We start from the raw sequence: 115,696 nt of genomic DNA, 5'->3' as shown, positions 1-115,696 counted from the left end.
TTCTGTAGCAATTGGAATTCAAATTTGAAAGCAAAACTCCAAACAGAACTGAAAATCGATTGTCAATCAGATGACACCTTCATTACCAAAACTGAATAGATGGATTTTGATTAGGTCAGACATTCAAATGCCTTCAAAATCCTTGATGCAAATTGTCCAAAGGATGCCTGTTGAACACTTGCCCGGGTCGCCTGAGTGGTAGCGAGCCTGGGGAGAAGGTGTTGACCTCTTCGTTTCAGATTCGACTCTCAATTTTTAACTGGTGGTCTGTCTTCGATATTGTTAACCTCACTTGGGGTTCACCTCGGATGGGGTGGGGGTGGGCCCATTAAGTGACCCGGTTTGAGTGAGGATTCTTCCATTTAAAACACACAAAAAACGACTGTTGAAGGTAGGGCGGTGAATGGATCGGGTCATGGTTGACCTGAATTCACACATATAACTAATAATTGGGTTCGTGTTTTGTTAGGTCATGAAAATAAAATCTCAAACCCAGAATTGTACAGTTTTAGAAATTTATCCATAGCAGATTCTCTGTAGGGAGTGAGGGATCGAACCCGATCATAGCTAAACATGGTGGGTACCCGTTAAAAATCATGACCCAAACACGGTCCGCATTTACTCTGATCAGGTTTGAGTACCAAAGAATTTGTGTTCGGGTCGGGTCGGAAACCAAATACAAACCGAACCCCTTGACAGCCTACAGACAAAAAAAAAATGTCATCAATCATTCTAACGTGAAGAGTCCAAAATATTCCTTTGTGATCTGTGAGACAACAGGAAGAAACGTGTTGGAGGCTGATTGGTTTATCTTGTGTGAGAGGGAGGACTACCAAAAAGCTTACGCGACGTCATCAGACCTTCCACGTGCGGATGGTTTTCGTTGGTTTCTATTCTACGTCGTGGTGGCTACTCTTTCTCCCCTTGTTTTAGAGAGAGAAAGGGGTTGGAGGGGTTGGCCGGTAAGGGGACGTGCATGGTTTGATCCGCAGATGAGCAGGAACAGCTAGAGAGAGAAAGCGAACGTGTTCCTGCTCAATCTACCTGATGAAAGGAGATCCCACTTGGCAACGACCCCAACTTTGATCCACCGCAACCACCATGTCTAGCTGTGATCGGGCTTGATCCCTCCCCCTCCCTAGATAGAATCTGCTTTGGATAGACCTAGAGGTCTGATAATTACCAACCAGAATGTCAACATCCAAGAGGCTTTACCAAGTTTGGAAGGGGAACAATGTAAGCTTTCTCCATGAGATTTCTAGAATTCATCCACTATATTCTTTTTTGCCATGAAAATATTTGTTGGCATTGATTGATCTGATTTGTTCTTTAAGAAGGAATTAACACAATGTAACCTTTCTTCATAAGATTTCTATAATTCATCCATTGTTTTTTGTTTGCCATGTAAAGGCTTTTTCTTATTGATTGATCTGATATGTTCTTTTACAGAAGGAATTAACACTGAATCCCAATTGGGTATTCATGTGCTAAGACATATTTTTATATACAGTTGCGGTTTAATTTGTTACTTTTCAGTTCTATTATCGATTTGACCACGATTATCATTATTGAGTATTCGATCTTTGTTGGATCATTCACAATCGGATGCCAGATTTCCTTTTCCTTTCATGTGTTTAATATTGTCAAGATTTGGTGTAACAGGACCATTTTTCTTGATCTCTGAGCTTAGTTGTCTCAATTGTGCATTCTTTTCCCTTTTTCTTTACACAAATACTATATGACGATTGAAGATTCGGCCATGCCCTGTTTTTGGTGATGTAAACTCGATTGCAATTAGATATTCAATTGCTCAAATTTCCTTCAAAATGCTCACATTATTTGCACAAAGCACTTAGTTTCTTTAATAACTTTATGCTAACTAGCATTATTTTCAGATGCATTTGATTTTGTAGTACTACTCATTACCCTCTGTTAGTATATGCTATGCAATAACATCTTGAAAATATGGGTAGGATTCCTACATAATTTCATTGTTCAGAAAATTGAACTTGATATTTGTTACATAGGCCAATAATTGGATGTCATTTTGTGCTCTTTCAGAGGTTCTACTGTGGAGGCAGGCTGATATTTGGTCCGGATGCCGGGTCAATTCTTCTGACTACTTTCTTGATCTTGGCTCCTGCTGTAATATTTTGTTCTCAAGTGGCTACTAAGATCATCCAACGCTCACCACATCTTGGTTACCCTATACTGATTGTGTCAGTATTCCTCACTGTGTGGGTAAGTGATTCTTTTGACTACTTACAGGTAAAGAGTCAGGGAACGTTTTCTCTGCCATTCTACATTTTTCTTATACTGCAGAATTTTGTAATGAACACAAGCATGGCTCTCTTTGTAAGCATGCATCTATTTTTACTTATTTTGGTGTCAAAATGTGATCAATTAGACATTGTCAAGGATCCAGAAGAAACATTAACACGGAACCTATTCTAGTGCTAGGTTAGAAGCCTTTGAATTCTGATGTTATTGGTCCCCATACAAATCTATGAAATTCACCCATGTTTGGCAACCTCATGTTCTCATATTAGGTGCATAGAAGTAAGTCCAGATTTTGCTCTAAAGATGGTGTTTTGGTTTATTCACACAGAAGATATTCTAAACATATAACGACAAAAGATGAAATATTCATAAGAATTTATAAGAAAAAAGATGTGTGGAGGAATAGCAATGAGCGTAAAAACATTTATCAACCCACACTATTTTTTACTCATTTTTTGATTGCTTAATCACAAATGAGAAATATTCATAAGAATTTATAGAAAAAGAAGTGTGGAGAAATGTCAGGGAATGTTTAATTTTCACAAGCATTCATGATACCCGTACTTTTTTTACTCTTCATTTGCTTGCTTGACCACAAATGAGAACCCATGGAAAAAATTCAGCACATTACCTGATTACCCTGGTAATCTCTCTCTGTCTCTCGTGAATTCACACACACATGCGCATAAGTGCAAACACTGATCCATGCACACCTACTCGCATGCCCACCTTTGAGTAATGTGTGCATTTGACCACAAGATCTCATTATTGAGAAAATTTCGTAAGCGACCTTAGACCTCATTATTGAGAGATAGAAAGCTTGTTTGAAGTGATTGTTGTAAAGCACATCCTTTCATTATGAATCCAAGGTTGTGAGATCTGATCTTTAGTATCTCCTGAGCCTTGGGATAAAGGGCATGCTTTAAGCTCTTATTACTTTCTTGTCTCTCAAGTATTTAAATACAATTCCAGATGCAATGGAACGTTTTTCAGTGAGATGTGCTTAAATTCAGTACCTGAACATATTTTTTTAATAAATTTGGTAGATTAGGGGTTATGTTTCTTTTTACTTACAAATCCTGCATTTGTCATTTTCATTTTTATGCTGTTTACGTTCCAAATGGATGCTATCCCATCTTAAAGGGTGTTTTCCTACTCAGTATTTGTTTAGGTCGTTGACTGCAAGATCAAATGCCTACAATAATGTGATATACGAACATCTTGATTGATATGCAGGATTTGTTATTTCTCATCATGACATCTGGTAGAGATCCTGGTATCATGCCTAGGAACACACGGCCTCCTGAGGTGGAAGAAGGTTTTGATGTTGCGACTGCATCAATGGAATGGGTGAACGAAAGAACTCCACATATAACATTACCACGAACTAAGGATGTCATAGTCAATGGCGTTATAGTAAAGGTCAAATACTGTGATACATGTATGCTTTATCGGCCTCCCCGTGCCTCTCATTGCTCAATTTGCAACAACTGTGTGCAAAGATTTGATCATCATTGCCCCTGGGTTGGTCAGTGCATTGGGCTAGTAAGTTAGTATACCATGACTTAGTCCTTGAGATTTTATGAGATGCCATCTTGCATGAGCCATGGTTATTTTGATTATTCTCTGACTATGCCAACAAATGTGTGTAGATAAAGTGTGAAGCTATGTATATTAAAAATTACCAGCATGGTTTAGGCCAATCAAATCTGGAGTCCTGATGTTTTAGTTCTTTAGGCATTGAAATAATGATTGTAAAGTACATAGTGCATGCACCTTTTTAATACTTGTAGGTACTAATTATGTGTTTCTTAAATCTTAATATGAGCTAATCGCATAAAATATGTTTTCAAGGAGCAAATTACTTTATGAAATCATAAGTGGGTCAATCTATTGATTAAGAAATACTTTCGTTGACCTTGGATATAGCAACAAAGATCCTTTTGACAATTTTATAGTTCCATAATATCACAATGTTTCAACATTTAACTCAATGAGCATTTTTGTAGACAGCTAGTTATAAAAACCAAAGGAAAGGCATGCATAACTTTAGTTGGTTTCCAATGAATAATCTGAGTGTTCTGTCTCAAAAGCTATAGCAGGCCAAGTAACAAACTGTGTGTTGGAGAGATCGTGAAAAGTGCTTCATGAAGCTCAAAGTTTTCCGGTAAGAATTTGTGGAATAAATTCATGCATGTGTTGAGTTGCTCAATTAGGAAGTCCAGTTGAAATATGTATGAACTAGAAATCCATGCCACAGGCCGTATAACAAGTTGTCATAGTAAAATAACTTTTGCCACCTCATGAAGGTGCGATCTGAGTGGTGACAAGAATACATGGTTACCCATAAGAACCATCTGTTTCAACATGTCCATTTGGGGGATGTCTCACTGCTGCCTAGAGGACCTATCCTGTACATGTTATTAGAACATTTTACATATATTTCGTCACCCTGTTCATTTCTACAAAAGCAAATGAGGAGTTAATTTTAGTAACTAACAGGCAGCATAGGCAGAATATATACTACAAGGCATCTGTGCCTGGCTGAAACCCTTCTTCTAAAGGGCTCTTCCTCTATCTGCTGTACATCACTATTTCAGTTCAGTTGCTTGTTTTCTTGAAAGTAGTCCTTTGGCATGTTTTCTTCATTTGGTTAAATATTATCTGCTCTGTTTTATACGAATACCAACTTTCAATTTTAAACAGTTGTAAGCTGTCCTAGTTTTGATTTTAGTTCTTATTTTTATAGGCAAGAATGAACCAAGAAAACCATCCAGTATCTTTAATTATTGATAACAGTAGAGAATAGAAGCCTAAAATTTGAATAACTTCCTAACTCCTTATTTTTATAATGTGAAATTGCATACAAACTGATTTCTAACTACACAAAAAGTAGAAGATACAACCCAGCAGCCTCAAATAGGTTGTCCGGATTGTCTATTCTCAGTTAAATTCATGAAGATTGATCTGTTGAGGAAAAGATGAACTTTTCCTGGAAACTTGTATGTCTCCATCATCTGAAAATGCAGCTTAAGAACCACCGCGGGGGTTGGCCAATGGGAATGGTTATGAGGGTTCTGAGATGAAGGCACCGGATCAAACCCCACTGGTGCACGGGTGTGTCCGAAGCTTTCAGAGGCGGGCCACGTAAGGCACTGTGGTCGCGGAGCCACGCAAGGCACGGTGGTCACAGGGCCCCACCCGGGGTTTTCCTCACTTCTGCGTGGGTTCCTCGTCATAAAAAAAATGCAGCTTAAGAAGTGCCCAGTTGGGATAGACCGATTAAGCTATCTAATTTGCTCGCTGGTGTTTTTCCTTAAAAATGTTAAGCATGAGATGCGAACAATGTATCTTTGGCTGCATTTGCTCCCATATTCAAGTAACAGCACTGTAGTATGCCACAGTAATATCTAAGAATCTAGTAATTTTTCTCTGATGTGGACTATCTTCATCAAAGTTTTTGGCCTTCTGTAGTTATCTAATTAGTTGCACACAAACTCTTTGAACTTTACAGTCCAGATGACCATCTTTTCATGTAATGTGTTTCATTCATCTAGCATATCCTTTTCTTCATTCAGTTTCTTCTGCGTGGTGATCTGAATGTTTTATCTTATTCTATGTTATGATGGTCCTTATATGCAGCGTTGATTCTGGAAACCATCAAAATTCAACATTTTAACCAAACATATGTTCATTATCTTTGTTGCAGCGTAACTATCGATTCTTCTTCATGTTCATTTCATCCACAACTCTTTTGTGCATATATGTCTTTACCTTTTCTTGGGTGAATATCCTTGTACAAAGATCAAACAGTAGCATCTGGAAGGCTATGGCCAAAGAGATACCATCAGTGGTGCTTATTGTTTACTGCTTTATAGGAGTCTGGTTTGTTGGTGGACTTACCATCCTCCATCTCTATCTGATGAGCACAAATCAGGTGACCTTCTGTCATTGATCCTCCATGCGTTTATGGTACCAAGAATGGTCAGACCAATGGAAAATAAAAAACGCAGAAGTGAACATTTAAAACCAGTCACGAATATTGTTGATATTTTATATTCTTGCAAGAAACTCACATGATATGAAAATAGCAATTACATTGCAAGAATTTTAAAATGTCACTTATTTTGAATATATCACAATTTATTCTTATATTACATCATAATTTTTTCATTTTTACAAGGTTTCTAATATTTCTTTATTTTTTTTCCAAGATTTTCCCAATGTTTTCTGAAAAAAGCAAAATTTTCCAGCTCTAGATTTTCCCTTGCCTAAAAAATCCCAAACTATCATATACCATCTGACAGTTCATACTAAACTAAATCATTTGACATTGTCTCGTATTATCTTAGTTTGATAAGGTATATGTTTAACACCTTTGGGGTGTAAATATGATGTAATCATATTTTTATCAATGAAAGGAAGGGGGCCATATCCCCCACCTGAATCTTATTCGAAAAAAATCGGTATATGTTTAACACGTTCATTTTTTAATTGTATACGTTTGTGTAGCATAATATTTTTAGTTTCTATCTATATATTTGACCATATATTTTTATAGCTGATGATTTATTATGCCTGTGATAGTCATCAAATAATTTATGGCATCAATTTTATCTTAAAATTCTTTAGTACTGAAACCATGATTCATTTACCATGTTGCAGACTACTTATGAGAATTTTCGTTATCGGTATGATAAAAAGGAAAATCCATATAACCTGGGGGTCCTGAAGAACTTCATAGATGTATTTTTGTCACGGATCCCGCCTTCACTGAACAATTTTCTATCAATGGTGACAGAGGAGCCTATGGAAGCTGTAACTCCGAGTATGAGGGGTGACATCATTAGTTCAAAGGCAAATGCGAATATAGAGTTTGGCAACAAAAAAGGAGGATTTGCTGGTGATATGCAACTTCCTGAAATTCTGCAAGGTCTGGATTACGACAGCGTCGATGACAACCTGAAGAGTAGGGACTGTGATCCAGATCATGCATTTGATATGTTTGTTCTCCCTGTGGCGGAAGGAACTCTTGAGGCTGGTGAAACAGATGAAGTGAAAACTGATGCAAATCATCATAGTATCAACATACAACCATGAAAGGTAAAGTACCATCCAATGCAATTCAAATATCAATGTCATGCCTACAAGGGCTCGAGCTGACTTGTGAATGTCACCAAGCTGAAGAGATATCACAAGTTCGAAACCCACAGGGAGCATCCCTTGCTGCAAGGTCGAAGCTGAGCTGAGTGTATTCCCTGATGGGCAGAGGGGCACCTCAAGGGTTTTACTAATTGAAGGCCTGCCAATGTGCAGTAGGTGATGGGAGGGTTTTCCCTTGGCCTAACCAAAAAAAGAAAAAACAAATCAATATCACAGGCATGTCTCAGTGCTGGTAGTTTTGGAACTTCTAACTAAAGGAAAGAAGTGAACATTAACGCACTAGCGGACCCGAGGGGTTAGCCTAGTTGGAACGGACTTCAGCTGTTAGTAAGGCAGTTGGGGTGCGATTCCCTCGGGTGTTATCTCCCTTGCATAAGCTGATGGCTCCCTGGGGTCGAGGGGTGCACTCGGGTTTACACACCTCTGGGGTGGCTTCCCCGTCCTTCATGGAAAAAAAAAGCACCAGTGATGACACTATTATCGACCATACAAAAAGGATCTAGCTTGGGTATTGATCTAGACATGGCTGATCCAGTTCAAAATCCAATCCTAAGACATGTTATTGTGTCTTTACCTACAATGCTGCTCCTTCCATTCTTCAAAATTACTGAATGCCAGGCCCAGCACACGCAAGGCCAAGTATGTGCCTGTGTATTGAGTAGTGATGTTCTAAAAGTCAGGCTTTTCTTATCCTTCAATTTTTGTTTGGTTTTTTGTTACAGTTGATACCCTCTTAGATTCTACATCGTGGATGGTGGTTGTCCCCAACCACTATTGCACACAGGCATCAGCATTTGATCCTAGAGAGGCGTTTCCTGCAATGCTTCATCCTATCATATGTAAAGCTTTCATGTTCTTGGTATATCCACCATGTGACTGCTCAAGAAGTAGCTAAAATGGTTCTTATAGATTTTGTTGAGGTGAAATCCCAAGCTCAAGGCTGTTGTTTATACAAAAAAAAAATCAAATGATGTCTTTGCTAATTAATAGTTGGCTGTCTGTGTGGATATTTGCTTATGAATTTTCAAGTTACTAATTTTGTACTGTTGAATTGTATGATTTATTTCCTACCACTTTTGTAAAAGCAATGGAGCAAAAAAAAAAACAATACTATTTCCAAGTACACAGTACTAGTAAATTTGCCCGGACTTACAACCGGGTGATTAACTGCAGTGAAGTTACTGCGTTTTCGTTGGACAACGCAATCATTTTAATATAGAGCATTTTTTAGAAAATAGCGAATCGAAGGCGTTAAACCTTCACAGCATGGATTGGGAGAGCATGTAGTAGGAGCACTTTGAGAATGAGAAAGCATGAACTAAATCCAACTGTACCAGTGGAAATCAACGCATAACTTGAGACTGTTTGAAAAGTGATCATCGGTGGTCACTGGAGTGGTAAGTGTTATAGGCCGAGTCTGCTTCATGTAATCCTTATAGGGTTTAGGTATGGTTTCTCTTATGGTAGGTCCGATTAGGATACCAGCATTTTACATCAAATTTGGGTTTGGTCTCACCCGGTTTGGAACCAAACCCGAACCGTTGAAACCTTTGTCAAAAAACAACCTTGGTCTGTGTCAGGAAATTCAGAAAAGGTGTACCTGACATGTAATATCAGTTAAAAATTGAGACTGCATAAGGAAATTACGTCTAAGGATGAGCGGATAGAAGTTCAAGCCTTCATGACAAGCACCTAATTTTAACAAATAAGTATAAAAATAGGACTTTTGGAGTTCTCTTAAACCTTTCCCACCGTTGCATTTAAGACAGGATAAACCCAAGGTCGGTTATTTGACTATTGTCAAAAAAACAAAACCTTGTGTTAAAAGTTGGGTCTGTAGTTAAAACTTGAGTATAAAAAAAAAAAAAAAACACCATACGGTAGATTTTCTCCATTTACCATGGAAAACCATCCATTCTATTTTTTTTTTTATCATTATTTGTTTTTGTTTTCTTGTGTTAACCATGAGCTGCTTGTAGGAAATCAACCATGAAAAAGAAAAACCATCAATCGATATGATTTTTATACATACAAAAAAGAACAAAACCATCTGCACATTGTTGCAAGTCCAAATTAAATGTGATGGATAATACAGCCAAAGGAAGCCTCAAAAGGATTTGGTGTGGGGGATGCACGTTGGTGAAAAGCGTGGGAAGGAAAGCAAAAAAAAAAAAAACATGACAGGAAACAAACTATGGGCCCCTATTATTGAAATAGTGGTTTGGAACTATTGGATTCAGTTTTCCTGCTAACAGCATCATGTTTGTAGACCACCGTTTTTCACTCTCTGTTCCAGTTGAACCGGGCACACTGATTTCCAATTGAAGATCATTGGGGCCCACCATAGTGTCATCGGCAAATATCAACAAAAATGTTAATTAATAATAAAAAATATTTAGGAAAGAATAAAAATCGAAAAATTAACTCTGATACCCGTTTTATCTGCATGTCAAAATATCACATTTTTTTTCAGAAAAAATAGATATTTGTCAGTTGTCACCGTGGTACTCGATATACACAGGTTATTCTGTTCTCTCCCTTAATTCAGATGGACCCTTAATACTGTTTGGGATATCATTACCAGACCACAAATGAAACGCTAACGGGGGACGCTCAAGTTAACACTGTGATTAAGTTGGCAAGCTGAGTTAGAGTAAACAGCGAAATGAGGACAGTGAAAGCTCATGCCTCCCTAACACTCATATTAACCAGACACTAACGAACACGATTACCACAGAAAATAACCAACATTAGGATCTATAGTGACTCATTTTCATATAATTCGGCTATCTATTGTACCAATATGATCGACCAAATTCATTAAGATTAATCAGGCAAAGAGGCCTTCGAACTGACCTCAACCTGTGATCTCCTGTGCATGTCTTCAATGATTTGTGCATAAAACTTTCCACATCAATACTCAAAACTCAGAAAATGAGAAAACTGCATAATAAAAACCAAGCACAGACAAAAAAAAAAATCCGAGTTTACAGATAGCATGCCGCCCTTGTACCCAATCTTGCCCCACACAGAAAACCAGATAAGGAAAACCGCCATGCTTGCTGCATGTATCAAAACGACCCAAAAACTGCATCACCTTGTCAGTTGACATGATTAAAAAACCAATACATTTCCACAAGATGAGACTCAATCGCAATCAACCAATCACAACACCCCTCCTATCCTTCACACCAACACTCCTTCCACTATATAATTACCAAGTACCAACTCCACCTTCACCACCCTCCATTCTTGCCCCTCTAAAACCTCTCATAAACCCTCCCCACCAATCAAAAACAGAAAAAAAGAATGGCTGCAGAGATGATGGCTCTTCTCAAACCCATTTCATTCAAACCAGAAATCACAAACAACAACAACAACACAAAGGCCATATTCAGAAACAACCACACCCCAAAATCATACAAGAGATGCTTCCCAAAGATGAGTGCTGGACCAAACACAAAGGGGAATGCGGTGAGCAAGAAAGGGAAGACGGCGATCAAGGAGACATTGCTGACGCCGAGGTTCTACACGACGGATTTTGAGGCGATGGAGGAGCTTTTCAACACCGAGATCAACAAGAACCTGAACATGAGGGAGTTCGAGGCGCTGCTACAGGAGTTCAGAAACGACTACAACCAGATCCACTTCGTGAGGGACAGGGAGTTCAAGGAGGCGGCCGATAAGATGCAAGGCTCGCTCCGCGGCATCTTTGTCGAGTTCCTCGAGCGGTCCTGCACCGCCGAGTTCTCCGGCTTCCTTCTCTACAAGGAGCTCGCCCGCAGGCTCAAGGTACGCTTGTGAATCGTTCGCCGGAATATTCCTTTCTGGTCGTCTTCCAGCACTGTTTTTGCGATTCCGACTGGCTCTGGTTTTTATTGGGCAATTTGTTTGTTTATCCGGAGGAGGACGGATCAAGTGATTTTGACAAAAAAACCATTTTTTTGCGTTTTGAAATCACTACCGTCCAACGCTTCAATCACCACCGTCCAGGGTCCACCAAAATGCGGTGGTTAAAGTGATGAACCGTGGTGATTTCAAAGCACAAAAATTTGTGTTTTGTCAAATCACCTGATCTATCCTCGTTTATCTGTTAAACCCGAATCCAGAAACCAATCACATTTTATTATTTTAAGCTGCCAATGAGTAGGGTATCCGAATCCATCAGGGTGCACCCAAACCCACCCAAGTCACAATAATTCAGTCGAGTCATGTCGGTCTAAAAAATGAACCTGGATAAGTATAGTTGGTTATGTGATTTGAAGTTGAATGATTTAAATTCACATATTCCACCGTGAGATTCATTTATAATGCAATTTCAAATCACATTCCTGGCATTTTTACAATGTCCTGTGATTCTTGAAACCTATGATTATAATTCACAATCACCCTACTTTCTCAAGGTTAGCAAAACATGAAAAATGTAAAAGTTGTGATTGTGATTGTTTTTGTGTGTTTTTACATTGAATGACAAGATTAATCATGTATTCTACTTTCCCAGTTTCTACTTTTTTAACTCCTACTTTCTCAACCTACTACTCTCACCTGTCACCAAAACAAGCATGCCCTTCATTTCTCATTTGCATGTGATTCCAAATGACATGTTTGGTTAGCTGTGCCAATGAGATTCATTCTCTCATTTGCATGAGATTTCAAATCACATGTTTGGTTTGCTATGCAAATGAGATTTGTTTTCTCATTTGCATGAGTTTCCAAATCACATTTGAATGCAACCAAACATAGGGTATTCTTTTATTTATATAAAAAAACACTGGGGTCAGCCGGGTCAGGTTGGATATCCAACAAAAGTTATAGCCCACCCCAACCCACTTGTTATTGAGGCCGGGTTCAGGTTTACCCAAATAGCATTTAGGTCAACATTTTTTATGCATATTTGAGTTGAGGTTGGATAAGGTATCCGAGACAAACCCAACTGCCCAAAATTCACCATCCAAGGTCAATCCCTTCAGAAGTTTGCATGCAAATGAAGTTTAGACATAATTGAAGCTATTTTTTATGATGTAATAGCATTTTGGTTGATTTAATTCTATGTTTCAAGACTACCAAAAGCTTTTGAGATAAGAGAAAACCAAGAATCAAAGGCCCCTCTATACACAAAAATGGCCCAAGACTCTCAACATGTGCACAGTATGGCTGGTCACCTTGTGTTCACATGGTTATTTCTTTTAGTACTTAAATATGAACCTTTTCATTTTTCTTGCATTTTTTTAATGCTTTTTGTTTTTATTACTTATACTAATGGATTTCTCTAAACAGAAAACCAATCCGGTTGTTGCTGAGATTTTTGCACTCATGTCCAGGGATGAAGCCAGGCATGCAGGGTATGTGATAAAAAAAATGAAGCATTCTTCTTTTCCATAATCATGTTATTGCTTCAAAGGACCAAGAAGAACTATGCACAATATATATGACCTGTTTTATTTTTTTTTTGCAAATTTTTGCAGGTTTCTGAACAAGGGTCTTGCTGATTTCAATCTGGCACTGGATCTTGGTTTCCTGACAAAGGCCAGGAAGTACACATTTTTCAAACCACAATTCATACTCTACGCCACATACCTGTCTGAGAAGATTGGGTATTGGAGATACATCACAATTTACAGGCATTTGATGGCCAACCCCAAATACCAAGTCTATCCAATCTTCAAGTACTTTGAGAACTGGTGTCAGGATGAGAACAGACATGGTGATTTCTGCTCTTCAATGCTGAAGGCTCACCCTCAATTTCTTAATGACTGGAAGGCCAAGCTGTGGGCAAGGTTCTTCTGTCTTTCTGTGAGTCTTCTCTTATGCTGCAAACTCACTGTTACTATGTATGTTCAGAAGACACAGAGAACTCTCTCTCTCTCTCTCTCTCTCTCTCTCTCTCTCTCTCTCTCTCTCTCTCTCTCTCTCTCTCTCTCTCTCTCTCAAGCTCTACATGCACATGCAATATTACTCGTGAAACTCTGTCTTCTGCAATGCAGGTCTACGTAACAATGTACCTTAATGACTGCCAGAGGAATGCATTCTATCAAGGCATAGGCCTTAATACCAAAGAATTCGACATGCATGTCATCACCGAGGTAATCATGTCATTTACCAACCAATCAAGCAAACATTCATATGCCATGGAATTCCCAATTCCAGTGAAGCAAATGAAAGTTGAGAAAGAAGAATTGGCTCTGATTTGGCATGTTTTGCATCAACCTATCCTGCTTTCAGTGCAGTCCAATCAAATGAATCTGATTAAAAAAATTCATCCTTTCTCTCTCTCTCTCTCTCTCAAAAAAAAAGACACAGGAACATGAGCTAATCTTAGTATATTCTTGCCATTTTATGGTAGTCATCTCATGTAATTATTTGCTAGTCACAAATCTTGCTCTTGGGAAAATCTCATGATATTTTCTAAAGTCTAGTTTTTCTCGAAGAAAATATCAGTATATGTAGAAATATAAAATATTTAAAAATATATTGACATACAGGTAATATAAAAATATTTCATATATAAGCCATATTTTTCACCTTAATATTGAATCGAAATCTTGTTAAAAACATGATATTTTAAATATAAGCATTTTCTTAAATATCATGTTATTTTGGTAAGTATTTTCAAAATTTTGGGCGGTATTTGTGGCTATGTTTGGTGGTCATTTTTCCAGTGACCCAAAAAAAAGGAAAAGAGAAGAGAAGAAAATTCAGTGGATCCAGGCCAAAATACCCTGCTTTTTACCAATCCCGCCCAACCTGGTTCCCAGGAATCTAATTCTCTTCTAATTTCATTAGGGATGTCAATGAATCAGATTTTATCCGATATCCAACCAAATTCAATTTAGTTTAGTTGCATTTGGTATGCCAAAACCATAGCCGATTATAATCTGATGTGGATAGGGTTTTGACTTGTTGCTACTGAATCCGACAAATATCTGAATTTGATAGATATCTGAATGTGTTTTACCTGTAAAAAAAATGGATCTGGTATGAGCTTTTAACCATCTGAATTTGAATCGGTTTAGCCAGCATCCGATTAGGCGAATATAGCATTCACCACATCCGATCCAAATCTGAACCATTCACATCCCTAAATATCATACTCACTTGACCCATAATCCATGGATTGCAAACTGCTAATCCAACCCATGTACAGAATCTAAACATTGCAACTCTGTTTTTGTTTTTCAGACTAACAAGACAACAGCAAGGATCTTCCCAGCCGTGTTGGATGTGGAGAATCCAGAGTTCAAGAGGAAGTTGGACAGAATGGCAGAGATAAACGCCAAGCTGAATGCTGTTAGCAATAGCAACGACCCTCAATTTCTGAAGAACTTGAAGAAGATACCCCTTGCTGCTGCCCTGGTTGTTGAGCTCTTGGCAGCTTATCTCATGCCCCCTGTTGATTCTGGATCTGTTGAATTTGCAGATTTTGAGCCCAAGCTTGTCTATTAGACACATAAATGTAAAAGAGCACCCCTTCTGTATCTGATTTTACTGCAAAAGGGATTTTTGTAAGAGTTTTATTACTATCTTGCCAAATTTTCAACTCTCATTATTTTGTTTATCAAGCACAACCTTGTCATTGTCATTTTAATCTAAGTGCTATCGAAAGCACGAAACTATTGAGCTGAAAATCATAGGTTCAAGCTTTATCTACTCAATATAACCTCATTTTTATCTTCACTCCCATCGCCCATCTCTGCTCTAACACCCGTTCCCAAACAGATCTTGTTTAGCGTTGTGATAAACAATGGTTGCCACTTGATTGGTAAGGGAGCAAGGGTCAAATCATGTCAGATCTAAAACTAAATAAAAACAAACAATAGATCTAAATTCTAGGACGAACCCAAATAATATAAGATGAGGTAGGGTTGAATTTGAACTCAAAATATATGGTAATGCTAGATTCAATAAAAAAAGATTAAAAACAAGCTCTCTCTCTCTCTCAAACCTCACAATAAAAGGTCCATTGGAGAGGTTTGGGAGGATATATGGTAATGCTAGATTCAATAAAAAAAGATTAAAAACAAGCTCTCTCTCTCTCTCAAGCTCTCTCTCTCTCAAACCTCACAATTTTGGGCGGTATATATATAGGGTCACTAGAATATGTTTATTGAAAATATGGCATTTTTGACACTTTTTGCAAATCTGACCCTGCACATGCATTCGTGGTGGTCCATTTGATAGGAATCAACTGTTGGATCATGTATTTTCGATGAAAAAATATGATTTTTAGATGCTTGAATATTTAAAAAGTTCCTAGATCACATCCGTACAGTAAAATTTAAGAAAAAATAAAATTAAGTTCACATATTTCCCGTAAACATATTATAGTGACGCTATTGAAATATGTTAACTGGAAATATGTGAACCAGTGTGAACTAGGCATTTCCTACACTTTTGCAAATCCATGGCATGCATTCAGCATGGTCCATCCTGTATATATATAACAGTAGGATCAGTTTCAATCCTAACCCAAATTAGATTCAACCTCAAACATTGATTAATAATCCAAGAAAGCAAATCTAAATCCGATCTGAATGCACATTCTTACTGTAAGGATCCAAATCTACAAATAACATCAGAGTTCCAGCGTAGTTTACCCATTTTAGAGTATTAATTTCGTGATGTGTACATTTTACCTATTTTAGAGTGTCACTAGTTCCGTGACGTGTAATTTATATTTTTTATGGAACTTTTCAAGAAGCGCACCTAAAACTTTAGGCCATGATGAAGAACACACCAAAGTTTTCAATGTTGTTAAAAACACACCTAAACTTTTTAGTGATTAATTAAAAAACGTAGACTTAGCTTCTGTCAGTATTACCATTAAATTTATGCTAGCTATAATCACCAAAAGTTAGGTGTGAATTTTATTTATCACCAAAATTTTAGGTGTGTTTTTTAAATTAAAAAACAAATTATTTGGGGGTAAATTAGTAACTTTACTAACTCAACTTGGGTTGATAACTCAAGTTAAATTGACAGGAAATGTGTTTTTTAACTAATGGAGCATGAGCCCAAAGGGGCTTAGCCGCTAGGCGGGAAGTCTAGGTTCAATTCTCATGGGCATCACCCCTTGCACAAGCCAAAGTGTGGCGACTCCTTGGAGGCAAAAGGTAAGGGGTAAGTCCACAGAATTTTGCGTTGTCAGGACAGCGACCGTAAGTATGGCAAGCAGAGTTAGTGCGTCTAGGTCTCTTATTCTATGGGTGGTTTCTCACCGTAAAAAAAAAAAACTAATGAAGCATGAATTTAAGTGTGTTTCTAACAATATCAAAAACTTAAGTGTATTCTTAATTATCACCACAAACTTTAGGTGTGCTTTTGAAAATTTTATTTTATTTTTTATTGTAGGGCACTGGGAACTCATAGGTACAAAATGAAGAGAGAGAGGAGACTCATGCAAACAAAACCAAGCTTTTCGGTGACATCACTTATTTCTTTAATGCAAAGTTATCCAAACCGGCACTATAACGTTGTCGATGTCCGTCCACCTCATGCAGTAGACCCTATTTCACCAAACGCTCTCTACAGAGGACATATCCTTTTTTTTAAAGGCAAGCTGGGTCAGGCAGACCCCACCAATTATTATTCAACATACCACTGGGTTTGAACCTGCAACGTCCCACCACAAGACGTGCACTGACAGCTCCTACCAACCACGAGGAGCCCCCTTTTTTCTACCACACTTATCTTTCCTAAGATAAAGGCCCGCAAAACAATATGAAATGCACGTTGGTAAGCACATTAACCCATCGTTTATCAACACCAACTAAACTTGGAAAAAAGACAATGATATTAACATTTAATGAGGAAACATATAGGGTAATACATCCATGCAAAACGGGCACGATGCTAAATGCAATATGTTATTAGATTTTTGGGGTTTTTCAAAATTCTTAGTGTATAGATGTGATCTATATGCTTGATGTTATAGTAGTCAGTTCTTGGAGCATTTGGTTACAATGCATGGATAGGTTTTTATAAGGTTTCAAAAAATCAATGGCCTATAATTTTTATAAATTTTAGAGGCTCCAAATATCATTTTTTCTATCAAAAGTGCATGATCCAAGTATCGATTTTTAGTAAATCAATCATGTTGAACACATCTGTATGGTCAGAATTTTGTGAAAACATCAAAAATCCAATAAAATGATTCATTAGCGCAATGACATATTTAGTATGTATTACCCTATATATATAAGAAAATATTTTCTACTGATAAGTTAGAAATCATAGGTGCTAGCATAGTAACAAACATTTTTTTTGGCAAAATCTCATTTTTCAAAAACTCGCGAGAAATTGAAAGATTTTCACAAATCTTTTATTTTTTCAGTAAAATCTCAGCAATAAAAAATTAATTGAAAATATAAAAATTATTTTTTTATAAGAAAATATTAATAAAAATACACAGTTTTTTCATGATAAATAACTGTTTAAAACGTAAATATCACATTTAAATCACGGTATTTATGTTTTTTCATAAATCTCACGATATTTTGAATATCTCATGAGAATTTGCAGTTTTAAACTTTCAGACAATTTCTCACGATATTATCGAGAGATTTTCATAAATCTCGCGATATTTGGGTGCTAGTAGTACCTACCCAATCTATCCACACAAATGTGATCAACATCTTGTTTGTTAAGGATCAAGCTTTAGATCATGCTTTTCTTCTGTAAAAATGTTATTCTTTGAGTTATAAAATTTCAGCACATTATTGGCTATTGACTTTTGAACTTATTTAAAAACATAATTACTTTTCATAATCACATCATTCAAAACAAGTTTCCTACTAAAAAAAACTATGTAGATCACATTTGTAACATTTGCTCTACAAAAAAAATGAATTTTTTTGAAGAAAAAAGTGATTTCTACTCATTAGTTCCTTACCTTCGTTATTGTGTGTTATTGTGTGTAAGAAAAGTGATAGCTGCCAAGCACCAGCTTACCTGAAGCGAACAAGTGTTTTTGGGTTGTTTTTTACAATTCTGATCCTGCAGATGTGTTCGGCATGGTAGATTTGTCAGGAAATGATACTTGGATAATATTTTTTAAACCTTATAAATACTTAACTGAATGTTGAAATCCAACGATCTAAAAGTCGATTCTTATAAAAACAAGCATGTATAACACATCTGTATGATCAGATTTAAGTAGAACATGAAAAAAAAACTTCAAAAACCTGTTAGGCTGGTGGTAGGCAGTTACCACCTACTGGTATAAGGTTTGGGTTACTAACTAGCTTAATGAATGGAGGAGTACATTTGGTTTTCTTTTTTACAGGAATACTGTAGTTGATTATAATTAACTTGCTTAGTTAATCCAGCTCTATTAAGATGTGCATGAACCGTAGTGGTTACCCGAAGATATGCATGAACCCTAGTTGTTGAAAACAATCAGCTTGTATTTTTTTATGATTTGTATGTAAAATATACTATTAGCCTAGACCTGACTTAATTTCTTTGTTCACCAGACCGTCTGGTTTGGCTCCAGCACACGACTTGACTTTGACTGGCCTGGTCCTCTGCGCTTATTGTGGTTGGCCTACTCTAGCGTGCTTTTCTTCATAAACAGAAAAAAATAATATGTTTTCTCAAAAAATACGGACCAAACTGATTTAGAAAAAAGTGATCTATATGCTTGATTTAGAAAAAATATGTTTTCTCAAAAAATAATGCATTTAATCAACTTTTGCCCCTAATTTTAAATATGGACCAAACTTTTACTAAAAACCTCAGGTCAACACCCATCATAGTGGAAAACATGAGTCCATTTTGGTTTATTATGTTGTCCCTTGAAAATTTGAAAAGTCAACAAATGGGCATTTTAGTCATTTTAAACTAAAGAACGTCGTCCTCTACCTTCGAATAAATCCATGGCTTCTACACATTTACAGAGAAGACTCTCTCTCTCTCTCTCTCTCTAGGTCTCTACGTCGTCCTCTCCTTTTTCATATTTCCAAAATTATCCTTCTACACCATGATCTCCAAATTCATCCCCTACGTGATCCCCACGGTGAGATCCCGTTTGTCATCCTCCGATTTCTCGAACGACAGAGCCCGTTTGGTGTGCTCGGATTTCGTGATTTCGTTCATGTGGGTGTGGTCTGGTGCCCTGACGAGGCTCCTGGTGTACAGGGTGCTTGGGCTGGGGCACCACCCCACGGGAGAGATACTGAAGGCTGCCCTCTACGTCTGCTCCCTCTTCTTGTTTGCCCATATAGGGAAGGTGACCAAGGGCGGGTCTTGCAACACCCTTACTGTGCTGGCCAGGTCCATTTCTCACGATTTTGAAGGCCTCTCCTTCACCATCTCTGCCAGAATTCCTGCTCAAGTGAGTTGAAATCTTTTTTTCATGGTTAATTTCTCTCCACGTATACGTAATAAATTCAATGATATTTTGAAAATATCGTAATTTTATCATGATATTTTCAAAATCCAATATCATGCTGAAATTTCCAAAATACATTCCATTTTTAAAATATTGTGTTTTTATCCTGCTACTGATGTTATAAGAACGACTGCGATAAAAAAAATCTTAAATATTTATTTTATTGTTTACATCTTTCTTCATACTTTAAACATTTTTGTGCTTTTATATATTCCATGTTTTCCAGAGAAAAATCATATTTTCCGATGTATTGTGGGACTTTTAGATCACGTTTGAGTGGTACCAAAATAGGGGCTTTTGGGAAAACACACGAAGCATTTGCGCGGGCCCCACCGTGACTATGCAAACATGCCTTCTCAAGAGAGGGTCATTTTCCTCGGAAAGATAAATCCTTCAGCAAAGTCTTCTTCTGGTGCACACAAACGCCCCAAGTCAATGAGATTTTCCAAAGAGCAAGATTTGATACTTTAGTTTCTCTGGACTGGTTTTTTCCTGAAGTTTTCTTATAAAATGGCCCAAAAAGGTTTTGCTCGTCTGGTAGGGTCGACTTGTGAATGTTACCAAAGTTGATGAGATGTTACAAGTTCGAAACCCACAAAGGAGCATCCTCGGCCGCAAGGTGGAAGTTGGGTGCACTCCCTGGTAAGCAGGGGGACCTCAAGGGTTTTACCACCTGAAGGTCTGCCAACATGTGGTTGGTGATGGAGCGTTTTCCTTGGCCAGCAAAATAAAAAATAAAAAATGAATGATCTTTTATTTCTTGTGCTGGTTGATAAAAAAAATAATGTTTATAGTGTGTTTTTTTGGCATGTTTTCTATATAATTGTAGATATTAAGGAATTATAAGATCATTACTTTTACTTTATTTGGTAAATCCAAAAAGAAACTGTATTCGATCAGTAATAGGTGATCTACATGGAGCTATATATGGAGAATCTGATTCTTTTTTAGGGGTGGTTCTATGGTGAAGTAGCTATTATGAACAGATCAGTTGACTTCTAGTGCAAATGGAAAGTTTATCACCAAATAACCTTCACTTGCTACTAATATTATAATTTTAATCTGTAATAATTTTAATCCAAACTAAATAAATACAAAAATAAATAAGTAATGAAAATTGATCCGAATGGACCCTGCACATCTGGTAGTGACACACACCTGCATGGTCCTTCACTGCTAACTTTCCTTTGCCTTTTTTTGTGATGCAAAACACTGCAGAGTGTCCCCCCTCTCTCTCTGATTGGTTTTTTTTATCTTGTTTGATTTGATGTATGGATCAGGTGCTTGGTTCCATTGTTGGGGTCACGTTCATCACCCTCACTCTCCCTCAGGAGACTTATGGTGCTAGCCTGAAAGCTGGTATTCATGAAGGGGCATTAACAGAGGGACTACTTGCTTTTGGAATAGTGTCAGTTTCACTTGGACTTGACAAGTATGACCCCGATAACTCCTTAATGAGAACATGGATCTATAGCGTCTCTAGACTGGCTCTCCGAACCCTGGGCTCAGACTTAACTGGAGGAATAATGAACCCAGCAGCTGTGAGTGCTCTTTCTTTTCCAATCTTATTGCACCTAATCCGTTGTCTTGGTTATGATAATGCAACCTAATCACAACCCTTATTTTATTCAATAACTTATACAAAAGAGAAAGGATAAAATTTTCTTTTTCAAGAATTAATGAGAGTTGGGGGAATAAAATCCAACTCATATGGTCATCAGAACAATTCCTCCAAAAAAGCTAAGCATTTGTCTTAAATATTTGAAACTTGAGGTAGATAAACACAATTTTTCCATACTTCAGGTGCCAACATATAAATTACACTAACTTTGTGCGGGTGCGTGCATGTGTCAGTAAAGAATTTGCATTAAGAATTCATTTAAAATTTCTGAAAAGTTCTACTTCTTGGTCTCTATGGAAGAGCCCATGTTTCCTAGCAGCTACATCACAAGGACACGAAATACTTCATTTTTTATATACTTTTTATTATAAATAAGAGAAATGAAAACCTAAAAATCGTCAATGTGCTAAATGATTTTCTTTTTAAGGCAATTTGGGGTTAGGCAGATATCTCTTAAGCCCCATGTGGCAGAGGGATTCGAACATGAGCCTTCAGCTTGGCACAGGACCCCGCTTATCACATGGGATACCACCTCGGTGGTAGTGCTAAATGAAACATACTAATGAATTTGGATTTTTCTTTTCAAAATTTTGACTCATGTGTTCAGCATGATTTATTTACTACAAATGGATACTTGGATCATGCATTTTAAATGAAAAAGATGGTATTTGGAGCCTCCAAAATTTATGAAAATGGTAAGCTATTGATCTTTTAAAGCTTATGAAAACCTATCCATGCATGCATCAGAATCAAATGCTCCAAGTGATAAATATAAAAAACAAGCATATAGATCATATCGATACGGTCAAATTTTGAAAGAAACACCAAAAATCAAATAGGACATTTCATTTAACACATTTCCATTATAAATATCATATAAGTGAACAGCACGAGCATAAGAGTAAGCATATGACATGGGAAGATAGCATCTGCTCAACTCAATTATTTGGTAATTACGAAGGAACCCATGTTCTTCGGTAGTTTGGGTCTGCTAGCCAATAGTAACGAGACGATAGCTTCTGCTCAAATCAATTGTAACAATGCATGGTGACAGGCATGTGGGTGGGCGTTTGTTTTGGGCAATCACAGCGCAAAGGAGCATTTGTTTGTTTACTGGGTAGCACCGATTGCGGCAACTCTACTGGCAGCATGGGCATTGGGGTTCCTCTCGTGGCCGCACAAGCAAAACATGACTCCTCAATTCATAGTGTCTGTTCCGGTTCCACGGCGTTTGGATGCATCAAGCAGAATCTTGTCCAGGAAGACCACCAAATTTCAATAACCAGCCTTTCTTTGCACAAGTGCAATTGCTGCTCATCTTGTATGGTCAACATCAACGCAGTGCTTACAAACTTTTTTTGTTAGCACCATTTGCTCTCTCTCTCTCTCTCTGAACAACCGTGGTTTTTTCTAATCCAGCGGATCCTGGTTGAGCTTGGCTTTGTTGTTTGTTGCTAGCTGTCTGTAGTTTCTTTTTCTTTAGCTTTTGTTTTTCTATATTTTAGTTTTGTTTTCTATTTTGTTCGGTTCATGGGTTCAACATTTTGTTGATCTTCATGAGTGATAATCTCTCTCTCTCTCTCTCTATATATATATATATATATATTATATATATATATATATACACAAAAATGTGTTTGGGGTATGATCACTTTCAAATATGATCAGAACTAACTTGCTAAGCGTTCATCAAGTGCTCGATGGATGCTCAGTGCACGTTTGCGTCAAATAACACTTACCTTTAGCGGCAACTTTTTGTTGCCACTAAAAGTGTTTATGCAGAAATAATGATGCTGTACAGGATGGATGCTCAATGCAATTTAGTTTTGGTCATGTTCGAAAGTGATCATGCACCTAGGCACTACTCTCTCTCTCTCTCTCTCTCTCTCTCTATATATATATATATATATATATATATATATATATATATATATATATATATATATGTAGCAGTGGTAATATACCCGACCCCAACCCATACCCAATGGGATTTTTTTGAAAATTCAACCATAGGGATGTGTTCTACATGATTGATTCACTCGAAATCGACTCTTGAATCATGCATTTTGGATGAAAATGGTTTTGGGAGCCTCAAAAGTTTTCAAAAATTGTAGACTGTTGATTTTGCAACCCTATAAAAACTGATCCATGCATCGAAATCAAAAGATCCAAAAAAATTTATTCCTATGAAAACAAGCACATAGAACACATCTTTAGGGTTAGAATTTTGAAAAAAAATAACAACATTTATGGAAAAAAACCCCATCAGGTTTACTCGTACCAAACCCTATAGGGTCACGGTGTGGTGATAAATAAAAAGACCCTATTAAGACTTGGGTCAAGACTTGAATGTCTGATTAATACATAAAGCTCGGTATAATTTGTGAAATTTTATATCATAACCAGGCCTGATCAAGACCCACAAATTTTCAATGCAAAAATGATAAAAGATATTATTTTACCAGGTATGGTTTGTCTTATGGTAAGTTTGATTAGACCCAGGTCCAGACCCGATACCATACCCAAAAATAAGGGCCAAGTTGGGTACCACCTAGGTCCGAACCAAACCCGATCGTTGACAACCCGATATATATATATATATTGAGAGAGAGAGAGAGACTAGAATATGAGAACTATTGTGCGAACCACAATTTTCATGGATTTTTTGTTCTTTTCTCTTGAATCTAACCATACAGATGTGGTCTACATGCTTGGTTTTATAAGAACCCATTCTTGAATCATAATATTTTGATGCATAAATGAGTTTTTTTAAAGATTTAAAATCAATGACTCATAATCATCATAAATATCCAAGCATTCAAAAATCACATTTTTTTCATCAAAATACATTATCCAACAGTTTATTCCTAGCAAATTCACCATGCCAAGCATATCCACATAGTTGGATTTACAAAAAACACGTTGAAAATGCCTTTATTTCTAATTTTCATATTTCAGTTCTCATATCCTAACTATTATATATATATATATAAGAAAATGGGAAGATACCCAACCCCATCCATCACCAACTTGGATCAAATGGGGGTTTTTCAAAAAATTTGATGTTTTTTTTAAATTCTAACCTTACAAATGTGTTCTACATGCTTGTTTTCATAAGAATCGAGTCTTGGGTCATTTAATTTTGATGCATGGATAGGTTTTTATAAGGTTCCAAAACCAATGGTCTATAATTTTTTAAGACTTTCGAGGCACCAATAATTATTTTTTCATCCAAAATGCATGATCCAAGACTATTCCTATGACAACAAGCACTTAGAACACATTTGTAAGGTCAGATTTTTTAAATAAAAGTCCATCGGGAGGGGGTCGAGCAGGGATGGGTTAGGTATATTACCATTGCTATATATATATATATATATATAGAGAGAGAGAGAGAGAAAGAGAGAGAGAAATTGGTAGTTGCTCACACGTTAGGTGCTAAATGGGTTTTACTACCCTTCCATTGTCTTTTTCACAATTCAAATGCCATAAATGTGTTGGGCATGGTCGATTTACAAGGAATCTACACCTAGATCATGTGTTTTCGATTGAAAAAATGATATTTGGAGCCTCAAAAATTTAACGATGATTTTTGTCACCCTTATTGACCTTTGGCATTGACTTTTGTTGCCTCTAGTGCTCATTTTTTATGTTGACCGTCTATCAAACTCACAATGAATGGCCAGCATGTTCAAGTACATGTCAAGTACCTAATGCTCAAGCACCTACGAATAATTATAAATATATATAGTAAAATGAAAACCTGCCCAATGAAAAACCCTCCTGAACCTCTCAATGAATGTTTAATTGAATTTTTGTTTTTGTTTTTTAATTTTGACCATACATATGTGACCTATATGCTTGTTTTTTAGGAAACAGTTCTTAGAATATTTCATTCTGATGCATAAATAGGTTTTCATAAGTTTCAAAATCAACATAGATCACTTTTTATAAATTTTCAAGTCTCCAAATACTACCATTTTTCTATGTAAATTTCAAGATCCAAGTGTTGATTTATAGTAAATCAATCAACACACCTGTATAGTCAGAATTTTGAAAAAAACAACAAAAAAATCCCATTTGAGAAGTTTGAGAGTATATATATATATATATATATAACTTTAAAAAAACATTGCAGTGTTTCTTTCTCGATCTAAAAATGTAATATGTAATTTACAATTGCTTTGTGTATGTATTTTTCATCAAATTAATTTAACAAAGGAAGTCGACAATCCTTGTTGCATTCTAATACTGATAATTTTTGCATTTGTGAAACCATCACGTGTACACATGAAATTGATACCCACCCATGATTTTATAATGAGGATGTAAACCGCTTAGATTCAGATGGGAAGTAACCAATACCATATTCGACTAATCAAATGTTGGCAAAACAGATTGAGATTAGAATAGTGAAATCTCATACCAAGTTCAAATATATGATGGATTCGGTAGCAAAAAAACAAAAACATTTCAGCATACGATTATAATCAAATATTGGTTTGGCTTACTAAATGCAATTAAACAGAATCAAATTTGATCAGATATCAGATAAAATCTGATTCATTGACATCCTTATTTCTACACGGCACCATTGATCTCTCATATGTCTCCTCAGAATATCAGTTCACTCACTTCTTTACCAAACCTCTTGTCACTCTCCGGTTTCATTTTCTTTTAGACAAACTTTCAGTTGTCTAACCGTAAGTCTGAGAGGAAGTGTTAAAATTGTAATCTTATAATTAATCTCATATGTGAGATAACTATATTATATGTAATCTTATTCTTTAGTTTAGCTTCTTAGATTAGTTAGAATTAAGCTAGTTAGAATAACTTTTATTTTTTGTTTTTAGGACATTTAAATAGGCTTATGCCTTTATTGACTTTTCAATCAATAAAGCATAAAGCATCTATTGGTATTTATTGGGAGACGTTTAGAGTCATTGGAAGCCCAACGACTCTCCTTCTCTTAGCTCTTTTCAACCCTATAAATATGGGCTTTTACTTTTGTATTTGTAGGACTTTTGTGTGTGGGTTTATCCCACTTTAATGAGATATATTTTTTCTCTCTACGTGTGTGCACTCTTTTGAATATTTCGGTTCTTGCGAGTGTGTTGAATGAACCTTTGTGTTCATTGAGAAAGATCTTTTGTGTGCTTCTTTTGAAGTTTCGTTTGAGGTTTTATTTTCTTTCATGGTATCAGAGCTACAGTTGTGATCAAGCTACTTATCTTGGTGCATTGGGAAGTATGCCACTCAAGTTTTAGAGAAGAGGTGCTCTTCTTCAAGTATATATAACAGAGGTGATCAACAAGCTTGGAGGTGTGTTTGTATCTACTATTCGTGGTAGGGTACATCTCTCTTCTCTACGCTCATTAAGTCTTCTTTTTCTTTTTCTTTTTCTTATTAAGACTTATAAAATTGATGATAATGATAACGCCACCATTAAACACATTAAGCTTAATGATTCAAACTATGTCACATGGGCTTCAATTATGAAGTACCTTATATGAGAAAAGGGGTTATGGGAATTAGTAGACGGGACCGATATGGAACCTACACTAATCCTCACCAAGGATGAAGGCGAAAAAGAAATACCCCTCACGAAAGTAGAAAGGATCAAGGTCATTTCCACTTATGAAAAAAAATGAAAGGAATGGTGATGGTCATGCCAAAATTATATCTTGACTTACTACAAGTGTTGACATAAAAAAATACTCGAGTCTTTTTAAATTTAAGCATATTAATGATGCGTGAGATTACCTTAAGAGAATATATTCTCTTAAAGATATTGAACATATGTGCAATCTACAAACTAAAATTCGGAATATGGTTCAAGAAGACAAGAGCATTAGAGAATACTACAATGGCTTGTCGAAATTGTTGGAAGAATTAGCTCTTCTTAAACCAAAGTGGCATTCTCCACAAGATATTGAACTTCGCCAAAACAAAATCAATGTGTAGCATTTTTTTTCATTTTATTAGTGGATTACGATCGGAATTTGAATCCACTAAGTATATTCTTCTCCATCGTGGAAAAGTGCCATCAATAGAAGATATAATAGAGAAGTTGAGTATGAAAGAAAATAGAATAAAAAGTAAAATTTTCAAGACCAATGACGACTTAGTTCTAGCCGTCTTGAAACCTGAAAACTTTGTCAAAACTTACAAACCTCCCAACTATGGAAGAGGAAATGATGATTTTGAGAAAAAGAAAATTATTTGCTATTATTGTCGTGAACCTGAACATGTGAATCTCATTGTCCAAAATTAAAGAGACCTTATGACAAAAAGGTTGCCTCCGTCGAACCACCACAAGAATCAAGTGAAACTTCCATTGAGAGTATGTCTCTTGCACAATTGATGGAAACACTTAAACCACTACTCAAGGGAGCATCTTCATCTACGGGAGTTGATGTCTCTTTTGTGAGCACCTCCGATCCAGGTAAAACTCTATGGCTTCTTGACTGAGGTGCTTCTTTTCATATGGCTTTGAATGTTGAAATATTATCTGAATGTCATAACTCAAATGGATCTAATGCTTTTTCTGTCGATGGAACATCACTAGAAATCAAAGCAATAGAAAATTTTGAAAAACAATCTCAAAACTTAAAAGGATTTCATATTCCACAAATTAGATATATTCCCAAATTAAATCTCAATCTCTTGTTTTTTTTTTCAACTATCTGACCATGGATATAACATTTTGGTCTCCTCTCGTGGTTGTAAAATGCAGGATCAGCAGTCAGGGAAGCTGATTGGGGAAAGCCATAGAGAATGAGGCTTATACTACATGGATTTTTTTGAAATTCCTAAAAATACACATTGTTGTAATGTTCAGAAAATAAACTTCAATCTATGGCACAAGAGACTTGGTCATCCTAGCATATCCAAGATTCAGTTTTTTTCAAATATGAAAAACTTTTGTAATTCTAAAACAGTTAAATGTGAAAAATGTATTCTGGGAAAAATGAAGAAATTACCCTTTCAAGAAAGAAATTTTGTCCCCTCTCGGCCTTTTGAGTTAGTACATTCGGATGTATGGGGTCCTGCACCTGTGATGTCCGAATGGGGTTTTTTCATATTATATCATTTTTATAAATGATTTTACAAGACATACTTGGATTTATTTTCTCAAACATAAATCCAAAGAATTTTTTCAGTTTCAAATATTTTATAAATTGGTTAAGAATCAATTTAAGAATGATATCTCCATTTTTCATACTGATTCAGGAAGAGAGATTTTGTCAAAAGAATTTAATGATTACTTACATTTACATGGTATTTCACATCAAAGATCATGTATGTATACCTCAGCAAAATGGCCTAGCAAAAAGAAAATAAAAATTTTTGGGTCGAAGCCACTCTAACCGCGGTATATCTCATTAATAAAATGTCATCTTGTGTTAAGCAATATTTCACCTGTTGAAAAACTCTTCAAACAAATCTCCTCGTGTTATTTTATGTGTGTTTCTTGGTTATGCAAGCAATCAAAAGGTTATAGATGCCTTGATCTCAAAACTAGAAAGCTATATGTGTCACAAAATGTATCATTTTTAGAAAATGAAAGTTTTTTTGAAATTAAAAACTCTATAGAAATTGATGAATATTCCTTTCTACTGGACTTAGTTCCAGAGATTGATAAAGAAGATGATGATCAAGAAGATCAAAATATGATAAGTACTGAATCATCCCATCCAGAATGCATTCAATACTTCAGACGAGGTAACCTAGAGCAACCTTATGCTCTAAAAAAATATACTAAAGTACAGGATCATATAGAAACAAGAAGATCATCTAGGGTGTCAAAAGTACCTGAAAAATTTGTATCTTATGAGTCTTTTTCGCCAAAGTACCAAGCGTATATTGCCCTGTTACATTTCTACATAGAATCTTCTAATTATGATACTGCAAAAGAACATCCTGAATGGGTTGAAGTCATGTCAACAAAGTTATGTGCCTTAAAAAAGGCAAATACATGGACTATTCAAGATATTCCACAAGAAAAGAAACCTATAGGATGTCGTCGGGTATATAAAGTTAAAACCAAGAGCGATGGCACTCTTAAATATTTTAAGGTTCGGTTAGTTGCTAAAGGCTATTTCCAAGAATATGAAATAGACTATGAGGAAAATTTTGCACCGGTCGCTAGAATGATCACTATAAAAACTTTAATTGCTCTTGTCTTTATAAAGAAATGGCATATCTTTCATATGGATGTCAAAAATGTGTTCCTCAATGGTAATCTAGCTGCAGAAGTTTATATGGAATCTCTACCTGGTATTAAAATTCGTCAAGAAAAAGTTTTTCGTTTACATAAGGCCTTATATGGACTTAAACAAGCCCCAAAGGCTTGATATGACAAATTTAGTCAAGTTATGCTTCCTTTTGGCTTTCAATTTTGTCTTACTGACACAATTTTGTTTATTAAAAAATCTAATACAGTATTATTATTATTCTCTCTCATCTTATTTTCACTGGGTGCAACGCCTACCTTCTTACGTATCTCCTCGCTCCAAATCTTATCTTTTATTGTATTTTCATACATTCATCTAAGCATACGCACCTCAACTACACTCATTTTTTTACTATGATGTCTCTTGACAGCCCAATATTATGTACCATATAGTAAAGTGGGTCTAATAGTCATCCTATAAAACTTTTCCTTCAACCGCAATGGCATTCTACGATCGCACAACACTCCAGTTGCACTTTTCCATTTCATCCACCCAACATTTATCCTATGATTTACATCTCCATCAATTTCTCCATACTTTTGAATGATAGATCCCAAATATTTGAAACAATCATCCACCGGTATTTCTTGCCCACCAAGCTTCACTACACTCCCATCACTACTTCGTTGCTTACTAAACTGACATTTCTTATATTTTGTCTTACTCTTACTCAACTTAAAACCTTTTGCTTCCAATGTTTGTCTCCATAATTCTAATTTAGCATTAACCCCAGCTGTAGACTCATCAATCAAAACAATATCATCAGCAAACAACATACATCATGGCACATTTTCTTGAATTAATCTTGTAAGCTCATCCATCACTATAGCAAATAAGAAAGGGCTTAAAGCAGATCCTTGATGTAACCCAACCGTTATAGAAAAATTGGTTGTCACCCCTCCACAAGTGCAGACATTGGTTATTACTCCTTCATACATATCTTTAATTATACTAATGTACTTGAGAGAAACGCCTTTCTCCATCATTGTCCATGAGAGAATGTCCCTAGGTACTCTATCGTATGCCTTCTCCAAATCAATAAAAACCATATGCAAATCTTTTTCTCTCTTTATATATCTCTCAATAAGTTGTCTAAGAAGATATATAGCTTCCATAGTTGATCTTCCAGGCATAAAACCAAATTGATTCTCCAATATCATGACAATCTTCCTCAACCTAGACTCAAGCACCCTCTCCCAAAGTTTTATAGTATGACTCATGAGTTTTATACCACGATAGTTTGTGCAATCTTGTATATCACCCTTATTCTTATATAGAAGCACCAAAGTACTTTTCCTCCACTCATTAGGCATCTTATTTGTCCGCCAAATCTTGTTAAAAAAATTTGTTAATCATTCTAAACATTTCTCTCTCAAGCATTTTCAAGCCTCAATAAGTATACTATATGGGCCAACTGCCCCTCTTGATTTCATTTTCTTCAAAACCTCTGCAATTTATTTCTTTTGAATCTTGCGCATGAAGTCATGATTCATCTATAGATAGATGCGTTTACAAAATTAAAGAGAAATTCTATAGAGAATACCATGCCAGAGCGCCGGTGCACAAAATGGATTCGCCGATCGGAACCTTCCAACATCATTTTTGAGGCTATAAGTTTCTTAACACCCAAATTCAGTAAAGGGAGAACAAAAACAAATGTCATAGAACTTGAATAGATTAGAAACAGATACAAGAGACATACACAGTAGCTAATGGCAAAAGGCAAAAATTTTGAACAAGGAAAAAAAATCAGAGATCAAACCCAAGAACAAAAGGTCTTACCATGACAACCCCATCCTTGCACTTGATCCCGATCACTATCCTGCCGATCCAATATCGTCAAGAGAACAGAAAACCGAATGTAAGCAAACAGCACCAAGAATGTGAGGACATTATAATTAAGACTCAACGGTGAAAACAAACAATGCCAAACCGAATCGCAACTCAACGCCCTATGCACAATGATCTTAACCAAGAAAATGGACTCGGCGCTAACATTACAACGATCAACATAACCTCAAAATAATGGAGAGAAAAGAAGAAAAAGAAAACCTAAAATTACCTATCACTAGTGGCAAAAATATCACGTGCTTGTGGGAAAACAGAGTGTTTTCTACCATTTGCAGCCAAACAAGAACCCCTATAGAGAAAAGAAAAAGAGCAGAGCACAACCGCCAAATCAACGGAAAATACATCACTACCAATTTTCTGAAGTTCAGAGAGCGGCTTTGGAACTTTCCTCCCTCCCTCAAACAGTACGTCATAAACATCGCCTATATTTGAAAATACCGCGAATTTATCGTAGCTCTTATACTTATATAGTAGCAAAAGACATGAACCTTTTAAAGCTCAATTTTAAATACCTCGTTTATCATGATATTAGTGCATATCTGCATTTATATTTTATGCATTTCAATGTATGCCGATATTTTGCTGAGATTTTCCCCAAAATGAAGAATTTTGAACAAATCGTGACGTTTTAGATAACAAAGATTTTCCAGAGAAAATGACTTGTTACTTCAATAGTAGGTGGTGGCTGTCTAACACTTTTTTGGCCCACTGCTAGCTTACCGGAATTTCGAAGGATTTTATCATGTTTTCCTTAAATCTGAGAGTCCGATTCCAACATGTAGGTTTTTATAAGGTTTAAATATCGACGGTCTAAAATTGTTATAAATATTCATGGTTTACGAATTCATGTTTTTTTATTAAAAAACATGATCCAAGTATAGTTTAATAGCAAATCGGACACCATAGGAAACATCGGCAATGGCGTAGACAACGAAAACCGAGTGAGCGGCCTCAGATTTAGAATCCGCCGCAGGTCTCGGTGGCACCCCCAATTAATCAAGAGGATGGAGATGGGCTGATCATCAGATCGAAGGCTGGATCCAGCCAGTCGGTCGACCTCCGCAAAGGATGAGACAGGGTAGCAGAAATACCGAACCGAATGAGAGGTCAAAACATGGTTTACGATCTTCAGGGAACAGAGAGAATCAACATCGGAGGTTGAGGGAAAGATCAACAACGGCGAAGACGATGACAAGGACGCTGATTCGCGCAGTCTGTTGTAGAACGACACGGGATCCGATTCCCTGACCATATTTTCTTAGATGGGCAGTCTAAATTTCGATAGAAATGGTGATTTTGTGATGGGAAAACTCATTGGTGACTGAAAATAACTTTTGGGCGATCGATTATAGAGAACTACATGAACTAAATTTGAAGGAAATAAAAATTTATGTTGTCGCTAGACGAACCTACGTACCTTAAAATCTGAAGAGGGTTTTGAGGAGAAGAAGGTAATGATTTTCCGGTTCTTCCCCTGTAGAAGAACGGCGAGTAAGTAGCCCAGACCCAGAGAGAGAGAGAGAGAGAGAGAGAGAGAGAGAGAGAGAGAGGGGGGTTTTGGTTGCAGATAGAGTTAGAATTTGAAAAAAAATTGGTTTCAGGATGAAATTTTGGAATTTGACGCCCGCCAAACTCTTTTCCCGCGTGCCTCTTTTTGAAGATGTAGCAATCGAAACTGACGGTTCTAACCCTATTGCTACATTAAAATGACGCAACCGTAAATAAACGGTTTTGGGCCACCACGTGGTGATCCACGCTCACGATTGAAATGAAAGGGTGTTTTGGTCATTTTCTTACCTCTATATTGTCATTATCTATCGAAATCGTTGAACTCTGTGCCCATGTGCTTGATAACTCCTTCAGTTCTCGTATCATATGGCTATGCTCTTTGCCCAAAATGTACCCCCAACCGGTCCAGCGATATGTAAATTTTAAACAAATTTTCAAACTTATTAGAATAGTCTATTTTTAGAGGACTTTAAATTCAGATCGGATTTTATCCGATATTCGACCGAATCCGACTTAGTTTAGTCAGACCAAACCATATCCGATTATAATTGGTTTTTTGCAATGGAATCTGATGGATATCCAAATCCGATTACATGTAAAAAAAATAGATTTGATATGAGCTTTTCACTATTCAAATCTGAGTCCATTTATCCGTTTGGTTGGATCTGGTACTGACTACGTCTGATCCGAATCCGGACTGTTTACATCCCTGAGTGTTTAACTCCATTCATAGCATGAACCCACACCAAATCGAATACGCGGATCTTGGACGAATGCGAAGGCCTCTTAAGTTAAACTGCCAGGGAACTTTTGTGCTTAATTTTAATAATTCAGGAAAATTAGGCGGAGGTGGTACTTTGTATAGTGACAAATCTCACCAAAAATTACCCGAAAGTTAAAAACGGTAATTTATCATGATATTTTCAATTTCTTGCAAGTTTTTCATCAAAAACATAAACACTGTGTTTTAAACATGATGTTAATGTTTTTATCAGCTATTTATCATGGAAAACCCATGTGTTTTATTTATATTTCCTTATAATTTTTTATTTAATTTTTATTGTCATGATTTTGCCCCAAAAATGCAAGATTTAAAAAAAAAAAGTTGGATTTCTTGTGAGATTTTGGCTGCCGATATTTTGCCGTTTTTAACTTTTGTCACTATGGTACTCTGCCAAATGACTTAGAAAAAGTTTATGTGGGGGGCCTAGTTATAATTCTCATCTGGTATATTTCCAAACCCACTTTTACTTTATGGTGTTTGCAGCTCGGAGATGAACGAGCACCTCGTGGTTCAGATTGGTTCAATTCATTATGAACTTTGTTTGTGCTTGGTCTAGCTGGTGAGCTAAGCTATGAGCAGCTCATTTATCATAAATAAGTCGAGCACGAACAAATGGTGTCTGTTTGGAAACCAGGGATTTGCAAGTTCTAGAAAATACAAAAATTGGACTTCAAGAGAAATGAATTTCAAAGGAGACGTCTGTCTATTGTTTGGAAGTAGGTGAGTGTAGTTGTAAACCTCTCGGTTCCGGATCTGATTCCCAACCGACGTTCACGTTTTCCTCTCCCAAACACAGTCTAAATCCGTTTGGACCCGCCAGCCACAGCATTTAACCGTCCCCAACGCCCTTCCAGCTCCTCCCATACCCTTTTCTCAAAGGGAGCCTAAAGGGTTTTGAGTACTCACAAAAAGAAATATGGTATAACTGATTAAGAATAGATGTCTCTCTCAGAGTTGAAATCTCATTGGTTTCACAAATTTAAAATACAAGTTTCTTTTTTCACGCCAGCCAGCTCATGTTAGGCTCCTCCCGAGCTAAACTTGACCTCAGCAGGACGGAATCCAGATTCAAATGGTAATGCTGGGTTGGCAAAAAGAAAAACCGAGATCAACGTTTTCACACACATCCAAAGTGCAAATGAATTGGATTAAATCCAAACCCAAATATAGATCCGACTAATGTTCATCAGCTTCATGCCACATGATTCGTCATGCATCGTTGGCTACAACCAGGACTAATATAGGAGCCCTAGCCACCCAGAGAAAGCTAGATCTAATTTATTGAGTCCACTAAGAAAAATTGCACGCATGGGTAGGTCTCAATCTAAGTCAGATGTGATTTGGCCTAATCTGATGTACGCCGATCAAAATCATTTTAAATACAGAATCCAACTCATCGTAGAGGCCTTCCACCAATTCAATTTTGGATCCCCGCTCTTTTTCTCACAGTTTGTAGAATGGGTTTCGGATCAATGCCTCAGTTGGATCTTATACCAGGTTCATGACAAGGGATGGCAGTGGAACGGGGGAAAACAGGGTCCCGCCCCGTCTCACCTCGTTTGAACCACGGATGGAGGACATGAAACGGAAATGAAGGTTAAAATCAAAACCTGTGCGAAAATGGAGGCAGGATCCTCGATCCCGTTAGTAAAATAACTAAAATACCTCTAAAGATGGCAGTGGACCGGGGAGAATGGTAGTGTGGATGGAGGTTAAAATCAAAACCCGTGTGGAGACGAAGGCAGGGATGGAGGGCAAAATTTTGAGATGGGGCGGGGGTGGAGACCTTGTCCCCCACCTCCACCCCGGTCCACTGCCATCCTTTATTCATGTTTAAGATACCTTTACCAGATCCAACTTGCACTGAGATTCAAATTCGACAGAGACTCTCTCTCTCTCTCTCTCTCTCTCTAGAAAGCAATTACAGCGTTGACCTAGTGACCCCCTTTCTCTCAAAATTGGGGAACCATTTTCATCTGTGGTACTCTCTCTTGCAACATTGGAGAATCATTTTCTCACATTTGCAATAATGTAAAATTTTTGTTTTGTTAATCATTCTCTCCAAATTTTTGAGAATGAATTGACTGTTAAAGAGGGGTTCCAAAGGAGACATGCACAGTCACAAAAGTTTTTGGAAGAAGCTAGACTTGTTTACTCGCAAAACCTAAGCCCAAAGGCCCACGGTCCCAGTTCAGCCTGGGGGAAGTTCTGACCCAACCAGGCCCAGCCTGATTATTGTTGTTCCAAGTACAAAAAAAATGGCCAGATCATGTGAATCACTGCGCAGGGCTCAAATGCAGCCCCGTCAAACCTGATTTTTGGTAAAACCATCTGGGTCAGTTTTCATGTTGGATCGGGTTCAGGCCCCATCAGGGTTCGCTCACTGAACTCAAAGACAGCTCCTAGTCGAGCGTCTTCTTAGTGCTATCCATCTGTGAGATGAATGATGCACGAGGGGCAAGCTTTGATCACAGAAACTTTTATCATCACCACTGAATAGGGCTGGAAAACAAGCCGAGCTGCTCATGGTTTGGCTCACTAGCTGGCAAGTCGAGCCATGAGCAGCTCATCAACAAAAAGCGAGCCAAACACGAACAAACGGTGCTCAGCATGGTTCGCTAGCGTAAACTTGTAAGATTATAATTTATAGATTTTTTATTTGACACAAAAGGTAGTTTTATGCTGTTGGTAAGGACTCAATGGCTTGTAAAAGAGAGGTCTGCAGTTTGAATCTCGTTGTTGTCATTGTTAAATACTTGGTTTTTTTCTAACGAGCCAGCTCGTGGCTTGGCTCAGTTGACTCAAGCTTGGGTCGTTTAGTTACTAGCCAAGCTCGAGCTGACTTAAATATTAAACCAGCCGAGCCTGGCTCGTTCATCTCGTTTACCAGCCTACCACTGAACAAGAAAGATAAGAAAGGCGGACACAAACAGCCATATGACAACCAGTTTGCATCAAAGTATAATCCAGGGTTGTGAAAATAACGAGTCTTTTATCAGGTGAAACTAGCTCAATTGTCAAAAGTAAAAAGTGGGAAAAATAAAGTACTGAAAAGCAGCTCAAGCTAAGCATCAGACAGTTGTTTGGGCAATCAAAGGCTCTCAACATACAGCCTATGCCATACAGCCTGAAAAAAGATTATGGGCGTCTCTCCTTAACATGCCAAAAAAGTAGGAAAAAGGAAATAGCAAAAATACTAAGCTCAGAACTTGAACTGCATTTCCTGTGTGTATCCAAGGTCGTCAAGGTGCGCAGCCATGGCTTTGTTCATCGGTGGTGGTCCACACCTCAATATCTGATAAATGAAAAATGCAATTAAAGAAAAAAAAAACCTCTAAATGCACGTAAAATTTTAAGAAAAAAGAGAACCGATTGCACGCAAAAAGCAAACAACCAAACAACTAAATGAGAAGATACCTGAATATCATCTGCAGGTGCTGGGCAGTGAGCTTGGATCATTTCCTTTGATACGAAACCAACACCACCGTTCCATATCTCAGGTGGCTGACATAAAATTGAAGTAAGAATGTGACGTCTACCATTAGAAAAAGCATTGGTGCGGTATGAAATATCTGGTTCAGAAGAAACTGAACATGAGAATTTACCTGATTCAGAACATAGTAGACATGGAAGCGTCCAGGAAAGCTACCAGCAAGGGCATCAATTTCATCCTGCAACAGATATCAGGAATTTACAAACTATTATACCTCAAGATCATTTATATATACATCAAGAATAAGTCCCAAGAAGCCATTCATTGTTTATAACTATATAAGGGGATCACCTTCAGCAGAATGTCTTCATATGTGACATTTGCGTAGATAAGGTGTACCTTCGTATTGTCTTTTGGATTCTCTAATATGGCCCTAGTTACCTGAAGACCAAACCAAAACTTAATACTGCAGCAGCAAGGTTCAAGGGCACAAGAAAAACCAAAACATAATGCAGAATATTTACAGATATTATTTGAGGTTCAAGAACAACCTGCCTTAACTTTTTAAGTTCCTAGTACCTGAAACATTGGAGTTATGCCAGATCCTCCAGCAAGCATTCCAAATGCCTTAACTTGGCCAGGTTGATACTTGAAACGCCCCTGAAATGCATCCAAAAGAACACTACTTGAGCTACATGCATGAGTAAATGCACATGAACAGTTATAAAAGTGGAAATGCAGAAAAGATGAAGAGCCTCAACATACACATCTTAGGTGCCAACAGTTCAATCAGTCCAATAATAACATCATTCCATTGCAATTGAACGCCACTTTGGATGAGAGATACAAGCCTATACAATATAAGACCGCTGCTGAATTGAGAAACTTGTGGGAGGCAGTGAGGACCGTCAGCTGTGTCAGAGTTGGTGCTAAGAAGAACTCATTTTTTCAGTTTTCAATTTCCTATTTCCAAACTTTTAACACTAATTTAGACATCCCCTGTGGAAAATACGGTAAGCCATAAACTGCCAAGTTTCTGCCCCCTGACAGCAGGGAAGCATCCAAAGTCACGAACTAGTTTTCTGAACATCGTTTGTTGTTGAACATGATTAAAAACATGAACCACCTCCAGGTTGGATATCTTTTTTATGATCTCGCATATCCTGTCAGTGAATCACACCTTCATATAGATCTTGTGTTTATCCTCATACTATGTAGTCAAAAGCAGTGACTAGCAGCCTAGTCGCCCTAGGCACAGGTCCACGCCTAGTCTAGGGTGTCTAGGCACTGGATCTGGTATTGTACCAAAAATTCCGACTAGGCGCATAGTCTCCCTAGGCACATGTCCAACGCCTAGTCTAGGGTGTCTAGGTGCTGCATCTGCTATTGTACCAAAAATCCCTACTAGGTGCCAACTAGTCGGCGACTAGGTTGCCCTCGCCTAGGCACGAGGGTAGTCTATTAAATTTTTTATGTATATGTTTATAAAGGGGGGATTTATAAACCCCCGCGGTATCCCTCTCTCTCTCTCTCTCTCTCTCTCTCTCTCTCTCTCTCTCTTCTTCTTCTTTTCCTCCCCTCTCTTCTTCCCTGTTCTTCTTCATGTCTCCCCTCTTCTTCCTCTTCTTCTTTTCCTCCCATCTCTTCTTATTTTCTTCCGATGATTTTCTGTTGCTTACTTGCATTAGTTTATTGGCTGAATGAAAGCATGTGTACTTATTTGAAGTATACATCTTAATAGATATAATTTTATGTACATATATATATATATATATATAATAATAACAAATTATACACGTGTATGTGTAACATTACTAATATATACATTTACATATAGACATGTATACATATATATTTATGAATGTGATTTTTTTATTATTTGATTCTTTCATGTGTGTGTATATATATATATATATATATGTGTGTGATCTTTTGACTCTTTCATATATTAATATATATGTAGTTGATTCTTTGCTTCTTTGTATTTATATTATTATATATATATATATGTGTGATTTTTTTATTCTATCATTTATACATATTTGATTCTTTGATTCCTTTAAATTTTGTCTCTTTAATTGCTACAATAACAAATGGAGGGATTTTCTTCAGCTAGTGTGAGTTGTTCTACTCCCAGTTTGGTGGCTAGTGGCAGCAGCAGCACAAAAGGTTTTAAGAGGATATCAAAAGACCCAGCATGGCAGTGGGTGTATTGCAAAGACGGGAATGATTTGACTTCAGTGACATGTGAGGTCTGTGAAGGAACATATGATGGTGGGATATATAGAATCAAACAGCATCTACTTGGCATAGAGAGCAATGCCAAGGCATGTGACCGGGTAACACAGAAAATAAAGAAAGTAGTTTCAGAATGTATGCATGACTCAAAGAAGGATGAGAAGAATAAAAGAATCAGCACACATGAGGGTAGATCAGGTAGTATGCTTTTGAATGAAGAAAGGGAAGTAAAGGTGACTGGTGGAAATGGTTTAGACTTGAGGCCCCCATTACCCAAAGGACCATTAGACATATATTTTTGGGCTGCTTTGGAGGAAAAAAAAAGCAATCATCAGGGACTGTTGGGACAAAGCAGACCACCATAGAAAAACAATATAAGAAGAAAGAAAGGGAGCGAATATGTAGCAGATGGTTCTCCGGTTCTACCAAGCTGGGATATCATTTAATGCTACAAGATTACCCAGCTTTCAAACCATGATTGAGGCGATAAGGCAGTTTAACCCTGGAATGAAGGCATCATCATATCATGAGATTAGAGAACCATTATTAGAGGAGGTAGCAAGGATAAATGAATTTTTGGCAACATACAAGCAGCATTGGGCCGAGTATGGTTGTTCCATAATGTCATGGGTGGATTGATACAAAGGAAAGGGACACTCATCAACTTTTTAGTTCATTGTCCTTTGCGTAAAATGTTTTGGAAGTCAATGGATGCATCTAATCATGTCAAAGATGCAAAGTTACTTTATGAGTTATTGCTTGGTGTAGTAAAGGAGGTGGGTCCTGAAAATGTAGTTCAAGTGATTACAGATAATGCTGTCAATTATGTGGAGGGTAGCATGCTGATGAATGAGATGCCCCATCTGTATTGGACTCCATGCGCAACACACTACATAGATTTGATGTTGGACATAGGGGAACTTACTGAATTGCATGGTGTTTTCAAAAAATCAAAGGAGTTGGTAGTGTTCATATATGCTCATACTCGTCATTGCACATGATGAAAACATATACAATAAGGGAGCTATATAGGCCAACAGTAACTCGTTTTGTTACGAGATTTTTTACTGTTCAAAGCATCCGTGAATCAAAAAAAGGTTTGAGATCTATGCTTATTGGGGATGAGTGGATCAACTCCAACTTGGCAAATATTGTTGGTGGAAAAGAGACCTAGAAGAACAGTTTTACAAACTAGATTTTGGAAGAGCGTGAGCCATGCATACAAAATAATCGGCCGTTTGTTTAATGTGCTTTGCTTGGTTGATAGTGATGAAAAGCCAGTCATGGGTTACATATATGAGACCGTGCAAAAGAACAAATAAAGGTATGTTTTATAATTTATGTTCTAATCAATTTACTAAATAATTCATTTTATTATATATATTAACTTGTGTTACTTACTTGATAGTTGAACTTGAAAAATATTAAAGCACGTTATGGTCCAATTTGGAAGATAATTGATAGAAGATAGGAAAATCAATTGCATCAGTCGTTGCATGCAACTGGATTATACCTAAATCCAGCAAATATATTATGGGTACAAGGGAATAGAAACAAATACAGAAATTAAAGATAGATTGTATGAATGCACTGGTCGTCTTGTACCAAAAATTGAAGCGCCATACACAATCAATTGCAAAAATATAGATCTCTTGGAAGTTTTAGCTTGGAGATGGAAATAAGAAAGAGAAAAGACTATTTACCAAGTAATTTAGCATATAATTTTAATTTTACATGTACGTTATATAAATAATTTATTTATTGATTTGATTACTTACCTATTTCATGTTGTTATCTATATTTCATATATAGCTGAGTGGTGGAATAATTATGGCTATGGATGTCAGCAGTTGCAGAACTTTGCTATTCGAGTTCTTGGCCTCACTTGTAGTGCTTCGAGTTGTGAGCGTAACTAGAGTGCTTTCGAAGGGGTAATCAAAGTTTTTTAATTACTAGTATTGATCTTATTGATATTACTTATTTTTATTAATATTATATATTTATTAATTTAGATTTCACTTTATGCAGATACATACAAAGAAGAGATAAATTATTGCCCAAAAAGTTGAATGATTTAGTGTTTGTGCAATATAATAAAAATTCAGGCAAAAGTACGAAGAAAGAAAAAGCAAAAGAGACATCGACTCAATCATATTAAGGGAAGTAGATGAAAAGGATGAATGGCCAGGCGATGATGACATAGACCATGGGGATGATGATTCCCTCACATGGCGCGATGTTGATGTGAAAACTGGAGCATCCAAGGATAAAGAGGGCCAAACTCCTTGTTTACCGAAGGAAAAGGATAAGAGCATGGCGTCGAAGAAGGGAAAAAAGAAAAGGACCATGAGAGTTGTAGAAATAGAAGAAGTTACTTCAGCAGAAACTAAAGAAGAAGGTCAATATGTTGATAAAGATGATTCTGTTGATGATGGACTTGTATCTTCATCATCTCACGATCTTTTTTTTTATCTTATTTTGGGCATGCAATAAATTATGATATATTAGAGTCTTTGATTCTTTGGAGTTTGGACTTTAGACATGTATTGATTATGGACTTGACTTTTTTGTTATTTGAATTATGAATAGATTTCTTTTTTTATCTTTATTTTGGGCACATAATACATTATGATATATTAGTCTTTGACTCATTGGACATGTATTGACTATACTTTTTTTGTTATTTGAATTATGTGAATGTGTTGCTTAGTTGTTGTTTTTTTGTCAAGTTTGTTATGTGTGTATATGTGTTGTTGAATATGTGTCCTAATTCTTGGCCTATATAGTTTAGTTTTAAGTTCTTTATAAATTAGAGATGAAAATTAGCATACGAGACCTTGATTAAATGTGATGTTTTTAGTTATTATGAACTATCAGTACTTCAATGATGACATTTTAGTATGAATTGGATGTGAATTTCAAATATTATGAAGATCTTAATTTATTTAAATTATTTAGCTGCCTTTTATTCGCATTGTTAGTTGTGTGGTTTGTTTCCTCAATTGTTCTTTTTCTTTTATTTTTTGAGCAAGTTATGTAATATAATTGTTTTACATTGTTTAACGACGTTATTTTCTGTCTATTGTTTATTGTTGATTGATTTTATGTTGTAAAAATGTTATGAATTTGTTGTCTATTGCTTATTTTTTGTCTATTGTTATTGTTTTTTTTGCATGCATGCTTCTATTTTTTGTTTATTGCTTATTCACATTGTCATTTGTATCGTATTTTTATTCAATTGTTCATTGGTTCATAATTTTTTGAGCAGGTTATGTAATATAATTGTTTACAGTATTTGTCAACATGTTATTTTTTATATATTGCTTGTTGTTGATTGATTTTATATTATATATATGTTTGTTATTAATTTTAGCAATTTGTTTACATATTTTGTGTATTTTTTTAATTGGTGTATCGGCTAGTCTGCCTAGTCCCCGACTAGTCTTTTTAGGGGCTAACTGCCTAGGCACCACCTACCACTTTTGACTATAGAGGCCTCATATACTGCCAATGGGAGGTTTGCAGTCAAATAACTAAATATTGCAAATGTGATAAAGAAATATCATGAATTCTTCCTCGTGCAAACATCAAATCAATTCACTTAAAACTACCACTGCCATATAAGTTGGTAATACTTATATATACAAAGCAGCAAAAATCACTATAGTGATGCAAACAAGTTTGTGATACTTCTAATTAGCTAAAGCAACAAAACCAAGGAAATGACCAGAAATCAAAACATATAACCAATTATTTGAAGCTTCTTTGGTATTTCATTAGTTGAACCAGAAAATCCCACAACTAACATGATGCCTGTTCAACCACTCAGGAAGAATCAGTTACGCTTATAACTACAAGATTATAGGCCCAATTTGTATTTTTCAACAGGTAAGACAGTAAGATGCCATATAGCACTCAGAATACAACAAAGGTTGTGACCAGAACATTTAATTATCCAAGAATAGGAATGAATGTCCTTTATGTTTTATGAGATATCTACTTGCATATTTAAAGGGCATCTATAATTTTATATATACCAAAAATTAACATAAGCTAGAAGGTGACTTCAACAAAAATATTAGATATAGAATGGCACCTTTGGTCCTTTTACAGAAAGGTAATCCCCAACACGCATCTCACGGAAGTGGTGGGACATCCTTCCTTGAGGATACATCTGATGCACCAATATGCAATGTTAGCATAAGGAAAATTCAAGACATACTAGTATGCCAGAAACCCCCCAGTAAATTGATTGATGAAACTATTGAGAACTAGAAGTAACTGAATGAGAAAGTGGGAACTAGGAACCTTTATAACTAGTTCAAAGTAACCGACGTCCGTATCCAAAGTGGTAGGGGTGTAAGGCTTGATTACTTCTTCACCAACACTATCCTTTCCTCTGACCACATGAGATAGAACACCAATTAAATCAATAAAGGATGACACTGCTGATGAAAATTGAAAAAAACTAAGAAAATATTAAATACACCTGCAACTTATATGCTGCCCAATAGGAAGACCCAAAACTGAGGTAGGTAGGGGAAGAGCAAATCGGAACTTGGCGACATTATGACTCAATTGTGTACGCTTCACCACCTTGAAATCTCTAAAGTTTTCAGGATCCAAGCAACCTATATACCAAATCATAAAAAATATACACATCCTTTTAACCCATGAAATCTTAGCAAGCTATCTTTACATAATAATGAGTGTCACTCATTGACCATCAGAACTCAAGTAAATACCTAACAATTTAAGTTCTATGTAATGCAACTTTATACATAAAAAAGGGTGATTGGGAATTCCAAGAAAAGCTTTCACATCCATCATAATTCCATGTGGTGGTGTATTTGGGTGTTTTGGATGGCTTGTGTGGAGGACATAAATTTACCAATTTCCACACTAAAAATATCATATTTAAGCTTATGTCTCAGAAAACCACTGCCTGCAGAATATCAAATTTCAGATTCTCGTGATCTTAAATGATTGATAATTTATTTGACGGAAAATGTAAAAACAAGTCCAGGCCCCATGTTTTATAAACAACAACAATTCTTTGCTTAAAAAAAGGAGAAAAGAAAGAAACTAATCAATTATATAAATAATAGTTGATCTACTAGCTAAGATTGTTACTTGGGTCTGTCTTGATGCACCCAATTCTCCAGGAATAGGATATGCCTAGAACAATGTTCTGAATCTTCTCATTCAGGATCAAAACTTCCAGATTGTCCCCGAATTTTTTGGACAAGTGAGTATATCCAAACATCTCCTTGGCTCCTCATTACCATGTCCATTATCTAACCGCCCTTGAGGTCTACAAATTTCATTAACTGATTACCCACTTCACTGATCAATTAAGAAAACTTGGGCTATGCTTGGTGAGGGCCTAGTTTGAGCTTGCTCATTTGATAAATGAGCCAAGCTCAAGCCTACCTCAAGCCCAAAAGTAGGATAAAAGAATTATTAGCTTGTTAGGAGCTAAATAAAATATACATATACCTAACAGAATAAGTATACTTGTCATATTTATAGATATTTAGTATTTATTAACATTAGTAACATGTGTCGCAGCTCTATGAACTGTTATATAGAGTTCTCACTTTGTGTTTTAGCATAAAAAGTATTGTTCTAGTGGTAGCATTTTTAGTAACAGAAAGGCACATATTAGAGGACAGACTTAAGGTGGTTGGTTACAAATTAAATAATACAGTGGACAAATAACTAGGTTTAATTTCTAAACTATCGTTTTATTTATTATTCACACTACTGAACATCGATGAAAACATAACAATTAAAATAGAAGAGAATAGATGGTGGTAGAGAAAACATATGAAATAATCAACTACATGATTCTCACAACTCAAAATAAGTTTCAAATTTCCACAAACATAGAGTAACCAAAAATAAATAAATAAATAAATCTTGAAAGAAAGGGGAAAACCATTCTTGAAAGGAAGAGGGAAACCATTCTATTGTAATTCATATTGACAATAGTTTGCTAAAGTTGGCTTGGTATCCTACACACCTAATTCACCAATAATTAAGCCAAAGACATTCCATTGATGATCATGAGTCCAAGATCTTTGAAAGCTTTAGTTCTAGCATTTTGTGATACAGAAAATTGTTTAGTTCAAATGAGAGGGAGGAAAAACTTCACAAAAAAAGCAAAAATTGTTCTTTTCTCTTTCATTTTTTATCTATTCCAACTCATGCATCAAAAGCTTCAATCCTAAACTAGGATACGTTGGATTTGTGTGCAAAATACCATTGACAACCTTTAGTATAATCTTTTTTAAGTCCTTTAAAATGTCCATCTCTCGAGTTGGAGAGAAAACAATTTGATACTACTAGCAAATGGATAGATTTAGGCAAAAGAAAGAAAAAGATGGACAAGAGCAAACCTGCTTGACATATAACAACAAAACTAAGTTAAAAATTGAAATGTAATGTAATGACAACTTTTAAAAGAAAATGGACACAAGTAAATATAAGGTAAGCAATCAAGATCATAAGAAGAATAGGTAAAATTAAAGAGCGTTAACTGTGTCCGACAGATTTGACTGTCTATGAAGTATCACAGTGTGTCCTATATCGTGTCATGTTGTTGCAAGACATGAATGCCAAGTGAAGCGTCCATGTAAGTAAGTAAGAGAGAGAGAGAGAGAAAAAAAAGAATTTAAAAAAATATAACAAATGTCACACCAGCTTCATTTGATATACATGGATATAGAGGAAGACGTACCACATAAGATACACATAGATAACCTACAAATTAGATCAACTCTACGTTCCACTAAAAAAATATTCGGCACTGATGCATCCATAATTCGGCCAATCAAGAGAGCCAAAGTTATGTCAATAGCCTGCTCTAAAACCTTTTCTCTGTAGACACTATTTTGACAAAATGCTATCCGCACATTTTTTTTCCTTAGTATGACAAGAAGGCTTTTCTTTTTCCTACAAAACTTGGAGGAATACCACGTTAAACCGCATAGTCATTTAAGGAATCGTTACAAAGGAACTGATTTTGGTGCAAAAAATGCCCCCATGAACATTTTGTATGTCTTAGATTAGATTCCTATAGTATGAGAGACATCGCAGGTTGCTGAGCTTAAGTGTACCCTTGGTTCATAAAAATTCAGGCCTGGCTCAAGCTCATCAACACCAAGTTGAGATTGAACTCAGGCTCCAGCTCAGATTGGCTGTTGTACATCCCTAATCTCATAGATACCTCCATCCAAATTAAAGCCACGTATGTAAGGTGATGTAACTGTTATCGATGACTAGCAAGGTCATTCCATTTCGTCAAAAGACCTACACCACCAGAGTTCCATAGGCTCGGATCTTGCTATCCTGATCGTGATTTTCCTACCCGCAGAGGTATTTAAGGAAAGAATGGGACCTATCCATTTAGGTCCATTTAGGGCAGTTTAATCAATAAGAGGTTTAGCATCATAGTGGCGCTGGTTTAACAGATTGTTTACAATCAAAATTTTCAGAAATGTTAATCTCATAAGGCTTGACAGCCCTTTATCCAAATTTTTTGGGTTTGTTAAAAATCTGCCAGTACCATTCCACTGTAAACCCCAGTCTGCATCATCAAAATTAACATGGGCAAGGAACAAAAAACAAAAAAATAACCATCAACGCAACCCCAACCGAAGGAAAAACACATAAAGCAACCCCATCACACAAATCAAGGACCAACATCAAGCAAAAAAAAAAAAACTGGAAAAATCACCAAGAAAACAACCACAATAATCTGAAACGCCAACAACAAGAAAACCATAAACAGCACCATCCCCAATTAAACCAACCAAGAAAACAACCATAATCCAAAACACCAACAAACAAGAAAACCATAAACACCACCAATCCCGATTAAACCAAGCACCATCTAAATCATTTCGACGCCATTTCCTCAAGCGAGGAAGAGATTAAAACAGAGAGGAAGGAGGGAGGGGGGGTGCCTTCGGGCTTCTTGGTGAGGTAAAAGTAGGCAGCACCGGCAGCGATGGCAGCGACGGCGACGGTGATGCTGATGACCTCCAGGTTGGGTGACTGAAACAGGTCCATCCTTTCTGTTCTTTTCTTCCTTCGCAGCAAAGTACAGGTCTCCCTGAATTCCTAAAACCAAATGAATAGTACCAACATGAAACTGAAACAGATGACAGCCCTCTAAGTAGCTCACACCAAAACTTACCCACCAACCACCAACCACCACCAAAAACTGAGGGTTAGGGCGTGGTGGACCCTGGCAGACGGCACAGTGGAACGCAGGTGGTCTTTTGTTGGTAGCTAAGCCCCAATCAAGCTACCAAACCAACCACCATAACTCATCAAAAGCTGGATGAATCTGCTTGGGCATTGATTCCATTTTATAGTGAGAAAAGGGGAGGATTGAACGCTAAAAGATTGTGTTAAATTATTTAACTGCCCTTGACTTTTTGAGCAAGTTCGATATCCAGTTTATTGGAATCATCGACGTTTCCTAAAACCACCCTGAAAGCGTTTGCATGACACCGGAATCAAATTGCAAAAAGGTTTCCAATGGCCGAGTACCCGGTGCGGTTAGTAGAGAAGCAGACCGAGTCCGATTCGGGACAGTTAAATACATGGGGATTGGGATGAAAATTGGATTCGGAACACTCTAAATTTGTAAATCTCTTATCCTGTATCCGACCCATTTGCATCTCTATCGGTTAGAGTGGGGCCCGTGCCCAACTTTGCAGATCAAGCTCCAAACTTGTAGATCAACTCCATCAAGAACCAGCCGAAAGCTTATTTCTGGTGTTAGAATCGGACGATCCAAGCGTGGATTCCTATTTGTATGATCAAATTTAAAGAAAATAAATAAATAAAAAATCCTTTAAGGTAGGTTGACGGTAGGTTCAAAAAGTGTTAAGACAGCTACCACCTTTTTCTCTCTCTATATATATATCCCTTTTTCTCATTCTGCTCCACTAAAACCTTTCAAAAATTATATTTTTTTAAACTTTTCCTCACATCTAACATCATAAATGTGATCTATAGGTTTTGTTTAGTGGAAACCAGCTTTTGGATCATCGAATATGACCTGTACTGGGTTTTCGGTGATCCAAAATCAATAGATATGAAGACATCAATTTTTTTGGCTCTTAAAAATATATATTTTTATCAAAAAATCATGATCCAACAATCGATTCTCACAAAATCTAGCATGCTAAACATATCTAACGGTTTAGTTTAGATCTATCATAAAACACTTCAGACTATAAGGCCTAACTGGGCATAACAAGAAAAGGGGGCTTAATATTTTCAGTTCTCATATGAGAAAAGGGGGCCCAAACTCTCTCTCTCTCTCTCTCTCTCTCTCTCTCTCTCTCTCTCTCTATATATATATATATATATATATATATATATATATATATATATATGAAAACTTAACATATTAGGCCTCATTTCTCGTTCTACCCCATAGTTTTGAAGTGTTTTATGATAAATCTCAACCATTAGATGTCTTTATCATGCTCGATTTAGTGAGAATCCACTCTTGGATCATGTTATTTTGACCAAAAAAATTATATTTTTATGAGTCTGAAAAAAATTAGTACCTTCGTAGCCATTGATTTTGGATCACCAACAAAAACCTATATACAAGTCAAATTGTGGTAATCCACAAACCAGCTCCCACTAAACAAAACCTATAGATCACATTTATTGTGTTAGATCTAAGAAAAAATACTAAAAACTATGATTTTTGAAGGGTAAAACTAGAAGGTGGCCAGAAAGAACATATATATATATATATATATATATATATATATATATATATATATATATATATATATATATATATATATATATATATATATATATGCAACACTAGCATGTGAAAATTTATTTATACAGTGTCCATGTTTGGTTGATATCCTCCAAGAAGGAAACTCTCGTTCTCCAACCCATTTAGAGAGGGCGGGAGAAGGGGGAGGGTATCACCCTCCTCTTGTCTATATAAAATCAAAAAAAAAAAGAAAAAGGAAAGAGAAAGGAAAAGGAAAAGAGAGAAGGAAAGAAAGGAAGGAGAGCTGCTCCAGGCCTCCACCCATGTTTTTCAACCTTCACCCTCATTTTTTCATTTTTTTATTCAAGGTATGGGTTTCTCTCTTGTTTCGAATGAGGAAAAAGAGCATAGAATAGGTTTGAACAATGTTTTTGTTGGAGAATAAAAGGGAAAATTCGATTTATTCATGTTGTTTATGTATATTACATATTTAGAATCTGATTTTTGTTTTTGTATTGAGAACATATTCTATTTCAGATTTATGCACACACACACATTATAAGGCTTACATGTATAGATACATATATGTACTCAGATTTATACATAAATAAATATGTACAAACCGAATCCAACATCAAATTCAGTTTTTAAAATAGCTATGTGCACAAATTTGATGAGGTCGATTTTCAAAACATTAGATGCCTACCCTGAAACAACATGTATTGATTTTTGGTTTCTCACCCCTTTTGATGCATGTGCAGACACTTGTTGATTTGTGTGATGTCTGTCATTATACCTTAGTTATGGATTCAACCCTACGTACATATAGATTTCTTAGGATGCATGAATAGAAAGTTTTGCTTTGCATGTTCTGATTTTTTCTTGGGAGGCAGATTGCTATAATCATTATGTATTTAAATTCTGTTAAGGGCCATGTATTGATGTAGGATATTTTGTTAGCTAGCCTATTGTTGATCGATCATGCTACATCTTTTGGATTGCCTAGGGAGTCGGTTGTCATTACTAAATTGAATATTGGAATGAACTTGAAATTATTTTTAAACCTACGTACTGACCGGTTGTTTGTGTACATGCACCTCTCGACTGGACAGTGTTGGAGATTGTCTAAAGGGCAGTCTGGTGTGTTACACAACACCCAGCCGACACAATCAGCTGGGTCAAGTTCTTAGTTGAAAAAAAATTGTTTTTATTATTGTTGCTGGTTTGGTCAGACTGAAGCAACACCCAAGTAGGTGCTGACAGACATGGTTATCAGGTCTGTCGGGTCTCATAGGCCTAGCCGAGTGGGCTCAGCTGGGCAGGTGAGTGCCTTTCAAAAAAAAAAAAAGCCTTCAAAAAATATAAGAAAAATTTATATTTTTTGACATGATAAACTTGAATGTATGGAAGTGACTTAAAAATTAGGAACACAGAAAGCATGGAAAAAAGAAAAAAATTAGCAAGGGGTCTTCATAATGTGACTGACATTGGCAAGAAGAAACATGGAAACTTTTACAATGTACCTGAAAATGGTTTGAAGTTTTCAAATGTATCACTATAAATGATGTTTAACATTATTTCTAAAAATAACAAGATGTCTTCAGAATATGGAATATATTTGTAGATAATGGTATTGCTTGAAAGATTGTGGTTATGTAATACTCATGAAGTAATCAATATAGAGAATGTCTTAGATGTTGCTATGATGTTTGAGGAACATGGAAGAATATATCCATTGATGGTTAGCTTGAATCAATAATCAAAATAGTGATTATAACTCAAACTTGGCATGCAATCATAAAAAGAACATAAAAGCAAAATACACAAGTAACTCACAAATAGAGAAATGAAAAAAAGACTAAACCTTAACTGTCACCAAATGTTTACATATTGTTGATCTATAAGCAATACTTAATCATATTGTGAACAATAGTAGGTTCAGGCTAGGTGGCTGGATCGCCTGAGTCATCTGGTCTAAAATTTTGGTGATTGGACGAAAGGTGAATGCTAATCTTACTTATCAGTTATTGTCTAGATTTTTAACTAGATATACATGGGTTGATACTTGATGAGTTTTCTTAGTCCTTGTATACAGAGTAGGAATGCAGATTTGCATGTAAATTTCTAAGCTTACAAATTGCATTAGACACCGTCATATGCATGCAAAGAATGATAGTTTCACATGGTTGAACTCGTTATGTTTCATGCACATGTGCATACATAAACTTGAAATGTGTTTGCATGGTATGAATGTTCACATGTTAAATTGAAATTGATTCATGATTGAAAGTATGCATTAGGCATTATCATATGAACACATGCATTTGAAAAGTGATTACATGCATTTGAATATGGTTGGCGTTTATGCACATCTCTATAATGGCATGCATGATTGCGCATTGAAAAACATGAGGTACGAAATGAATGAATGAATTTGTTCTTTATGACTTTTGCATATGAATGTATAGATGATCAAAATAGATCATTAGTGAAATTCTTTGCTTTACTTGTTTATGCATTTCAAAAGTCATATTTGCTATCGTGATTTTAATTGCATTATTGTGTATTTTTTCACGGGCTGGAGTCTTGTGATGAGCCTCATATTTAAAAATGTGAATTTGTGATATTAATTTGGCATGTCGAATTACAAATTAATGAAACAACTATTAATAATAACATAAAGAAAAAGAGCAGTGTAATGTACTTTCTAAGATGTCTCGTCGGGAGTACAAGATTTCTGGAGTTACAGTTTTGAAAAAACCGAAAGGATACAAAAAAACTTTGTATGCATTGTTGTTGTCCCTGAACCCGATATTGAGATTTTTGCTTCTCGTCACAGTTTTAGAGAGTTTTCATCATTTTGCCTAAGGATGGTGTGTAAACACAACTGTTGTTTTGGTATATCAAGAAAAATAACACTTTTGGATGAGTGGTTCCTGATGTCCCAACATTAGATGGGTGGTTTAATATTTTGAATGTTGTTTCGGTCGAAAGCTAAATTTGGAACCCAGTAATAAAATACAACTTGTGTGCTAAGTTATCCTGAGAACCCTACTTGACCTCAAAAAATCTTACTCGTTTGGTGTATCCATAGGCAATGGTAGTAAAAAAAGGAACTTAAATTCTGTGCATTTTAATAGGAGCATGCATATAATAAGAGAACTTGATAAAGGTAATAATTTATCTCTCTATGTTGCTCATCTCTAATAGATCGTAACTCGTCTCTATGTTGCTCATCTCTCTCTCTTTTCTGGGTGCGCGGGCGGAAAAAGAGAAGCTTGGGTCTCAAGAAACTAGAATTGGTGAAAAAGAGAGATCAAAGCAAAAAAAAATTGAAAAATGGAGGGTGGGAGACAAGAAATCTATAAAGCTGCCTTTTTTTCTGACGACCCTGTCTTTTCAATAAATTACACCGCTGTACCACCCTCCTTAGCCGATAGACCGCCATGGATAGATCATGGATGCTGCCCATACCCGAACAATTTGCACGCAATTACAATGTTGTTAGTATCCGTGCGTACGGGCTTGTATCGGCACAAAATTGATATGATTCACCCTTAATCGGTTATTTTTTAATAAATATAAAAAATACTTAATATTATTTTTTAATATTATTTTAATAACTTTAACACGTGTCAGATTGACCGTAATATTTTTAAATCATTTTTTAGCCCATTCAGAATGATTCACTTGAGTGTCGGTAACCCATGATTCTACTGAATCATTGGCCAACATTGGTCAGAATCAGTGTTGAAGGTTCAGACTCTGAACCAAATCAAGCTTGAATCGGCCAAATTTTAACCAGCAGATTTTTAAAGTTAAGCAGAATCGGCTCGTTTTGGATCGAGTTTGGACCTATGATACAACTCGGCATTCGCAACAATACTGGCAAGAATGTTTGTAATTGCACCCCTATGTGCTACACTCTATAGATAAGGATAGTTCGGATCAGGTGCAATATGATTACATAAAAAAAAAATTGTGCATTAAGTACCCGATAACCCTCCACCAGGTCTTGAGCCCAGACCTGACAGGCCCTGATGGAGGGTGAACCGGTGCTTAATGCATAAATATTTGTGCAATCATATTGCGCCCGATCTTTTCAAAGATAAAGATGGGCAATGGACCAGGTTTGGAGGCATGTTAAGGCCCAAGAACCTGATCGAGACCCATGTGGCTTGAAGCTCGTCCTGATTATTATTAGGTTCAGGCTGGGATTATGGATGACAATGGATAGGGGAAAAACAGGCTTTGCCCCGCTTTGCCACGTTTGGATCAGGGATGAAGGACATAAAAGCGGGATGGAGGTTAAAATCAAACTTGTGCATAAATGGAGGTAGGAATGGACTTAGGTTTTTTTCCGCCCTGCCGCGTTTGGATCAGGGATGATGGTTAAAATCAAAACTTGTTCAGGAATGGAGGTAGGAAAGGATTTATGCTTTTCCCCGCCCCGCCCCACCCCATCCCCGATCCCTATTAATAAAATAACTAAAGTACCTTTTGGGATGGCACTGAACAGGAGAGAAACGGAGCGCCGCCTTGCCTCACCCCGTTTGGACCGGGGATGGAGGACATGAAACGGGGATGAAGGCAGGGATGGAGGGCAGAATTTTGAGACGGGGCGGGGGTGGAGACCTTATCCCTCGCCTCTGCCACGGTTCATTGTCATCCTTAGTTGGGATTGATTATTATGGGACTGAGCTCCACCGAAATTTTAATTGGTTCTATCCGGGCCTGGCACTTTACAAGCTGGGCTGGGTCAGGCCCGATTCTTATTGGGCTTGGGCTGCATATTGCAGCCCAAAAAGGCCGCACCTGCACATATGACCAGATGCCCACCTTTAGCTACAGCCTCACCATAGCAACTAAAGTGCAAAAATCCAGGTTAAAATGCTTATAGGACAGAGCAGGCAAAGCCAGCGTGACTAGGTCTATGATCCTAGGGTGGTTTCTCCATGTTCTTAGGAAATGCACATTTGAATGTATTCGATAACGTGTAATGAGTTTGAAAGTCATGCAAATGGGAAAATGAATCTCATTGGCATTGACTAACAAACATAAAAAAAAACGAGTGATAAGAAACTAACTTTAATTTACAAAGACAAATGTGAGTCGTGTTCTCGTTTACTCGATAATCAAAATGACACGTCCTGTGATTCTGATTCATGTGATTCCAAATCAAATTTATTCTCATGTAACTTCCCAAACCAAACTTTTTGGACATAACTTTTCAATCTCAAATGACTAAAACGGAAGAGTTTCATATGATCCATGTCTAGTAGAAGTCAATTGGTGTGTTTATAAGAACCACTTCATCATAGAACCAACCCCACAAAAAGAATTCGAAATTTTTTTCAAATGCAACTTTATATAGATCATCTATTACTGATTGAGCAAAGTTTTCTTTTTCTATCTACCAAATAAATTGAAATCAACCACTAGGTTCTACCGATCCTATATCTTCTCTTAATATCGATAATTACACAGCAAACGTGCCAAAAAACACATATGAGCATCAACTTTTGATTAAAAAAATGAGAAATAAAAGACCATTCACCAAAGCCACAAAACCCGTTGGGCGAAGAAACTTGAGAAAGAAAACCAGCAAAGAGAAACGACAGTGCCAAATCTTCTCGGAAATCCTCTACGACGAAAAGCCTAGTGAAATATTGGAAAACATTTTCTCCAAAAAGTTGGACATATATAAAAGCACCAAAAAGTATAAATCTATAAAAATATAAAGAAAGATATAAGCAATATAATAAATATTAGCAAATTTTCTTTTGTTACGTTCATGAAACGGTAGTTCAAGGATATATAGAAGCACATTGTTTCTAAGATTGGCAATATTTTGAAAGAACTCGTGTATATCAACATATTTATTTTTTAAATTAATATTGTGTTAATGTTACGATATTTTGAAGCATTGTTTGTTACTTAGGGACAAACCATGAAAGACATTCTCTCACTCGAGCTGGAATTCTGGCAAACACGGTGAAGAGGCCTTCAAGATTGTGAACAAAATCCTAGGGCTCTCTCAATCACGAAATCAGAGAACAGTTCAGCTTTGGCACAGTATTTGACTTGGTCTGAACTCTTATCCGGTCCATTCAGTTACTTCGTCCAACCTAGACGGCAGCAGAGCGCCTCCCCTTCTCCCTCTATTCCTCCAAAAAGAGGGAGGTTTTCTAACCTCAATTTTCTTATTACACGAAACAAGGGAAATTTTTTCATTTGAAAAAACTCCCATGTTCACAACTTCTGTCATATGCAAAATGTTTCAGTTTTTTTCTTGCTTCCAAACGTATCTTCAAAGCTGTGTCACCTAACCAGGTGTGTGGAGTCATTGTGGGCAATCCCTCTTAGTACCTTTTACATCATAAAAACGCGGCAGAAAGAATTTAAAGAGAGAAAAAATTGAGTAAAAACATGCAAACACAAACAAGTTTCAACAGCAAGACAATCAGAACAGGGTCCATCAACTCAATTAATCTTCCAAATTCTGAAGACAAAAACATCTATACGACCTTCAGTATCTACTAAAATTTCTGCTGTCATTCAAAATCATGGCATAGCACCAAAGACGAAAATAAAAACAAATACAAGCTGAACTCATAGCAATGGAATTTTCAAGAACTGCTGCCTCACTTCTTCTTCCCAGCCTTTGCTGCATCTCCAGCCTTGGTCTGCAAAATGTAAGTCTATTAGAATCTGAATGATATGGAATGCCTTTGAAGAAAAGTCTCGAGTGTCATCATTTTTCTCACCTTCTTGACACCACGGACTTTCTTGGACCTGTTCTTCCGTTCCTTGACCTGCTTCCTAGATTTCTCCACCTTTGTGGCCAGACCATTCTACATATCACAGATTTCAATCAGAAAGGAACCCTTGAGAAAAAAATGAGTTGAAAGATGGCTTTTCATGCTATACAATATTTTTCTCATCACTGGACCAAGTAAGCACATTACAGGAAGTTCTTGAAACAAATGAACCCACAAATTGCACTGTTCACAAAAAGGAGAGGAAACTCCATATGCATGTTTAGAACCAACAACTTAACCATACACTTCCTAATACCCTAGAGCTCACAACCCATGAAGAGTACATGCAATTTTCAAATAAAGAGAGACACACAACCATCAATGCAAGTTTGTCAGTTGGGCCTTTCCAAAGAAAGGAAACTAAAAGGAATCGGGAAAAAAGTCTCAGCCACAGCCTGAGAAGAGGCAAGAGATCAGAAAACCACGGGATCCCTCCATTGTCAACTCAAATCAGCTTTATAAAGCCTAATTACGCATCTAGGGAGGAGACAACTGACAAACAATAGAGTCTCCATCTAGTTAAGAAAGTAGAATTTCTATCAAGTAGGGCATAAATGATCTCACTGGTTCAGTTCTAAAAGAATGCAACAGGATAACTAGACATGGAGAAACGTAGATATGCAAAAGTTAATGTTGCAGACAGGATACACATGGATAGGTTCGATCAGTTTTATGAGTTTTATGATCCGATGAATTTCACTGTCGATTATTGCACAAGATAGAAGTTCTTATCGCGTGAAGATGACAGAAATATATCAGCAAGCCATTTATACATCATTTCATGAAGCAACAACTCAAGAATGGTCCAAAAATCCAACTAATTGAACTAAAAGCATAAAAGAAGCATAAAGATAAAATAGACCAGCCATAAATCATAAAGTGATTTAAAAGATAAAAGTATTAAAAGTAAACAATGAAAAAGCAAAATAAAACATCTTTTTATGATATTTTCTCAATTTAATTGTAGAATAGTGGATCTCAAAGAACTAGGGCTATTTTTCCTCCATAAGCATGATAATAACAGTGTAACAACAAAGAGAAGTGAGGAAATAAACCGAGACAAACAAACAAGCCATTCTAGAGCAACATAAAAGTCCAATTCTGAGACAAGATCTAGGGAGAGATATATAATGAATTCCAATTAAACATCAACCAGGAATTCCATGTTGAAACTGCAAAGCAAGAACCAATTTTATTACTTAAAGTTGGCATGATTGCTTTCTGTCCATCTATATTAATTGTTTAGTTTCTTTGTCAAATTATCAGAGATTCAAGGTTTTATGGCAAATGAAGAGGCCACACCATTTGAAAGATGGCTTCTACACCTTCCCCCGGTTGTCACCCATCCAGTTATTAAGCCACAACTAGGGAGATTTAACATAAAACCAAATCATCTCTCTTATCCCTCCCTATGATTCATTGTGTGGTTTCTTCTTTTGCAGGAATGTTTATATATTATTACATAGATACCACCATAAATATAGTACATAGATGCATGCAAACATACGCACATGGGCACACACACATACAGACAAAGAACTAAATGCCCTGCCCAAGCCAAGGAGCTTACTCCAAAGAGCCCTGATAAATGATGACCAGACAAGATTCAGCTTTTTCTGAACCCTGAAATGCTGGGCTTTGGTTTGGGTCACAGATCTGACCAACCCACCACTAAAGATATGGCAGAAACAATAATAGAAAAACAGCCACAACATAACCACAATACTATACAGTAGTAGATACTCTTGTTCAGATCTAACCAAACATGTGTTTAGCATGATTTATTAATAATGTTAATAGGTATAATCATCTCCAACAACAGATGGGTTTCAAATTGCAAGATAGTGAATGTCTGACAATTCATGGAGTTGAGGATGGTTTAAAATTGACATAAAACATCATGTTTGAATCACCTTTAATACATGAAAATAACTAATAACATGCTAAATGCGATCCAAAAGTCAGATTTTGCCTTTGGAGACTAGATCTACGTCAGGGTACCACAACAGAAGCACCCATAAGCATACATATATATACATATATCCATTTGACACAGGCACAGACTGATTTGAACCCAACGTCTAATAAATAGGACGGATTCATCACCATAATAGAGTTAGTCGGGTTTGAGAACTAACATGTCACATCAAAACAATAACCCAGTGCAGCGAAAAATACTTAAGATGCACAAAAATATAAACAAAAATGAGTCCAACGGAGGTTCAGAAACACAGAAAGAGTTTCTAAGGCCACAAAAACAACACTCTTTACCACTATAGATTATATGAAGAAAAGAAAAATACAATCAAACCACAGTATTTGTGCAACAATAATTGAAAATGTCAGTAGTGACACTATATAATTTCATCTCCATTCAGAAGCAGGACTTGTCACCTTGACAAGTTTTCTTTTTCTTTGGTTTAAAAAAATGTTACAAAAAAATAGAGTCAAATGCATGGAGTCACGAATAACCAAATTAGAATCATCCGCAACACACAAATATCCTAACAATATATTTCAGAGACAACACTGTGACACCAACTAAAAAGTCTAAAATCCTGCAACAATACTTGCACAGAAGCATGATTTACAAAACCAGGAACAAAACAAGGCCAATTACACCACGCCCACATCCATATAAATAAACCCAACATGGAAAACCAATCCAATGTACCATTTAAATTATTCTGGCATCTTTATTGACAAGTCATGCATCACCATTAAATCTTGCATCATTGATTAATTGAGACAACAGTTTATCATTCTTTATTACAAGGAAAAGTCGAGAAATGGAGGTGCCACGATAGTTCTTAAGATAGAAACTAACTAGACAACCAGCGACTTGGAACAAGAGCTAGACAGTCAGATTTGAACATCACCCAAACAGAATCATGTAAATTGCAATATCATCAACTGAAAACGGGCCAAATTAGTAAAAGAATCTAGGTACCATCCTCGGACGAAATAATGTCACACGTGAAAAGGGCGAAAAAGAAAAAAAGGTTACAGCAGTGATCCTCTCCTTAGGCTGCTTGCATGAATGTGGTTCATTTTTTAAGACAAGCAACGCATAAACAACGGATAAGAATAGTATCTCAACAGGGCATAATATTTTCTTGCATAGTATTTTAAGTGGCTATCTGACTAAGAAGTAAGCTTCTGCTGTGCCAGAGCAATAAAAGTAAAGAGTTTATTAGTTCGGCGTCATCAGAAGAGAGTGGTGAGATTTTTGCGCTATATGTTACCTAGCAAGAATATACTCCACGAGGGTAACTAAACTCCTCACGTTTGTAGTGTCGATTTCTCAATATTTTGCTTCTCAATCTATTCACGGACGATTTTCCCACATTAACCACCAGAAAAAAAGGGGTGAATGACTCTCCCCCCACTTCTCCATTCCTTAGGAATCAGATGAGAGCCACCCACATTAGAAAAATGACAGAACATGAGATATACGAACCACAATTTGACAAACATAGGTCACTTGACTACTTGGGGTTAGGTTAGATTAGAGGAGAGACCTTCTAGGAAACCCTAACCCCCAATATTCAAAACAAAACCTCATCTCGGTCCTGTTGAAAATCGACGATATTGAAAACTCAATCGAGATAGCAGCACAAGAGAGGAGTAATCAACGAAACCCGAACCAAGTCAGAAAGGGGAAAAGCTAAGAAAACATTACCCTGATGAGCCTGTACTTGGGCTCGTACTTTTTCGCGTTCTCGACGGTGTCGTAGATCAACCCGAACCCCGTAGATTTTCCGCCTCCAAAGTGCGTCCGGAACTTGAAGACGAAGATGGTGTTGGAGTCGCGGACTTCGTACATCTTCGCCAACTTCTCCTTTAATTCCGCCTTCACAAACAGGGAATAAAAAAAGTTTTCTAAGGAGAGCCATTCTAGGAACTTAAAAAATCCAGCAACGAAGGGAAGGAAGTAAGTATACCTTTGAAACATTCGCTCTGCCAGGATGCAGAACGTCGATCACCTAAAAGGATCAGAAACGAAAGAACACACAAATGAGAATAAGAAGAAGAAGAAGAAGAAGAAGAAAGAGGAACTCAGAAAGACGAAGAAGAAGCTCACGAATTGCTTGCGGGCGAGGAGCCTGTTTGTCATGAATTTTCTCGTACGGATGGTGACCGCCTTAGTGTCCGCCATTTTCAAGCCTCGGGGGAGAAGGACGACGATCAGGAATATGAAGAACCCTACAAAAACCTTAAAACCAAAAGGAGGGAACGAGGCTCAGCTGCTCCCTGCACAAGCGATTATAAGAGAGGAGGGTAGGGAAGGAAACCCTAGCAGAAGCCTTCGATCAGAATCTGGATTCGGATCGTTGATCTCGTCGTCACCGGGTCTCCAGTTTAAGTGAGTCACATTCATGTAAATGGGTCGGACTCCAGTCAGAAGGCAATACCCAGTGATCTAATCGGATCCGAAATTGGATGGCACCGCCAACTTAAAATCCGATATTTACACGTATTCTGATTCGTATCTTACTTGGACTCAGACTTGGGCTCGGATGAAAAACTCAATATTGAATTATTGAGTACTAATTGGATCCGACTAATCGGATTCAGATGTAATGTCAGATACTATGTGGTCCATTGATATCCCCACGACCCATGACCCAGCAGTAACAAGAAGGAAAATGATTGAATAGAAAAATTCAGGAGCGTTTGGCGATCATTTTAACCAAACGGGTAACTCATTATTTGGATGAATCATTTGGTGGTAAAGAAGGAGGTTCGATTAAATCCCGATCTGAACAAAGATCTTAAGAACTGTAATTTTTCAGAGGTAAAAAATAAAAAAATATATATCATTTTACCCATTCCGGTTCATGTAATCCTAGATGACTGAGTTATGGTTTTTTTTATGTGGAGTTGGTTGGACCCAGTTCCAGACCCACTAACACTTCAAACTCAGTTCCAGGTCTGACCCGTTGACACTCCTAAATAGAGCTATCAATGGGTCATGTTTGTACTAGGTACCAACTCAACCCTAGGCAAATTCTTTAGTATGATCATAAAAAGCACCAACCCATAAAATATTCAAGTTGACCCGAACCCAACTAAGTATTTTTTGGTCAGGTTTGGGTTATGATTTTTTTGGATATCCAACCAGACCTGACTTGACTTGAGCGTTTATGTGCACTAGATCAATGAAGAAAAACAGTCCTCAATTCAATCAACAGGGTGACATGTCCAGATATATAAGAAAAAAAAAACAATACCCACCTAACCTCCTCTTAGAGAGAGTGGGAGTTAATTTTCCTATAAACTCTCTCTTCTTCTAGTAGCTCTAATAAAATTAATTAACTATAACCTTAACCTTAAGTAACTCCCAATTAATTTTATTTACTCTCTCTCTCTCTCTCTCTCTGGTAACCCATTGGAGTTTAACTTTGTTAATTTTGTGAAGGTTTTCAGATCTCTCTTTCTTTGGTAATGTAACATACCTCTCTTCAAGTTCTCATCTAGATAAGTTTTTCTAACTTCTCTCTCTTGTGCGAGATGGGGCCATTATAACACAATATATTTATATAGTAATGATAGTGTGCTCACCTGAGTACCTACTCCCACTTAATAGAAGCTTTAGATTTTCAAATTTCTTGAACTTTTGTTGTTGATGATCTATAAGCATTATTTAGTAGAAAACAAGTTTTGGATCATGTGATTATACTTACATTTATATTTTTGAAGACCTTTAAAAATCAACAGCTCACAATGCATCAAATTTTCATGACTTAAAAAATCTTATTTTTTTATGTTTAAAAAACATGATCCAAAGCATGATTTCTATCAAACAAATTATGTTGAGTACGTGAGAAGATACAACCTAGAACCATGATTTCTAGTATGTGGGAGTAGGTACTCCGAGAGCACTGTAACATTACACATATTTAGAATCTATAAAAGACATTTGACCCAATAAAACTTATATGTAATTTTTAAAAAGTTTCTAAAGAGAACTATTTTGACGCACCAATGTTCCTCTTCATAAGAAGTAATAAGAGTTTTAGTAAAAAAAATCCCATTAAATTATACCGATCTAAGTTTGGAATTTATTTTCTTGTCCCCTAAAAATCAAATCCAACAGCTAGTTGTTTGGGTACATGCTCAGATGAATCAGATACCCAAGCCATTGGCAGCTGAAGCCTACACCAAGCTCCTACACCAACTCGACCCAGAACATAATCACAAGTCTCGTTTTAGGGAAATTATCGAAAAATACCAACGAGGACTCCGCTTGTTTGGTAGGAGCCATTAGTGCACGTCACCATGTGTTGGGACGTTGCAAGTTCAAAACCCAATGGTATGTTGTGTAACTGGCATGGGTCTGCCTAACCCCAGCTCGCCTTTAAAAAAAAAAAGAAATTATCAAAAAAGAAAAATCTCATGAAAAGGCTAGTTCTTTTTCAAGAAAATTTCAACAGAAATATTAGAACCGATATCTAACAAGCACCAAACAGCTTAGTCGGAACTCTTGAGCTCCTTGTTCTCTTGGATCCAATTAGACATAATTAGTAACTAAATTGGTGTGAGATTTTCAATTTTGAACACCATAAAAACCTAAGTCACAGAGATACGGGTACCACCCGAGACATGACTCAGGTTTAACACGCAATGTTCAAAAATAAGATATCGCGACACCGATTTTTTTGAATATCTTAATCAATAAAAAGCTATTTTTGATATTTAAATATAGAAAAAATGTATTTAATAAAACATTATTAAAAAAGTAATAAAATATTATTTATGTAATGGTCGTGTCGCATGTCATCCGTCTCATGTCAACCATGACACGCCCCAAAAATGAAGTCATTGGGTAATTCACATCATTGTTTTGTATTTCATGTAAAACTTTCAAAACTAATATCATAAAAATATCCGAGAACCTAAACCAATTAGGTTATATCACACGTCAATCAACATGGGCGTGTACGTTTAATGCCACAGATTTTGGATAGAGCAATTGAACCTGGAATGAGATCAATTCCTAGAATAGAATTAAACACGGAATCTCAAACCCTTCAAAAAAAAAAAAGATCTATACCAATAGATTAACGAAGGGGATTCCAGATAAAGATATATGCATTAGGGTTGGGAAACAAGCTGAGCCGGTCATTGTTTGACTCATAAAGAGTTTGTTCGAACTCGTAAAATAGGCTTAGCAAAGCTTAACGTGAACAATAGGAACTCGGCTCAGTATAAATTTTACATGTATTTTTTGTAATCCTAATTCTCCCAGCTTTAAAACAATGTATTTTTTTTATAAACAAACCAGCTCAAACTTGGTTCATTTAACTTGGGCTCATTATGAGCTCAATCTCGGCATGGCTCACTGCAATAATGAGCCAAGGTGAACATCTCAAGTTCGGTTTGTTCAGCTCATTTACCAACCCTAATATGCATCTCTAATCCTTGAGTTTAAGATCTCCGTCAATCAAATGCACCACAAAATATCCCTAAATTACCAAAGAAGCAAAATCCCGAGCAAAAAGGAAAAAACGATACAACAACAGCCATAGATCTTAATGGTTTTACTAAAGGTTAATTGTATATTGCAGAACATCCAGACAAAATTATAATTCTTGTGATAGACAATGATACCTTGTCTATCAATTCTGACTCCTTTTAGAAACCTCCAGCAAGGTGATGCCAAACAAGAGAATTCACCTCGATTCTTTTCATTTCCACTTCTCCCGGATTCCCAACAATCCCCAAAGAACATAAACCACAAAGGCCCATGAAAAGCATGCAGCAACTCGACCAATGCTCAAAGAAACGTTGCCCTATGCCCCCTCTCCACAATCTTCTACTATCACAAGTCCCCAACAGAAAAAAAAAAAAAAACTCAAACCTTCCAAAATTGTCGCCTTCACTGAAAGCAGATGATCCAATTTCCACAAAAACAAATGCCACTTCATATGCAGCAAAATCTTTCTTCCCAAACTGAGAATTCAAAACCCAGGCAATACTGAGCCACTCACTTGGCATTTTTCCTATTCCTGAAGCTCTCTTTCATGATAGCATACTTCTTCTTACATTGATTCACTGTCTTACCAGGAACAGCTGCTGCAACCCGCTCCCACCGCTGGTTTGTTTCTTTGGAGAACGTCTTCAGAGCCTGAATGAGTGCCCCTTCCTGCATAGCGGACCACACATCTTGCTCGTTAGCGATGCCATTAGTAACAACTTCGACTTCTGGACTCTGCGAATTCTTGTCACTGCTTGATGATATGTTTGAAGCTGGTACATGTGGTGAAGCATTTTCAGTCCTAACAACCGGTACAGGTTCAGGATCATCTCTAGTTGTTAGGGGTGATGTGATGGTCTGGGAGGGCCTCCTCTTCTCCATAAATGAATCAAAAGCCTTTGCAGAGTCGGGCTTCTGGAGTAGGACGGTCTTTGTCGCCTTCAGAATCTCTTCCACAGATCTCCCGGTACCCATGTACTCGGAAATAACTTCCCACCTCCGTGGCGTTCCTTTGGGATATTTCTGCATCCCTTTTCTCAGCAGCTCAATCTCATCTTTACTCCAAGGATTCTCCTTCTTCTCATGGTCGCTTAAAAGCTTATCACGTTTAACTGGTGGATTAGCCCCATTATCGCTAACTGGATCAGCTCCAACTGAGTCATTCTCCTGTAATTTGCTCCCCACGCATGTCTTGTCTCTTTCCAACGCATCTTTGAGCAGTTTTGCTTGATCAATGCCAACTTTTTGCTCAAATTCGTTGCAGAGATGCCTCAACTGTTCTATCTCAAGCGACATGCACAAGCTCTCAATGTCATTCTCTGTCAGTCCAAGCAGATTTTGGGATAAAACTGGTGCAGCAAGCGTTCGTAAGCGGGTCCTCTCTTTCCGCAATAGTTTTTTATCTTTTTCCTTTTGCTTTTTCTGATTCAATGCAGCTTCCACTACTCTTCTTTCGTCCTCTTCTTTCCTGCTTTTTTCCTCCTCCGCAAGTCTTGCGGCCTCCTCCTCCTGAAACTTTCTAGCCAGAAGCTTGGCTTCCTTTTTCCTTTGCTTTTCTGCTTTCTGCTCTTCCTTCCTCCTAAGTATTCTTGGGTCCCTTTTATAAGCATTCTCCACGAGCTCCCTTATGCGCGCATATTCTTCCTTTCTAGCCTTCTCAGTGAGTTTTGCATTCTGCCTCTCCATCCATCTTTTATGGTCACGTGACTCAGCTTCCTCCAAATCAAATTCATCCGCGTGTGGAAACTCCCTCCAACTCTTAAAGCTATACCAGAAGTCATAAAAGCTATCAACCTCATGTAGAGGTGTGCCATCTTCACCTAGAGATGGAACTGGTTGATTCACAGACCACCGTCCGTTCCTCATGAAAACTGGACTGTATACTTTGAAGAAGTCCGATGGGGCACAGTCGGAGGGAATTTCGTCGTCAAATTCATCTGTGGAATCATAGATGCGCCTCTTGACTGGATCAATCAAAACTTCATACGCTTCCTGAATGGCCTTGAAATGGTTCTCGATCTCATCTTTTTTTGCTTGCTTTGCTGCATCAGTTTCCTCAGCAAGAAGAAGAGCAGCCTGTTTGTCCGGGTGATACTTCAATGCAGTCTCACGGTAACTCTTACGTATCTGCTCCTCAGTAGCCAGATACCGAAGATGACTCAAACCCAAGAGAGCATAATGATCTTGCTGCTTACCCTCAGCACCACCTTTCTTCTTGCCTTTACCGCCATAAAATTCTGAAGAACGTATAGAGCCCTGACCTTTTTTATCCAGCAAACTTGGCTCAACAGCATCTGCTTCATCTTCTTCACAGAAACCAAGCATTTTAAGGGCAGCAGAATGAAAAGAATGACCTGCTGGTTCAAAATTTGCAGCCTTCACAGGCAGACAATTTGAAGAAACATAGATAGGCTGCCCATCAACAAGATCCGCAGAATAGCAAATTGCACGGAAATTTCTGCCATGATCGTCCATTATACCCATGGTAAAACCTCAAATGTACCCAACAGAACAAAAATCTATAGTTAAATCCAATTTCCTGAAGTTCTCGATGTCCAAGTCCTGCTATGAATCCACTTCCAAAGTGACTAAGATATATAGTAATTTTAGAACTGAACCAAACACAAAACAGATGTCAACAATGATGAAAGCCCAACTCTTTTAGACAGAGAAGATGGAGAAGCTCAACCAACGGAGATAAAAGCATCCAAGATGGTGGCCACGATCTGCAAAACGTCCAGCCAGATACAAGTTTAGATCTTCCCGACACAGTAAAACAATCCGTGCACACTTGGTAATAAACTACATCACATTTTATATCCAGAGATACAGAGATAAGAGAAACTTTACAGTATTTAACTCGACATAAATTTCTAATCACGTAACCATCAAAACCAGGATTACAATACAGAACCCAGAATTGGGCCAAAGTTTTCACTGACAACTTACTGAACACAAGCAGCAAATCAGGAGAGATATGAGAACATCAAGACTGCATGACCTATAATTCACATATTCCACTAAACAAATCTGAAAACTAAAATGGAATGAATAGATGGGCAGATCCATTCACAGCCTATTGGAATACAACAAGCAAAAGAACAATGACATCCTGGAAACCTAAAACCCTACATCGTAGACAATAATTTCAAACAATTAAACCAGATTTCAGTCGACAACCCACCAAAAATTCTCAGCCTCATACTTAAGGACATCACAATAACGAACATATCTAAAACAAAACAAAAAAACTAGAACCCACAACTTATCTATCATTCCACTTGATCCAACACCATTAAACACATCCACTCATGAAAACATAAACCCAGCGTCCAATCCAAAATCCTAAACCTCATTTTGTGTATGGGCATTCTACAGAAACCAACATCCCCAAAACCTATAAACCTAAAACGCAATATCATTATTACCTAACTGGATTCTCCGTTGCATCTCAAATCATCAACCTCTATTGCCCATAGGCACGCCGGAAACCATGAAACTCTATATCCAGTAGTCTCCAACCAAATGAACACCAATTAATACAGCAACTCAAAACCACTTGCAGGTCCTTCCATTTCCCACCACGTGCAACCAACCAACCAGAGAGAGATCAACAAACTCAAAACCCTAAATCCCTAAATCTGATAGTTCGCTCAAAGCATCAGACAACAGTTACATTGTCGATTCATTTTTTCACTGAAATCAACGACCCCAAAAAGGTCGCCGCGTCAGAAACTTTAAAACCCCAAACACAGTACAATTGACACACAAATCATCCAACTCCCAGAGTAATCAACCTCAGAATCACAGATCCCATCAAAACCCAAAATCCCCAAACCCTTAATCCCCATCCACCCACAAACATAAGCCAAGAGTTCCACTGGAACGCATGGAATTCCGGCCATGAGTGCTACCTTAAAAGAAAAAGACACTCACCCACCAAAACCCTACAACCCCATTAACAGAATATCCAACCGATATCATCTATACAAGAGAGATAAAAAAAGAAAATGACAAACTGCAACAACGAAATCTGATGAATAAGAAATTAAATGCAGCAGACATCTTTAGAACCACAACACACTCGCGAGATCGGATGGAAAACATATACAAAATGCAAGAACAACACAAATTGCATAACCCCACAAAGAAATAGCTATGGGAGCAATAACAATACCAAACGAGTAGTAAATTACCAATCACACCGCAGAGAGAGAGAGAGAGATCACGCTAACTAAACGGGCAATGACGGATGATGGCAGAGAGAGAGAGAGAGAGAGAGAGGTTTGAGGGTTTCTCTCCTTATTAGTGATTTTTTTCTGCGTCGCACTATTCTTTTTCTTTCGTGGACTTGGGCCGTAAACGGATCGGACCCAGGTGCGTCCGGAAATGTCCCTAAATCGGGTCGACATTGGGATCCCAATATAGCGTTACATGTTTGGATCCGGACCAGGCTGTGTAAAAACTTGCATGGCCTGGATTTAGCCTAACGAGGCAAATCATATCCAGTCTTCGTTTCTCCCGTTTTATGCTGCCAATAAACCAAATGGATCCAGACTTCCGGTAAGTAAAAATGAGTTATTTACAAAAACATACATAGTTTTCCTGATATTTCGGATTCGTACCAAAAAATCATGTAAAAAGCATACCTCATTTTATGTTTGTTATACAAATGCATTACCCACCATAAATGTCTAAATTTTAACTGTGGTTGCCGGTTAACAATCATTTGAGATATACCCAATTCTACCCTTATTTATTTTCTTTTTGCTCTCTCTCTCTCTCTCTCTCTCAACGGGTTGAATGTCCAACTTATGGAGCTACATTCCTACCCATGAAAATCATCTTTAAACCTGGCCAGTTTAATACTTGTGTCAGATCTGGGTCGAACCAAATAGTACTTGGTCTGTATTTTGATGCCCATACATGGAATTGAGTTAAGTCAAATACTCAACACACACCTGGCCCTTTGACAGATCAAATCCAATCCATTTTATATTTTTTTACATACAGAATGGCTTTTCTTAGTCTTCTTTTACCTGGATCAGTAGAAATCTATATGTTGGACCTGGATGCAAATCATACTTGCTAGATGTCATTTGGACCAAACTCAAATGTGGATACATTAGACATATTTTGGATTGTTCAGATCAACTATGATGACACCCATTTCTGATCCGTTTGCATCTCTGTCTACCAGTGGACATGGAGTAATGGTGGGTCATGCAAGATGGGGTGTATTAGAATATGAAAGTGAGAAATATGAAAAGGAAGCAAGATAGGAGGAAGAAGAAAAGACATAGACTGTTAATTTAAAGGGTAAAATGAACCTTTTAATAATAAATATGCTGGTGAAATTAAGGTTTTTATAAAAAAAAAAGAGGAGCCGCTACACTAAAAACTAACTGCGGCTAATATTTTGGTTAACCATGAAAAAAATGAGGTATGATTTTGATTTATAACATTTTTCAGTATGAATCTGATACATAAAAAATAATTGGTACGATAAATAACCCAATAAAAATTCATTGATGAGATCTCTAGTTCAATTCGATGTCCTTAGGGCTGGCTGGTAAACGAACCAAGCAGCTCGTGGTTCGCTTCGGCTTGTTCTCGTTCGTAATCGGGTCGTATAGATGGTGGGCTGAGCCACCAGCTGCTCGTTAAGTATAAACGAGTCGAGCCCGAACATGGGATGTTCGGCTGGGCTCGACTCGTAAAACATGGAAATATGAAATATAGGCACGATCACTTTCATTACAAAGGGCATATTTATCCAAGTGGTCAATGTATGGCAGAGGTTCATTGTATGATTCCCGCAATTCCCAACTGTAATACAATGTAAAGTTTTTTCTAAACGAGCCGGCTCGGGCTCAACTCAAGTTTGGCTCGAGTAAATACAAGTCCAAGCCCGAGCCCGATCTAAACGAGTCGAGCCCAAGCACGTGTTTGGTTTGTTCAGCTCGTTTACCAGCCCTAAACGTTGTATATCTATCTAATCCGACTCAATAGGGTAACTAGGCCTGGCAATGGGTCGGGCGGCCCAACAGGCCAACCCAACCCAGCCACCTTGAGCTGGGTCTGGATCAGGCCTTAGATCCAGACCTGTTAAGTACAGATTCAAAGCACAGCTCCTTTGATTCCTGTCATTGTGCTGTTAGTCAAATTTATTTGACTACCAACAATCGAGATGCAGATATTAAACCCTTAACTGTGTGTGTGTGTGTGTGTGCGCGTGTGTGTGTGTGTGGTTTTCAGTGCTCATTTCAACAGTTGGTATATTCATGGGGTAATTGAATGCACTGAAACATCGGGAAGTTTCAGCAATCCGCAAAGCAATTTCCCAGATAATCCCACTTTTCCGGTACAGATGCCTAGAAAGCAAAATCTAGCAACATTCGCCACACCCCACTTTGACCAATCATCAATGCCAAAGCACCTCTTCAAAGTAGGAGATTTATGTCAGACACAACCAAAAGAAGCAGAACATATAAAAAACTATATGTAAGAACTCAACCAAGATAACTAAGATCAAGCAAGACACAATCCCAACTATATGAGACTTTAAAATTTATTGCAACCTTTCTCATAATTAACTTTGATACAAATTTACACTACCTATCGCCGATAAAAACAGGTGAATTTCTGATCTCCAGTTACAGGAGACTGTACATAACCAATCTGAAGAAACAAGCCCAAAAGAAAACATACTTCAATTTCAGATGGTAACCATCTCCAGTTTCAGGAAAATGATGAGATTGATCCAGATGACTCTGGCCTGCCATTGATCTGTTGTATTTCCTTTCCATGACTTTCACCATGTAGGGTCCTATTCAACCTTCTCAACCATATTTCATAGTCTACTGGATACGGTGTGCCGCACAGGCTGTCAATGTAATCAGCAAATGCTTTCAACACAGTGGAGATATCACCGAGTTTTTGCTGGATTAAGCGTCTAGACCAAGATGACTCTCTCCACCGAAGCGCTGTTTCAACAGAGCCCAACTCTGGAATGACACCTCCGCACAAAAAGAAGAGCAGGTAGACCAGACTCTCCGTATCAGAAGATGGGCACAGCTTCCCTTCCTGAAGGGCATACGTCGAAGAAAACAGAAGGTTTGTGGCTGTCCTGTCTCTATCTTCTAAGACAGAGCGGCCCCATCCAATTAGAACATAATGATGCCTTGCTCCAGAAGCCACACTAATTATGTTCTCTGGGCAGATGTCACCATGCCGGATTCCAGCGGAGCTAGTGGCATACACAGCAGATAAGCAGTCATGGCACAACCTGAGCACCTCCTCAGGGGTGAACTCACCCCTCTTCATCATGATGGAGACTAATTCACCAGCTGGGTACATGGCAAGAATAGGGGTTCCACACCATGGATGGTTGCAACGATCACTGGAGCTCCGCTTCTGGCACTGACCAGGATGAACAATTCTTCCAGATGCAACCAGCTGTGGCAGGTACTTACTTGAAAGTCCCTTCTGCTTCATCACAGTGAGTATCTTAGTCTGTCTTTGGACCTGATACCACAAGCTCATGTCCTCCCATGAAGGTCCTAAGCGAGATGGATGGGAACCGACGTAAAGTAACAGCGACTTCCCTGGTTCATCAAGAGAGATCGAACTGTAGATTGGAACCTCATCACTTCGTAACACCTCATTGATCTGAAAACCCTTCTTCCAATTAGAATCCTCCAGCCACAGAACTGACCCTACCTCAAGCCTCAAAACCACCTCAGGTTCTACTTCAACCACTTCATCCCTGACTTCAACAATTTCTGATGAATAGCTTTGCTGCAGGAGCTGTGCTGAAGTTGAGCTACTACCGTTCATGCGTAACTCGACTATCTGCCTCTCATTTCTTCGCTTTTGAAGACGAGAAACATGAATTGCAGCCAAATCTGCAACTGATTTCTTGGGCATCCCTGTAGTTAGCATAATGGTCTCGTAAGTAGCAAGGAGTACCTGCAATGGTCCAACATCCCCCCAGTTGGCATTACCAAGCTTGTTCCAGATTCGATCAATAGGAGAAACCATGATCTGGGAATGATTCATTATCCAATCAGCAGCACATTCATAAACATTGTTTACATCAACTTCCAATGTGCTTACATCTCCTTCCAGTTTAACCACTCCCCCATACTGGGAATCCACAATCATAATGTAAACAAAGTTAGAACCATAGAAAAGATTATATCTGTTTAAGTTTCTTGACAACAGTACACGAAGAGCAAAGAACAATGCTTCACCAAGGACAGAAGGAGAAGGTTGACAGTCACTCTCTGATGATAGGCTTACTACATCAGGCCTCAGTAGTGCCACTTCAAGAATTTCTTCCCATTTACCATGCGAATGGCGACCACTGTTGACAAATAGAGCAGTGGCACAAAGCCCTCTACCTTTCCCATTTGCAATTACCTTCTCAGCAGGATAAAATCTGGAACTTGAACTATGCAGACTTCCCACCAGAAATGGCATAGGTCCGTCTTGATCCCAGAAGGTCTCCCATAATCCCCTGGCACCCGCATAGAGGAAATCTTCAAGTGCAAGATATGCCTTTGCTTCTACAGCATCTGAAGCTGAAGGTGAAGCATGAACAGCATTTGGCATCCGAATGAGTTGCTGAAAAGAAACACCTTCCAATGCATAATCAAACTTCTGGAGCTCCTGTAACTCAAAAGGAATAAGTCGTCTATTTATTGAATTTTCTGAAACTGTTGAAAACCAATCCAAAAGTTTTTCCGCCAGGCATTCAGGTTCAACAAATCTCCTGATAAACTCTTTGAGTCCTGGTGACAATGAATGGGGCTTGTTTCCCGCTGATGCACCCAAATTATGTGTTCCAGATCCAACAGATGTCCGTTCAGAGGATTCCCCTGTAGAGTTTCGAGTTTTAGTATTATTAACTTGGTTTGGTTGTAAAGTGACACAACACTACGAGTATCTGAAGGTGCAAACGATAGAATCATGTAACATTGCCTAATCTTAGAGATGAAAAATGCAAGACACACATGCACAGGCACACACAGACACACACTCAAACCCAATACTGTTAATAGTTAATACCCCCAACCTCATCTGTAATCAATCGTACAGGTCTTAGAAGCTGAACATGTTGATCGCCTAATGTTCTGAAGTAAGATTGGCATTCCAAGGAGAGAGTTTCAGAGAAACATGTAGTTGAAGAGGGACAAGACTTATGTGCACCCAGAGGCCTGAACCAGCTAAGCAATAAAACTAAGAGACAAAGCCTAAAACATAATATGAATGAATCAATATGTAACAATTAGCAAATAATACACAGAATCAAGAACAAGAAAAAGCATAATTGTAATGTTTAAAACATTTTAAAGATAGAAAATTATTAAATAAAGTAAATAATCCACACCATATAACATTGTTAGTAAAGCATCAATAGTCAAATAGTAACTTCAACAGTATAATAGAAATTTAACAAGTGCACTGCATTAACAAAAAAATCTAAATATAACACTATTAATTATTTTCATTAATCACACTACGTACAAAAATGAAATAAGTGGTAGTTTTTACCATAATTATTTCCTTCCTTCCCATCTTTCTCTTTTATGCCAGTCATGCATATTCTTGGTAATAATCTAAGAATGCATATTCTTGGTAATAAGCTAAGAATTGATCTTTTTTTCCTATAATGATTTCCTTCCTTCCCATATTTCTCTATTATGCCCAGTCCTACATAATCTTGATAGATTTTTTGGTTTCCTTGGTTTATAAAGAGTGAATAGGGCCTTAATACAGTCTGATTTACCCAATAGTCTCATTAAAAAGAAACAAAATTTATCTGACACATTTTGGACAGACTACCAAAAGTAGCTGATATCATATGATATGATATCACACAGTATGGTACCATAACTTATCATACAGTTCGATATGGTACAACCATACAAGACACCCTTTTTCTGACACAAAGGGTGTACCGTCTCATATGGACCTATGATACATAATCTATTGTGCTGTTTAGTATGATAGGATAAAATATGCACAACATTGGTCAAGTGTGGCAAGATTTTTATCAGTGCAATTCTCTAATTTAAGTCTCCTAATCCCAATCTGCATCTATCTTGACACATTTTTGCATATGTTTCCTATTCAATCTTCATAGTATACAATACTGTCCATCTAAACGCATATATTCCCAACACCCAGCCACAGAAAGAGTAAATGATAAGAACCACAAATTCAAGTTTGACATATGTATACACACGCACAATTAATCTAATGTTGATCCCATGAGTTTAAAGCAATACTCATCTGACTAATTTAATGGCTTACAGCACTAGTAGGGCCACACACAACCTTAATGAGCAAACTCCAACTACAGCTCATTCAACTTTCACTCCATTTTCCATATTAGTAAGTGAAGCAAATTCATATGGATTTACAATAGTTCAGAATAAGAAACTCCTTCATGCCAAAAAACACTCTTTAACACCCAAATATCCACAAAATTCTAAATACTTTCAGATATCAGCTCTGATTGAAATATGGAGGATTACCTAGTTGGAAGACGGAAGCATAACTGCAATGAGAAACTCTTAAATTAGTAAGATGACATTGTTACCTTCACACTTAAGGACTAACCTTAGATTCTATATCACCAATATTTTAAACATATTGTGACAAAAATCACGATAATTTCCAAAGGCTAATACAATACTGAAAGGAAAACAAAAAAAAAAACATTTTCAAATTATCGTCTATTTTGAAATTAACACATTTTTATCGCAATTTAACATGACAAGACTATTTTATAATATTTTTATATGTATGTTGTTTACATTTTTATATATTATATCTTATATGCCAATGTTTTCCGCAGGAAAACCGGAAATTTCAAATTACCACCAGATTTTCCGGAGAACAGGACTTGTGCCATTGGCTTGATTGACCTAAACTCTTTCTCTCTCTAAAACCAGAATTTTAGTGACCAAGTATAAAAATCAATCCTGCTATGCCAAATAAAGCAAAGATAAACTTAATAAAAAGCCAAATTTAATGCTTAAGCAATAAATAGATCACAAATTTTCACCTGATGTCATCGTTGTTGAGGTCTGCAACCCCAATTCACTTCATCCAGAACTCAGCTAGATCTACAAAAGGAAATAAAAAAGAGTAAAATTTAGACCGTATCCCAACATTCCAACATAAAAATAACTCCAAACTCCCAAAAACCCACGAGTTAACTAGTCAGAAAAAAACACAATTCGCAATATTTTCCGTTACGTTAAAAAAAACATCTCACAAACACATCCGCTATTTCTGAAAACACCGCAAGATCATCGCACCGAACTTTCACAGAACGAACTGAAGGTATTTCAGAGGCGGGTTTTTAAAAAAACCGGTAACCTCGTGATATTATCGTAAAAAATAACGCGATATTTTCTTTTTTTCCGAAACCCTTTAACATTTTTGGCGTTTTGCAGCATTTAATGTATTTTTGCAGAAATATTAATAGCGTTTTTTTCATTTAACATTTCTCAAACTTACATTTTGTTTTAACGAGATTTACATTTTTCTCGAGGAGAAGAGCCATTTAAAAAAAAACGTTAATCTAATCTTGAAACGGTAACACAACAAAAATGCTAGGGTTTCTTAAAGACAATTTTGGAAAAACATGAAAAAAAAAAACGCACTAAACTCGATCAAAACGCAAAACTTACCGGGGCCCATCCGGAAAAATAAGATTCCGGCGTCACACAGAGCACAAGAACAACGATTACCAAAGAATTAGGGTTTCCAAAAGAACCGAGAGAAAGGAAGAAAATGGGAGAAGTTCCCACCGTGAAGAATTTGATCAACTACAGAGAGAGAGAGAGAGAGCTTACGCTAGAGCAAATGTGAACGAAGGAAGTGGAAAAGAACCCCGACGGAAGAGAGAGAGAGGGTTGAGGGTTTCACTCTCTTTTCTCTCTCCCCCTCTCTCTCTCTCTCCTTATTTTAAATTTGGGGATATTTCAGAATGGCGATTATTTTTTACTATAATTCAAAAAAGTTCAGTTAATGTTCGAAATTTGTAAGACCCTGGGCTCACTGAGTTGCACTAACGTAAAACCCTAGGCTCCTTTGCCTACGAGAAAGTAGGCCTAACCGGGCTACAAGGGCTCCCCTTATCTGGTAATATCGACTTGTTAATGTCACCAAGTTGACTTGACGTCACAAGTTCAAAACCTTCAAGTAGCGTCTCTTGGCCCGAGATCAAAGCTGGATGTACTCCAAGGTGTGTATGGCAGACTTCAAGGGTTTTACCAACTGGACACCAGCCAATGTACAGTCGGTGATGGGGTTTGCTCTTTTAGACCATCCAAAGAAAAGAAAAAACACGCACATACACAACTAGCTTTAGTTTCATGACAAATAATCCGCACCCGTGAGTTTCGAACTTGAGACATTTCATTTAACTTGGGGCCATTCACTAGTTGCCCACCACCAAATAAAGGAGCCCTTATCAGCAACCTAGTTTCTTTATATATAGCAATAATAGACTATTTAAAATTTACTAGTGTGGCCACTTGGTGATGTTCAAGAGTAGCTCCTACCAAATAAAGAAGTGTATGTAAGCAACATGGTTTCTGTGTATATAGCAATAATAGACTATTTAAAGTTTACTAACTTACTACTATCATATCTTCTTCAGTTAATACAAGATATTACCTTTTACCCTCTAACAACTCAGAATATACTATGCTTGAGCGGCTCATAAATTAAACAGGTATTGATTTAATTTTTTCCTTTGATTTTTTTTTATTTATCCATAAAATGTATTTTTTTTTCTATGCCACAAAAAAAATGGTTCAATTTACAATAAAGAGAGCTAGTATTTTGGACGAGAATATAGAAAAAACGATGAATAAAGTTTTTTAAAAATTGCATTTGAGATTTGCCAAGTATATAATGTCAACAATGTCCATATGCTTTTTGACTAAACATAGTGATGGCAGGCAGTGGACTCGGGAAAAACTGGGCCCGCCCCACCTCGCCTGGTTTGGACCTAGGATGAAGGACATGAAACGGAGATGGAGGCAGGGATGGAGATTAAAATCAAAACCAGTGCGGGGATGAAGGCAGTGATAGACTTATGCTTTTCCCCGCCCGACCCCGGCCCCATCTTCAATTCCCGCCTTCCCCGTCCCGTCCCTGATCTTTCTTTAGAGATGACAGTGGATCGAGAAAAAAAGAGGCCCCGCCGTGCCTCGCCCCGTTTGAACCGAGGATGAAGGACATGAAACAAGAATGGAGGCCAGAATAAAGGTTAAAATCAAGACCCGGGGATGGAGGACAGGATTTTTAGATCCCCGACCCTGCCCCAGTCCACGACCATCTCTAACTCAGCATGATAGGTTGTGGTACTATTGCAGTTTTTTAAAATATAGATGTTTTCTTGAATATGATGAAATTCTAAGGTGTCAATTTAAAAAGAAATCTTTAAATAATGAATTCTCGGATTATTCTTTCTTTTTCCTGTGGCGGCGACAAGGGTTTGTTTGTTTACCAAAAGAAAGAATAATATAAATATGATCCATACTTACCACACATATTTCAGGTCTGAGCTCCCTCGTTGAATATAATTGAGATCCAGATTCGAACTCAGATCTAGTGCATGCAAAGGGATGTAAACAGTTTGGATCTCAGATCTAGTGCATGCAAAGGGATGTAAACAGTTTGGATTCAGGACGGTCCAACTAATTCGATATTGGCTAAACGGAATCAGACTCGGATGGTGAAAAACTCACACCAGATTTGGGCTTTTACATGTAACCGGATTCAAATATCCATCAAATCCTGATATCTGCAGGATTCGGTATCAAAAAAATCACAACCATATTCGCATCCGGTTATAATCTGATATAATTTTGGCTGACCAGATCCGAATAAATGGAGCCAGATTCGTTCGGATATCGGATAAAATCCGATTCATTGACATCACTATGCATGCATTTCGAATTCGGCTTCGATCGCAATCCGTTTGCGTATCAGGAATTTTTCAGAAAAAAATGAGGTTCAGTTATTCAAATTAAAATGTGGGACCTTTCATAAATTGCATGGTTCCTTTCGCTTCTGATTCGGTTCAGAACGCAAGAGAGAGAGAGTGAGTGTTTAGTGTTTTCTTTCCTTTCTTTCTTCTCTCTGGGTTGGGGTTCTCCGAGCGATCGTCGTTTCAAATCCCTCTTCCCTACCAACCCTAATTTTTGCTTGTTTCGATTCATCTCGAAGCGGGGAGTTCAGCAATCATGGGTTCCGGTACGGCTTTCTTCCCGTCGGCTAACGCTTGGTTGTAAACTTTTAGGGTTTCATCTGAAGGATTTTCATGGTTTACTATCATTATATATCGGCTCTGTAGTCCGTCAGAAGCCCCAGTGTTCTAGGGTTTTGAATTTAGGCCTACGAAGTAATCTGGCTCGAGGGGATGCAGTTTTTTCCTTTTTTGTTTCTTTTTTAGTTTTTGGGGATTTTTTTGCTTCTCTCTGCTTGGTGTTTTCGTTGATTAGCGAAAACCTTTTAGTTAATGCAGCACGGTCTCCTTTCCTTTTTTTTTCTTTAAATTTTAGTGATGTTGGTTTTCTCTATTCTGAAATTTTAGACGAGTCGAATTAATGGTTGAACGTCTGGAGATTATATTTCATCTGATGAATTGTTTTGTCTCAAATTCCCTCATGTTTTCGTGCTTCGGTTTTTGACTTTTTTTCAAATTTTTGTAATGCTGTCATTATCTTTGTTTCAATTTTATCATTCCTTTGATGTTTCTGTTCGTTTCGTTTTCATTGGTGTACTTTGCTTGTTGTTTCAAGTATTGGCTGTTTTGTTTGATCTTGAATTCAATGGTTTGTCTATGCTTTCTGGCTGAGCGATTGAGAGCTGAAACTATTTTTATACCTTTTTCAGATGCGGATATGGAGGATTACGGATTTGAATATTCGGAGGAAGAGCCTGAGGAGCAGGACGTCGATATTGAGAATCAGTATTACAATTCTAAAGGTAAATTCCATGTATAGGATGTTATTTCTAATTAAATTGTGAATTTGTTTACTCAAGAATCGCCATCCTATATGAGGCGAATGCGGACATTTATTTATTATTTTCTTAGATTGTGGTGGCATATGTCGGAAGCATTTACCAACTCGTTTAAATGATGTTAAGAGAAAGTAAGCATTTGTTATATTTGTCTCGTATGTATTCTGTTAGTGGGGATTGCGAAGAGGATTTAACTTGTTACCTAGTGTTGAATTTGAGGAGCAGGTTTCGATATTGAGTGCAGGCATTGTACTTTTAAAGATGCATTGTGCAAATTGAATGAGTGTTTAGAAGGTTCAACAGGTTTTGATATTGACAATGGGCATCATACTTCTAGGAGTTCGTTCAGTTTACCCTTCTAAGGGTCATTCTGTAGACTGCATGGTAAATTTGAAAGTTAAGTGTGGATCTTGTTGATCAAGGAAGCACTATCCTTATGCTATATGAAGATAATTTTGTATTTTTGTTTTACCTTTTTTTGGTTATATGGGTGTATTGGCAAATTTGTTTTTCAAATGACTGTGTAGATGAAAACTTGAACATCTGATAGTATCAATTCAATGTATGTATGCTTCCCAACCCTGCATCCAATGTTTTTGTGGTAGGTTACGTGTGATCAGTAACTTAATAGTAGGTGATGCTGAAGTGTATAAGAGAACCACATACGGAACTATTTGTTAAGATGTAATCCTTAATCTCGTTGTATGTACATATATATATATATATATATTGCTCATAATACCCGAAAAGGGTATTTTTGTAATTTTCTATTTTATGCATATTCCATTTGAAATATGATTGCATTTTTTTCTTTTATTTATTTCTTTTCTTTTCTTATTTCTTTTTTATTTTTTTTGTGGTTTGTGCCACCTAGGGAAGACTCCTCAAAAGCGTCGTTGCCCCCCCCCCCCCCCCCCCAACGACTCCTTTGGGAGCCCCCTATGTGGCTCCTCTTGTGATGTATAAATAGGGGTGTTCCCCCTTGTAAATGTCAAGCTTGGGAGCTCAAGCTCTTGTCCCATTTGCAATATATATTTCATTTTCATGCCTTTGTGCATGTTTATATTATTTTACGCCTTTGTACGTACTTGCTCAAGTGTTATTTGAGTGTCTTTGTGCACATCTCTTGTGAGGTATTAATGTTTGTATGCGTATTGTTTCTTCGTAAAACATTTTTACATGGTATCAGAGCTTGGTTAAAGATTGAAGATCATGTGATTCTTCGTTTTTTGGGTGCCTCAAAAAACGTTCCTTTGGCTTCTTGAAGATTGGAGTGGGGGCTTCTCTTCTTTCAATATTTTAGAAGGGCATTACGACAAGTAAGATGGAGATGTAAACCATAGGATAAAGGTTGGGTGGATGAAATGGAAAAGTGCAACTGGAGTGTTGTGCGATCATAAAATGTCATTGCGGTTGAAAGAAAAGTTTTATAGGACGACAAATAGGCCCACTTTATTATATGGTACAGAATGTTGGGCTGCCAAGAGACAACATATTCAAAAAATGATTGTAGCTGAGATGTGTATGCTTCGATGGATGTGTAGAAATACAATAAACGATAAGATTCGAAACGAGGAGATACGTAAGAAGGTAGGTGTTGCATTCATTGAAAATAAGATGAGAGAAAATCGTTTACGGTGGTTTGGACATATTCGGCGAAGGCCTAATGATGCTCCAGTTAGAAGGATGGACAAATGGAAAAATATATTAGTCAAAAGAGGTCGAGGTAGGCCTAAGAAGACTTTGATGGAGATGATAGGAAAGGATATGAAGGCTTTGAACCTCATTGAGGACATGGCATTGGATAAAAATGATTGGAGGAGAAGGATTCATGTGGAAGACCCAGAATGATTTTCTTTTTTGGTTCATATCGCCGACCCCAATTGTTTTGGTATGAAGGCGTAGTTGTTGTTGTATTACGACAAGTAAGACTTAAAAGTCTTATTGTGGTACGTATTTATTCTTCCATCTTTCCTCTCTAATGGGTGAAAAAGAGTCTCATTTCTCTCTTGGATTTAAACTCAATGGCTCCAACTATCACGTTTGGGCCGAAAACATTGAGGCTCACATAAAAGAGAAAGGTCTTTGGGGTTATGTGCAAGGTACAATCCCAGAACCGGAACCCAAAATCACCTTGATTGGGAAAGGTGAAATGACGATCCTTTAAGGGGAGGAAAGAACCATAGCCCTTGAGGAATATTCGAAGAAGCATGATGAATGGAAAATGAAGAATTTCAAAATATTATCTTGGATTTTTTCTTTTGTTGAGACAAAAATCAACGCGAATATTATCAAATTCATAAAGGTTTCTCAAGCATGGGAGTATCTTGAGAAAATGTATACTTCAAGGGACTTGTCCCATAAATATTACCTTCAAAAGAAGGCTCTAACTCTTTTTAAAGGCGAAATGACTATTAGGGAATATTTTGCAGAACTTTCTTCCATTTGGGACAAGCTTGCTATGCTCGAACCAAAATGGATTGGAGATGCGATTGAATTCCGCCACAAACAATTAGAAGAAGATCGATTCTTCAATTTTTTGACTAGATATTTCTCATGCAATTCATACTGCAAGTCAGCTCCAACATGCACCAACATGCTCCAACATCAATTCACATGAGTGTCATCTTGCGGATTGTGAGATACATAAAGGATATACTAAACAAGAGAGTATTCTTATCCTCTTCTTCTGAATTAAAATTAATTGCTTATACTGACTCTGACTGGGGAGATGACCCAAATAACCGTCACTCCACCACTGGTTTTTGTGTATTTTTAGGAGACTCGTTGATCTCATGGAGATGTAAGAAGCATCAAAAAGTGTCTCGATCCTCAACAGAAGCTGAATATCGTGCTATGACGACTACTACCATGAAAATTGTATGGATTCATCAGCTATTAGAAGACATGGGGATCACAATAGAATGACCCACCAAGCTATGCTGTGATAACAAGAGTGCAATATACATTGTCAAAAATCATACTTTCCATGAGCGGACTAAACACATTGAGATGGACTGTCACTATGTTCGAGAAGCGTATCTGAAATGAGTTATAGATCTTTCATATGTAACTTCAGAATATCAGTTGGCAGATTCCTTCACCAAAGCTTTGTGTGCTCAGCGGTTCAATTTCCTTATTGGTAAACTTTCGGTCATCATGCCCTAAGTTTGAGGGGGGTGGGGTTAAATTGTAATTTCAATAATGCTCATATATATATTTTTATATATATAAAGAGAGATACATATGCATATGTATTTCATATATATGTACATGTATCTATCTAATTAGTAATTATGTATATACAAATATTTATCAGCTATAGGGGTATTTTAGTCTTTTTCTCTTTTTACGCATATTCATCTTTTTGAATATGTTTGTATATTGTTTTACTTTTCTTTTTCTTTTTATTTTCTTTTAATTATTGTACTTTGTGTACCTTGGGGGCCCACATATAGTCGTTGGGCCCCTCCAACGACTACATGTGGAGCCCCTCCATGGCCCACAAAATCCTTTTTTTGTTGCTCTATAAATAGAGCCCTTCTCTTTGTATTTGGTAAGCTTTTGGGTCAAAACCCAAGTGATTAAGAAAGTGTTCTTTCATTCTTTTATGCCTTTGTGCATTTGTGAGATTTAGTGGGTTGTGCATGTGTGCACGTGTTTTTCATCCAGAATATTAAGGTCTTGATCATAGTATCTTGTTGAAGATACTTTTACAACATGAACCCTTAAGGGAGAGATGACCTTTGAAAAAAGTTTTAACTTACTAAGAGAAGAAAAAGTGCATCAAACATTACATTCTAAAAAGGAGGTATATGTCCTTGATTACATAATAAAAAATAATAACATTAGATGACAGATTTTTTTATGTCAAACTTATATTTTTTTATAAAGCAAATGTTGTTTCCAATTCCATCAAACTATCCCGGCAAAAGAAGTGCTAGATACAGTTTATGTCTGTACAAGGAGATAAGTATAAATTATCAAATCTCGCAGACACACGTGCACACACATACACACCACATGTTCAGGCATACAAATGCGCCAGATCTCCCACTAACTGTTTTTTTTTTGTTTTTTGTCACACATGTCTGTGAGATATTGAATTTATCACGATTTTATCACAGTAGATTCAGAAAACATGAAAATCATGATAAACGACGATAGATTCTTTTCTTTGTGTTTTTGATAGATGGCAATTATATCATAATTTTAATGTAAGTTTGTTGGTTTCCTTACTTTATATTTTTAATATTTCCTTCTTTATATGTGTCTTTTTATATAATTTTAAGTTCAGTGTTTTTCCATATATTTTTTATCAAAAAAACCATGGAATTTCTTTGTTGAGAAAATCTTGAGAATGATATTCTTGATATCATCAAAGCTTCCCCCACTGAGTAATGTTTTCTTGACCCAGCTGAAGGTTGAAGCAATAGGTGTTAACAGCATGGCTGTTTCCATTTGCAATGTAAGGAAAAAGCTTTTTTTGCAAAATCCCCTCATTTTTTTGTGGTTAATTCCAAAGCCTGTACACAAACAACTGGCAGCATGAAATGATGCATGCTTGATTTCTGCCGTATCATTATTCATTTTTCATTTTGGCTTGAACTGTTGTTAATTCCGGCCATATCTTTTTTCATTTTTTTAAAGTTATTATCGTTTTTTTCTGGCCAAACTCTTTCTCTAGGAATTTGCTTTCTCATCCTTAATTTTTTCCCTTGATATCTCATTCCATTGCAGAGGACATGGCATGTCGATGATGATATCTTGTTTCATGTGTTGTGGAGTTTTTTTTTAATCATCTTAACAGTGGCTATTCTCATAGTATCCTGAGAGAAACATGTCACATTCTTTTTCAGGCTTAGTGGAAACCGATCCTGAGGGAGCCCTTGCTGGATTTGCTGAGGTGGTCCTGATGGAACCAGAAAAGGCAGAGTGGTGAGTAAAGTTCTACTATTTCTATAGTTAATAAAATTTCTTGGATGATTTATGAGTTGATTATATAGATTGTTGGACATGAAGGCTGAATGGTTAGAGTTGCAGCATCTTAACCAAAATGTATATTTGTATATTATAATTTCTGCTTAATAGCAATGAATGGAATCTAGAACTGCATGTCTAATATTTCTCCCCCAAAGTCTTGCTTTATAAGATTCTTACAGGCCTGCTGTTATTTAGTTTTAGGGCATTGCGACAAACTTGACTGTTCAATTACAATGGCAACACTCTATGGTACCCGGACACTCCATTTTGCCCTCCGTACCCATGTCGACACGCATATCCCCGTGTCGACACACGTTGATACCCTGACACGCCATTTTACCCTCCGTACATACAAGTTTGTATTTCATTTATTATGTATAAATTATAATTATATTTTCAGTATATAATATATGTTTTATATATAACATATATATTTAGATTATATTCTGTTTATTTTGTATTTATGTGATATTTAATAATATATATATAGCCGTGTCCCGTATCCACATTTTTAGAATTGCCGTGTCGTACCCTCCGTACCCGCACCCGTACCCAGGTGACATAGGCAACACCACAAAATGTTAGGTGCTAACAATTCTAGCAGAACAATACTGTTAACTATATCTCTTTTATAATATGGGGAGATCTTCCTTTTCATGTGAGCCCTAAGATCCACCTCCCCTTTTCTTGAAATTCCAAAAATCTACTTACACATTTCCATCAATATAATGATGGTTGACTTCATCTAGCACATGGTAGCTGGGTCAAAATATGAAACTCATACATAACTTGCCCATTGTCATTATGATTTATGATTGAACCTGTCTCGGGCCGATATTTCGGAATGGGCATATGTTGTGCGGCGCTCTACTGAGTGGAAAATGCATAGAGTGTAGGAACGCGCGGTATGCGTTCGCTTGATCAGTGACGTGCGGTGGTAGCATGACATGCTATAGGCATTGGTATCGTCGTTAGTGCATCGCTCTGTGGAGGCACAGACGTGGAGCATTGTTCGGTTAAGCAGTGCCAGCGGATCAGGGGATGTTGCCTTTGGAGATTTGGTTAAGGACCTCTCGGCTTGCAAGAGTGTTTTTTACGTGTAATGATTGGATACACGGGGGTGCGTGTGGGTTAGGGTTAATTCCTCCATGAATCACGTTAGGTGATTCCAACCGAGTATGGTGACTCGGGGCTAGGCGAGTGAATGCCTAGGCGTCGGCGAATGAGTCTGAGTGGTGCTCTTTGCTATGATGTTCAATCATCAACTGGTCTTTGGACTGAGGGCCGCAAGGTCTTGTTCATTCAGTGGCGAGGTTTTGCTATGTTGTGCGCATGGAGTCTCAATACACTTCATGACACGCAAGGCTAAGGCAAAGTTTGTGCATCTTTCGGAAGTGATAACTGGTATGAGCAGGCTATGCACTAAGCGACATGGAATGCGTATTTGGAAATGTGCTCGATCAACTTTCGCTAGGCAACTGCCCACGGGGTGGTGCACAAGGCTGATGAAAATGTGTTAGTACGCGGCCTTTGGCCGTTAGACTGGTCAGCTTGGCGCGTCGCGGGTTTGCGAAACATTCTATGCCCGTGATAAGTAGGCTTGCGGCGGTAAGGAAGGATCGTCGTGCCGCACTGACTTATTGAAAAAAGTAAGCCCTTGACAAATTGGTATCAAAGCAGAAAGATTCACGGAGACCTTGTTCTTCATTGTGTGCGACACTGAAGAGGACAACGATGTTTTATCTTGGTTACGTAATTTTTCGCAACTGAAGTGTGATTAGCCGAGCAGAGAAGCAAGATGTTGGCAGGATGGTATGAGACATCTTGTCGATGAAAAGCAGAAGTATAAGGTTGTTCTTCAGTTGGCTAAGGGAACGTAGATAAGCCAAAGATTCCTACCAGTTGTACGCTAGGCTCACAGGTGGAGCGTAGCGTTTGCCTTGTGCTTGCAGAGAATGCACGTTAGATTCGGCTGGATAGACTTGCACCTTTGGGTATGAGAGACTCAATCAAACTTCTAGATTCTCTCTCAAGATTGTGGGTTAGCGGAGTGCCCACGTTGAGCAAAAGACTCATTGTTTTGGTCCCTTGAGTTGGCAAATCTTCAATGGATTGTGTGCGCAGAAAAAGTTGTTGTTTGTGACTCGTTGGTTCCTGTAGGAACGTTTTGCTGACTTTAAGAGAGAGTACAACGTGCTGACTTCGGAAGTGGAGTGCAGTATTGGGGCAAAGTGCCCTTGTGAGGATGAGTGCCCATGAAAACACTTTGAAGGACCGCATTGGGGTGATATGTAAGCACACGTCCCCCACTTGAGGACTAGTTTGAACCATTGAAAAACCGTAAGTTGGTGCTTAAGGGAGTTGATATCCCTGCGACACGCATTGGTGGTCGTCTTTCTCTGTGAGGACCACAAAGGGCTTGGACTTGCCCTTGCTGCGGTTGGAAGGCACCCCAGCCATGAGCGTTAAGACGACAAGTTTGTCGTGCAGGCGAGGATGACTCGCTTGTGTTTGAGACTGCATTGGGGTTCCATGAGCAGAGAATGCTCGATGTTGATAGAGTAGAAGACCATTGTCTAAGTGATCGGTGATGCGTTAAAGGTATGGGACTTAGCACGTTAAAGGTTATGGCAACGGTGGATGTAATCCAGATCAAGTTGAGTAGGCTGAAGAAAAAGGGTAAACCAAAGATAAGTACAAAGGGAAACTGACATATCAGTAAAGACTGTGTTCTTACCTGCACCAGCATTGTCAAGGACGACAATGGTTTTGGGTGGGGGAGAATGTCTCGGGTCGATCTTTCAGAATGGGCATATGCAGTGCAGAATTCTACTGAGTGGAAAATGCATCGAGTATAGGAATGTGCGGTATGCGTTCGCTTGATCGGTGATGTGCGGTGATAACATGGCATGTGATAGGCATCGATATCATCGTTAGTGCATCGCTGTGTGGCGGCACAGATGTAGAGCATTGCTCGGTTAAGTAGTGCCAGTGGATCAAAGGATGTTGCCTTTGGAGATTTGGTTAAGGACCTCTCAACTTGCGAGAGTCTTTCCCACGCGTAACAGTTGGACGCACGAGGGTGCGTGTGGGTTATGGCTAATTCCCTCAGGAATCACCTTAGGTGATTCCAACCGAGCATGGTGACTCGGGGCTAGGCGAGTGAATGTCTAGGCGCCAGTGAATGAGTCTGGGTGGTGCTCTTAGCTATGGTGTTCAATCATTAACTGGTCTTTGGGTTGGGGCCCGCAAGGTCTTATTCCTTTAGTGGCGAGGTTTTGCTATTTTGTACGCATGAAGCCGCAATACGCTTCATGACACGCAAAACTAAAGCAAAGTTTGTGCCTCTTTCGGAAGTGATAGCCGGTATGGGACGGCTATGCACTAAGCGGCATGGACTACATGGAATGCACATTTGAAAATGTGCTTGATCAGCTCCCGCTAGGCAGTTGCCCACGGGGTGGTGCGCAGGGCCAATGAAAATGATTCAACACATGAAAATGTGTTAGTACGCGACCTTTGGCCGTTAGGCTGGCCAGCTTGGCGCATCGCGGGTTTGCGAAGCATTTTATGCCTGTGACAGAGCGATAAGTAGGCTTGTGGCAGTAAGAAAGGATCGTCACGCCGCACTGGCTTATTGAAAAAAGTAAGCCCGTGACAGAACCATTGTTTACTTAAAAAGAAATGTTTTTTCGTAGCTGCAGAAGTCATTGTGTATCCCTTTGATGTGTTCATCTACAGTAGTTAATACTTTGGTGTCATTTTGTTTTTCATAATTTTATTATATAGGTCAGAATAGTTCTTCTATTTCATTAATTATATGTTGCTAAGCTCATGCAAATATGCTGCTTGTTAAGTGTTGTTTGTCTGTACTGCACCTTGGACCAAGGTTGTTAGACTAGGAAGTGGAAGTGGGAAACGATATGAGAAGCGAGAAGCGATGCATTTTAAAATGTATAGGAAGCGAGAAATTATATATATAAGAATTGAATGGGAATCAAAATGGAACACGAATAAAAACTAAAATAAAAGTGACTAATATTAAATTTCTTGATTTTTTAGAGTAAGAATTAAATTTGTAACAAAATCTAAAAATGATGACTACCAATTTAAAGAAAGCACATGAAAGTGAGTGAGAAGAGAGAGAGAACACATAAAAAAACATGAAAAGTTGAGTAGGAGAACATATAAGAATAATAGATGAAGCATGTGGAAAGCATAGGATAATCAAGGTTTTCATCAAGCTCTGGAAGCAAGGAGTATCGCTCTTCCGAAGCGAGTTTCCGGAAAGCGCGTTCCCACCTATCTAAGAAGCTTCTGGTAACTCTGCCCTGGACCAAGAACAGAAAAAGAGAAAGGAAGAAAAAGAATAAATGCTTTAGGCAGTGCTTCACTTGCATGTTTGACCCAGACAATTTTTCACTGGATTTATTTTTGTGTGTGCATGTCTGCACAATGCAATTTGTTTTTCTTTGTTCTAGTTTCTTGTATCTTTCTGGAACGTTTGGGTATCCTTTTGTTCCAGGTGTTTTTCCTTGTCTAAGCTTCTCACTAGGATTTGAATCTGTGAGTTGTTTCATCTTGTTTTTGTGTCCTCGGTGTATCATGATGAAACCCAAGCCTTGTATTGAGGTCTTACTATGCTATTTTATAATTTTATCTTTATGTACTCAAATTTTTATATCTCAGGGGTTTTAAAGCTCTTAAGCAAACTGTGAAGCTCTATTATCGGCTGGGAAGGTACAAGGATATGATGGATGCATATAGGGTGATGTTGACATATATAAAATCAGCTGTGACTCGCAATTATAGTGAGAAATGTATAAACAACATAATGGATTATGTTTCTGGGTCAGCAAGCCAGAACTTTGGGCTTTTGCAAGAGTTCTACCAGACAACTTTGAAGGCCCTTGAAGAGTCTAAGAATGAGGTTAGAATTATGATTGAGCTTTTGCATATGTTTTCCATTGTGTGCATAATTTTATGGTTTATTTTCTGTCTATTTTCCTGCAGAGACTTTGGTTTAAGACAAATCTTAAGCTTTGCAAGATTTGGTTTGACATGGGTGAGTATGGGCGCATGAACAAGGTAATACAGTCTCTTCTTTTATTTTACTATGGTTTGAGGTCATACACGACTCTGCTTCAATGATAGTTTTGGATTGCAGATCTTGAAAGAGCTTCATAAATCTTGCCGAAAAGAAGATGGTACCGATGATCAGAAGAAAGGTACACAGCTTTTGGAGGTCTATGCTATAGAGATCCAGATGTATACCGAGACAAAAAATAATAAAAAGCTTAAGGTGAAGCTTCTATCTTTGATTTGTTTGTATTACCAGGTAGATAATTGAAGTTCTATAAAGAAACTTTGCTTACACCTCAAGGGTGTCTGGTGTTGACTTGAACATCTCCACTTTAAATGGACCGTCCTGAGTCAGTCTGGTGGGTAACTTGGTCCAGACTCTTGTTCTCCCATGTCTATATGACTATATTCACTTCCCTGATGGATGAGGATAAACAGTTACTTGTTGCATAGTTGTGAGTTTGTGTGATATCTGACATCCAGTTGGCGTAGTTGTCTAGGAGTGGTATTAGTGAGATGAATTGTAAATCAAGTTGGCTTTGAAAATTGGATTCACATGTATGCCATGTTGGGTCCAGTTTCTGGGCCACTTCACAAAGCAGATGCCCTGAATGATCCTTATCTTTTTTCTTTTTGGTTCTACCTTGTTGCCATGCTTACTCAGCTGCTATTGTGGTATCATTGATCAGATTTGTTAATTAAAGTTCTGTTTCATTCTGATTTGGGTTCAGAATGTTCTATTGTTGACAGTGTTTATAAATATTCATGAACAATAAACAGAAGAAAATTGTTATTCTTTGAGTGACAAACTATCTAAAACAGTTTTTAGATATAATTTTGATGTGTATGGGGTTGCATTTGCCTTGGAGCTCATTGGATCACATGAGTTTAATGAATCTAAAATTCACACTATTGAGTCTTTTATGGGTCTGAACCATGAGGATCCAAAGTGGATTCATGTTTTGTCTTATTATTGGCCCAAATGATCTGAATTCAAACCAATGTCCTGTTTAAACTCATGCAAGAGCGAAATGTATTAACATTGGTCAAAAGGTATGTGGTTCCATGAACGATCTATATTAGTTCCATGAGTTGGATCTGGCTAAACTTATGGATTGCAATGGTTTCAAGTTGAACTTGGATGGTTTTGTGTTAATCCATGCTAGTTTCTACTCTTGGACCATTGATCCAAATTGAGTTGAATTTACCAAGGAGTACTAACATGAACAGAAAAATTGAACACCTCCTCTTTATTTGTAACTTGTAAGTACTTGGATGTTTCTGCTTATGTTTTTTAACCAAAAATAGTGAGTGGTTCATCTGAATGACTCTTGTCTAAAATAAACATAAACAGAAATTGAGTACATTCTACACTACCTTAGATGTTTAAAATTAAGTACATCCAGCACTGCCTTAGATATCTAAATGTTGTGTGATTTTGGCAGCAACTATATCAGAAAGCACTTTCAATTAAATCAGCAATACCTCATCCTCGGATCATGGGAATTATTCATGAATGTGGAGGGAAAATGCATATGGCAGAACGCCAATGGGCTGAAGCTGCAACAGATTTTTTTGAAGCTTTCAGAAATTATGATGAAGCTGGAAATCACCGGCGCATTCAGTGTCTAAAGTATGGCTTTATCTCTTTCTTAAGACAAAAGTATCAACCATCTGGCAGTGTTTGATGTTACCTCTTCTGTTTTGCACTTCTTCTAATTTGGGTTCCTCCAATGGTGCTTCTGGTCAATGTTAGATATTTGGTCCTTGCAAACATGCTAATGGAGTCTGAAGTGAACCCATTTGATGGACAAGAAGCAAAACCGTAAGAACTCCTTCCAGATGTTTTTCTATCTGAGCATGCATGAGTGTGCTTTCTCTTCTGGCAGACTGGTTTATTGACTTTGTTTTCTTGCAGATACAAAAATGACCCAGAAATCTTAGCAATGACAAATCTGATAGCAGCATATCAACGTAATGAGATTTTCGAGTTCGAAAAGATTCTCAAGGTTGAGAATTTCTTGTTTGTTTGAAGCTGAACACCTCACCAATTTTTTTTTCTAACATCTGTGCTTCGTTGATGAAACATTTTCAGAGCAATCGGAGAACCATAATGGATGATCCTTTTATCAGGAACTATATTGAAGACCTTTTGAAAAATATCAGAACCCAAGTCTTGCTTAAGCTTATCAAACCATATACACGGATCCGGATTCCTTTCATATCGAAGGTAATCTCATTATCTTGCTTTGTGTGTGTGCACGAGAGAGAGAGAGAGAGAGAGAGAGAGAGAGAGACTTGTGCTGTGCAAATGTCTCCCTGGTTTGCTTAACCAATAAAGAGAAAAAAAGAAAGAGGTTGCGAAAGTAACAGGATTGAACTACTCTGGTTTGCTTAAGCATTATTGATTCATCAAAGAACAAAAATGTTACGTCCATCATGCCTTGTAATGCTGCATTCCTAAGCCTGAAATGGTGATAACCATATTGCACTTGAATGGTCTTTGCACATCAAGCTGGTTGTGCCAAATCAAGTTGAATCAGGCTTCAACCACGTTGCACCCATTTACCGAAGAGACCCAAAATTTGGCCTAATTTTAGCTCATTGAGGCTAAATATTAGCTGAAAACTAGATCTAATGAGGAGCTGGGTCATTCCTAATATAGAACCTTAACATGACATACCCAAAGTAGTCTATGCTTGCTAGATTAATCAGGTCAGACTTGATGGCATATGCTGGCCTGTCACAGGGACGTGGTAGTTGGGCCACCTTGTCTAGGGACTATGAGACATGACATGCCGCTCGAACATGAACATGGCGACCTATGACTTGTCTAACAGCATCTATATTTTTTAATAGTAAACTATTTCTCATATGTTTAACTTATTAAATTCATTAAATATTTAAAAGAATGTGCCTCGTGTCCTGCTTTTCATGAAAAGCAGGTATTCATATCTTGAGATCTATGTCTAATCGTATCCATGTGGCATAGATGCTGGCCCCGTTTATGGCAACAACACAAACCTGTTAGGACTAAAAATCAGTCCTAGAAAATTTGTCTGTGAATTTAAACTCTGCTATTGAAAGAGTATATTTTTTTTAAAGTTACGAGGTTTTTGGTTTTCCATCTAAAGTTTCACTCATCTTGGACTTGGTCTGTCATAGGGACTGTAAGGCATGTTATTTACTCTGATTAGGATGAAGCGAATACCATTGAGGAGCTAAAATCCATAACTACGATATGATTAAAGGTTTCTCTTCGTCTTAATCACAAGTCTGGTTACATTATTAATGTTAGTCATGCCGCCTGTCCTGCAATGATTTGAAATTTTTATCTGGCTTAGTTCAGTGTCTTTGAGTATGTAGATTGTTTTCTGACTTTATTTTCTACCTGGAATGTCAGCTTTCCTTTTGCCTTTGGTCCACAGCTTTGGGACAAAAGTTGATAAACAATATTTATTTGCTTTAGGATATAATCTAAAATATCTTGAGTTCAACAAATTTTGATCCTTTGAAAGCCTGTCATTCTTGAACTGATTTGATCTACAGGAGCTGAATGTGCCCGAGAAAGATGTGGAACAACTTCTGGTATCTCTAATTTTGGATAATCGGATCAATGGGTATATTGATCAAGTGAATCGTCTATTGGAGCGCGGTGACCGGTCAGTCCTGAGTGATGAATTTCATTTTTTCCCTTTTCTGCTCAACATCTGAGAACCACGGTGCTGATTTCATCTATAATTCTGTGTGGCAGGTCAAAGGGCATGAAGAAATATCATGCAATCGACAAGTGGAATGCTCAGTTGAAGTCCTTGAACCAAAGCATCACAAATAGAATAGGTTGACAACAAAAGGAGTGGTTGTTTCATGTGGGAAACCCATTTTTGATACAGTGGTGTTTGGCCTGCATGTTTGTTCAGGAATGTTTGTTTAAATTTGTCACCTGTGAATAACATGTTGATTGATGTAGACATGATGTTTGGAAGTGTATAATGTAGAGCGGCTTGTAGAAGTCCTTGGTGATGTGCATGGATATTTTGTCATTTGAAAGGATGGGGAGTGTTTGACTGAAATTAACCCAGTTCTATGGTTTTGTTCTTTCCTTCATGATGACGTTTTTGTGATGAATATGATTAAGATCAATAATGTCTTTATTCATTTGAATATTTGCATTCTTTCCTCCGAGAAGTAGGTGGGTTTTTATAAGGAATGAAGTATGGTGCTTCTGGAGCCGGATAATTGATCAGAACAATACTTTCAATTGAGTTTTATGTAGGGCTGGTTTCTGGTCATCTGCCTCAGATCCAAGGTTCAACTTGGGATTTTGGTCAGGCTCGTGTGAATCATTTATTTTCAAGCACATGAGAGAGCGGGCACTCACACACACACATGTTTGCCACCTTATTGGGTGAACAACTCCTTGGTGTAAAACTCTATTTTTTTCTCTACTGTTTTTGCAAATCTGACCCGCAGTGTGGTTTAATAGAAACTGGCCTTTGGATCATGTTTTTCTGAGGAAGGTGCTCTACATGGCAGACTCCGACTAAATGCATAAACTCCCATTCCAACTGTCATTTTCCAAAATAAGCTCGAGCGACTTTTGAGAGGCTTGGATCTTACATCCAAGGACGTGATGTGGCTTGGGGCAGGTTGATGTGAAATAGGAATTCTTTACTCTCTTTGAAAAATAAGTCACAAGGAGCTGGTGACTATCATTTTTAACATCTACCTATATATTGCTTTTGAAACAATATAATACCACTTTACATATAATGAAGCTGGTGGCAATCATGAACCCATTGCTTATTTACATTTCATTGGTTCACTAAACTTACGTTTCACCTTGTGTTATAATCAAAGCATAACAAGTTTACTTCCCTTCTATGCTCAACAAAAACCAAATAGGCATGCACCAACAAAAACCAATTAGATATCATAACCAACAAGTATTTATTTGATTCACTTTTCACTCATGATACAAACCCCACGACTAAACCTATCAATGACAATAAGCAAAACAAATTGAAAAAGGGAAAGAACAATCACATATCTTTACCCAATTGTCTGTTGTTAAACCACTCAAGCACCAAAATCAGAGCTTGGGTATGCAAATCCCCCTTCACATGACTTTAGTGACACAAACAACTGGTGTGTGAGCACCAAGTCAGGTAGAGCAATCCCCATGGTAAAGTGTGTATGTCTCTTGAGCCAAAGGACAATCAAATAAAAGCCCAGAACTAAGCTTCAACACCACTCCCAAGTCTACTCCGAGCTTGAAAAAAGACAAGGAAACATAAGCACTATTGTTTATTTACAAAGCCCCGACCATATGGAAAGTGGAAACTTTAGTAGCCAGTTAAGACCTCTAAAACCCCAAGACCAAAATTCGCTTAAGTTATTACATTAAGTCATGAAAATGGCAACCAAGGAACAGCAGGTAAGATGGGTATTTCAGAGATGGCAATGCTCTAGTTAGACAGGCACATTGATCCCATTCCACCTACAAGAGATGCAACTATAGCAGAAGTCAGACCATTATTTTAGTGTTATATATCTGATATTATTTGGTGTTTGAAAATAAATAAGGTAATTTCAGGATTACAAAACCTATAGCTACCACTTATGCAAAATGAGTTAAGAACATGCAGGGAACAACAAATAATAAGCAATCAACTCAGTCTTGACTCAAACATTGCCATCTCTGCGAGTGACCCAGAAGGGCCAGAACCCATTGTTGCATAGGGAAGAGTGTCAGTTGAACCAGGGGTATATCTGCAAGTTATTTCCAGTTCAGCTTCAACAACTATCCACTTAATTGGGAAATGAAAAAAGGTGATGCAAACAGCACCAAATTTTAGTAGTTAAATTACAGTGAGCAAATGTGGTCCTGTGACATCAATGCCACCAAGTACCAAAGCGTCACTAACATAACTGGTGAAGTTTTAAAAAATAGGCATATCAATATACATTTAGAATGGATAGAAGCATTGAGAAAATGATTCTCAAACATTATATCATAAATTTACCCGAACAAGTGAGATTTCAGAAGAGTAAGGGCAGTGACAACCTCGGATTCTCGACCAGTTGCATAACGCTGCAAAGCTAGCTGGGAACTGACCACTACAAAAAATTAAGAAAAAAAGACAGCAACATATATGCTTTGAAATCAACAAAAATATAATCATGCATGTTATAGCCGAAGTAAAAAGCCTCATCACCAAATAGTGCAGCCAATTAAGACAACCATGTTAGCACTTGAATACGCCGATGCAGAATTTCTGCGGGATGAAGTATACATTGTTACACTCGAAATCGCCAGGGAGATCCACACTTTCAACTCACTTACAATTGAATGTTTTTCATTGTATGATCTCATACTATTATCTGCATTTATAATTTTGTAAAGAGTTTAAGTTTTGGGATACATCCCTGGGAGAAATCTCTTCAGCCCCAAGAAACATGTAACTTTGAAATTCAAGCATATTGACTGTTAGAATAGCCTCCCAAGAGTTACCTTATGGCCATATAGCCTTACATCTCTCACTTAGCCATAAGGTATATCCTGTGTTTATATGCTTATTCTCAACCAGAACCTTGCATACACACTTTCTGAGTGATCTTTACTCAATCACCACTTAGGTATATCTGAGTCTCATCTGACTCACATGTCTAGTGAAAACATCCTCAGTGACTGACTTGGTTAGCAGATCTGCTACCATGTCACTTGAAAGAATATAGTCCACTGCTATTTCATTTTTTATAAGCATATCGTGAATATATTGATATTTAACTTCAATATGCATGCTTTTAGAGTTATCAACTCTTATTTGTATTAGTCTTATAGCAGCTTTATTGTCACAATAAAGTTGAACTGGATCCTTTCAAATATCCAATTTCAACTCATTTAGGAAGCGATTTATCCGCACATCAAATGTGGTTGCCATGTTACAGGCAATATACTCAGCTTCTTGAGTATGTTGTGTAATTGCCCCACCTCCTAATATAAATACATAACCAAAGGTGAACTTTGCTTCATTTTTATCACCAACAAAGTCACCATCTAAATAATTTATAAGCTTTAAACTATCTGACTGATAACATAGCTTGAGTTTCTTAGTTTTCCTTAGATATCAATTTTTTGTTTCACTGCTTTCTATTGAGAGAGTCTAGGATTACTTTGATATCTAGTCACTAGATTTATAACAAAACTTAAATAAGGTCTAGTGCAAAGCATTGCATACATCAAACTTCAAATAGCCTGAGCATAGGGAACATTCAACTTTTTTTTGTCCATCTTTTGGATAATTATTCTTACTCAGCTTTAGACCTTTTACTACAGGAGTACCCTTTGCCTTGGTACTTTCAATTCTAAATTTTTTTAGAATGTAGTCAAAATATTTTTCTTAACTTAGACATAGCAATCTCGATTTTCTATCTCTCTGTATCTTAATTTCAAGAATATATGAAGTTTCACTCATATCCTTTATTTCAAATTAAGAACTTAACCATGATTTAGTCATATTTATCATGTCTATATCATTTTCTGCAATTAATATATCATCAATATTGAGAGATAATATAGTAAACTTACTTCTATTATTCTTGGTATATATACAGTGGTCCAGACTATTTGGTTATAGCATTATAAAAAGTCAAATACCACTGTCTTGGTGACTGTTTAAGTCCATACAAGGATTTATTCAATATATTGTATCATCTTGACCTTCAATTTCAAAACCTTCTGGTTGCTGCATGAAAGTAGTTTTATTTAGTTCACCATTTAAGAAGGTTGTTTTCACATCCATTTAATATAATCCAAGATCAAAATAAGCTACTAATGTTAAAATGATACAAATAGATGTTAGTTTGGCTATATGAGAGTAAGTTTCTTCACAATCAGTCTCTTTTCGTTGAGAATAACCTTTTGCTACTAATCTTGCCTTGAATTTATCAATAGATTCATCTGACTTGAGTTTTTTTTTAAAACCCACTTACTTTCAATTGTCCTAGTTCCCAAACTTTATTCTTTTCTATGAAGTCTAAGTCATCTTTCATTGCTTATTTCCATAGTACAGATTATTTTAAAGCAATTGCATCTTCAAAACTCAGATTGTTAAGAGTTTCATCTAGATTTATAAAATAACATAATTCCTCACTCAAGAATGTATAACAATCATTTAGATAAGATAGATGAGTTCTTGTTATTTTTTGTCTAATTATTGATTGTGAAGTTTGCTCATTATGATCTAACTCTTGAGTAGGTACCCCAGAATCATTTATGATGTCTAGAAGGACACCATCATCTTCAGGATCAAAATTACTTTATTTGATTTTCAGGAACTCTACTTCTCTATTCTCTATAAATCCTCTTTCAAGATTATATAGACGATATTCCTTTTATCCTTTTGGGTATCTCATGAAGATATCTTTGATAGTTATGCTATCTAACTTGTCTCTCATCTGACTAGGAATCAACACGAGCAGATGACCACCACTTTCGCAAATGACTCAAATTTGGCTTCCTATCAATCTATAATTCATGGGGTGTAAGCTCTATAGTCTTAGAAGGAACCTTATTTAGGATATACATGACAATGCAAATTGCTTTTACCTAAATTTTTTTGAAAAGATTTGCATGCGCTAACATGGACCTTATCATATCCATTAGAGTTATATTCATTCTTTCTGCTACACCATTTTATTGAATTGTATAAGGCATAGTTATATGAAGAGTTATGTTATTATCATTGCAAAAAGTCTTAAGCTCTCCTGTAAGAAAGAGAAGCCCACAATAAAAATAGCTCTCAAATAACACTCACTCAAGCACAAGAACCACTAGGGTTCATACAAAATACCCAAAAAAGGGTATGCACAAAGAAGAAAAATAAACTTCATTAAAATGGGAGAAATCCCAACTCAAAAGTATATATTATAAGGGGACAAAACCCCATATTTATAATTTTAAAGAAGGGAGCCATAGAAAGAGTTGTTGGACTCTCCAACGGCTCTAACTTTCATGGACTTTGCTTTTTGACTTAGTAAAAAAGCAAAGGTCTAAGAAAGTGTCCAAAGGTTTTTACTTTATATTTTTTGACTTGGTCAAAAAGCATAAGCTTACAATGGTCCAAACCAAAAAAAAAAATAAAGTTAACTAGCTATCTTATTGTAACTAAACTAAAAGATTACATATGATGGGATATTTACATATAAGATTACAACTTTTAACACTCTCCCTCAAACTTACGGTTGAACAACCGAAAGTTTGTCCAAAAGAAAGTAGAATTGTGGAGCAGCAAGAGGTTTGGTAAAGAAGTTTGTCAGTTGATATTCTGAGGAGACATATGGAAGCTCAATGGTGCCTTGTAGAAATTCTTCATGCATGTAGTGATAATTCATTTCAATATGCTTAGTCCATTCGTGAAATATTTGATTGTTGACAATATAAATAGAACTTTTATTATCATAACATAATCGTGATGCTTTTGTGCTCTCAACACTCATATCTTGCAGCGGTCGCCTCAACCAGACTACTTTCATGGTGGTTGTAGCCATGGCTCTGTACTCGGCTTCAGTTGATGAAAGAGAGACTTTTTATTGCTTCTTACATCTACAAGAGATCAATGATTTTCCTAAAAATACACAAAGCCCAGTAGTTGAGTGTCGATCATTTGGATCACCTTCTCAATCTGCATCAATATAAGCAGTTAGTTCTAATGAGAAAGAAGCAGACAAAAAAGTCCTCTACAAATAGAGGTTTTAAGATATCTAATAATTCGCAATACTGCTCCCATATGAAGAGTAGTGGGTGCATGATGAAATTGACTTGTTGTGTGGACAACACGTGCAATGTTAAGTCGAGTGATGAAAATGTAAGATAATGCCCCAACAAGCTTTTTGTAAGGTGTTGGGTTCTCAAGTAGTTCTTCATTATCCATCTTCATTTTGCTATTTATAATCTCAGAAGTGTCTACATGTCTTTCATCTAAAATACTTGATCTGACAATAATATCTAAAAAAAAATTAGACTGACTTAGTAAATAGCCTCTAAAAGAGTATGCAACTTCTATACCAAGAAAGAATTTCAAAAATCCTAAATCACTTATTTCAAAATGCATTTTAAGAAACTTTTTAATATTATAAACTCCCTATTTATCACTTTCGGTAATTATTATGTCATCAACATAGAGGAGAAAGATAATAATACTGCATCAGAGTTCTTAACAAACAAAGTTGTATCAGTGAGACAAGATTGAAAACCAAAATCAAGCATAACCTTACTAAACTTATCATACCAAGCTTTCGGAGCTTGTTTAAGTCCATATAAAACCGTATTTAAGTGAATAGTTTTTCCTTCAAGGATATTAATTCCTGGTGGTGAATCCATGTATACTTCTTCAGCTAAACTTCTATTTAGAAATGCATTCTTAACATTCATTTAAAAAATATGTCATTTTTTTATAGAAGCAAGAGCTATCAAGATTCTAATAGTGGTCATTTTAGCCACTGGGGCAAAGGTTTCTTCATAGTTTATTCCATATTCTTGGGAATAGCCTTTAGCAACTAACCGAGCTTTAAATCTCTCAAGAGTGCGATCACTTTTTATCTTAACTTTGTATACCCATCGACAACCAATAGGTTTTTTATTGGTTGGAATGTCTTGAACGGTCCAGATATTTGCCTTTTCTAAGGCTTTTAATTCTATTGCCATAGCTTTAACCCATTCGGGGTGATCTTTGGTTGTAGCATAACTAGAAGGTTCTTCATAAGAGCGTATTAAGGCAATGTAGGGTTGATACTTTGATAAAAAATACTCATGACACAAATTTTGCAGGAGTTTTTGAGATTCTAGTGGACTTTCTAGTTAATATTTGCTCTTGTTCTTTTGTATGTTTTTCAAAGGCACATGGTCTTTCTAAGTTTTTTCGTCTAGAATATTGAATACACACTTGATTGTTATTGACTGGTTTTGTATTAGTCGTATCACTTTGATCATCTTGATCAATATCACTTTCATTACTCCTTAGAACTAGGTCCAATAAAAAAGAATACTCGTCTATTTCCGTAGAATTTTTATTTTCAAAGGGACTTTCGTTTTCTAAAAATGATACATTTCTTGAAACATATAGTTTGTTATTTTTAGAATCAAAACACTTGTAACCTTTTTTATGACTTGCATATCCTAAAAAAGGCACGTGGAATAGCACGCAGAGAGAGTTTATCATTCTTATATGTAAATACAAAGCATTTGCACCCAAATACCCTCAACCTAGAACAATCTAGAGTTTGCTTATAAAGTTTTTCAGTGGGAGAAGTATTGTTTATCGAGGAAGAAGGCATCCTATTAATAAGATAAACACCAGTTAAAGTTGCTTCGACCCCAAAAAAATTGGTACTTGATGTGTAATGAGTAATGTTCTTGCCGTTTCTATAATATGCCTATGCTTCTTTCAACTAAGCCATTTTGTTGAGAAGTGTAGGGACATGATTTTTGATGTGAAATCCCATATAAGTTCAAATAATCTTTAAATTCTTTTGATAAGAATTCTCCCCCTGAATCAGTGCCAAATATCGAGATATTATTGTTAAATTGATTTTTGACCATATTGTGAAATGTTTGAAAATATGAGAACACTTCGAATTCAAACTTGGGGTTTGACTCTTACACTGACCTAACAGGGTTGGCACTGCACGAGGGGTGCGCTCGAAAATGAATGAGGAAAATTTAGGGTGTTTACAGCATGCCGATTACCATACTCTTAAGCATGTATTCATGTTTAGATTTATGCATTCACATAACCTTACCCAAAGCTTGCTCCCATTCATAAACCAATACCAGTAAATATGTGAACCAATGCATGCTTTTATTCATGAATAAATTTAACTAAACATGAATCATGTAGCTAAACATGTGAACAAGTACATGCTTTCATTCATAAACAAATGCTAGTATTCATGAATCATTACATTAAACATATAAACAGATGTGTGCTTCATTCATGACTCATGCACCTTGTAGTCATGCATTAATTCGTCAAATCAAGCATGCTCATGTAAAAAAAATATTCATGTGCATCACAAGCTTAAACATATGAATCATCGAACTCTCTTGCATTCATTCGAGTAAGCATTGGAAGAAATTCTTTTTTTTTTTCATATACACTCACTTACCCAACCAAATCCACTCGGCTGGACCTATATAGCCCGATAGGCCTGATAACCAGGCTTGTCAATCCGGTATGGATATTGTCCAGGCTTGGCCAAGTATGGCCAAACCACACAGTAGTTCTTCTTTTTCTTTTTTTTATAAACAGCACCCAACCGACTGGCTGGGGTTCTGCTCCAGCCCAACCTGGGCCTAGCAGCCGCACAGGCCCAGCTGGGCATGTGGGCATTCTGCCAAGGGCTAGCAGCCAGATGAGTATCACTCGGCTGGGCTGCCAGTCAACCCAGACCAAAAACAAAATCTATTTATTTATTTTTTTGTTTCAACATGTGTATGCATGTATCATGTTATACACAAGTGGTTCAAAAATACCTATTTCAAAAGAGGAATACACACATAAAAAAAAATCATTAACCCATGCTTTCACATGCCTGTAAAGATTACTAAACCAATAATCATAAGAAATCATAATATTACTTTAAACCCATGCAACACATTCTCATTTAAGCATGAATGACCATGGGATATCATAATTTAATAGTACATGCATGTGGAGAGTGTGAAACCACAATCGATTCATATGGACAACATGCATACATATTCAAATTTATGAATGCATGCAAACAACATTGATTCAACATATTTTTATATGTATCTAAATCGATTCATAGCATGATCCATCCATGAAAAATCATTTTTCATCAAAAATAAGCTTTAAAGGCACACTTATACATAAATTAAAAATTTTGTTTTAGCATATACAGAAATTTATTTCTTTGAGAAGGAAAAAGAACAAAAAATGCATACACGGAAGAAAATCAATGGATCCCCATCCGTGTATTTTTGAGGAAATCACATAGATTTACTCTTTTATCGTGGATTTCCACCAAAGTATTACATGAAAATCAAATCGGTAATCACCACTTTACCCATTTTTATAAGGAAAATTACCATTTTACCCCTAGGTCATCTCGGACCCCAGTCAGTCGGAGTCAACCAAACTCATTGGTCAGTTTAGAACAGTTAGAATATCAGTCATTTCAAGCTCACCTGAGCTCACAATGAACAAACCATTTTTATTTCTGACCATTCCTGCCAAAATGGGATCATTTCTTCAGAAATGAGCTCATTTCTCACACAAATCTAAGTCAATTGTCTCTGAGTCAGTCATTCATAGTTAGTCGTATTCCTTTGAGTCTAACTTGAGCTCATCAGGAGTTCAAGCGCACCAGTTTTAGTTCAAATCCACTTTCAAGTGTCTAGGAGCCCATTTTAGCTCATTTCAGCTCATTTAGCTGGAATCGAGCTTTGTCCAGCCAGTTGAGCTAGTGTTCGAGCTTCGATTTTAGTTCATTTCAGTATTACTGATCTTTATTCCAGCTCAAACCCAGCTTTGGTCTACAATTTACTTCACTCCAGTGACCATTTCTCTAAAAATGGTAGTATTTCTTAATAATTTAGTCTGAAAGTTCACTTAAGTGAGTGTTGTATCAATCCATTTGAGTTCTGAAACTCTAAAACCCAACTCAATACAGTTCATTTCAAATTAATCCAGCTCAAACCCTAATTTTCAGTGTCACTCTAGCCAGGTAGAACCCGAAAACCATTTCTTGAATCATTTTGCAAATTTTATCAATTTTAACACTTTTTGAGCTGGTACAAGTGCCAATCGGGGCCTAATATCTAAATTTCTTCATTCAGGGTTAGCATTTTGCATGGCATTTCATGGCATTTCTCATCATTTCATAATATTTCATCACATTTCATTTCATTTTCGAAGTCCAGAACTCCAGTTTTATAAATTTCAATTCAGATTGAGTTTTAAAAGTTTTTAGAAATCAATTTCAAACCCAAGGTCTCTAAAATTACCATTTTACCCCTAGGATTCTAAATTTGGAAATATTTTCCCGAGAAAAGCAATATGGGTTTCTTTCAAACTCAATTTTTCAAATTCTACACTTGCTTTGCTTTGCAACGGGGTATTGAACTTCAAATTCTGAGCTCGTTTAAAAAACTGTCAAAAATAGCTCGTTTCATCTGAGAAATTTCTAAAAAAACCCATCTTACCCCTATGATTCTCAAAATAAATTTTAAATTAGGAAAGTGAGCCCACTCTGAGATGGCTCATTCACTTTCATTTTAAAATAAAAAAAATTTATCTTTTCCTTTTCTTTTGTTTTCTTTCATTTTATTTTTTATTTGTTTGTTATTTTTTATTTTATTTTTTGTGAGAGGAGGTGGGACCCACAAGGGGTCGACCCCCCCCCCCCCCTTCTTTCTTTTCTCCTTCTTTCCTTTTCTTTCTCCCTTTTCTTTCCTTCTCCTTTCTTTTCTTTCCTTTCTTCTTCTTTTTTTCCCTTCTTTCTTCCCTTTTTTCTTTCCCTATTGTCCAGCCTATTCACGTAAACCTCAATTCTTTCTTTTTACTAACCTTGCTCAATCTTGAGGCTAATAGAAAAAATCCTAAGTCTTTGTTAAAAAAGAAAAGAAAACCCATACGTGAGGGGGACATTCATTCACGCTTTTGACATTGGCTCTCCCATTCAGCCCCTTGCACCTTCTCTCAACCCCTTGGAAACTCTCTCAGCTCTCTCTCCCTTCTCTTTAGATTCCTCCTTTGCAGCCCCTTCTCACACCAACCAACCTTGGCTCCCTCTTGGTTACAACCATTCCAACCGCTAGCCACCAAGTAGCAGCTCCACCACCTTGAAGCCATTGCCACCACCAGCATCCCAACCCCACGGTTGGACTAGTCTACCACCAATCGGCGTCCAACAAGGTTCAGCCTCCCACCTCCATAACTCCAATAAAAACTCCATCCGGTGCCAGCCGTAGCACCACTCTAGCCCACACAAAGTGACCACCTCTGCCACCACCAGTTGCAGCAGCCCTTGCACAACAGCCCACCTTCAACCTCTGCAACAACTTCTCCTTCAACAAAGTAGCAACATCACCATCTTCAAATCGGTGCTACAACCACCTCAACGTAGCATCCTCTTTGCAGCCGGATCATGTGCAGTCCTAAACCCAAGGTAAGACCTCTTTGGCTTATTAAACTTTTGTTTATTTTTTTTCTTTTGATCTTGAGAAGGCTATCAGATGAGAAATTTCATTTGTTCCATGGATGAAGTTCCTCGTCCATGGTCAACATTGAATAAAATAGTTCATGACTCCCTGGGTTTTTTTTTCATCTCTTTTATTTGAATTTATTTCCTAGTTTTACAGCCGCATTAATCATTTAGTTTAGTGTTATTAATATTTGATGTTCAGTTCATAATTTGTTTTATTTATGCATACAATACCATTGTTATTTTATGTGTTAATTATTGTTCACAAATTACAAAAATTTTAGTTTAATTAGGTTCACTTGTTATTGATGTCATGCCAAAAATTTGGATTGATTTGAGTTCTTGAATCCCATTCTAAGAATAAAAATCTAAATCAAGTTTTGAACTCCCCAGAAACTCCAATTTCTGTTTTAGCATACAAAAACCTCTAAGATCTCCTAGATGGACGATCCAAAATTCCCTTAAAAATACAGTGAGTCCCTATTAGAGTCTATTGTTTCCCAGTAAATTTTTAAAATTTTCCAGTGAGATTTAGGTTCAGCTAAAAATCGATTTTCTCAGACCCCTGGAAAAATCTCACTTCTTTTATGTCAGGGTCTAGACAGACACTAACCCACTGTGTCCATTCAACCCATAGGCTGTATGCCAAAACCTCCAACATAGAAGTTGTTTTTAACTTTCTCCTCTGTCTTTTTCCAAAATTTGGGAATTTTTAGAATATCCCAAGTATTTTTCTTGAATTTAACCTCTTTTTCTGTCAGATTCCTATGTCTGAGAATTTTAGAGATCCAGGTCTCTGATAATCTTTTGCTCTCTCTCAAACCATAACCCAAATCCCAATGTTGTAAAAAAAGAAAATTTTCCTCTGTTTGTCAGGGTCGTTTTTCAAGAATTTCAACTATTTTCTCATCAGTCTGCTATTTTTCCCATATTTTTTTATGAAACATGTATGTCTGCCCTAGATACTAGAGTTGTCGGATTCTGATCCGACTTGCCGGAGCTGTCCAGCTCCGACCATAGGTCAAAACCAGAATCTATAAAAGGAAAAAATCTTTGCCTAACTGTCCTATATCACTCCATAAAATTTGGACATTTTTTAAAGAAGTTTAGTACCTGAAATCCAATTTAGAATCAGAATTTTAGGCAAAATTTTGATTTTTAGAATTTTTAGTTATTTTCCACATACAAAAATAGCAAAAAAATAGATTTTCGACCTTCATTCTGTTTTTAGAGTTAGTCTAGGTGTCTATGCCAAATTTGGCTCGATTCCAAGTTTATTTGCTTTGTATGTTAGTTTATTTTTAAAATCAGGCAAAAATCAAGTTAAATTCATATTTTGTGATATTTTTGGTATTTAAGGATTTTTATCATGTAAATAAGCATGTCATGTCATATTAGAGTTAATTTCAATGTCATTTTCATTTCATATTTCCCATTTTCGTAAAATTTATCTCAGAAAACCCTGGTTTCAGGGCCATAGTCTTGTTATCAGAGGTATTTTGGTCATTTTGACATAAATTTCGAAATTCTAAACTTTAATTTTCTAAATTTTCATGCATATCATCATATTTCATCATATTGTGTTTAATTTTATTTTATTTGATTTTCAAACTTCTAAATTTTACAAAGATTCTTTCAGAAAACCCTGATTTCAAGGTTATCAAGGGTATTTTGGTCATTTTTAGTTCAATTTCGAATTTCTAAGTTTTTTCTCAAAATTTATTCCTTATTTCTCATGTTTATATCAAAGGGGGTATGAATTTGGGTTTATATCTGAATAATGTTCGATAATTCCTAATATTTTTGGATAAATTAAAAAAAATACATTTTTGTGTTAACATGTTTTCGAGTTTTGCAAGAACATTCAGAAAGAAGTCTTTTATTTGCTTATTTCATTGAATTCAATGTAATATTAGATATAATAATTTGGAATAAGAGTTACTTTTCAGCTTAGAATAGGGTTACATTACATATAGTTTAATTTCTGAAAAATTCAATATCTAATGTGTGATGCATATGCACATTTTCCAAAATCACTATGATTGACACGAATGGCACGTGCATGAGCTCTTAGGGTGTTCACTAATTTGGTGGGATTCATATTTATGGCCATAGTCAGAATACGAAGAAAACCAAGATTTATGATCTTCGTATTAGCCACATTCAACCTACACTCTTAGGCCAACTTAAAAAATACACTGCATTTCTCAAAACTTCAAACGAATTTTCCCAATTTCTCAATGAAATATCTTTCAAATTCATATTCAATTTGCATTATTTTCAAATTCATTTTCCAAATTCATTTCAAAGAAATCAATTTTCCCAAAAATCTCCAAGTCTTTCTCTGGATTTGATTTTCTCATAACTCTGAATTTTCAAATGAGATTTCAAAGTTTTTCCCAAGTTCAAATCAAGATTTCCCAAGTTTTTCACATCCTCAATTTCATTTTCAAATCCCAAAATCGATTTTTCCAAAGTTCCTTGAATTATTTCATAAGTTGACTTCTAAGAATTCTCAAATTTCCTTCAGAAATTGATTTTCACTTCAAACCCAAATTCCAAAAAACAATTTTCTCATAATTCCCAGTTTTTCTGAGAATCCATTTTCCATTTCAAAAGTCATTTTCCTATGAACTTCCTGATTTTCTCAAGATTCTCAAATCCATTTCCTTAGAAAAGCAATCCAAAGCTCAAAATCGATTTTCCCAAAGTTCAAGCTTTCCTGAGAATTCATTTTTCAATACAAATTTCTGATTTCCAATGAATTTCAATGATTTTCCCAAGAATTCCATTTTCAAGCACTTTTTCAATCATTTTCTAAGTACATCTCAATTTTCCAAAGCAAACATCATATTTCTCAAATGTGCATTCTTTTCAAAACTCCATAGCACATGCTTGATTCTTTGTGCATTCTAGGAAAAATAAAACATGATTTATATCATTTAACTTAGTAAAAGCACTCAATTGATCCTTGGTTCAATTACCCCTGGTAAAGGCGCCAGGAACGGTTGAACCTCGTACAAACAGGCAGATCCCATTCCACAGGATTTTTTCGCAAATTTTCAAAACGGAGGCGAGTAATTTTTAAAACCAATTTTTAAAACTTTGGTCGAGTTTGACTCGCAGAATCGTTTTTCTCTCTCTTGTAGAGGGAGGGAAAAATTTTTGCAATGATAACAAGTTTGACGACCGTGATGGGACTTGTCTTCGCCTGATCAATTGTATGTTTTGACTTAGCTCAATTATCAAAACTGTGTTCTATGAAATGTCAGCTTTTAATTTCTGATATCATGTGAACCTAGGAGCCTAGACTTGAACCCAGCTGGCATGGATTGCATGTAGACTAGGCATGGTTTGGTAGGACCAATTGAGGAGAATTATGCATGCTCACTTAGACTTAGGTCTGAAATATAACACTCCTCAATCTAGGATTTGTGTGAAAACAATGTTTGCATCTTCAAAATTTTCAAAATTCTATCTGTTTAGGATTTAGAGCCCTCTGTTTGCCTGCATGTGCTTATGTTTTAAAAAACCACCCCACTTATGTCTACCTGCTCTTCACACTGCTGGGCTCTCTTCCAGAACCATAGTTCGAGACAGAGCCTCACAACTGGGCCACTTATTTGGGCTAACGCCCCACTGCCACGTACCAAGGGTCATAGTCCAACGTATATCGGCAGGTGCTAAAAGATGTTAGAAAAACACAAGCTTAGAACCGGAGATGAATTTTTATGCTACGTACATCGAGCCTCGGCTCGAGTATATCGGCATAGCATGATTGGACACAGTTGATCTGAGCCTAGAGTCAGGATTATGATCTTAAAGCTCTTTCAAAATTGATGCATTTAGAGTCAGCTCCTTAGGGAATGTTGTATGTGTATAATTGTTTGTGCAGAATGTGATTGAGTGTATTATATTCATTTCTCTTTTTATTATTTTTTCTAGTTTTTCTCAAAAACCTTGGACGAATTTTCCAAATTATCCAATTTTTTCAAAAACTCCAGGTGATTTTTCATGCTTCCGTTCCTCTGGACTTCGAATTTCCAACATTTTATTTTATCACACCTGCAATTTTTAAAATTCTTGTATTTTTCCTAAGTCTAATTTCAATATTCCTATCTTTCAGTCTGATGGCATCCTGTCAGCTTGACTTCGTCTTTTTTGAGGATCATATCTCCTACGAGGTGCGACAAAGTCTTTCTGAGCATCGAGCTCTTAGCACCGAACCTTTCTTTCTCCGGTGGTACTATACTTGGTTCAAGAACTTTTCCCGTATGTTTCCGGACCACTTGAGTGATTGTGGGTTGGGACTAGCATCCGCAGTAGGAAAGTTGACAGTCAACGACAATCTGATCCATGCACTGGCAGAGCGGTGGAATCCACACACTTGCACATTCTGGTTCCCATGGGGCGAGATGACCCTGATAATGAATGAATTTTTAGAAATCATGGGATTGCCCGAGCCAGCCGGTCAGCCTGGAGATCCATTGAAACAATAATTTTTTATCAACGTCAAGGGTTTGTACCCTAAAGATGCTTTAGCTCGCATGACAGGGCGTAAATCTTGGCCACTGATTAAAGAAAATGGAAATGAATATGTGAGCCTGATCGAGATCTACCGACAGTACGGGGAATTCGTGGAAGTCAGCTCGTTATCCAGAACAGCTCGAGAGAGAATTCAGCATGCGATGGTTCTGTGCATTGTGGAACTCACTTTCTTTTTAGATGAACAAAATTATTTGGATGTCAGAATAGTATAGCTGTTGAGAAGATGGGAAAGTCGACACACCAACCGTCTCTCGATAGCCATGGTTACACTTGCTTTTCTATACAGAGGGCTGACTCGCTTTACGCTTGGAGAGTCTATTTTAGTCGATGGATGTACTTATGCACTTCAGTCTTGGTTCCTTCAGCATGTGCCGACCAGATCTAGTTTGTTCAGATAAAACTTGAACTTTGAGAAAATCGATTTTGAGATTTGGATTGCTTTTCTGAGGAAATTGATGTCTAAAATAGATTTGATAATTATGAGAAAAAACAATTTCATAAGTAATTCAAGGACTTTGAAAAAAACAATTTTGGGATTTGAAGATGAAGTTAAGAATATGAAAACCTTGGGAAATCATTATTTGAACTTGAGAAATACTCTGAAATATCATTTGAAAACCCAGAGTTCTCAGAAAATCAAATCACGAGAAAGGCTGAGAAAATTCTGTGAAAATCGATCTCTCTGAATTGAAATTGGGAAATGAGTTTGAAAATGATGCAAATTGAATGAATGAATATGAATTTTAAAGAGAATTCTTTGAGGGATTGGGAAAATCCTTCTAAAATTTTGAGAAATGCAGTGCATTTTTTAAGTTAGCCTAAGAGTGTAGGCTGAATGTGTCTAATATAAAGATCACAAATTTGGATTTCCTTCGTATTCTATGGCCAAAAATATGAATTCCACTGAGCTTGTGAACTGCCTAAGAGCTTGTGCATGTGTCATTTGTGTCAACCATAGTGGATTTAGAAAAATGTACATAAATGATACATCAAATATTGAAATTTGCAGAAATTAAACTATATGCAATGCAGTCCTATTCCAAGCAGAAAATGTAAATCTTATTCCAAATATTACAACTTTGATATTATATTGAATTGAATAAAATAAATAAATGAAAGTCTTCTTCTTGAACATTCCTCCAAAACTAGAAATTATGTTAGCACAAAAATGTAGGTTTATCTGGATTTATCAAAAAATATTAAAAATTATCAGATATTATTTAGATATAAACCCAATTCATACCTCTCTGATATAAACATAAATGATGAAATTAGATTGAAAATATGAAAATGAGCTTTGAAAATTCGAATTTGGTGTCAAAATGACCAAAATGTCCCTAATAACAAGAGTATGACCTTGAATTTGGGTTTTTTCAGAAATAATTTTTGTAAAAATGGGATTTTGAAATCCAAAAATAAATAAATCAAACACAATATGATATGATATGGTTGAAAATGTGAAAATCAAAGTTTGGAAATTTGAAATTGAGATAAAATGACCCAAATGCCCCTGATAGCAAGACTATGGCCTTGAAATCAGGGTTTTCTAACATAAATTTTGTAAAAATGCAAACTTTGTAATTTGAATGAATGCAAATGATATGTAAATCAACTATAATATGATATGAGATGATGATATGCATATTAAAAACCCTAAAATGTAAAAATATCCTACAGACTCTGAATTTCGCCTGAGTTTCACCTTTAATTTTAAACATTAACTAACACAGAAGGCAAATGAGCTTAGAATTGACTCAATTTTGGCATGGACACCTAGAGTAAACCTAAAAACAAAATGGAACTCGAAAATTCATTTTTTGATATTTTTTAATATGTAAATTAATTAAAAATGCTAAAAATCAATATTTTTACCTAAAATTCTAAATTTAACCAAATGAAAATTGAATTTTGTGTACTAACCTACCATAGAAATTTTCCAAATTTTATGGGGTGACAGAGGGCAGTTAGAAGATTTTTGCCTTTTACAGATTTTGGTTTTGACTTATGGTCGGAGCTTGACAGCTCCGACAAGTCGGATCAGAATCCGACGACTCTAGAACTTAGAGCAGACTGACAGCTTTTCACAAAAATTCAAGAAAAAATGGTAAACAAAGGCCAAAACCTCTAAAATTTTAGGAGAATGACCCTAATACACCGATGAACAATTTTTATATTGATGATTTTTGCATTGGACCTACGGATTGGATGGACACATAGGTTTATCAAACCTCTAATTCTGATAAAATCTAACTAACAAGGATTTAGCTAATGAATTTGTAAAATTTGGAAAACTAGAAATCTGAATCCTAAAAATCCTGAAATTTTGGGAAATGATAGAGGATTTCACTAGGAACAACTTCACTGCTGAAGGTTTTGACATCCAACCTATGGATTGAAGTATCACAGCCGATTAGGGTCAATCTAGACCTTGACAAGCAGAAATAAAGATTTTCACAGGAGTCTAAAATTTTTGATTTTTGACAGGCATCAATTCATTTTGGAAAAATCCAAAAAAATGCATGAAAATATTAGATCCTACCTTGTATTTACTGTATTCTTTAGAGGAAGATTCGGGTCTCACATGGGGGAGATCTCAAATCGACAAGTCTGCTAAAACGAAATCTGGAATTTCCAGCAGAGTAAAATCCCAGTTTGGGATTTGATTGGTTTAGTGGGGTTCTGAAACCTGAATCAAAGTTTTTTGCAAAAAAATTTGAATACATGAATCTATTTAGCATTAATTTTTTGAGATTTATTGAAGAATATTAAAACATGAAATGACGACTGGACTTGACACGTAATATCAGAACCTGTAGATTCCTAGGTAAATGCTAATAAAACTATCAAAAATGATAAAACTACTTAAATGAAATACCTAAGACATGTGATTTTCATGAAAATGATGCTTAAAATAAAAAAAAAATGAAAAAGAAAACATGGAGGTATGAAATTGATTGATGTTGGCTACTAACATGAGAGATCTGGTCCATCTACCAAATGGATCATCTCACATATGTAGCATTAAAATGCAATACATAGCAAAATGAACATGCTTATAATGGAAATACAATTAAATTTTTTGAGAAAAATTAGTAAAGTAAGAGGGGGCTTACCTTGTATTTGGGTAGGAATCGACTGTAATAAAGGGGATTTGAAAGTTGAGTAGCATCGGTTGAAGGAAGGTAGCAACTGTCACCAATGGAGCTGCGGTTGGAGCCAAGGTGAGAGGCTGATATGTTGTTGAAGTGGCTGGAGGAGTTGCAGCAAAGTGGAGCCACCTTAGGGATGATGGAAGGTGCTGAACCTGCTGAGGATGGTGGTAGAGATACCAAGGAAGGCTGCTGCTGAATATTAGAGCCGGCTATGGTGAGAATCCACCAAGAGGAAGAGATCACCCTCAGCAATGGAGGTGTTGGCTGAAGGTGGGCAAATCGTCTGAAGGGGAAAGGTAGGCTATTGCAGCTGGAGATAGTTGTTGTGGCTAGAGAGGCCCTTGGAACAAGTGGATCGACTGCACCTTGTGTGTGCTGCAACTGTGTGAGGGAGAGATAGAGAGGTGGAGGTGAAGGAGGCCTTGATAGGGCTGAGAGTGGGAAAAAGAGATAGATATAGAGAAGGAACTCCAAGGGTTGACATCAAATGAGAGGGGCTGGAGAGAGAAGTATCAAAATAGGGAGTTAATAGAATGGGAATTAGAGCTGAATGAGAAGGAAAAGGCTTGAATGTCCCAGCCGTATGAGTGTTAGTCCTTTGATATTTAGAAAGAGAAAGGGAGTCATAAGGTGGGCTGGATGAAGGAGGGAAAGGGTGGGAAAGAAAGAAGGAAAGAAGAAGAGGAAGAAGAAAGGAAAGAAAGGAAAAATGAAAGAAAGAAGAAAGAGAGGGATGGGTGCTGGTCGACCAAGGGGGAGAAGGAAGAAGGAAAGAAAGAAAGAATAAAAGAAAGGAAAGAAAGAAGAAGAAGAAAAGGAAGAAAGATGGAAAAGAAGAAAGAATGGAAAGAAAAAAGAGGAGGAAAAAGGGAAAAAGGAAAAGAAAATGGAAGAAGAAAAGGAAAAAAAGGGGAGAGGCTTGGTCGACCCCCTTGTGGGTCCCACCACCTCAAATAAAAATAAAAATAAAAAAACAAAAGAAAAAGAATTTTTTATTTTATTTTATTTTTGAAAACTTGAAGTGTGACACCACCTTGGAAGTGGGTCCACATTAATTTTTTAAATCCATTTAAAAAACCAGAGGGATAGAATGGTTTCTTAGAAAAATTCTAGATGAAATGAGCTATTTTGGCAGTTTTTTAAATGAGATCAGAATTTGAAGTTCTATATCTCGTAGCGAAGCAAATCAAGTTTAAAAATAATCCAGGTTGTTTTCTCAGAAAATATTTCCAAATTTAGAATCCTGGAGGTAAAAATGTTAATTTGAAAACCTAGGGTTTGAATTTGATTTTTGAAGACTTTAAAACTCAAATCTGGATTGAAATTTTTGAAACTGGAGTTTTGGATCTCGAAAATGAAATGAAATATAATAAAATGTTATGAAAAGATGGAAAATGATGAGAAGTGATATGAAATGTCATGCGAAATGCTAACCCTGAATGAAGAAATTTAGATATTAGGCTCCGATTGACAGTTATATTAGTTCAAAAAGTGATAATTTTGACAAAATGGGTAAATTGGTTCAATAATTGATTTTTGGGCTCTACCAGGCTATAGTGACACTGAAAATAGAGATTCGAGCTGGATTGAACTAAAATGAACTGGATTGAACTGGGTTTTAGAGTTTCAAAACACAAATGAACTGACAAGATACTGACTCAATTAAACTCCCAAACCGAATTGTGAAGAAAAATTGCCATTTTTAGAGAAATGGTCACTGAAGTGAATTGAATTACAGATCAGAGTTGGATTTGAGTTAGAACAAAGATCAATAATACTGAGATAAACTAAAATTGAAGCTCGAACACTAGCTTAACTGACTGAACTCAGCTAAATGAGCTGAAATGGGCTAAAATGGGCTCTTAGACACTTGAAAGTGGTTTTGAACTGGAATTAGAGCACTTGAATTCCTGGTGAGTTCAAGTTAAACTCAGGGGAACATGACTGACTGGGAATGACTAACTCAGAGGCAATTGGCTTGGATTTAAATAAGAAATGAGCTCATTTCTGAATAAATGATCTAATTTTGGCAGAAATGGTCAGAAATGAAAATGGTATGTTCATCATGAGCTCAGGTGAGCTAAAATAACTGACAATCTAACTATTCTGAACTGACCAATGAGCTTGGTTGACTCCGACTGACCAGGGGTCTGGGATGACCTAGGGATAAAGTGATAATTTTCTTAGTGAAAGTGGGTAAAATGGTAGTTTTCTTACACAAACTTGGGTTGGACTCCTACACTGACCCACCAGCGTTGGCATTGTACGAGGGAGGGTTGTCAAGGAATGAATGAGGAAAATTTGAGGTATTTACATCCTCCTAAACTCAGCACCCTCAAATAAACAAGTGTTTCTCGTTTCAAAAAATGACTTATTCGCAGTGTCATAAAATTTATAGCCCCTGAACATTTCAGAATACCCAACAAAGTAACAACTAATTGTTCTAGAATCTAGTTTCTTTTTACGTGGTCTGTATGGCCAAGCCTCAACTGGACATCCCCAAATATGAAAAAGTTTCATACTAGGCTTTTTGTCTATCCATAAATTATATGAGGTCTTGGTTATTGCTTTAGATGATACATTGTTCAAAACATAAGTTGCAGTCTTTAATGCTGCTCCACAGAGAGACTCTGGTAAGGTAGAATGAGAAATCATACACCTTACCATATCCTTAAGGGTTCAATTTTGTCTCTCAGCAATATCATTCATGTTAGAAATGCCTGACATGGTATACTGGGGGACGATCCTACATTCCTCTAAGAATTTAGCAAAAGACCCTGAACGTTGTTCGGCTGATCCATCATATCTACCATAGTACTCACCCTCACGGTCAAATCTGACGACCTTAATTCTTTTGCCAAGTTGGTTTTCAACTTAAGACTTAAAAGATTTTAACACATGTAGGAACTCAGACTTTTCATGAATTAAATATAGGTACCCATAATGAGAATAATCGTCTATAAATATAATAAAACATTATTGACTATTCTAAGAAGTCATAGAGCATGACCCACAAATATCTGTATGAATTAGTTCTAAGACGTCTGTTATCCTTTCAACACCTAGTTTTCTTGTGTTTGTTCGCTTCCCTTTTAAACACTTAACACAAACCTGAAGGTCAGTGAAATCAAGAGAATCAAGAATTTCACTCGTTGCAAGCCTTTCAATTATTTGTTTGGAAATAATACTTAAGCGCTTGTGCCATAATAAAGCAAAATTCTCATTTGTTAATATTACCACGGGAATTAGAATGCAAGGTTTCATTATATGAGGCAACAATATTAAACAAATAAATGTTATCAACCTCGGATAATGAACTGGTCCAAATAAAATTTGAATCAAGAAACAATTTAAATTCATTATTTCTAAATAAACAAGAATAACCATATTTGTATAAAGTGGAATTAGAAACCAAATTCCATTTAAAAGACAGTACAATATATGTTTCTTTCAAATCTAAATAATTTTCAGTCTTTAAAGTAACCTAAATATCCCTAGTACATCAACTTTAATTGATTTTCCATCGCCCACATAGATGAATGTTTCAGCATCAATTGGTGTTTGACAACTTAGGCAACCCTTCATAGACACACTTATGTGAGCGGTAGCACCAGAATTCATCCACCAATTATGTTTGGGTACATAAGTTAAATTAATCTTAGAACAAACCAAAGCAATAATCGTACCTTTCTTTTCACGTCAAACATGATATTTGGTACAATCCTTCTTCATATGACCCTCATATTTGGAAAAGAAACAAGTGAACTTTGGATCCTGATGTCTTTTTTTTTTTTTTGCATTTGAGGATCCACTGCCGCTTTCTTAGTCATTTTTTTTCTCTTAAACTTGTCCTTAGAGGCTACTGCCAAATGACCACTTTATGTCTTCTCTTGCTATATCCAATCATTTTCTTGCACACCGTGTAAAATGAACTCATTAAGAGTCTATTTATCCTTCTACCAGTTATAAATGATATTAAACTGACTGTATTGTGCAAAAAGGGATATTCAAACTAAAGTGTATGAGTAAGCCCTCAGACAACTCTAACTTTAGTGCCTTTAGTTTCAAAGTAGGA

General features: G+C 36.8%; 8 protein-coding genes across 9 annotated transcripts; 4 read left to right on the top strand and 4 right to left on the bottom strand.

Moving 5' to 3' along the window:
• Nucleotides 1–946: 946 nt before the first annotated feature.
• On the top strand, nucleotides 947–8,489 carry LOC149814105 (putative protein S-acyltransferase 4). Its single transcript, XM_089989592.1, has 6 exons — nucleotides 947–1,236; nucleotides 2,062–2,241; nucleotides 3,517–3,825; nucleotides 5,990–6,217; nucleotides 6,946–7,383; nucleotides 8,166–8,489. The coding sequence occupies exons 1-5, from the start codon at nucleotides 1,192–1,194 to the stop codon at nucleotides 7,378–7,380; spliced, it is 1,197 nt and encodes a 398-aa protein (XP_089845718.1). The 5' UTR covers nucleotides 947–1,191; the 3' UTR covers nucleotides 7,381–7,383; nucleotides 8,166–8,489.
• A 1,648-nt stretch (nucleotides 8,490–10,137) lies between these two features.
• Nucleotides 10,138–15,068, top strand: LOC149814104 (magnesium-protoporphyrin IX monomethyl ester [oxidative] cyclase, chloroplastic-like). Its single transcript, XM_089989031.1, has 5 exons — nucleotides 10,138–11,235; nucleotides 12,721–12,785; nucleotides 12,909–13,236; nucleotides 13,428–13,526; nucleotides 14,623–15,068. The coding sequence occupies exons 1-5, from the start codon at nucleotides 10,753–10,755 to the stop codon at nucleotides 14,884–14,886; spliced, it is 1,239 nt and encodes a 412-aa protein (XP_089845157.1). The 5' UTR covers nucleotides 10,138–10,752; the 3' UTR covers nucleotides 14,887–15,068.
• A 4,356-nt stretch (nucleotides 15,069–19,424) lies between these two features.
• LOC149814103 (putative aquaporin SIP2-1) lies at nucleotides 19,425–22,999 on the top strand. The gene is made up of 3 exons (XM_089990188.1): nucleotides 19,425–19,774; nucleotides 21,112–21,372; nucleotides 22,507–22,999. Exons 1-3 carry the CDS (start codon nucleotides 19,535–19,537, stop codon nucleotides 22,732–22,734), a joined length of 729 nt encoding a protein of 242 aa, XP_089846314.1. The 5' UTR covers nucleotides 19,425–19,534; the 3' UTR covers nucleotides 22,735–22,999.
• Nucleotides 23,000–36,805: 13,806 nt separating this feature from the next.
• On the bottom strand, nucleotides 36,806–47,856 carry LOC149814102 (NADH--cytochrome b5 reductase 1-like). 2 transcript variants are annotated; one of them, XM_089990254.1, is made up of 10 exons: nucleotides 47,708–47,856; nucleotides 47,475–47,631; nucleotides 43,994–44,135; nucleotides 43,813–43,903; nucleotides 43,601–43,678; nucleotides 37,846–37,926; nucleotides 37,618–37,707; nucleotides 37,439–37,504; nucleotides 37,251–37,337; nucleotides 36,806–37,128 (listed from the first exon to the last, which is right to left on the bottom strand). In XM_089990254.1, exons 2-10 carry the CDS (start codon nucleotides 47,578–47,580, stop codon nucleotides 37,036–37,038), a joined length of 834 nt encoding a protein of 277 aa, XP_089846380.1. In that variant the 5' UTR covers nucleotides 47,581–47,631; nucleotides 47,708–47,856; the 3' UTR covers nucleotides 36,806–37,035. The 2 variants fall into 2 exon arrangements, with proteins under 2 accessions (XP_089846380.1, XP_089846381.1); XM_089990255.1 differs by having other exon boundaries at nucleotides 47,475–47,662; nucleotides 47,708–47,823.
• Nucleotides 47,857–55,729: 7,873 nt separating this feature from the next.
• On the bottom strand, nucleotides 55,730–60,341 carry LOC149814101 (small ribosomal subunit protein eS24z). The gene is made up of 5 exons (XM_089989588.1): nucleotides 60,173–60,341; nucleotides 60,033–60,074; nucleotides 59,771–59,941; nucleotides 56,035–56,121; nucleotides 55,730–55,953 (listed from the first exon to the last, which is right to left on the bottom strand). Exons 1-5 carry the CDS (start codon nucleotides 60,245–60,247, stop codon nucleotides 55,912–55,914), a joined length of 417 nt encoding a protein of 138 aa, XP_089845714.1. The 5' UTR covers nucleotides 60,248–60,341; the 3' UTR covers nucleotides 55,730–55,911.
• A 3,599-nt stretch (nucleotides 60,342–63,940) lies between these two features.
• Nucleotides 63,941–67,865, bottom strand: LOC149814100 (uncharacterized). The gene is made up of 2 exons (XM_089989267.1): nucleotides 67,765–67,865; nucleotides 63,941–66,294 (listed from the first exon to the last, which is right to left on the bottom strand). Exon 2 carries the CDS (start codon nucleotides 66,050–66,052, stop codon nucleotides 64,079–64,081), a length of 1,974 nt encoding a protein of 657 aa, XP_089845393.1. The 5' UTR covers nucleotides 66,053–66,294; nucleotides 67,765–67,865; the 3' UTR covers nucleotides 63,941–64,078.
• Nucleotides 67,866–70,144: 2,279 nt separating this feature from the next.
• On the bottom strand, nucleotides 70,145–75,512 carry LOC149814099 (uncharacterized). The gene is made up of 3 exons (XM_089989364.1): nucleotides 75,442–75,512; nucleotides 74,646–74,706; nucleotides 70,145–72,450 (listed from the first exon to the last, which is right to left on the bottom strand). The coding sequence occupies exons 2-3, from the start codon at nucleotides 74,653–74,655 to the stop codon at nucleotides 70,310–70,312; spliced, it is 2,151 nt and encodes a 716-aa protein (XP_089845490.1). The 5' UTR covers nucleotides 74,656–74,706; nucleotides 75,442–75,512; the 3' UTR covers nucleotides 70,145–70,309.
• A 2,163-nt stretch (nucleotides 75,513–77,675) lies between these two features.
• Nucleotides 77,676–92,848, top strand: LOC149814098 (COP9 signalosome complex subunit 2-like). The gene is made up of 12 exons (XM_089990677.1): nucleotides 77,676–77,854; nucleotides 78,497–78,589; nucleotides 83,485–83,563; nucleotides 88,298–88,538; nucleotides 88,622–88,696; nucleotides 88,776–88,910; nucleotides 90,136–90,323; nucleotides 90,447–90,515; nucleotides 90,609–90,699; nucleotides 90,786–90,920; nucleotides 92,240–92,352; nucleotides 92,445–92,848. Exons 1-12 carry the CDS (start codon nucleotides 77,845–77,847, stop codon nucleotides 92,533–92,535), a joined length of 1,320 nt encoding a protein of 439 aa, XP_089846803.1. The 5' UTR covers nucleotides 77,676–77,844; the 3' UTR covers nucleotides 92,536–92,848.
• Nucleotides 92,849–115,696: the final 22,848 nt, after the last annotated feature.

This window comes from Nuphar pumila, chromosome 15, assembly GCF_984573655.1.
Source record: "Nuphar pumila chromosome 15, dmNupPumi1.hap1.1, whole genome shotgun sequence".
In the NCBI taxonomy this organism is placed as follows: Eukaryota; Viridiplantae; Streptophyta; class Magnoliopsida; order Nymphaeales; family Nymphaeaceae; genus Nuphar; species Nuphar pumila.
This window is presented reverse-complemented; position numbering and strand designations above follow the sequence as displayed.

Excerpts from the sequence above, each read along its gene's own strand:
- LOC149814105 (XM_089989592.1), top strand. The coding sequence starts at position 1,192 with ATGTCAACATCCAAGAGGCTTTACCAAGTTTGGAAGGGGAACAAT. Across the intron at positions 1,237-2,061 it reads AAGTTTGGAAGGGGAACAAT|AGGTTCTACTGTGGAGGCAG; the intron begins GTAAGCTTTCTC and ends GTGCTCTTTCAG. Across the intron at positions 3,826-5,989 it reads TTGGTCAGTGCATTGGGCTA|CGTAACTATCGATTCTTCTT; the intron begins GTAAGTTAGTAT and ends TCTTTGTTGCAG.
- LOC149814104 (XM_089989031.1), top strand. The coding sequence starts at position 10,753 with ATGGCTGCAGAGATGATGGCTCTTCTCAAACCCATTTCATTCAAACCA. Across the intron at positions 11,236-12,720 it reads AGCTCGCCCGCAGGCTCAAG|AAAACCAATCCGGTTGTTGC; the intron begins GTACGCTTGTGA and ends TTCTCTAAACAG. Across the intron at positions 13,527-14,622 it reads ACATGCATGTCATCACCGAG|ACTAACAAGACAACAGCAAG; the intron begins GTAATCATGTCA and ends TTTGTTTTTCAG.
- LOC149814103 (XM_089990188.1), top strand. The coding sequence starts at position 19,535 with ATGTGGGTGTGGTCTGGTGCCCTGACGAGGCTCCTGGTGTACAGGGTG. Across the intron at positions 19,775-21,111 it reads CTGCCAGAATTCCTGCTCAA|GTGCTTGGTTCCATTGTTGG; the intron begins GTGAGTTGAAAT and ends TGTATGGATCAG. Across the intron at positions 21,373-22,506 it reads GAATAATGAACCCAGCAGCT|GCATGTGGGTGGGCGTTTGT; the intron begins GTGAGTGCTCTT and ends GCATGGTGACAG.
- LOC149814102 (XM_089990254.1), bottom strand. The coding sequence starts at position 47,580 with ATGGACCTGTTTCAGTCACCCAACCTGGAGGTCATCAGCATCACCGTC. Across the intron at positions 37,708-37,845 it reads GCATAACTCCAATGTTTCAG|GTAACTAGGGCCATATTAGA; the intron begins GTACTAGGAACT and ends TTTGGTCTTCAG. Across the intron at positions 37,129-37,250 it reads CACCTGCAGATGATATTCAG|ATATTGAGGTGTGGACCACC; the intron begins GTATCTTCTCAT and ends TTCATTTATCAG.
- LOC149814101 (XM_089989588.1), bottom strand. The coding sequence starts at position 60,247 with ATGGCGGACACTAAGGCGGTCACCATCCGTACGAGAAAATTCATGACA. Across the intron at positions 60,075-60,172 it reads TCCTCGCCCGCAAGCAATTC|GTGATCGACGTTCTGCATCC; the intron begins GTGAGCTTCTTC and ends TGATCCTTTTAG. Across the intron at positions 56,122-59,770 it reads CCAAGTACAGGCTCATCAGG|AATGGTCTGGCCACAAAGGT; the intron begins GTAATGTTTTCT and ends TGTGATATGTAG.
- LOC149814100 (XM_089989267.1), bottom strand. The coding sequence starts at position 66,052 with ATGGGTATAATGGACGATCATGGCAGAAATTTCCGTGCAATTTGCTAT.
- LOC149814098 (XM_089990677.1), top strand. Across the intron at positions 90,516-90,608 it reads GATGGACAAGAAGCAAAACC|ATACAAAAATGACCCAGAAA; the intron begins GTAAGAACTCCT and ends GTTTTCTTGCAG. Across the intron at positions 90,700-90,785 it reads AGTTCGAAAAGATTCTCAAG|AGCAATCGGAGAACCATAAT; the intron begins GTTGAGAATTTC and ends AAACATTTTCAG.